Here is a 118981-nt window from a genome sequence, read left to right on the forward strand (position 1 = left end):
CATGGAAAGTGGAAGAGTTAAAGGAAAACTGTCCAGTAAAACAGACTCCACCAAGTAGACGTCAAAATAATCTAACCAGTTACATTGGTTTAGTTTGTATGACCCTGCCCCCATTCCGCTACCAGCCCTTGTTAAGAGAACAGTTTCACTGCAGGAGCAAGTGGCAACAAGGAACCAGCATGCTGATTACAGAGGAAAAAAGTGATCCAAAGAAGATGTCTATGAAGATTAGCACACAAGACAGCCAGCTGAGAGCGCTAAACAACACTGGTGCTTATCAGAAGTGCACTTTAAAAAAAAAATAAATTCAGGTCAGAGCCTGCTTCTGAGCCTCTTTTGTGAAGAGGACAGTGGTTTTATCTGCACATTTTATTAGTATGAAAAATTGTAGTCGTCCATATAACCCTATTACGTAACTCTCCCACATTACACAATGCTTCAGCTACTTTACCACAGTGCAGACTAAAATCTCGGTTCTCTACCCCAATGCATATTTTAATGCTTACATAAATAACCATACCAGGCATAAATACACTGATTTTACTGGCAGGTTTAAATCCCCTATGAAGCAAAAGGAGTTACATATATATTAATTATAAGTATGTTTATTCCATAGAATTAAATGTAGCAAAATGGAAATTTTTACATCAACAGAACTATCTTGTGAAGATGGGCAGGATTTACCTCAACGTTTTCCTTTCTGTTGCAGTTCTAAAGATACAAAACAAAAAGATTCATAGTAATTTATTCCCAACTTCCTATCTTTTAAAGCACAAGAGAAGACTCACCATGTCTCATGGTGGTCAGCAAGAAACCTAATGATGGACCAGATCCCCATTGTGGTCAGTTCTATATAAATACATGCGGATGAGTATGATAAGTATAGATGGTAAATGGATCCAACCCAAAGGACAACTCCAACCATCCTAAATTTGGAAAATTAAGAGAGCAGGTCCAAACTTTGTATTAGGGGCATATCTGTGGTATTTGTTTAGTCTACATTCTGGAGCATGGAACAAAATCTATGATTACTGATTTTTACTCATTTTTAACTGTCCTATCAGTTACAAGAAACAAAGAAAATAGAAGCCAGGGCCGATTAGGCTGGGTCTACACGTGCCCCTTCCTTTCAAAATGGGCATGTTAACGAGCAGGTTTGAAAGTGCTAATGAAGTGCTGCAATGAATATGCAGCACCTCATTAGCATAATGGCAGCCGCGGCAATTCGAAAGTGCGGCTTTTCAAATCGCACGCCACCTGCGGAGACAGGACCTTCCGAAAGGACCACCCCCAGTTTTCGAAAGCCCCTTCTTCCCACCTGGTGATCGGAAGAAGGAGCTTTCAAAAACTGGGGGGTCCTTTCGGAAGGTCCCGTCTCCATGGGTGGCACACGACTCGAAAGCTGCACTTTCAAATCGCTGCGACTGCCATTATGCTAATGAGGTGCTGCATATTCATTGTAGTTCCTCGTTAGCATCTTTCAAACCCGCTCATTAACATGCCCCGTTCGAAAGGAAGAGGCACGTGTAGGCACAGGGTTAGAGCACCCCAACATGCCTCCTAAAGTACTGGTTTGTACCCCTGGGAATATACAGAGGTCTTCCACAGAGTACATCAATTCCTCTAGTTATTTGCCTAGTTTCACAACAGGCTATATAAAATGCAGTAGTGAAGACAACACACACTAAAATTTCATACAGAAAATTACTTGTTTTTACTGCTTTATATAGTATACACTGAACTATACGTACAATATTTATATTCCAAATTATTTATTTTATAATTATATAGTCAAAATGAGAACGTAAGCAATGTTTTAGTAATACTGTGTTCTGACACTCTTGTATTCTTACATCTGATTTTGTAAGCTAGATTTTAAGTGAGGTCAAACTTGGGAGCATGCAAGCCTAATCAGACTCCTGAAAGGGTATAGTTGTCTAGAAAGGTGGAGAGCCACTCACCTAAAGTGATACTTAAACCCAGAATAGAGGGCAGATACTGTGAAAAAAAAAAAACCCTGTTAAAAAAGTCTACACCCTCCACATACAAATAACTGTAGGCACTGCTGTGTGCTCACGCTGAAAGGCTAGGCTTTCCCTCTAGGACAGTGAAAAAGGGACCTTAACTACAAGCAGTTATGATGAAATAGGAAATGTAAATTGAATAACACATATATTATTGAGAGAACAGCATTGTGGTATAGTTAAAAGGACATACTTTAAACACTAAAAACGTAAGGAGGATTTGATATTATGAAAGTTAGCAGCCTAAACAGCCGTGAGGAGTCTCTTTCCTTTTTGAGCATTCCACCCATAGGGTGTGTCTACACGGGCACAAATCTTTGAAATAGCCATGCTAATGGCCATTTCAAAGATTACTAATAAGGTGCTGAATTGAACATTCAGCACTTCATTAGCATTAGGACACTTCTGGATGCGCATACACAGGGGTCCTTTACGAAAGGACCCTGTACCTTTCGAAATCCCCTTAATCCGCTCTCTGTTCAGCACCTCTTTAGTAATCTTCGAAATATGACTATTTCAAAGATTTGTGCCCGTGTAGACACAGCCTTAGTGCCCAATTCAGTCTTTGAGTAAACATTGTGTAATCTTAAGGGATTTTAATTCTTGAAAAAGGGAAGCAGATTATTTCCTGTACGGTAATGGCAAAGGCCGTCCTACATTATGATCTCACATGAGGGCCATGGCTACACTAGCTCCCACCTTTCGAAAGGGGGATGCTAATTAGCCACTTCGGCAGATGCTAATGTGATGCTGCCATGAATATGCAGCGCCTCATTAGCATAACGGCAGCCACATGCGTTTTGAAAGTGCCGCTTTCTAAGCGCATGCTGCTCGTGTAGACAGTGACCTTCTGAAAGGACCCCCCAGATTTCGACAGCCCCTGCCTCCCAAAACCAAATGTCTGTGCTCCAACTTGAGAAAAGGGCGGGGATCACATAGTGGAAGTGGCCGCCCCGGATACGCGCTGTTCGTTTGCACCCCAATTCGGGGTGTACAAGGCCACTGTTGGGGCTGTCTTCATGGAGGTAAGTCAGGCTGGGGTCCCACATCCACCATAGGGAGGGTCCCATTGAAGGTCAATGGGAATGGCAGTAGGAGCAGTGCCTGCAGAGAGCACTTTCTGCAGCATGCAGAGCTACATGGTGACACCTGCACTTCCCCGAAGCTGCACCAGATAGAAGCTCAAAACCCTTGTCCCATCCTGCTCAGGCCCCACCCATCTACCCTCCCCCACTCCTGTTCCCTACCTCCCGCCCAGGCCCTGCACCTCCACTCTGCGTCTGCATCCTGCCTCCCACCCAGACCAACACTGAACTCATTTCTGGCCCCATCTCAGAACCTAGGGGCCCCCACAAAACCCACTAGCCCAGGACCCCAGAAGAGTTTATCCAGCTGTGTAAACCTGTTTCTCAGTTGGGGGCTATACCTGTGAGAGTTTTTTCCCCTTGGCACTTGCAGGGCCAGGACAGTGTGTTTTGGTTTTTGTTTTGTTTTGAAACTTCTCATTGGTTTGTGAACTCCAACTGATTTTTTCTATGGGACAGTGGCCCCCAACCCACAAGATGTTCCCCACCTGTGCCCTAAGAATTCAATCTTGCCCACCTGACTGGGCAAGGTGCTGAGTGCCCCAAGGTGGGCTCCTCTGCTGGGGGACCCTGCAAGGGAGCAGGCTGGGGCATGGAGGGCCACAGCACACACCGCCATGCAGACCCAATTGTCGATGCCCTCCCATCACACAGGTGGTCCAGGTGATCAGCCGCGTCATCCTGTGGAGGGAGGGCCGTCTGGGTCGGGGATCTCAATGCCTCCCTGGCAGGACTCGCAGCCCTTGGGTTCCCCAACTGCTTCTGCACCCTCAATGGAACCCATACAGCGATCCGCATGGGACAATACATAAACAGCAACAGGTACCACTCAGTGCTGCTGCAGGCCCTTGTTGCCGCCAAGGGCCACTTCACTGACATCTGTGTGGGCTGGACCAGACAAGCCCATGATGCTTGGGTATTCTGGAACTCCTGGCTGGGGCACCGAACGGAAGGAGGGCACCTCTGTGTCTGCCCAGGAGCTCCCTGTGGGAACCATCATGATGCCACCCTGCACAGTGGCCAATACCACACACCCCTTGCAGCTGTGGCTTATGTGCCCCTACCCCAGACACATCACAACCAGCCAGGACGTTTTTAACCAGTGCCTCAACCATGCCTGCAATACAGTGGAGTGTGCTTTCAGGCACCTAAAGGCGCGCTCTCAGTGTTCGCCTGCACACCTGGATGTCAGCCTCCCCAGTGTCCCCAGGTTGGTTGTGGCCTGTTGTGCTCTGCACAATATCGTCAAGAGCAAGCACAAATAGTTCATGCAGGGGTGGGCTGCAGATGGCAGCATTGGCTATGAGCAGCTGGTCGCAGCCCTATGCCTCCAGGCACACAGGGATGGTGTTAGGGTCCAGGAGGTCCTCCAGAAGGTCTTTGAACAGGAGCCTCAGTGACCCTCCCCAAGGCAACCTCCAGCTCACACCTACCCTGCGTCACTGCCCCCCACACGCCTACACTGCACCGCTGCCCCCAAAAGCACAAGGGACAGCAGGGTGGAGGAAAAAATACTCTTTAGTTATACTTATCAACACAACAAACTGCACACAACAAACAAAATAAATATGTAAATAAACGTCAGTTAATGGTAAACGGGTGTCTGGTAATTCTAACAGGGGGCTATCTACAGGGGAGAATGGGGGACAACTATATACAGTGGGACGGGGAGGCAAGCAACTCAGAGTGGGGGCCATGGGTGCGGGAGGGCCTATTCTTCCACAGGGGTGGAAGGCCGGAATCCTCAGCAGGTGTGGGGGCCCTGCTGCCTCAGGTCCGGGGGTCCCCTCGGGGCTGGAATGGGGCAGGGACTATGGGGAGGTAGGGCCAGGCAGGGGGTGCTGACAATGTCTCGGTGAGGGCGGGGGTCAGGAGGGAGTATGGGGTAGGGGGGCTGGGAGGCAGGCTTGCCCTGGCCCACACTGGCAACAAGCCACCAGGCCAGTGTGAGCCAGGCAGCCAGGGAGAGTTTGGACGGGATCAGGGCAGTCAACCCGGGGGCAGGAGAGGCTAGGGCAGGAGGGGCTGTGGCGGGGGGCAATGGCGGGGGGAAAGCAGGGTGCTTTGGCTCTGGGTGGGCAAAGCAATGGAGCGCCACAGCTACCTCACTCCAGACTGCCTGCTGCCAGGCCCTGTCCTGCTGCTCCATCTGGAGCTGCTGCCTAAGGATGGCTGTTTGCTCCCAGGTGGCAGCAGTGTGGGTGGCTGTGGCCTTGTCCTGGTCATGGCAATGGCAGGCTCTCTGGGGCTGGGCAAGCGCCGGCCTGGGCAGCAGGGAAAGAGTTTCCCCATCTCCCTTGGAGGGTGGGGCAAGACTGCTGGGCCCCAGGATGGGACTCAGAGGACGAAGCTGAAAAGACAGAAGGGGAGAGAAAGGCAACCCATCAGTGCTGCCATCTGGACCAAGCTGTCCCCCAACACACCATCCACTCACCCAGCTCCACCAGGGGTTCCCATGTGGCCAGTGGGGCCACATCTGTGGGCCACCTGCTGGATGTGGGTCACCCCCATCTCCCTTCCCTGTTGGGAGGGTTGTGGTGCTGTCCTTGGGCATGGGTGCTGCCATGCCTGGGCCTGGGACAGCACCAAAAGACACAGGGAAGGCCCCCTGCCAGCCCAGAGCTCCTGAATACCAGTTACTTACCTGGGGCTCCAGAAAACACATCCAGGGAGATGTGGCTCGAGGGGCCCTGGCTGGAGGAGCTGGAGGTGATGGCGATGACCAGGGGACCGTCCTCCAATGCACTCTCTGGCTCTTCTGCCCTGGTCCGGCCTTAGGGTCCCGGCTGGTCCTGCTACTCCAGCTCGGGGTTGGTTTCAGGGACGGCAGAATCAATGACAGCCACTGGTTCAGGTGTGCCCTGTGGGTCCAGGGCTATGTCTACACTAGTCAAAAACTTCGAAATGGCCATGCAAATGGCCATTTCGAAGTTTCCTAATGAAGTGCTGAAATACATATTCAGCGCCTCATTAGCATGCGGGCGGCTGCGGCACTTCGAAATTGACGCGGCTCGTCGCCGCGCAGCTCGTCCGGACGGGGCTTCTTTTCGAAAGGACCCCAGCTACTTTGAAGTCCCCTTATTCCTATGAGCAGGTAGGAATAAGAGGACTTGAAAGTAGCTGGGGTCCTTTCGAAAAGGAGCCCCGTCCGGATGAGCTGCACGGCGACGAGCCGCCTCAATTTCGAAGTGCCGCGGCTGCCCGCATGCTAATGAGGTGCTGAATATGTATTTCAGCACTTCATTAGGAAACTTCAAAATGGCCATTTGCATGGCCATTTCAAAGTTTTTGGCTAATGTAGATACAGCCCAGGAGTCGGTGGAGATCCTTATAACATTGGCACCTCAGGGTGGCTCCTGCCTCCAAGAGCCTGGGTGAGTCCTTGGCCCAACTGTAGGCCTGCCTCAGCTCTTTCACCAATGGCACCTGATTGGCTGTGCAGAGGGCATGGCCATGGTTCCGGAGCCCCTGGGACAGCTGCTTGAAGTCTACAGCATTCCTGGGCTGGCTGGTGCTCTGCTGCAGCACGCCTTCATCCACCCAGAGGCCAAGGAGGTCTTTTACCGCAGCCTCTGTCCATTAGGGCCTCCTCCTTTTCTGCCCTGGCTGGCCTCCGGTGACCCCTCTGTCTGGGAAGAAGGGGGCTCCTGAGGGTCCCAGGGCTCATGGCTGCTCACCATCAGGCTCATGGGGTGCATCACTGGGGTGTGGGAGTAGCTGGAGGGTGTGGCTGCTGGAACTCGTGCTCCTGAGACTGACAGCACACTATCAGCTTCCTGCACAGGGTTTCTGGGACATTGCAGCTTTAGGAGCGGCTGGACCCAGACACCATACAACCCAACTGATACTGGCAAGAGTGTTTATGTGCTCCCCCCAGCCGCTGCCATGGTGGACCTGATCCTTCAAAACAGTGGGCCAGGAGCATCTACACATGCCCTCTTTCAACCTGCACTTTCAAAAGGGGCCATTTTGCCTGAAATCAGATAGGAAGAGCGATTTTGAAATGCACACCCCTTTAGGCTGAAAATCATTTCGAAAGAGGCCACTGTTTGTGGATGATACGTGGCCTCTTTCAAAATTAGGCCCCTTTTTGAAACCGATTTCGATAAAGAAAGCTAATGCAGATGCACCCAAAGACCTGTACCAGAAAAGCTTATTTTGAAATAATGCTGCTGCACACAAAAACATTTTGAAATAGCTCTTAGTTATTTTGAAATACAGCCCCTACAAACACTTTGAAGTAGAGCCACTGGACACACTACGGCTTATTTCAAAATAGGCTCTATTCCCTGTCTTAGCACCTGTTTTGAAATAGCTATTTCCAAATAGGTGCTATTCCTCGCACAATGAGGTTTACCAATTTTGAAATAAGCCAGCTGCTATTTCAAAATTATTTCGAAATAGTGGGTGTGGTGTATAGATGGTAGAATAGTTATTTCAAAATAATGTCTATTATTTCCAAATAACTTTGCTGTGTAGATCTACCCTTAGAATCCAGCAGCACAGCAGGCCTAAGGCAGGCTCCCTGCCTGTCCTGGCCCTTTGCCACTCCTGGAAACAGCCAGCCCACGGGGGCTGAGGCACAGAGGTGGGGTATGTCTGAGGATCGCCATGAGCTGCCCCCCACCCTCAGCACTGACTCTAAAGTTCACATTGGTCAGGAACTGTGGCCAACGGGAGCTGCAGAGGCAGTGCCTGCCATGTAGGGACTGTGCACAGAGATACCTGACACCTCCTCACGCTGATCTCCAAACAGGAGCTGCAGGGACATGCCAGACACTTCCAGGAGCAGCACAAGGTGAGCATCGCCCAGCCAGAGCCACACCCTCACCTTCTCCCACACTCCAACTCCTTGTTCTGACCATAAGCCTACCCAGGGACTACACCTCCCAACCTCTTCACCCAATCCTGAGCCCTCTTCTGCACCCAAATTCCCTCCCAAAACCTGCACATTTCACCCCGCTTCTGCACCCCAGTCCCCTAAAAGTGAGAGAGGGTGGAGAGAAATGAGTGGCAGATTGGGGGATGGAGTGTGTAGGGTGAGAATGGGGACTTGGGTAAGAAACAGCAAAGGGGGTGGAAGCAGGGGTGTGTGGCTTTGTGTGATTGGACAGTTCACAACCCTACCATCATCTACAGAATACTAGTCCAGCAAACAGGCAAAAGCAATCAAGCATTTATTATGTAGCTTCCCAGATTCACATGTGATCTTTGTGCTGTGTGTCACATGATCTCTCCTTTCAAATCAATGTCCTTACAAGGATCAACAGATCACACCTACCACCCCAGATAACTAAGCATATCTTTGTTTACCAACATTTCTGTGTTTCAACAAAGTTATGGATTTCATAAGTATAAAATATGCCACACAATGCTTACATTGGACTTTCCCCTGTAACCACAGTTAAAGTGCCAGCCTATAGGCTGCTTCTTTTCTGTCGGAGAACCTTCAAACTAGTGTTCAAAATAAAGGGAAAAATGGATATTTCTAAGGACCTAATCCTACACATTGCTGAAGTCCCTTAATTCCTGTTGACTTCTGAATTTTTATTCACAGGCTTAAAATTAAGCATGTGTGGAAGTGCTTTTTTGACTCAGAGCCAGAGAACTCAGCACTTTCAAACACTGAGCCTTTTGTGTGTCATCTTCTACTGTAAGATTGTAAAGATGATTCTACATTATTTTTCAGCTTTTATAATCAAAGGAGCTACTGAGGATAAAAGAGAAATATTTGATCAATTTTATTAAATTCTTTCTCAAAGCTACAAAACTTTCACGGGTGTGTGAAAAAAAATCTACTGCATACCATCAGAAAAAGAAATGTATAGGTGCATTGACATGAAAGAACACTTTGACCCGCTTCTTGGATCTCGTGATTATTTAAAAATCACTTTTAATATGATATTATCTAGTATGTGCTTTGTCATTTTAGTCAAGCAGAAAAGCAGATTTTTTGACAATGCAAATGTAACAGGATTACTAAATCTCCCTTCATTTCTACACTTTGTAAGAACTTTTTGTACTTCCGTGTAAATGCCGTATTTGTGTATCATTTCCTCAGTATCCATAGAGGCATCAACAGAATATGACACCATATTCTGTTTCTTGAACCAGAAACAGGCAGTTTCCGTTCTTGCTTAAGCCAAACAGATTTATCTTAACCTTGGAACTATGACAAATATGCACTACTTCCTGTTGTACAGGCTACTCATTGAGATAAACCTTAAAATTCCTGTGCCCCATTCATACTGCTCCATACTAAGTCAGCTCCCTGTCCCTCTTCAATATGTTTATTAAATATTGCATGGTAGTCTATTAGAACTTGCAATGTTTTCTCCAAAGCATTTGTAATGTCCGTGGGATATTTTAGTTTGTTTCTAATTAGTAATCTAACTGCAAAAATATTTTACAACATTTATTAAGCTCATTGAGCTACATTTATTATTTATAGTACAGTAGCTTCCCAATGATTGGGATCCTGTTATGCTAAACCCTGAATAAACACATCAGAAATAATGGCTCATGCCCCAGGGAACTTATTGTTGCTAAGGTAATACAACTGAAACTGAAGTTTCAGTTCCATTAATGTGATCTAGCTCCATAGTTCTCTGTCAGGTACATAAGTCCATTTTCTGAGGATTCAGGTTTAGATTCTAAACTTTCTTTTCAATAAATGCTTTAGCACTCCTGGTTGTAAAAATGATTTTTCAAAAGCAATAACTTGATTTATTGAACATAGATAATATTGTTAGTGAAATGGACTCTAGACCTTAAAACCAAACAAGAATTTAAGTTGCCCCTTTGCATAAAAAGAAAGTACGGTGTGTACTGTGGAACCTTGACCCTAAGAACACCAATCTCACAAACAACAGTTACAGGAACCAGTTTTTTACTGAGTGAAAAATAAACAAACAATGAAATAAAACATGTCACAAAACATACCAATGACAAGTTGACCTCCCTTCACATACTCAAGCAAGCCCAGTAATTGTGCAGTGATTTGAAGAACCAAAAAGAGATGCAAGGCACCAGACAAACTTACATATCATACTTACAGTAATTTTGGAATGTTCAATTTTACTAACTTTTCTGTTGTATGAACACCTCATTTCCCAATTAGTTCATAAAAATAGAGATTATACTGGATGTATATTCTTGGAAATATGCAAGAAAAATGTTTTTTTAAAAGAATCATCAACCTAAATAGTTTTAACCTATGACTGCCTGTATGGTTTATGTGCTAGGTACCTCAGACACCCCTTCTCTCTCCCACCACAGATCAGCAGAATTGCTTAAACTAACAGGTTGTTTTAATGGATGTTCAACTCTGAAGCTTATGTCACCTTAGTGGTCTGCCAGAGCCCAAATAATTTTATCTTCTGGTGACATGCTAAACTCATATATTTTACCAGTGGTTTTTCTAGGCAAGTAGTCTATGGGGGATGTACTGAAGAACTGAGAATCCTCGTTTGATGAGGCTGTGAGGCTACATCTAAACTAGAAAGTTTTACCAAAAAAAAACAGGATTTTGTCAACAAAACTCGTGGAGCATCTACACACAAAATGTGGTTTGTCAACGGTCAACAAAACTTAGCGTTACCACCAATAACCTTCTGGCTCTCCGCAATGAGGAATAATGCCTTTGTTGACAGTTTCTGTCAATAAAAAAGCCATGTAGACTCTCCCAGGGGGGAGAGGCCTTCTGTCAACAGAGAGGGCTTCTGGTTTACTGGGCTGCCCTGTCTGCTGAGCTTCTGGTTGGCTGTTCTGTCGAGAGAGCAGCCAGGCAGTCTGGCCACTCTCTGTCAACCGAGTGGATCATGGCTTTTGTGTAGATGCAATCTGTCGACAGAGGATTTGTTGGAAGATCTCTTCCGAGAGTAACTTCTGTTGACAGGTGGCTGTAGCGTAGATGTAGCCTGAAGGTTTCAGATTTCTTGTCTCTGATCCTCGCAATGTGCTGGAAGTTTATAGAAGCTTGCAGACCCTCTATGCCAGAGTGAACTTTACCCACAAGATAAATAGAAAAATGTAAACTTAATATGACATAACACATCAGATCCCCATTACATATGTTTTCTTTCAACGCTAATCAGAACCATTTCGTTGACAGTAGCATCTGACGTCTGTAGTTCCAGCTGTGGAGGGCTTGCAGATCTGGACCTATTGTGATCATGAAAAAACTGTTTTACAACAATGCCCCCTTAAATTTGTTATAACGGAAGCTTTTATAATATCTATTCCATGAGGGAATAAAACTGTACTATGCACGCTTCATTTTAAAGGAAATCTGCAAACCATTTCTTCTCTCTAAATTGGCATGTGTTCTTTGAGAATTTAAAAAGACCTCCACAAATACTTAAAATTTCTTTCCTTTGCTCACTTTCACTGAAAAAATATCTAGAACATGAATTCTGTTATTCCCTAGCTTTGGTACACTCATTGGAACGTATAAGTGATTGTACTGTGAACTTCTAACATGTTCTTACTAAATCTGACCTAAACTCAACATTTTTCTTAGCATAGATGTGGGGTAATGCCTTTAGCCTAATTTTAACTTGTCATGGTATATCTTGTTTTAGCTAAAACAAACAAACATATTGCATTTTGCTGATTAAGACAAACCCAGTGTGTCTTGAAGCCTAGAAAGTACTGGAATTTCTAAATGTCAAAAACAAGTAACATTTTTAAATAGCCTTTCACATTTTCTTTCTGTATCGTACTGTTTCCTTTTTTCCTCCTTTTACAGTAATTTTCTCTAAAATTCAAAATGCTAATATCCAATTACAACTGTATAATAAGAGTCCTTAGGATAAATTTTATTAAATTATAGTAAAATGCTGAGATATTCTACTGCCATATTACATTTTCTCAAGCTCATTATTTTTATCAAATAAATATCAGCACAAACATTCTAATGAGTAGCCTTATTGCCTGAACTATTAATTCCATAAATATATTTATTTCACTTTGGCTTAATCCTGTATTTTTTGTACCTACTCCAAACCTGGAATTACTTACCTGGAAATGAGGGGTGATCATACAATACAGGTTGGTTCCCCCTTTTTTTTCCCCCAAAAGCACTTGTACCTTTTAATCATACAGGCCATTAATTCTTCTAACATATAATAGTTAAATATTTTAGAATTGATTCTCCTTACAATTGCATCGGTGTAAATAAGGTATGACTCCATTTATATTAATAGAGCTACACTTGTGTAAATGAGAGAAGAGTTAGGCTCTTTTGATTATTTGAATAATACAGGCAAATTTACCTGCAGAAACGTTATAATTTAAATTAATTTGTCCATATTCTTTTCAATAAAATGTGTAAATTAAGTTGGATTCTGGGATATATTGAGATACTCTGTTTATATGCAGACATATCAAAACCCACATAGTCCTGACATGTCTTGAGAACATTCCTTTTTAATCTTATTAAAAATCTTGACTTCTTTTATTTCGTGCATGAGTCCTGTATCAGTCTGTATTAATCTTACAATCAATGTCTTGCAGACAAGCATGCCTAAAGCCTTAACAAACTTGCCTATGGAACTTGTGTGGGAAAATAGCATTTTTTCTCCTGTAATTTCCTGTGAAATCTTTTATCATCTTATCCTAACTCATACTGAAAATGCATTAGCTGTTCTCCACATCAGCTGCTGTGAGAGGGCCACATCCTCCCTAACTGAACTGAGCTCCTTAACTCTGGCCTTCTTCTTGATTGGCACTCCCTTCTTTTCTTGTGCCTGCATGTTTATAACTGCCTTTGGAATTTCCATTCCATGGATCTGGCAAAGTGGGTCTTTACCCACAAATGCTGATGCTCCAGTAAATCTGTTCATTTATACAATGCCACAGGACTTCTCATTGTTTTAGCTGTTCTCAGTATCACCTATTCTATTGATTTCCATGGCCCACTTCTAGTGAAGTATATGGTTTGAGCTATGCTGGCCTATGTAAAACATAAATAAAGGGTACTTTTTAAAAGATCCCTAATTATTAAAGACAGTTGCAATATTTTCCATCTAAATCTTTCTTTCCAATAAAAATGGCTTTTCAAGTCAATGGTAATTTTCATCAAAAACGTTTGGTTTTTCATTAAAAAAACACACCAAATTTCCCCTCCATCTTGAAAAATTAGGATTAGATTTCCACATTTTGAGGAGGTGCTGATAATGTGGGGTTTTTTGTTGTTGCTTTAAAGAACAGTGAAAATATTTATATGGGAGGAGAAAAATAATTTCTCAACTGAATTTAATATTTATTGAATTCAAGACCAACTCTCTAATTCATTGTGAAGTGGATGTTAAAAAGCTTAATCTTCCATGAGACAATTTAAATCAATACTAAAATCCGACAATTATCATGACTACCCGCATCTACTTTATATACCCACTTACACCACCAGTGAGGACTGCAGCACATGAGACTCCTCTGGAATGGGGCACTGCTGCCTTCCTGACATTATCCAGGAACTCTGCTGACCTTTAGAAGGTCTCTCCACTGGAGGTTTTCTTCATTGTTATAGCTGAGCAGAGGCACACAGCCAGTGGCAGCACGTCGGCTGCTGGAGGTGAGTCAGCGGAGCTCTATGAAGAGACCATTATCTTTGCCTGGCACGTCCAGCCTTTGTGCGTCTAAAGGCTTTCTTACCTGAAGATCTGTGGAGTTGGGGGGTTTACCATCTTGCCTCTCCTTGGGTACTAAACCTTTCCAACTAAGCAGAATGATTCAATGCAGAGCCTCTCAGGTGAACGTTTGGACTCCTCAGTTCCATTTAGACCCATCCTATAGATTTCTCTGCAACCTGGACCAGCATATGAATATTCTTTCTGAAGAAGTGAGACAATGTTACATTAATATTTTACTGTTACGATTGATTAAGACCATCATTCCTGCTAGGAGCATACTAAAACATCCTGGAACAAAAGGGTACTTTGAAGTCGCACAAGTACTTCGAAGTCGCCCTGGCTACATGCCTTTCTGGTACTTCGAAGTTGTCAACTTTAAAGTTTGCATGGCAGGAATTAGGCTTATGAGGTGCTGCATATGCAGTGCAGTATTTCATTGCTATTCCCCGATCTGGCTCGTTTACATGCCCCTTCAAAGGAGGGGGCTAGTGTAGACAAGCTCACAGAGAAATATTCATCTGGGAAGTAAAAAAATACTGGTATGAGCTACACAAAATAGACAACTGAGAACCAGTTGATAATATTTCTGAATGCTACTAAGAGAAAACGAAACATAAGGTTATATGAAAAACGTGGGTGTGTAATCCCCTCAAGATATTCATGTCCTCACTAATACCTAACAGTTTTATATTGACATCCCAGACCTACGTATGGGCTTGACTATATGGGAAAACTGACCAGCACACCTCTGGAGGAATAACTATTCCTTTGTACCTATGCTGACTTAACTCCCCCATTTGGACACTTTATTCTGGAATAAAATTTACTGTATTATGGACTAAGGCAGAGTAATTATTCCAGAATCGGAGGGGTAGCTGTGTTAGTCTGGATCTGTAACAGCAACGAAGGGTCCTGTGGCACCAGCACCTGATGAAGTGAGTCTGTCCTCACAAAAGTTCATGCTCAAAACTTTTCTGTTAGTCTATAAGGTGCCACAGGACCCTTCGTTGCTATTCCAGAATCGTGTCACTTTTTTTTTTTTTTTTTTTTTTTAAACAAAATACCAGTTACAACAGTATAGCTGTAACATTTCATGATAGTTATGCCAGTCAATTTTCCCATGTAGATAGACCTAAATTTTGAATTAGACTCTTACCTCAAATGCTAAGTTGCTCAAGAATACTGAGCAGATTTGGTGTTTAATAACTGAAAAAATTATAAATAACCATCACTTCACCTGTCACTCAAGTGCAGCCACCTCTTTAACAGACAGCAAAGAGCAGCACTATGGAACAGTTATGACGAAAAAGTGAAGCTATATCTAACTCAGACCTTAGAAGGAACTTAGGTAAACAGAATGTAATTACTCAAGGTGGAATGCAGCCAAAAATTTTCGGTATACAACATTCAAATCAGAATATATCTTCCTGTTTTAGCAATGTTGCCATCTGTTTAATCAACTGAGCACATCTGTCATATAAATTACAAACATGATACATGGCATAATGACAATCATGTGGTACATTGGCAAGCCATGTGACAAATTGCATTTGCCCTGCACCTTTGACACCCTTACCTGTATTGTGCTTAGTAATCGTTTTCTGCCTGGATGCCTCTGGCATCCAGATCTCTAAGCAGCCTGAAGCTACAACCACGTAAAAATAAAGTGACAAAAAAAGTTTCCTTCTTTTGTTCCCTGACCCCACTCAGCAACACCTCCTCTTGGCTCATCTGGGGAATTAGCTCACCACTGTCTGCACGCCATCCGGCAGTCACTCAGTCCGTTAGCATTCACATTGGTTATCCTCCCTCACGTACAGCTTTAAAACTCATGGTCATTATTATTCATATAGAGCCTAAAACTAGGCAGGAGGCTTCACAAGTCAAAGAAAACACACAGCCCCTTTCCACAGGTGCCTGTAATATAGAGGTCCAATACCACAAAATACCTGCTCACGTGAGTAGTCCCATAGACTTCATCAGGGCATACTTTTACAAATGGCTCAATGAAATAAAAAACTTACACAATATCACCTGATCCTTCATTCTCTCTCTTCCTATCTCATTTGTACTCTTTCTCTCTCTATATATACACAAGCATATTATATATATGTAAATATACATGTGTGTAGGCAGTATAAGTCCATATTTTTCTATTTCTATATAAACTGTGTAGATGTGTAGATCAAGAGACAGTGCTGTAAACTACCAAGAGATCACACTGATGGTTTTAAAAATATTATTGTTAATAAATGAAATTAAAAAAACTCTTTTTTACATGAAGTGAAGTCAAACCTATACAGTTATGGTCATAAATTAGGCATTTACCAAAAATATATCCTGTTTGCAAAACTACTGTGACTAAATCTGCCTTCCATAAATGTTTGCAGAGTCCCATAAAGAGGCACACAGGAAATGGCTCGAGAGTGCAGTTGGTTGCATAAAACTCTGTGGGAAGATGGTTGGATTTTTTTCACTCTCCGCTTGCTAGTTATAGCTTTTATTGAAAAAGTACTTTTTACAATCAAGCAGTTACACATTCACAAAACACATTCATAGCTCTAAAATTATTTGCCTGAGACCTTTTAACTCTGAGTGCACAAGGACTGCCAAATACAATCTAAAGTAAGAAGAGTTTTGATTATATTGACCAAATTCTTTGCTATCATACCAGGCTCACTGATGGGGGCATTTGCCCCAGGGCCTGACTTTTCAAAGGGGCCTGGAGCTCTGCGTTGCGCTGCCATTCCATATGGTCGTGAGGGAGTGAGAGGGCTCAGCGCCACGCTCTGGGCAGTGCTGAGGGCTGAATGCCACAGGCCCTTCCTCTTTCACCCTTGGTCCCACCCCTTCCAGGGAACAGACCCAGCCCCTCCCACACACACTTTGCCCCAGGGCCAGTGGCAGCTGTCAGCCCCACTGATCATACGTCAATGGATTTACTTCTATGGACTTTAGCACTATGTTACCCTGGCAACAGGATATTTGAGTAGACTATATGGAGGATACCAAGGGCCCCATCACTGCAGATGTTAAACAATAAGAAGACATTAGAGAAATTGTGAAAGAAGTACTCCTTTGGCGAACTGTGTTGGTTTTGTTGCCCCACCCTGCACCAGGGCCTGGGCTCTCTCGGATGTTTGCCTGAGCTAGGGCCTGTGCCTCCTAAGACTGTTGCTTTTCTGCCCTGCCCTGAGCTAGGTCCTGGGCCTTCTCAGACATGACCTAATTTCACCAAATTGAGACTGTTTGATTTGTGGCCCTGCCATGAACCAAGGCTTGGGCCCTCCTGAGACTGGGTGTTTTGCTGTCCCACCCTGTGCTAGGGCTTGGGCACACTGAGGACACATAGGCGCTGCCCTGACCTAGGACTAGGCCCTGACCTGAGCTAATTTCCCCCAGTGCCCACCTGAAGTAAGGCCAGGCTTCTGAACTGTCACCTCTCACCCACCTGAGGCAAAGTTGGAATCAAGAATTAGGGGCTTGGGGGTTTGTTGCAGTACCTGTGGCAGCGGGGCAGAGTGGGGCCGCCAACTGACCCAGAGGAGGAGAAACCCCTCTGGGAGCCAACCTGGCTACATGGCCAAACGAGAAATGAAATTCAAATTTTCCCAGGGCTTTTCCTGCGCACCTGGGAGAGCAGCAGAGTTGAAAGTGCTGGCCAGAATAGACATACTGGGGCACTGTGGGACACCTCCTGGAGTCAAAGAACCTTGATTTTCACAGTGGTGTGTCTACACTACCCAAGATTTGACCATTCAAAGACAAATTTAGCATTGCTCTTCCCATCAATGAGTACTGAAATCAACTTTAACAGCCTTTAAAGTTGTCAAAACAGGCTTTGGGGTGCAGATTTGATTAGAAAATCAAACTAATTTGGATAAATTCAACCTAAATTCATAGTTTAGACCAGGTCTAATAGATGTACTGGCATGTTTCACTCTCTGTAAGCTGCTGTAAAGATTTACTTTCCACAATATTTTTAGTTTCTGGATTTATGTATAAAGGGAAAGATCAGCTATATTTAAAAACTGGAAAGCTGGCACATAAATGCTACATTTCTATGCTCATTAGAGATTAACTACACTTCTATGTTCAAAAACAAATCATCATCATCTAAAGTCTGCTCTACACTACAAACTTAGTTCAATGGAAGCTGTCTTCAGTTGACCTAATAGAGTATGCATCTCCCAGGTCCCTTCTGCCAACCTAACTCACCTGCAACACTGACTTACTTGCTCCATCTCTACATGAGGCATCATACTTAATTCAATGCTGATGACCTGACAGAGAGGCAACATAGACACAGCATTGTGTAAGTTGACTGAATTGACCTCCAGCCCGTGTCCCACAATGTTCCACTGAGACTACTCTGGAGATCATTTTCAAACCTGCAGCACATCTCAGCCAGGTACACAGGAAACAGCCACTTCTCTGTTAAAGACCCAGACATTTTTTAATTCCTATTTCCTATTTGAACAGTGTGGAGAGCTTGCCAGCCCAGCTAATCATGGCTACTAAACACCTCAAATGCACTCCAACATAGACTACATGGGTAGGAGTGGATCTTACTGGTCTGTTGGGAGGAGAGTCTTTGAAGACACAACTCTGATCTAGCTGAAGAAACACAGACATCTACAAAAAAGATGGAGCAGGGCATCAGACTAACAACAGTGCTGCATGAAAATCAAAGAACTTGGTCAGGCAAGCCCAAAGACAAGGAAGGTGAACAGTTATTCTGGCTCTGTACCGCAGACATGCTGCTTCTTCAGTGAGCTGCATGCAGTTCTCAGCAGCAGCCCCACCACTACCCTCAAAGGCAGCAGGGATATTTTCCAGGACTCTGCGTCCTGGGGTGCTTCAGGCAATAACGTGGAGGCATTTTAGACAGGGAAGAAGAGGATGAGGAAGATGAGAGACAGGCTGGCAGATGATCCATTCCCTCCAAGAGCCAGAAATTATTCTTAACCCTAAAGCTGTCCAGTTGGTCACAGGACAGCATGGTGGCTGAGCATGCTGACAGGGAAGTCACCACTGGAAAGTAGACAATTTCAGTCAAACTAGAGGTGCTGACTACTTATATAAGTTATGTTTAATATGGAAAAAAAGAAAAGGTGCAGCGGAGAACCTGATTCGCAGATGCTGCTCCAGCTACGCAGTGTGCGCCCCTGGAAAAGATTTTACACGTGGATTTCTCTAGGAAACTTTGACGAAGGTACTCTGCAATCCTTTGCAGGTTTCTGGGAAGAGCTGCCTTATTTCTTGCACCTCAGTACAGAATGTTCCCACACTACTGCAGTATGACCTCTCCTGACATCACTGCAGCACACAGCATAGCAGCATAAGGACCAGGTCTGTACCCGTCACTTGCAGCATTTGCTCCCTTCCATCCTCTGGAGATTGATGTTGCATAGGGAAGATGGTAGAAGTTTTTATTATAAATACTCTTAACGCAAACAGTAGAGCATGGGACCCCCACTCCATGATGTCCAGGTCTCTCAACCCCATTTCCCTAACATGCCAATTGTTTGGTTGGCAGGGATTAGCAGTGAATGCAGAATCTGAGAGCCCAGAGTGACAGCTGCATTGAAGAAAGGAGGTGAGTGGTCTTCCTGTTGCCCTGTCATGGCTGCAAACTCTTCCCACTTCCCAGAGACATGTTGGACAAAGATCGCAATTTGGGAGCCTTAATGCTGCTTCCTAGTCTCAAAGCACTGTCCTTATTGGTAAAGGGAATAGGTATTGTCCACCTGCTCACGTGTGCACCCAATATGAGTTTCCCACAAATTGCAGCACTACGCCCATCACCATCATCCATACTTAACCATAAATGGAACAGCAAACCAGGTTCGCTGAAGAGTCAGGGATTCTGAGTTCTGGCCTGCACGTGAGTGTAATAAGAGGAGTTATTTTTAAATAGCAATGTTATACTGCACTGACAATGATTGCCTTGTGCTTTGCATGCCTGACAGTGGAAAGTTTGGCTTTCAACACATGCACTACACCAGCAAAGAGGCTTTCACAGATTAGAAGATGGAAAAAGAGAACGTGTGATGATGTGTTCAACTAAATACCAAATGCACCCAGACAGCTAACATAGAGCTCAGAGCCTGGAGGATTTCATTCTGTGAAAAACTGGACATTTTACTGTTTCTGTGCTTCAGGACTGGGAAAACTGCATAAAGTTCCTGGAAAGTGGCCTGCACTTGAAAATTCAACAGCCACTGCCTGTCATCCCATACCTACCTAACAATGCAATCCCACCAATTAGTACTTGTTTCCCAGGATGAGAAATGATGCTTCACCATGTATAGCTGCTGTGTGACCGGTACCAGCAACCAAGAATAAATTTGTTAGATGGCTTAAAGCAGAGCTACTCACAATGTTCTCTGTGGCGCACTTATCTCAGCTCTGAAAATACAGCAGGATAAAGTGGAAGTGTGCACAGCTGAATGGTGTCCCCATTTCTTGAGAAGGTTATCGGGAAAAAAAAGGCATGAAAAAGTATGGGTTGTTTGCCATTGATATTGGAGGGAGGGAGAGAGGAATACGCATCATGGGAGATTCCCATTCCCCTCTGCAACAAAGTTAATCAATGATATAATTGGAGATATACATCTCCTAGAACTGGAAGGGACCTCAGGAGGTCATTTAGTCCAGTCCCCTGCTGTCTTAGTAGGACCAAGCACCATCCCTGACATCTAGTGAGTTCCAACAAATGTTTGCAATGGAAAAAAGTTCTTTTGAGACCTATTCCCTTGTTAACTAACACCTACACGTGCATGCCTTTGGCCCTGACCACAACCTTGCCCTAAGACAGGGTGGGGAACAGTGCTCCCTCTAATTTTTTCCACCCTCGGGCAGAAGAAATGTTGTTTAGTGCACCAAGGCTGTGCAGATGCGCACCACCGATAGAAACACATGCTGCTGGCTGTGGGTGCTCTGCTAATCAGCTGCGTGGCACCCTGGGCAGCCACACAAGCACTCAGTTTACAGGGAACACTGGTGGGGAACTTACAGCCTGAAGGCAGGATTTGCCTTGACCTGGCTTGTCAGGCTTCGGCCTCCCCTCTGTGAAGAGGCTGGATTCGGGCAATGTGCTCTGCCTGGCTCAGGGAAGGAAGTGACTCTACACACTGCAGGGAAGTGATATGTGCAGGCTCTGCCCCCTGCCACTCCCATTGAAGGTCAATGGGAATGGCAGTAGGAGCAGTGCCTGCAGAGAGCACTTTCTGCAGCATGCAGAGCTACATGGTGACACCTGCACTTCCCCGAAGCTGCACCAGATAGAAGCTCAAAACCCCTGTCCCATCCTGCTCAGGCCCCATCCATCTACCCTCCCCCACTCCTGTTCCCTACCTCCCGCCCGGGCCCTGCACCTCCACTCTGCGTCTGCATCCTGCCTCCCACCCAGACCAACACTGAACTCATTTCTGGCCCCATCTCAGAACCTAGAGGCCCCCACAAAACCCACTAGCCCAGGACCCCAGAAGAGTTTATCCAGCTGTGTAAACCTGTTTCTCAGTTGGGGGCTATACCTGTGAGAGTTTTTTCCCCTTGGCACTTGCAGGGCCAGGACAGTGTGTTTTGGTTTTTGTTTGTTTTGTTTTGTTTTGAAACTTCTCATTGGTTTGTGAACTCCAACTGATTTTTTCTATGGGACAGTGGCCCCCAACCCACAAGATGTTCCCCACCTGTGCCCTAAGAATTCAATCTTGCCCACCTGACTGGGCAAGGTGCTGAGTGCCCCAAGGTAAGAGGCGCTGGCAAGAAACCAGGGCACAAATGGTAGCGACCCATAGTAGGCCAGAGGTTGGCAATATGGAGGCTGGGTGAAATGCCCCCTATTTAAAGCTTGGAGCATCCCCCATTTGATGGAAGCATTTTAGTGATATGCTTCCCCACGGAGATTTCTGCATCTTACTAGTTCTACAGCTCTCACCATCTGTAGCTGTTTGTAACTATTTATAGCTCTGCATTCACATGGATCTGTAGCTCGTACCGTGAACTTTGGAAAGTCACTAAGTTGGAACTGCAATTCCAAGATGTACCAGAGAAGTCTGTATTTAAATATTTGTCTTTTATAATTTTTCTCTCTCTACTTCTTCCAGCAGTTATCAACGTAAGTGTACATCTTTAACATTCATGCAGCTGTTCTGCAGAGTTTTGTGAATAAACCTGATCTGCACCTGTGGCCAAGAAACACACTTACATTGTGTAAAACCACTCATTCAAGCCTACATTTGCTATGCAGCAGGTTAAATTCCCAATGCCAGCTACCAATAACTCTGAGGGACTGAAAAAACAGCCCAGGATCACTGTGAGGTAAAGATGTGCACACACACAAGGGATCCACGAGTGGCATAGCTCTATGCCTATAGTAATGAGTAGGGTGACTTAAAAGTTGCTATGGCAGTTCTGTTGTATACCAGGATCTCCACCATGAAGATGATCCTCCTATGGTTAGCTAAAATGACACTTGGGCGACTTTGCATCAGTGGAGTGGCAATAAAAAAGCCTTAATGAAGGAGAGAATTTGTTCCATTTTAGAGAGAAATGTGCACAGCACTCAGCAACATGAGCAAATCTCTTTACCCTCACTGGAGATTTTGAATGAGGGGAAAGTGAACACGATGAAGTGTGGTGAGAAGATTAAGCAAAAGCATAAGTTCTTCACTTACTGCTATAATTCAGTGCATGAGAATGATGAACTGGCCTCTGCTGATCCTTTCATCTCACATTTCCTTTTCTTTTAAATCTGTTTTCTTGTTTTTCTGCCTTCGTTCTATTTTTTTAAAGTAAGGTTCTAACATTGAGGCAGCCCAACATTTTGAACCTGAGTGAACACTGCAGAAAAATATTTATCCTTGTTGATAAGGTTTTATAAAGTGGCCAGCTTGCTGCACTAAGCATCAGTAGCCTTAGCCATAACACAAGGAAGACAATGGAGAGCCAAGCAAAAGTATGATGGAAGAGCTGAACAGTTTGGAGACTTGAAAGATGTGGTTTGAAGGGTGACAATACGTTTGCTCTTCTCCGCTGTTCCCTCGTAATTCTCGGTTTTGATCATACACAACTTTAAAGCTATTGGTATAGTTCATGTCAATAATAAGAATAGCTGTATACTTTAGCCCAAAATTAGTAACTCTTCGTACTGTGTCAATCATCCATATCCTCCCAGAGATTAAAAAAACATGCAATCCTGGAAGTATTCTAAATTCATTCCAGATTTCAGTACTAGCTAGCTACTCAACATTTCATATACACAGAGATTACATTAGTGGGCTACAAGCTCAACAGAACGAAAGCAAATAAATAGCTTCAGAGCAAAAGAAAAGAAAACAGAATAATATACCAAATCTGATGCATTTACTTTATTTTAAATTATTTAATTTTCTTGCATTGCAGTATAATTTTCACCTGAATTAGTTTACCATTTTAATTCATCCTATAATAACCTGTGCTATTACTCCATGTGGCACTTGCCTTCAGTAGAAAAACAGATTCTATTACTTTAGGAGTTCTGAAACTAATAAGATACTAAACATAACTCAGTGTAAACAAGGACACATTGTATTTAATGTTCCCTCAGTATGACATGGTTACTTTTACGGTTCTGATTAAACCTTGTTTCTGACGTTAAACATGTTGCTCCTGCAAAAACTGACTGCTGAATTGTGATTAACATTGTGTTAGTTAATGCAGCTCCTAAAGGTCACAGCCTAATTAGTCGAAGAAGAAAAGCCCAGACCTTCCGAAACTGGTGGCCCATTTAATGCCCTACGCTGCAGAAAGCTTAGAGCTTTAATAAAGAATGCATGTGAGGTGACCCATTGAAGTTTACAGTCCTGCTCAAGTTTGTAAAGTTAAACACATTAAATAATTATTTGAAAGACTGGGAATGAAGTGCTCCCCTGCCCATTCTGTCAGATTAGGTAAAATGTGTGGGAATCAAAAGCCCTTATATGATTATTGCATAACACTATGATTATTGCAAATCTAAACAAGAATCTCACAGGAATCACATACCAAACACTCTCACAGTCATTAACAACACAAAATGGTCTGATCCTATTCCTTTTGAAGGCATAAACAAAACTTCCCACCAACTTCAATGGGCATAAGGTAATCCCAAAAGAAAATAAACTTGTTCATCCTACAGAAGTTAGAATCAAACCCGGAACAGGCATAAACTGGCTGTGATTCTCATTGATGAGGTTACACATGCCTACAGCATGAACAAAAACACACACCTAAACATAGTGTAACATAGCATAGTTTTTCTGAGTTTACACTTCTATAATAAAACCTATTACATTCCATGAAAAAGAAAGCAATGTTCACAGCTTCTTGTAGCCTCATAAACAACAAAATACACATTACTATAATAAACTACAGCTCATAAGAATCATAGACTGAGATTTAAGCACCATAGAACCCCGAGATATGCACACTCAAGTTGCACAAATCTCAGGCTAATGCGACTCTGAGTAGCTGGTAGGGAACCAGGCTCCCAGCTCCCTGCCGCTCACAGGAGAGAGGAAACTGGCCAGTGCGGCTTCACCGGTCAGTTTCCTGGCTCCCCCGAGGAAAGTGACATTTGACTTATGTGGGATTGTGCAGGAATGCAAACTCTGTCTAAGTAGGGGGTCTACTGTACTCTATTTGTATGTATATATCCTTGTGGTGGGGCATCCAGCCTCGCACCTCTTCTGAGGGCTTATGCCCTGCAGTCTGGTCTCAGCAGCCTACTCAATACAACAGTCTGTGTTCTCCTTTCCTTGGAGTCATGGGGGTGCAGGTGGGAGGGACTCAGGCCCTCCCTTCAGCACCAGACCCCAGCACAAGGCCTTGTCAGTGGTGAGCATACCCCCAACCACTAGCTGAGCAGTGAATCCCTCGGCACCACACCAAGCAGCCCTCTGAGCTCACTGGGCAGCCTCCATGCCCCCTGCCCCGGGCTACTTCGTACCCCAGTCTGGATGAGTAGAGCTGCGCCGGCTCAGGCTGCTGCTGCTCTGCAGGCCTATTCTCAAACCTGCTGCTCCTCAGGCTAGGACAGGAGCTACTTCTGGCTCTCTGACCTTTATACTAGGGCAGTAACTGGAGCATGCCCAGCAGGACTGCAGAGGAGGGGCCTTCTCCCCCCAGTAAGCCTGGCTCCCACCTCGCTGGTCAGTGCAGGGCCGGTACACCCCATCACAATCCTACTCTGTTTTGAAACCACAGCCAAAAAATAGCTCCACACAGTCTTGTGGGATTTAATATGCCATGTATATGCATCAAAACTCACAGGGGCATCTACGCTACAGCTCAGTTTCGAAAGAATGTCTTTCGAAAGAGAACACTGAAAGATGCTCTTTCAAAATGCAGCACCCACACACGTCAGCAGGGACTGAAGTTTCGATCTGTTATTTCGAAAGGCCCCCCCCAGTGCAATTTCTAAAGAGAGCGTCCACACACACAGGGCTCTCTTTTGAAAGAGCAGCGGCAGGAAGCACCACGGGCAGGGTCCCATGGTGGACGAGCCCTTCTGGGGCTGCCACCCTCCACCCGCTGTCTCCTTAAAGGCACCCCCCACACCAAGCCTGTCTCCAGGCAGAGAACAGAGAGAGAAGAGAGAGCAAGCACAGAGCAGGAATCCCGGGCCCTCATGGGCCCCGAGCAGCAGCACCCTAGCATTGAGGATGTGGCCAGCACACTGGCCACAGTCCTGGGCGCTGTGCTCCAGTGGCTCCAGGTGGCCACTCTGCTAGCTGCCCTCTCGGAGGCTGTCCTCAGGGCACGATGTCCCCAGCCGGTCCCTCAGGTCACCTGCTGCCTGTGGAGCTTCCCAACAAGCAGCGACTGGTGGGACCAGCTGGTGCTGAAGGACTGGGGCGATGACCGGTGGCTACAGAACTTCAGGATGACCACGGGGACATTCCTGGAGATGTACCACTTGCTCACCCCAACCCATCCATCACCGGGACACCCACATGAGGCCGGCGCTCCCCCTGCAGAAAAGGGTGGCTATTGCCCTATGGAAACTGGCCACCCTGGACAGTTACCGATCTGTCAGCCACCAGTTCGGGGTGGGCAAGGCCACCACAGAGGCCATCCTCATTGAGATAAGCTATGGCCAGGTCACATGCACACTGCATGTGGGGAGCAGGGAGCAGGGGGCATCCCCCGCAAGGGACGGGGTGGGGAGTGGTGGGGCATCCCTGCCAGGGACAGGGGTGGGGAGTGGTCGGGGGCGGGTGTGCAGGATGCAGCCCAGGCCACACTCATGAGCATGCCCCCTTACCACCTCATAGGTCGTCCATGCCATCAACAACATGCTCCTGCGGCAGCTAATCCGCATCACAGACCTGGATGGCACCATGCAGGGCTTCCAGGAGCTGGGCTTCCCCAACTGCTTCAGGGCCCTGGACAGCATCCACATCGCCATCAGGGCCCCAGAGCACAGTTGCAGGGCCTATGTGAACTGGAAGGGCTACCATTCCATGGTCCTGCAGGTGCTCGTCGATGCCAACGGCCGGTCCCAGGACATCTGCGTGGGCTGGTCCACCTGCACCCATGATGCCAGGGTTTTCACGAACTCGGGACTGGGACGCTGCATGGCCAAGGGGACCTTCCTCCCCCGGCAGGATCTGCCCGTCGGGGACACAACAATGCTGCCTGAATGCTCTGAGCTTCCTACCCGAGAGCTTCTGGGAGCCTGCATCCTGAAACACAACTGGACACTGGAGCCACAGAGCTCCACTTCTGCTGGGAGCAGCGCCACTGCCTGCCAGCTGATCGCAGCCATGGCAGACCCACACCATGGAGCATCTACACATGCGCTCTTTCAAAATAATCTTTCAAAGGAGGGTGCTCTTCCCGTCCTGGGAAGGGAGGACCAACTTTGAAAGAGCGCCATGTGTGTAGACGCTCCGTGGGTTCATTCGAAAGAACTCACTCTTTCGATCTGGATTTCAAATGTACTTGCTAGTGTAGATGCACCCACAGTGAATAACTATAGGGTAAACTACCAATTCAGCACAATGACAGAAACACGATTACGTTATATTTATTTAAATATGGAAGAATTTTAATGCCTATTAATAACCACCTGTTCATGAGGTTGGATTACTTCACATGTGCACACAAACACACTGTTGTTCTATGTATGGTACTTTTTCTAAATTTATCTACTGCTGTGTCATGCACTGGTTGCTTAAATAAAGAGTGCAGATTGCCCTTCCTGGTATAGACTGCAGCAAGGGTGGACAAAGTAGGGCCCATGGGCCAGATGTGACCCACCAAACATTCAGCCCCCCATGATAATCTCATCATCATCAATCATCATCAATAACCATGGGCTCAGCGCCCGTTGGTGTCTGATGCCTCTCTCACTATTTCCTTCCATCCTTCCCTGTCCAGTGCAGAGTGGCTTAGTTTCTGTATATTAGCTCCACTCCAATCTACTATATCATCTACCCACTCTCTGTGGGATCTGCCCCTCCTACTTGAACTTGAACATTATGCTGAATACCAGGGTCTTGATTTTTCATTCGTCGTTCATTCTGCAAATATGCCCAAATAGTTGTAATTTCTGTTTTATAACCTTCTGCAGCAGGTTCTCTTTTGGCTGTATCTTTCTATATAATTCCTCATTGGTGACCTTCTGCATCCATCCTATTCTCAGAATCTTTCTATAACAACTCCTTTCGAACGCCAGTATTCTTTTCAAATCTTTCATTATCACCCGTGTCTCACATCCATACAACATGCTGCTGAATACACACGTTTTCAAGATGCTCAACTTCATTCTTAAGCTAATTGCTTTCCTTTTCCAGCTCTTATCCATCACCTTTAAACCTGCTCTTGCTTTTGCTATTCTAGTCGCTATTTCCTTCTTACACTCTAGATCATACATTATGTTGCTCCCCAGATATGTGAACTTCTCTACATTTTCTAGTTCAATACCATCCACACTGATCTTCCTTCCTATTTCCTTATCTCCAAATACCACTGGTTTTATCGATGTTCATAATCAGTCCGTACCGCTTCCCTTCTTCGTTTAACACCCGCACCATTTTTGCTAGCTTCTCCTCATCTTCCTCAATGATAACTATATCACCCACGAACCTCAAGTTGTTAATTCTTTTCCTGTGCACAGATATCACTTCTACATCTTCTTTGATCTTGTCCATAGCTCTCTCCAGATGTGTGATGAAGATACCATGATAATCTGGGCCACCAATATCCAGCAAGACCCTTGGGCAGATTCCATGCACACAAAGCCACCACGTGACGTTCAAAGTGGCCAGCAGCTGGGGCCAGCATCTGCATCTCTGTACAACACACGCCTCTTCAAGAGAGGCCTCCACACTCTGCCCCTGCTTCTAGTATTCTCCTTGCATCTCCCATTGTCCTGAACTGGCCAGTGGGAGTGGCCTGGGCTGTTCCCGTGGGCGCATGCAGCACTCAGAAACCCGCTGTCCTCTGTCCCTCTTCCCACAAGGGGCACACTGTGCAGAAACACATGTGCTGGCCCCAGCAGCTGGACCCTTCGAGCACTGTGTGGGCACACATCAGGCCCACTGAGCTGCTGGCTGGGAGTGGCCTACAGTAAGTGCCTCCTAGCCAGAGCCAGCACCTCACACCCCAACCTCTCTTATACCCAATTCCCTGTCCCAAGTCACAACCCTCTCCTCCACCAGACCCTGTATCCCCTAACCCACTCCAATTCCCTGCCCTGGGCCACAACTCAAGCAACTCAGTGCAAAAAATCTGCTTCATATTCTTGTCTAATTTATTTTAAAACTATTTACTGCATATACTAAGACCGAATAAATCATTTTGTTAGTCTTTAAAGTGCTACACTTCTGCTGCTTTGTTTTGTTGGAGTACAGATTCACTCAGCCGCCTCTCTGTTACTATTCTGCCAAAAGTTGATCTATAAGAACAGTTATAACTAAATGAAAACTGCCCATTTTGTTCAGTTGAAGAATAAGAAAACTCACTTGGTAGGCGGCCTTTCCCCCTGTATATAAAGTATCTATTAGCCATGGGCAGTGGGTGAAGTTTCCGTTTGGGGAAGCAGTAGCTACTTTGCACAGGCCCTGCCCCCTTCCCACTGTCTCCTTCCTCTTTTCACTCCCCTTCCCTGCACATCCCACATCTCACTGTCAAAACAAAAAGCAGTCAAGTAGCACTTTAAAGACTAGCAAAATGGTTTATTAGGTGAGCTTCCGTGGGACAGACCCACTTCTTCAGACCATAGCCAGACCAGAACAGACTTTAAAGTGCTACTTGACTGCTTTTTGTTTTGATAGTGTATAGACTAGCATGGCTTCCTCTTTGTTACATCTCACTGTGTGTTTCCAGCAAAATCCCTGAATCCAAGCAAATTATTTTTCACTTTTCTGCAGTTTTTCCAATAAAACAGAGCATGTTTTATACCATGTGCCAGACATGCAAAAGGTACCTAATAAAAAGCACTAAATTTGGAAATAAGAAATGCCAGACATAGGGTTTTTTTACATACTCTGCAAACTGCCTGCATGTCAGCTAACACCCTGAACCTGTCTCCTTGACCCTGGGGAACATGTAATGGCAAGCACCAATCAAAGCTAATCGAGAATTCCCTGTCCTTTCTGCACATCAGGCCTCGCCCTCAGCTGGCATTTGCCTCCAGACAGGAAGAAAATGGCTGGAATCAGACTGCACAAGTTACTACCTCATTCTCACTTCATACAAACAAGCTTGAGCCCTTCCCATGTTTATTGTTTCAACAGCAGTAAACACCTCAGACAATGAATAAGAATTGCCCAGGAACATGGATCATGTCAGCAAAATGCAGGCTGCCTGCTGCTTTAACAACAATCTCTCTCTCAGGGGTCATTCAATAACTAGTAGGACTTGGAAAGTAACAGAGAGGGAGCCCTGCTAGTCTATATACTATCAAAACAAAAAAGCAGTCAAGTAGCACTTTAAAGACTAACAAAATAATTTATTTGATGAGCTTTCATGGGACGGTCTGTTCTGGAATGGCTATGGTCTGAAGAAGTGGGTCTGTCCCACGAAAGCTCACCAAATAAGTCATTTTGTTAGTCTTTAAAGTGCTACTTGACTGCTTTTTTGTTTTGATAGTAGGGTTTGATTATGAGTTGGATGTCTTCATCTCATCCTGTTTGTGAGTCCCTTGATGGCTCATCAGCCCCAATTCTAGAAGGGCAGATCTTACTACAAAAGAGACAAAAGTTGGCAGCTGTAGAGAAGGGTACAGGGCAGTTTTTGAGGCTCTTTTCTTCTTCTCTGACTCTCCTCGTCTGCACTGCGTCACCTCCTCATGGATTACTGTTCTCCACTGGGGACAATCCTGTGCAAGGTTCTCCCAAATGTCAATGTCAATACTGCATTTTTTCATGTGTGCCTTCAGCATGTCCTTATATCACTTCTGCTGGCCCCCAACACTCCTCATTCCTTCTTCCAACCTGGAAAACAGAATCTGTTTTGGGAAGCACTTATCAGACATCCCAATCACGTGACCAGTCCAACAAAGTTGTTGATAAATAATAATGGCTCATGCTCAACTCTTCCAGGATGCTAGTGTTCCTGCACCTATCCTACCAAGAGAAAGTTAAATTCTCCTGAGGCAGCATTGTCAAGATGGCAGAATGGCCTACTGAGGCAGCATGACTGTGCCAGCTTTAGGTACCACACTGGCAGACCCAATATCCCCAAGAGTGAAGGAACGAAGTCCCCAGCCGTTCTCATCAGGCAAATGTTATCTCCTATCCACTGAAAAGAGCTGAGACCTACTCTATCAAGACCTCCACTCTCCCCTACCACCATGTACCTCCACCCTCTGCTGCCTCTTTTTTCTTTCACACCCTTTTCTCCCCAACCTTGCACACCCTGTTCAAGCTCACTGCCCTCCCCATCCAAGTATACCCATCACAGAATTCGAACATGTAAAAAAACCTTGCACCAGCTCAGGCCACTGATTACCTGTGGGAACATGCTGAGAGGCCCTGGCCCAGGTGGAGGGGGCTCCATTCTTCTTGGCTGTTTATTGCTCTTCCCAATCCCACTTAGCTAGTCCTGATGCCACAAATGATTCAGCCCTCTCTGCAGTACATGCACAGCATACGGCTGGCTGGTCTACCTGAGTCTTTGTCTAGCTCGGTGTTTCCCAAACGGCATTCTGTGGAATCCTGGGGTTCCGCAAAATGAAAATAAGGGTTCAGTAAGAGAATTCCATTACACTAACTGACTCCTCAGAGGCTCCCTGTCATGCCACCACTGAAACAGTACAACTCAATTTAATTGGTTTCATGGCCAGCAGGGCAGGGAAGCGGGAGGGATCCAGCCATTAAACCAACTGAATTTAGTTCCCTTATTTCAGCAGCGGCAGGGCAGGGAGCCACAGAGCTCCTCACTCAGACCACTACCCAAAGGCCACTGCCCTCCGGTAGGCATGGCTCAGCTCACCCACACCAGTGGAATACCTCCACACCAGCCTTCCTTCCACTGGCTGCATATGGCCCCCTGGCGTAGGCTCCCGAGCCAGCACCACAGATGGGTTAGTCCTGGGAGGCCAGGCTGGGGCTGATGTGGGTTAATCCTGGGGATAGGGGGCAGGTTTGAGCTGGAAAGGATTTACCCTGGTGACAGGGGAGTGGATTTGGGGCTGAGGGGGTCAAGCCTGGGGATGAGGGGGCAAGTTTGCAGGATGGGGGGCAGATTTGGGGGCTGAAGAGGGTAAAGCCTGGAAATGGGGGCATGGGTTTGAGGGGGCTTAGGGGGTTAGAGTCTGGGAATGGGGCTCTGCAAAATTCTTTCAAGTTAAAAAGGGTTCTGTGGCCAAATAAAATTAGAAAACAGTGGTCTAGCTCTTTGAAAAGTGATGATGGGAGAATCCGGGTGGGTCCCTGCTCTTGTTATCCCTGCCTCTACGGGCAAATTGCTCCAGCATCATACAACAGGAGGAGGAGTCATCCCATAAAGTCCCAAACTGAAATTCTCATGAGATCCAGGAGCAATGCCTATTGCATGAATGAAGCAGAAAAAATTTGGAATTACAAAAAAATACTTTACAAAATTGCACTTTTCAGAACTTTCCATCTGCTGACTTCAAAGCACCTAACCAACCAATTTACACAAACTTCTGTGAGGCAAGCAAGCACTAATTGTTATTGAGTACTGAGTCTGTTCTGGTCTGGCTATGGTCTGAAGAAGTGGGTCTGTCCCACGAAAGCTCACCTAATAAATTATTTTGTTTAAAGTAAATAAATAAAGTAAATAAATAAAGTTAATAAATTATTTTGTTTTGTCTTTAAAGTGCTAAAGTCTTTAAAGTGCTTTAAAGTGTAAAGTCTTTAAAGTTGATAGTATACAGACTAGCACGGCTCCCTCTCTGTTACTAATTGTTATTATTACTATTATTCCTTTTCTCAGATGAAGAAACTGAGGTACAGGATAATTAAGTTCCTCATCTGCTGTTTTATTTTTAAATCTATGGAAAAACTCCCCTTGAGCTCAAGCACAAAATGAGGGGTCCAATGTCAAACTGGAAGTCTGTGACAGGATGGCCATTAAGAAAACCACTGATCTTCACACTTCTAGCAGCGAGAACAGGCTGCATTCAGATGGGGAAATCACCCAGTATGATCCAAGTGTGGAGGGGCTTAGTGTTGAGGGATCCAGGTGTGGAGCATGTGGGTTGCTCAGTGGGAGATCTGGTTGCAGAGGGGTACATTGCGGAGTTCTGGGTGTAGGGGCAATAGGTCTCTGGTTGAGCATGGGGAAGTGGCTGGGAGGGGAGGTGTGACTTGCTGGAGGGTCCACATGCTGGGGAAATGGGGTTTGACAGTGTGAGCAGGGAGGACAGTGTGGCTTGTGTGAGGCTCCAGGTGCAGCTTGCTAGGACTCGGTGGAATGTGGGTCTGGAAGTAGGGGAGATTGTTGGATGGGTCCAGGTATAGGGAAGCAAAGTTTGTCAGGGTGAGGGTTAAATGGGCCTACTTAGCCAGGGGCACCAGCTGCTTTTGAGAGGAACTGCATGACAGGCTCCCTCTTACCCCCATAATGTTCCTAACACTTTTTCTTCTTCATCCCCTTGTCTCCCCATCCTTCCCCACTGCCTCTTCCCCCACCTCCTCACCCACTCCCTCATTTCCCCTACACCCACCCATCTACCCAACATAGAAAACAGGAAGGCTCCCCTCCCAGCACACAGAAGCGACAACCCACAGGCACTAGGACCCAGCCAGCAGACTGCCTTCGGCTGCCCAGACAATGCAGCTAATTAGGAAACCTGCATTTAAAACATGAGCTTGTATGCTCCATGCAGGTTCAGGGGCAGGCAGCTGGGGAAGGTCCCTGCTACTCAGCGTTCCCTGCCCCTGCCCCTGCCTGTTAGTCTGTAAGGTGCCACAGGACTTCTTGTTTCTGTAACAAAGACAAAAGCAGCATGGAACCAGCAGAGATTTTTGCTGCACTTGTGTGGGAAGTCAAAGCCTCCCTTTGCCTTAAGAACTCACAACCTATGGTTTAAGTGCATTTTCACATCACATTTTTAATTAAAATCAGTATTTTCAAATTTAAATTTTCTAAAATAACCCTAAAACTTCAGTGTTTTATCCAGCAAAAACTCTTAAAGTGCCACGTTTAAAGTTTTCGTTATGATTGATGCATTCCTTTCAACAATGTATGGCAAACAGAGGGAAATTCACAAAGAAATTCTCAAACGTTTAACTAAAGGAAATAGTTGAATTAAAAAACAAAAACTAAAAATCTTATTAAGTCATCATAGGCAGGAGAATGCCACATAAAAGAGACATTATCAATGAATTTAGGACTCAACTTTCACCTAACTCAAGACTTCTGTAGCCCGGAGAAAATAAATCCTAACTTAATTACTTCTAATTTTTCATAAAGTAAACATGCTCAAAACTGCAGTTGTAAGAACAGAAAATATGGATTAATCTTTCATATACATACACCTCTATTTTTAAAAAGCAACTGCACTGTCAGTAGTGAGTGAGCTGAGAAGGTGAAATGTTCATACACAGTTACATACCCTACTACTAGAACAGGAGTGCACTGCAGCCATTTAGCCATTTCTTCAGCACATGCGCAGCCTCTCTGAACCATCTACGTCTACACTGCGAGATAATGATTTTAAGGCATTTAGCCCCATTTTGCCAAACCTATCTTCACTGTAAATTCCATTAGCTCTATTTATAGAGCACTAAAATTGATGTAAAATCGTCGTAACCTGACCAGTGTAGCGTACAGTTTTGAATCTAAAACTCTGAATGAAAGTAAGTGAGGAAGCCCCATCTCTTTAAACAGAGTCCATTAGCCTCCGGACATTTCCCACGTGTCCCACAATGCCCCCCAGTTTTCTGCTCTAGCTTCTTCCATCTCCACTGCTCTCAGGTGCACAGGAATTAGGCAACAAGAAGACTGTTACAATTTGACACCTGGAAGCCTGTGTCTGTAGGGTCATGCTTGTATGCAAGGCCAAAAAATCTTCTTTCTTTGCTATTAGCACAGCTGTGGGATCTGTGGCTCTGTTCTCTACCTCTGTTAGCTGTCTGTTTTTCTGAGATGCCTGGTACCAGCCCCTACCTCCACCACCACCACGACCACGTGGCAGCCAGGCTGTGTGGGGCGGGGGTCATGCTTGTATGATAGGATGAGGAACTTCTCTTCAGTGGTTTACATTTTGTCCTGAACCCCCACCCCCATTTCCTCCCTTCCCTCCCCCCAGAGGCGCCATGCAGTCTGGAACTTTCTGCTCCCAGCCAGGTCACGTGGCTTGACCCCAAACCAATAAAAGGACATGCTGAACATGCTGCCAGGCAGCTGGCACACAGTGAGGGTCCTGGAGCTGCCCAGGGGAAGTCTCCCTCGGCAGCTAAAAGCAGTCAAGTAGCACTTTAAAGACTAGCAAAATAGTTTATTAGGTGAGCTTTCGTGGGACAGACCCACTTCTTCAGACCATAGCCAGACCAGAACAGACTCAATATTTAAGGCACAGAGAACCAAAAACAGTAAGCAAGGAGGACAAATCAGAAAAAGGTAATCAAGGTGAGCAAATCAGAGTGGAGGGGAAGGCCTGTCTGCATACTTGGCTCAGGCTAATTCTTGACCTTCCCCCCCACCCCTCCACTCTCTGATTTGCTCACCTTGATTATCTTTTTCTGATTTGTCCTCCTCGCTTACTGTCTTTGGTTCTCTGTGCTTTAAATATGGAGTCTGTTCTGGTCTGGCTATGGTCTGAAGAAGCGGGTCTGGCCCACGAAAGCTCACCTAATAAACTATTTTGCTAGTCTTCAAAGTGCTACTTGACTGCTTTTTGGTTTGATAGTGTATAGACTAGCGCGGCTTCCTCTCTGTTACTATTCAGCAGCTAAAGATATTCAGGGCTGGTAGCTATTTGGGGACTTGCAGCCACCTGGGAGAAGTCTCCCTCAGCAACTAAGACATTCAGGAGCTGGCAGCTGCCCAGGGAAAGCCTCCGGCAGCTGAGATATTTGGGGGTTGGCAGCTGCCTGGGGAAAGTCTCCAGTGGCTGAGACATTTGGGGGCTGGTAGCCACCTGGAAAGTCTCTGGCAGCTGTGATATTCAAGGGTCTTGCAGCCACCCAGGGGAAGCCTCCCTCAGTGGCCAATATTCAGGGTCTTGTTTAAGAACATCAAACATCCAGAGGCAGGGGCTGGTACCATACTTGCCCTCCAATGGCTCATCGTTAAAGGATTTAAAGTGTGCTCAGTCCAGTGTGGCAGCTGTTTCTCAGGCTCCCTCTCTGTAATGAACCCAAGCCCCCATTACCCATAGGCACAGGAAGTACTGTCAAAAGATGAGTGGGTGGACATTCAGTGTAACATCTGTGTGTACTTAGATGTACCTTTCTAGATTATGGATCAGGTTCAATGGTGCAAATTATTGCTCTGAGGATCTTGTTTGCCAGGAAGTCTAAATACAGAGCCAAGACTTTCCGCTGGGTCCACCGGCCACAGGGATAGAGGGTGGGTCCTGCCACAAGCTTTCATGGGCTCCCAGTGGCTTTAAGAAGGGCCAGATGCAGGCGCCATAGAGCACTGATTACTGTGGACATGGTGTCCCCGGGGCACTTGGAGGCCTTTTCTGTCAAGAGTAAAAAAAACTTTGTCACTAGAGTGACTGTCCTTTGAGACCAAATTTTTATATGGGCTTGATCCAAAGGCCATTGAAGGCAATGTAATAGCTCTACAATTACCACACTTCTCCAAGTAAGACTTGCAGCAACCAACCAAGCCATCACTGATTTGATGAGCCGTTGCATTTTCAGCATTTTGCCCACATATATTACTTACACATGCTTCTAGATTTTGGAGCAGGTGCAAGGATGAAAATTCTTGTTCTGAGCATCTCCTTTGCCAGGAAGTCTAAAACCAGATCCAAGCCTCAGCCCTGCTGGTAACAGGGGCAGGTGGTGGGTCCTGCCCTGGAGCACTGACAAGCAACCAAAGCAGCCATAACTGATTCAATGATCTATTGTGTTTTCAGTGTAACACCTGTGTCTACTTACATATACATTTCAGCTGCAATTTCTTGTTCTGAGGATCTCCTTTGCCAGCTCTAAACCCACATCCAAGCCTGGGCCCACTGATAATAGAGGCAGGTGGTGGGTCCTGCCACGGAGTGTCAGCCAGCATGCTGGGCCCAGATATAGCCCTGCCGGACCTCCTTCACCTTCGCTGGAGACTTCCTCCAAGCTCCGGGGGTTGGGGGTAGGGGGGTGGCCTTCTTCCACCAGGGTGGTGGCCATCCAGCATAGGCTTGGGTATTACAGCACTTCACCTTGGGGTCTCAGAATACATCCTCCTCGCTCCACAGGTGCAGGAGGATCTGCATGTGTGGCACAGTCTGGGAAGGGATCCACCTCTTGGTGTCCCGGGCTGGCTCCAGGGACCCTTCTGGATGATGCCTTGAGGGCCCAGGGAGCCTCAAGCTCCCTCCTGGTGCGCCATGTAGAACGCTGGTGTGATGTAGTGGGGGATACATGTGTACGTGTGTTTCACAGAGAGTGTGGGGCTCCTGCTGAGGGTAACCTTGGTGATCAGGTGACACCTTTGTACTGAAGACAAAGGAGGAGGTGGAGCCTGAGGAGTTTAAACTGGAACTGGGAGTTGGAAAGCAGTTAGTCTGGGTTGGGAGAGAGAGAGAGAGAGAGAGAAAGACAAAGGAAAAGGCAAGGTCCCGGCTGCAGGGGCCCCTCGGTGCCTTCTCTCCCCAACGCAGATTGGACTGGCTGTCTCTTCCTGCTGTACTGACATGCCTGTACGATGCCGTGCCCTGTTGGCTAATAAACCCACTGTTCTCCTGCTGATTCAGAGTCACTCCTGCCTGTGGATGGGGTGCAGAGCTTGGGGACACCTGAACCCCATCACACTAGTGTCAGGAGTGGGATGTACTGCACCCCGAGGATGGAGCATCCAGCAGTAAGTGATGAGGGCCCAGGAGGAAGAAGGGGGGCCAGCAAGACCCAGGTGTGCTAACGGGAAGTGAGATGCAGCTTCCCAAGGCAGAGGGGCCTGTGGCCGAACCCGAGCAACTGCGGTCATGGTCCTAGAGAGGGGGTGTCACACCCAAGGAGGGGTTACTCCTGGAAGTCCGCTGGAGTCAGTCCCAGAAGGTGGCGGGTCCGAGGGCCCAACCCCCAGGAACAAGTGACCCACGAGGAGGCTGACACGCTGAATGAGTTCTTCCCAAGACAGTGTGATCATGGTCCTAGAGTGCAGGTGTCACAACGAAGAACGGGTTCCTCTGGGAGTCTGCTGGAGTAGGTCCCAGAGGGCGGAGGGGCCTACGGCCTAACCCCGAGGAGCTTGTGACCTGCAAGGAGCCTGGCACACTGAAGGGATTCTTCCAGGAATTGTGGGGTGCAGAGGGCATCAGCCTGAGAGCCTGCAACCACACCCAGCAACTCCACTGTGAAGTGGCAGCACCTGGAAACTGAATCGAGATTAAAGCAGCTGGACAAGGCAGCATGGATGTACAATGGCAGAGCTGAGGGTTAAGGAAACTCCTACAGAGGTGAGCCCAGATCGGGGCAGGGAACCCTGGACTGCATGGCGCTCTGAACAGAGTGGCCTGCCACAGCTTAAGGAGATAAGGAGCAATTCCAACCCATCATCTACTAGTGGCCAAGACAGATCTGCAGACTTTTCCAGGCCTGTGGAGGAAGGGTACCTGTGTGCCTGTGCAGGAAAGCAGCTTGTCCACTGGAATGGCAAATTCTGTGAGAGAAGCTGCCTCACCTTCTGGGTGTGTGTCAAGACCAGCCAGGGGGACTGGGACAAAGGAGAGAGTGTTGAACAGCAGCAGCATGCCTGGGGAAAGAGCAGAGCCTGCATTTGAAAAAGGTGCCAATGAGAAAACTAGTCCATTGTCTGAGGAGGATTCCTCCAGCCTGGGGTGGCTGGAAAGGGAACCATGAAAGAGCATTCCAGGCATGAGGACTCTAAATTCTGCCATGGGGGCTGGAACAGAGGTAATGGCTCTGGGATGGACAGTGGTATCCCTGATAAGGATGGTGGTCCTTGATGCAGGACAGGGTACTTCTGTGTTTCTAGGGAAGCGAATCCTTTGTCTGAGTCTCCATGGGCTCGAGATGGGGCCAAGATCCCAGAGCTGGATCTGAGTGCAGCTGAAGCCCAGATGGGAAATGGGCCTACCTCTGTGTCTCTCAGGGAGGATGATGCTTTAATTTGGTCTGATACAGTTAGTATCTTCAGGGAATCCCAGAGACCAGACAATTCTGGTACTTGTTCTTTGCCTGACGCTGAGGTGTTACTGGGAGGGGTGAGAGAACTCTGTCTGACCAGAGTCATCCTCCAGCCAGGACACAGGAAGAGCAGTCTGGCAATGGAGTTATGCTGCCTGATTAAGAGAAAGCTGGTAGCAAAACGGAGGAAAGGAATCCCAATCTTCTGTTCGGTGGTACTAGCTGTCTACCTGGAGGGGAATTATGTGGGAATCTGCGTGATTGGCCAGAAGTGATCCTCGGTGTAGGTGAAACCCAGGAGTTGGTTGTGGCTGAAAGGAACAGTGCCCCTGTGGAGCCAGACAGGGGTGAGTTGTTGTTTGGGCGGAGCTCTTGAGGAAGAGAATTTCCCTGAAACTTTTCCTGAGCAGTCTGGGGAGACTGTGGAAAATGAGAGTGAGGCGAAGGAGAATGAACAGGAAAGGTGCTTGTCTGTAAGCCCCAGAGCCAGCCCTTTGCCGGTAGAGGTTTGTTTCAGTTCCTGATGGCCAGGACCTGCCTGAGTGTGAAACCACTGGCTGTGCTCTGGAAGGGTCCAAAGCAGGCAGTGTAACAGTTTCTCAGGAATTGGAAGTTGGTTCAAGTAAAGTGAAAACTATCACTAAATGTGAGCATCCCTGTGATAACCAAGTCAAACAGCTGCACAATCAGTCTCTGTAGGATGCAGGAGAGGGCAAGCAATCCCGCATCTCCAGATAGTGGAAACACTTACATTCTCATAATGGACTCCACTTCTGATTCCATGGGGAGGCAAAAGTTGCAGGTGGAAAGACAAAGGAGCTTTGGGCCTGGTGGGCCAGTAAAAGATAAACAGGGATTTCTTCATGTGGATTCTGAGTCTCAGACTCACAAAACAACTTTCAGAAAGTAGTTTGGTATGCCAATTTCCAGACTGGCTGGGAGGAGGCAGTATTCCTGAGATCACCAATGGCTTAGCTCTTGTTAGAAGGGAAGGCACACCCAGACAGATCAGATTTCCATCCCGGGGGCAAGTGAGAAGATTAGAACTTGATGGTGCAAAGAAAGGCCTCAGCCATTTAGCCCCAAAATACCAGATTCTCAAGGATGTTACACAAAGGTTGTGGTATACCTAAGAGTAATGTAAATGTAAAAATTACAATGGGTTTGTTCTTGTTACTCATGACTGCTGTAACCAATGGGTGCTGCTACCAAAAGCTGTAGAATTGTACAATGTGCTGAATGTTTGGAAAGAATCATGTAACATGATGACATTGATGTATAAGCATGAATTATATGTTGAAGGAGTTTGTAATTCTGAAATGTCACCATTGTTCTCTGTAACAACCAGTCCTGCAACCTCTCACATGAGGAGGAATACTCCAAACCTATTGTGTGGCATGGAAAGGGAAACTGAGGCACACAACCATTTTTGGTGGTATGGCTAAATGTCAAGGGTGGAAAGCATTTGTACCTTCCTATACTGGACTGTAATGGAATTCCAAACATTTGCTGGAGCAGCTGTATGGGCTGGTGGTCAGCCAGGGCAGGGGCCCAGACCAGAGAAGAACCGTTTGGTCTGCTGGTGCTGCAACAGCTGTATGGGCTCTGCCTGCCCGATTTGAGAACGTGGCTGATGGACCCGAGACCAAAGCAGGAAGGCCAATCAGCCCAAGGGAACTCAAGGGACTTGCTTGGCTGCATTATACGAAAGGGGACAATACCAAGCTCTTGACTTGGAGCCTACGCCAGCAGGATGACAACATGGAGGTGGTACACATCAAGGGAACACTGATGGTGCAGCCGAGGCCCTAACACGCATGGAGGGTCCCTAACTTCCCCAGGTCACCGGCAAAATGACCCCACTCAGTTCGGTCTGGAAGGGGGGAGAGATGTGATGTAGTGGGGGATATTTTTTGTGTGCGTTTGGTGTGGGGGGGATATTTTGTGTGTGTGTGCATCACAGAGGGTGTGGGGCTTCTCCTGAGGGTAACCTTGGGGACCAGGTGACACCTTTGTACTGCAGACAAAGGAGGAGGTGGAGCCGGAGGAGTCTGAATTGGAACTGGGAGTTGGAAAGCGGTTAGTCTTTGGGCTGGGGGAGAGAGAGAGAGACAAAGGAGGGGGCAAGGCCCCTGTTGGCTAATCAACCCACTGTTCTCCTCCTGAGTGAGAGTCACTCCTGCCTGTGGAGTGGGGTGCAGAGCTTGGGGACCCCTGCACCCCATCACACCTGGTTTGAAAGGAGTGGGTGCAAAGATGTTTGCACAGCAGCTTGTAGCTCTGCTGTTGCACACACTCAGATATCTGTCACTAGGGTGGCTGGCCTTTGAGACAAAGTTTTGGTCTGAGGATCTTCTTTGACAGGCGGTGTAAACTCTTCCAAGCCTCCAAAGATCCAGTGTTTTTGCATCCCCTTTTAAAAACCTAGTAGCAGTAGTAGGCATCCTTCAGTCTACGTAGACTAAGGATCACACCCTTTGTAGTTCCATTTGGGATCATCATTTGCAGCGTCGACTGTGAAGGCCCACATGAGAGTGACAGTCCTTGCTGCATCTGTTGCATGTGTAGTGGGTCTCTGGCAGGTCCTTACTGTGCTTTCTGTGGGCTCACTTCTCCTCTGCTAGCTGTCTGATCCTCAACTCACCCTTCTGAAGGCCCTTGTGTAGTTCCTTCCTCCATCTGCTGTGATTGTCTGCCAGCTCCTCCCAGCTGTCCAGCTTGATGTCTACCTCCCTGAGGTCCCTCTTGCAAACATCTTTGTAGCGCAATTGGGCGCATCCAGGAGGTCTTTTGCCAGAGACTAGCTTGCCATACAAGATGTCTTTTGGGATCCTTCCATCATTCATCCTGTGGATGTGGCCAAGCCAGCGGAGCCGCTGCTGCCTGAGGAGGGTGTGCATGGTTGGGATTCCAGCTTGCTCAAGGACGGCGGTGTTGGGCACTCTGTCCCTCCACGATATTCCAAGGATGCGCCTGAGGCAACGCAAGTGGAAGACGTTCAACCTCTTTTTCTGGCAGGCGCACAGGGTCCAAGACTTGCTGCCGTAAAGGAGGGTGCTGAGGAAGCAGGCTCTGTAGACTTGCATTTTGGTGTGGGTGTACAACTTGCTGTTATTCCACACTCTCTTGCTGAGTCTGGACAGAGTTGTGGCTGCTTTTCTGATCCTCCTATTTAGCTCAGTCTCCAATGACAGGGTGTCAGTGAGGGTGGACCCAAGGTAAACGAACTCGCGGACGACCTCTAACGAATAGTTGTCAATGCTAATTGATGGAGGTTCAGCAACGTCCTGACCAAGTACGTTTGTCTTCTTTAGGCTGATGGAAAGCCCGAAGTCCTTGCATGCTTTGGAGAACTGATCCAGCAGTTTCTGAAGCTGGTCTTGTGTGTGTGACACTACAGCAGCATCATCTGCGAACAGCATATCTCTGATGAGTACTTCCCACACCTTAGACTTAGCTTTCAGCCTTGCAAGAGTAAACAGTTTCCCATCAGATCTTGTGTGCAAAAAGATGCCCTCTGTTGAAGATCCAAAGGCGTGCTTCAGGAGGAGTGCGAAGAAGATCCCGAACAATGTCGGAGCAAGGACGCATCCTTGTTTGACCCTGCTCCTGATGCTGAAAACATCCGATAACGTGCCGTCATATTGGATGGTTCCTCTCATGTCTTCGTGGAAAGACTGGATCATCTTGAGTAGCCGTAGCAGACAGCCTATCTTGTGGAGCAGTTTGAACAGTCCATCCCTGCTGACCAAGTTGAAGGCCTTGGTCAGGTCGATTAAGGCAATATAGAGTGGTTTCCTCTACTCCCTACAGTTCTCCTGCAGCTGCCTCAGAGAGAAGACCATGTCAATGGTAGATCTCTCGGTGTGGAATCCACACTGGGATTCAGGATACACCCTCTCAGCAATCTTCTGGAGTCTGCCTAGGATGACGCAAGCAAACAGTTTACCAGTGATGCTTAGGAGGGAGATTCCATGGTAATTGTTGCAGTCGCTTCTGTCTCCTTGGTTCTTATACAAGGTTGCAATGTTAGCGTCGCGCATATCCCGTGGAACCGCTCCCTCTCCAGCACAGGCACAGTAGCTCATGTAGGGATTCCAGGAGGGTGTTCGTGGCACACTTGATTACCTCTGGTGGCATACCATCCTGGCCTGGGACCTTTCCTACTGCAATGCTGTCGATGGCTTTCTTCAGTTTGTCCACAGTTGGTTCCTGATCCAGTTCGTCCATTACTGGCAGGAGCTCGACAGCAGCAAGGGCTGTATCAACCACAATGTTCTCGCGTAAGTACAGCTCGGAGTAGTGCTCGACCCAGCGCTCCACCTGTTTGGCTTTGTCAGTGATGACTTCACCAGATTTGGATTTCAGAGGTGCCATCTTGTTCTGGGTGGGTCCTAATGCCTTCTTGATGCCCTCGTACATTTCCCTGAGATTACCAGAGTCAGCACTGGTCTGGATGTTGCTGCATAGCTTAAGCCAGTAGTTGTTGGCACAGTGCCTGGCTGTCTGCTGAACTGTTTTTCTGGCTGCTTTGAGTGCTTGCAGCGTACTCTGGCTCGGTGAGCGTTTGTGCTCCAGGAGGGCAGCACGCTTCTTTTCAATGGCTGGAATCATCTCATCAGAGTTAGCTTCGAACCAGTCATTTGAGTTTCTAACTGTTCTTCCAAACACCGACAAGGCCGTGTTGTAAACTGTATCCCTCAGATGTTGCCATCTGGATGTCACATCGGCACCCTCAGGGCTCCTGCACAGATTCTCCTCGAGGGTCTCTCTGAACTTTTCGGCTCTCTCTGAGTTTGCTGTCTTTCTGGCATCAATACGGGGCCTTCCACTTGGTTTAGAGTGGTACAGCTTCCTGGGTCTCACCTTGAGTTTGGAGCAAACTAGCAAGTGATCTGTATCACAGTCGGCACTATGATAGCTGCGTGTCAGAAGGACGTTTCTGAGGTTATCACATCTAGTGATGACTGTGATGGAGTGGGCGGAGTGCATGTGTGAGTCAGGCTGGATGTAAGAGGCAAGCCGAGCAGCTCCCAGTGGCTAAGGATGACCCTGGGGCTACAACTGGCAGGTAACACCTCTGCCCTGAACAAAGAGGAGGGAGGAGCCGAGCTGGGTTTTTGAATCGGGGAACGGCAGTTAGAGGCTAGGGGAAGAGAGAGCTGGAAGGCAGCCCGCCTGAGGAGGGGGAAAGCTACACCCCAGAGGGGCACCCCTCGGGGTCTTCTCCCCAGGACGAGTTGGAAGGACTCTCTCTGACTGCTGTACTGTTGCTTCTGTGAGAAACTGGGCATCTATTGCCTAATAAACCTCCTGTTGTACCTGCTGAGTGAGAGTCACTCCTGCCAGCGGACGGGGTGCAGTGCAGGGGAACCCCTGAACCCCATCACAATGACCACGTCTAGTTGATGCCAGTTTTTCGAGCGTGGGTGTCTCCTTGACACTCTGTGCTGTGGCTTGATTTGGAAAAATGTGTTTGTGATGCACAGATTGTGGTACGTGCAACGTTCGAGAATACGCTGTCCGTTTTCATTCATTTTTCCCACACCAAAGTGGCCTAAGCAGGAAGGCCATGAGTCACGATCGGCTCCAACTCTTGCATTGAAGTCACCTAAAACGTACAGTTGTTCGCGAGCAGGTATTTGTGCTATGGCAGCACTAAGCACGTCACAGAACTTGTCTTTTACTTCTGGTGTGGCATACAGGGTTGGAGCATAAGCGCTGATCAGGTGGACAGGACCGGCACAAGTTTGAAGTATGACCTGAAGGAGTCGTTCTGATCTGCCCATGACTAATTCCACCATTTGTAGAAGGGTGTTTGTAATGGCCAAGCCAACACCATACTCCCTGGGTTCTTCTTGGGCTTAACCCTGGCAGAAAAAGGTGTAGTCCTTTTCCTTTAGAGATCCCAAATCTGCGAGTCACATCTCTTGCAGAGCAGCAATGTCAACTTGGAGCCTCTTCAGTTCCTCATTCATGACAGCGGTCTTTCGGGTGTCGCTGATGTCCTGAAGATCTTCAGTCAAACTGGTCAGCATGGTCCGCACATTCCAGCAAGCAAGCTTAAGACTCTGATGGTTTCCTTTTCTTGTTGATTTTCTTATTGGTTTGCCTGGTGCTCAAATTTCAGCCACTTCTCAGGTTTGGGAACCTTAAGCCTCACACACCCAATGAGGCAGGTGAACTGTGGCAGGACAGTACCCTACTGGCTGGGGGCTACCCAGCTTGAGGCGGGCGGTGACTGTCCAGTGAGATGCGACGATCTCTCCCACCGTCGAAGGCAAACCCTGGCGCTCATTCTCTACGCCAATCGAGCAAGAACTTATAACCGGTATCTGTTACCTCCTGTGTTGGTTCAACACTGTTAAGTGATGCTGGAGTACCTCTTCAGGCGCGAGCCTGGGCAATTTTTTTTTGGGACCCTGGGCTGCCCAGACACCAGCGTCCCCCTCTCAGCTTTACTGATATAGTCCAAAGGAGAGGATAACCTCTACGTCTGGTACCAGCTCAGCTGCAGGAGTTGCCGGGTCAGTGCCAGGAGTTGGCACAGAACCGCCTTAGGACTCCCCTCCGGATTTTCCGTCAGGGTTTACTCCCTTAGCCTTGCTCCTTCCCAGGATAACCCACAAGGCAGTGGGGCTTTAAAAACCTGTGAGTTGGGAAACCCAAAATCTTATTTCTAGCCTTTTTTAAGCACTTTGCTACCCCTTCCCTCCCTTCTGCTCCCCTCCCTCTCCCCTCCCCATAGTCATAAAAAGCACATCTCTTATAGAGCAAGCCAGATTCCACCTCAAAAAAGGAATGTTTGGCTAACACAGCAGGGAAGCCAAGGAAATGAAATGTGACATGAAATGACCTTATTAAAAATGTAAACAATATATCTAGAAGAATCAGTATGAATCAAGAGGATCCTTCTAAATCATGAGTTTTTGAAACAATCGTGTTTCCAAGAACATTACAGAAAGGATCTGCACTTGTCAAATATTTCTCCTACCTAATACAAAAATAGCCAAGACAATTGAAAAAGAAATTGTTCCTTGGCTGGGAACTTGAAGTGCAATGTACAGAAGAGTGATTTTTTTTTTCAGCCAAGAACCATTAACAACAGAAAATCAAAAGGACAAAGTTGAATGACCCACAACCAAAGTAGCCCTATTAGGTGCCAGCGTGGCAATGAAAATATATTAAAGAGTTCATTCAAGACTGCAGTCACATCACTGACATCTGAAGCTTCTAGTGTGGCATATTTTAAAAAGATACAATCAACTTGAAGTTTTTAATACAGGCTTCTAATACAGACTTGACTTTTTTAAAATAGTTTTTCACAATGCAACCTTTAATTGTGCTCTTTAGGATTTCTCAGTCCATAAAGGTTCATCTCACGGATGTTTGTAGGCTCTTTTCAGCAAAGAAGAACTACTCTGAAGGCAATAGTGTGTACACAAAGGTATCTGCACACACCGACACTATAGCATATATTTTCTTCTACATTTTTTCATTTCTAGCAATCTTGTGTATTACATGTAAAACTATATTAGGTATGCAAAATTCATACAGAAAATGTTGTTCCCTTTTAACTATCCACAGAGCGCCTCTATTACAGGTTGAGCCACTCTGGTTTGGCATCCATGGGACCTGAGTGGTCTTGAACCAGGGAATTTGCTAGACAAGGAGAGGTCAGTAAGATCAGGGGTTTTCACATTCCCCTGCAGGCAGTCACTTGCAAGCTTCTTCCCCCCCGCCACCCCCCCAGCTGTTCCGCTGTCACACAAGGCTCCACATGGCCCCCGTCCAGGATCCACTGTCCTCCCAGAGGCCAGAGATTCTGCTCTCCCACCCCACAGCGGCCAGGGGCTCCGCTTTTGCCACAACAGCTTCACTGCCACCTGGAGCACAGCTCTCCCGTCCCTCCCTCCGCCAATGGCTGGTGGTGCCACTTTTGCCCTGGCACCTTTCATGCTACCCAGGGTTCTGCTCTGTCCCTAAAGGCTGGGGACTCCACTTTTGCCCCGGCAGCTTTGCTGCTGCCCAGAGCTCTGCTCTCCTGGAAGTTCTGCTGCTACCAGGGCCAGTACAGTCACAATGGTGACTGGGGTCTCCACTCTCCCCTGGCACTTTTGCTGCCAACTGGGTTTCAACACTCCCCCCATGGCCAGGATCTCTGCTATCCTGGCCCCCTAGTCCAGCAATGCTCCTGCCCCATCCCACCAGTTTATTCCCTTGAGTACTTCCCCAGGGTCACTGACCATGCTAGATCAGGGGTATTGCCCAAACTAGGTAAGTCAGTCTTAAAGAGGTTCAACCTCCATAAAGGAGACCAAAAGTGGTTGTAGACCACCCACACAGAATAAAGCAAAAAGTGAGGAAGCAGGACCAGAATATTTCGTGTGTCAAGATGAAGGAGAGTAAGGGTGTGAGGATGAGGAGAAAAACCTGAAGGGAAGAAGAAACATGAAAGAAGAGAAAAAGGAAGGAAAAGGAAGCAAAAATAAATAAATAAATAAATAAATAAATAGTGGTTAAGCAGCAGTGGAAAGAAAAGATGAGTATGGTGATTGTTATTCTGTCTCCAAAATATAAGGAAGAGACACAAACATATCTAAATAATTGTGTAATTACAAAAAAAAATGAATAAGGACATTCAGAACTAAAAAAGCCAGGAACTGTTTACATTGCCTCTGGTCCTTGGGAAAGAATGGAAAACATAAAAAAAAAAAATAGATTTTAATCAAGCCACCAGATAGGTTCTATTCTATGATAGATGAAGGAGTTCAGAGACTGTAAACTCTTTGGGACTGTCCGGTTGCTACGTTTGTACAGTGCCTCTCACAATATGGCCCTGTCAGTAACATTATTTGCCTAGTTTTAACACAGACACTTATTTTTCTATGGCCCCAGTAGTGACACAAAACTGGATCTGACTTTGGCCAGTATCATGCACACCAGACAGCATTCTGAAGAGACACTGCTCTGCCCTTCACCCAGCAAGACCCCACGTGCCATCACACTGGCAGAGGTTGCGGGTCACTCCAGCCCTGGGGAAATCACACCCACAGTAGCAGCCTCACCTGAAAACGGGCAGTCACATGGGCAAGGTCACCCCACCAGGGGCAGTTCATTCCTGGAAGTCCGAGCCTGCCCTTTATTCAGGGGATGTGTCAGTGGCATGTTTGGCCTGATCAGCTCTTCGCTGGGCAGGGGGCACCACGCATTTCTTTCCCCAGGACCCGCAGGCCCTTGCCAGAAGGCCGCCTTTCGTAACCCAACCCACAGGGGGTTCTGCAGGGCGGAGGCAGCCGCGCTGGGGAGAGGGTGCCGGCGAATCGCCGTAGCCTCCTCTCAGACCCCACCCGGGCCACACGTTTGGAGCCTGCCTGCGGTCCAGTGCCAACAGGTACACCCCCTAGGCCAGGCACCTCGGGCCGCTGGCAACCTGCGACCATTCACCCCCACATGGGGTCACCGGGCACCCGGCAAACGGCAGCCCCGCACGGGGCACCCCGAGGCAGTGCGCGCACGTGAACGGCGCGTGAAAGGCCACCGAGATTCGCAACCCGCCGGGCCTGGGCACGGGCCGCTCCACCCTCCCCAGCCCCGCCCTACCCGGAGGGGGAGGGGGAGCCCACTCACACGTCACGCGCAGCCCGGAAGGGCGGAGCCAGAGCGCACCTCTTCGCTCTGCGGCGGCAGCTATGGAAAATTTTCAGGCGCGTGGCCCAGCGCTCCGGAGGCCCTGCCCCCTTCCGGCCCTCCCCACCCCCCCGGCCTACTCTCGAACTTTCGGCATCCCTGCCCCCGTCCGCCGGAGCCTAACGGTTCCTCGCTCCTGCGCCCGGGGAGTGCAAAGAGCCGCTCGCGCGAGCTCACCGCCTGTGCCTCAGCTCCGTACGCCGCACGTGGTGCTCACAGCGCCGCGCCCATTGCAACAGGGAGACGGGCTCGCACGCGGCCGCGCCCGGGCGCGAAGCTGGTCCCGTGTTTTACCCCTAGACTGGGCAGCCCGGGGACCATGCGGCCGCCGGAGAGTTCCCCGCGGGTGCTCGGCGCGCCAACCCCCCCGCCCGGCGGCCTAGGCGCACAGTCGCCCGCGGGAAGGACGGACAAGACCAGACCCGGGGCACAGTTTACCGCTCCCGCTTCCCAGGGCGCGGGCTGCGCAACGCGCGGACTCCGCGCAACTCGGAGCAGCGGGCGGATACAGCGGAACTTGTCCCCTCGGGGCAAGGAAGCGCCCACCCTCCCGGGGGGGGGGGCGGCGGGCGGCGGCGGCGAGCGAGATCAGCCCTGGGGCAAAAACTCCTGTGCCCAGTCCCGCCCCGCGGCGGTCGTGCCCCAGACCGTAGGACTAGTTACTGTACGGGACGACGGCGGCGGCTGACTCCGCGCTGAGATTACAGCCCCAGGCAGCGGGATCCCGTAGCCCCTCCCGGGATCCGGATTTACAACGCCCCGCCCTGCGGCCACACATAATGAATGACTGCGGCAGGTCAACTTTCACCCCCTTAGCCCTCGCCTCGCTCTCACGCGGTGGGACACTTGCGCTGCGCCGGCCCGGCTCGCTCACAACACCGGGCGGGGAAGTCCCCGCTGCGCCCCGGGGCCCTTGCCGAGCCGCCCGTTCGCGGGGGGTGCGGGCGCTTGAGGAACTGAGGGAACTCGATGCCCTTGAAACCTTCCCGGGGCTCGCACGTGGCTCTGGCGGCCTCCGCCCAGGCGCCCCCCCAAACACACAACGCGGCGCCCGGAGGTTGCGTACACCGGGACTGTCTCGCTGGGCGGTAGTGCCGCCCGGGGTTGCCGCCAGCGTTACCTCAGGGCTGAGCAATGTGCCGGCATCACCGGCCGGGGGGCGGTGGGGCTGGGCTGACTGGAGCGCCCGCGTCAGAGCGGGAGAGGGGGTAGAGCTGGGGAGGGGCGGGGCCGGGCTGGTGTTGGTATACAAAGAAGAGGCGGCCCCAAATCAGGGAGGTGCCTCGCCCTGTTCTACCCCCGCCGCGGCGCCGCATTCCAGTCTCAAAAGCGGAGCCGTCCCGGAGCAGGCGCCCAGACGCGAGTGAGAGCCCGGTGCTGCCGCAGCCGCGCCGAAACCGCCCGAGCCTGTGCCGCTGGCTTCTGAACGACGCTGTGGTACTTTGACGTGTACTTCTGTGCTTCGCAGCGAAGGGACGTGGTGCTTTCGGCCAAGGGCGGAGACGGATCTCGGCGGGCTGAGGATTTTCGAGGGGACAACCGCGCCGGTTTTCGGCTCCGCTGAGGTACGGTACTGCGCGGCTGGGGCGGGGCGGTCGGTGCCTTTAGTGAAGGGCCATGGTCTGTTTCGGAAACGCTGGTAAAAACCGTGCGAGGGATACTGTGTGCGGAAGAGGGAGGCAGGACGCACGTAAAATCCCACCGCAGCTGCCGATTCCGCCGGAGGTAACACAAAAAGCCCCACGCGACTGGTGCAGTCTTGTGACTGTATTTGCATGTTTTCCCCATTTACGTTGTAGGGATCGGGTGCCCCAGGAGGGGTGGGGGAGTGGAGAAGGGAGGTGGAATAGAAATACGGGAGGGGAAGATTAATTAAGAGTGAGTGTTGAATAGTAACAGAGGTGGCCGAGTTAGTCTGTACTCTAGCAAAACAAAGCAGCAGAAATGTAGCACTTTAAAGACTAACCAAATGATTTGTTTGGTGATGAGCTTTTGTGGGTTGGACCTAGTTCTTCAGATGCTTGTGAATGTGACAATCGCTCCGGGGTGTTGCATCAGTTCCCTTTTCTGAGACAGTAGTGGTTGGGGTGGAGGTATATCTTTTTCATGGATACAGTACGCTTACGTGTGTGATGAAATGCATAAGGGTAACATTCCCTTATAATGAAAATCAGTATTTGTTGTTCGTTATGAATCTTGATGTGATTATTAGAGTTGTTACATGGGAATATGATTGGTTTCCATTTAAGTTATGTAGAACGAGCTGATATGATCTGCAAGTATGTCTCTTCTACCACAAAAGCTTATGCTCTAAAATATCTGTTAATCTATACAGTGCTACAGGACTGTCCGTTGGTTTTGTGGATGCAGACTAATCGGGGTACTCCTGATACTATTACTGGTAGCTTGCACATATGATTTTGATTACATTCTTTTGATTTGGTTTTTGTGCATGAAACACACGTCTCGGGAAGCCCAGCATACTTATAATCTGGCACAGCCTTTGCCATGCAGATTGCATAGGGTGTGTGGTTGGGTGTTGAAGATTTATCTTTGTTCTCGGTATCAATATCTTGTACTTTTCCTCTCCGCCCCTCCTCCACTGGTACTTTTCCACTCGCCTGGCTGGCGATGAATCAGCCCCAGAGCAGCAGCAAGCAGAAGCTCTTCACGTGACCCTGTAGATCGACCACTGCAGTATTGACGTTTCCTTTTTACCTTCGCAGGCAAGGCAAGTCCAGCTTCCAAGGACAAAAGAGGGAGCTCAGCAGAAGCTGCCACTGAGGGACGGGTCATCAGGCCAAATATTCTCTACTTTAGTTGATATTGGGAGAAGCTAACCAAATTCCCATCATGACCAAAGCAGAAATGAGCAAGTTTAACATCTCTCCAGATAAAGACAGCAGTAGCTATAGCTCCAACAGCAATGACTTCAGTTATCTATATCCAACCAAAACACCTAAGAGGTAAGTGATTTTTTTTTAATTTCTTTTAATTTTGTTTCTAGTTTTTAATTATCTGTACAACATTTTAAAGGGGTGAAGCATGTTATGTTTAATAAAGTACTCTACTGTTTTAAAAGTCTTTGTTAGGTCTTAATGTTTGTCTAGTACAAATAGGCTATATAGTATATAGCAGATTGAATATACGCAAATTTATATTTATTATGCAGATAAAAGATTGTTTAGTCTTGTTGGAGATGGGATAAAATGTAGGAACCACGGACTAGTTTAAAGGCCATTTAATGTAAAACTTGTTCATTTTTACAATTTAAATATGGATTTTTATTTTTTTTTTCCTTATAGGTCTTGTATAGACGGGGATCCAGAAAATCAAAATTGTCTACTTGAATCTAATATTGGAAAGAAGAAGTATGTCCATGAATATGAGGTGAGTAGGCACTAATGAAAGCAAACAAATTATTTATTGTGATATTTGTAAAACATCACATATTTAATCTTAAAAACTGGAAAAACTGTATTTAAGTTCAGATCTATAAATCATGAATAATTCACTGATGCTCTATTAATTATTAGCTTTTCCTTCCCTTATGCAGCATCAAGGTACTACTTCCTTTGGAATGTCAGCCTTTAATCTGAGCAATGTTATTATGGGTAGTGGCATCCTTGGACTTTCTTATGCCATGGCAAACACTGGAATTATTCTCTATGTGTAAGTATGTTTTAGTTAATAAAAAAGGCTTTTGTGCCTTGTGTCTGTTAGTAGTCAGTATTAGGAGTCCCCAGTATAGTTGTGTAGCTGTGTTGGTCCCAGGATATTGGAGAGGCGAGGTAGGTGAGGCAATGTATTTTATTGAACCAACTTCTGCTAGTGAGAGAGACAAGCTTCTGAGCCACACAGAGCTGTTCTTCAGTCTGGAAGTCATCCCACCCACCTTGCCCTTAATATTAGTGTTAAATCTTAGACCTAAGTCAAAGACAGAGCTCTTGCTTGCTTCGCTAGAGACAGAACTGCACTTCAGGGTTTAGTGATGATTGTTTTCAATTTAATGTACTTGTAGCTAGTATAGTAATTGTGGTGGTTTCTGAAAAGTGTGGAGAATTTTCAGTGTTCAGAAAAAAAGTGGAAAACTTAGCTATTAACCTACAGGCAAATTTTAAAGTAGACTTTTTATTAGTTAAAGCCAATTTTCTTTTAAAAAATGGAATTTTAAAATTACATGACATAGATTGAAGGGCCATGTCTACGTGGGCAGCTTCTGTTGACAAAACTGAGCTTTTGTCAACAAAACTTGCCAAGCATTTACATGGTTAAAGCGCTCTGTGGAGAGTTTGTTGACAAAACTTAGCTGTTCAGCCAGCGGCATTAAACCTCTCCCTGGTCTGGTATAGCGCCCTCTCTCTACAGTGTTTTGTGAGTGTAGTGCCCATATGGACACTTCTGCCAACAGAGGGCTTCCGGTTCCCCAGGCAGCCCTCTTCACAGACCTTCCAGTCAGCTGCTCTTTCGAGGGAGGGAAGGGCAGTCTGGCTGCTCTCTGTCAACAGACTGACTTGTTCGTTCGTTCTTTCTTTCTGCTTTTGTGTGTAGACGCCATCTGTTGACAGAAGTTTTGCTGAGGTTTCTCTGTTGACAGACGCTGCTTTTGTAGACATAGCTAAGGAACGAGGTGCATTTTTGAAGGACTCAATCCTGTTTTTTCTTTCTTATTTCATATTCCTTAGAAGAAATCAGGGCCCTACTGAAGGCAATAAAAGTTTTGCCATTGGTTTTCATGGAACCAAGACGTCATCTGTTGGTTTTCAGTGGGAGTTGTGAGTGCCCACAGAATGTAGGATTAAATCCCAGGGAGAATGGTAATTGGGAGGAAAATGTAGGTGAGGGTGGATATGAACTGATTTAATTGGTTTGTTTATTAATATCTTACACATTGGGTCTGGTCTGAACTTTTGCCAACCTAACCCTATCGGTGAGGGATATGATTTACCCTCTCTCCATGCTTCTCTTTGCAACTGACGTAGCTATGTCAGTAAAAGCCCTAATGTAGATGCAGTGTTATGAGGAAAAACAATTTTTCTGATTTGGTTTATTCCATTCAGGGAATTTGTTTAAGGTATACCAGCAAAAGAGCTATCTTGCCAGCATCATCTCTGTTACAGGGTTTTGTTTGCCTGTCGAAACAGGTACTAGTATATCTATGGCAGCAAACTCTTTCTAATGTAGGGAAGGCTTTAGTAAAAGTTTTTGGAAATGGCATGAGAATATTATCTCTGTAACTACTCAGAGTAAAAGACAATAATAACAAAGCACAATAACAGAGAAAGCTCTTAAGGTTGCACTAATGCCAACAGCCTTGCAGAAGTAAGGGTGGTGTGCCTTACCTCGGCCTTTGGAGCTGGACAACCAGACAGTGGTGACTGCTGGTTAGGTGCCCAGGAGCAGTGGAGATGTAAGAGCAGAAGTGTCATAGTATGCCACTCTTACTTCTGTGCTGCCATTGGCAGTAGCATTGCCTTCAGAGGTAGGTGGCAGCGTATGTACTTGGGAGAAAAGAGAGCAAAACGATTACAGACGCAAAGGGGGATGCAACCATATGTTTTGAGGACCACTGACCTAGGTGAACCTGTAATAAGGTGGGTGCACAACTGCTTGAAAACTGGTATTCAGTGAGCAGTTATTCGTAGTTAACAGTCCTGCTGAAAAGGTGTGGTAGAGTGGAGCTCCACATAAATCTGTCTGACATCGTTTCATTCCTGGATAATTTGGCAAAAATGAAATGGAGAGTACACTTACAAAGAGGGTGGGTGACTTTAAGCTGGGAAGGCTTGCAAATTGCTTTGGAGGATAGGCTTAGAATTCAAAATTAACTTATCCAGTTTATCTGAAATAAATAGTATGAAGTTCAACAAAGACTGATACCACTAGGAAGGAATAATCAGTTGCGGAAAAACAAAATGGGGAAGAACTACAGAAGAGAATTGGGAGTTACTGACTCATATTTAGTGTGTGATTGTTTACCTTTTTTTACAACACTATTACATTACAATCTTCGATTGTGTAGAGGTGTTGTTATAAACCAGTATGAGAATTCCTTCCACCTTACTCAGCACTGATCAGTACTCCATTGGAGGCCTTAGTCGATTTGTGGACACTACATTTTGGAAAAGGTTGTGGGCAAATTGGGGAAAGTCCAGAGGAGAGCAACAATAATGATTAAAGGTGTAGAAAACATGACTTACGTTTTAAGAGAGGGAAAAAAATGCTTTGTTTGGAGAAGAGAACACTGAGGAGTGAGGGCATAGTAACAATTTCCAAGTACCTAAAAGATGGTTATAAAGAGAAGGTTGATAAAAGGAGAATAATTTATCTGCTGAGGCCAGTATAAGAAGTAATGGGCTTAAATTGCATCAAGGGAGATTTAGGTTAGATTTAGGAGTTAGTGAAGACAAAAAAAAAAAAAAAAAGTAGGTGAGAAGAAGCAAGTCAAAGTCAGTGCATTATACTATTAAAAATTTTTTTTAAAACACAGCAGACCATTTAGTAATCAGGTGCAACAGTGGTTTGATAAAGCTTTTTATCTCTAGCTTCTTCATTCAGCTGTATTGCTACTAAACTAAGGCTATGATAGCTAGCTTACATAATATCACACAATTAAGTGTGTTTAGTGGCCTAGATACAGGAAAGCACATGTTGCAGTTAAGTTACTGAGATGTTAATGAGAGTGTAAAATCTTTTAATGTCTGATTGGTTCATCTCTGGCCCATGTTGGTAATTTTTAACATAGGATGATTATTACATGGTCTCATTTCAATTCCTACTGGAGAGTTGTTCTCATAGGCTAAGGCTACACTACAGTTTCTATTTTGAGATACTGTTGTATCCCAAAATAGAAACTGCACAGCTAAATGCCGCATTCGAAACAGCCCCATATGGTATTTTTGTTCCCAGTAACCCTAGTCATATGAGGATTACTGGGATGCCCAAAATAGCTGCTTATTTCAAACCACAGTGCAGTGTAGCTTGCACCAGATTCAAAATAACATGCAATTTGTGCTCAGCAAGTTGCTTAAGTTATTTCACTCTAGAGCTACAGTGTAGCTCTAGCCCTAGTGTGTGGTTGATAGTTTCAGCATAGAAGATACACGGTAAATGAACATGCAGACTAAATTGTCTTGTTACTCTCGTAAAGTAGTCATTCTGAGTTAAGTATGAAGTGAAATAAACACTATATTCCATAAGCTCATCACTACTGCTTCTAGGTGGATTTAGTCATTACCTTCAATCATTACCTTTTGCAATCATTAAAATTTACGTGTGTGTGTAATACACAGTGTATTTTGTAGTACATTGATGGAGCTGTGTGGAGATTCTTGTTTCGCCCATATGTATGATTGGACCTCCTGTCCTACATCTCTTACTTTGACAAGCGCTAAAACCCATACAGAAAATGAAAAAAAAACAAACTGGGAATGAGGACTTGTTAAACTGAGCATTGTTGTTTGAGCAGCTATAGTCTGAGGACTGTTCTTTTGAAGCAAAAATACTTGTACTAGTGTAAGGAAGGGTAGCTTTTTTTTTTTTTTTTTTTTGTTTGCTACAGCTTATGACAGTGGTGTTCTTCAGCTGCAAAGGACTGTTCAGCTGAGGAAGCATTATGATTTTGATTCTTTGTGAAGTTTTATTTTTATAGGTCTAAAAAGATTTTTGGTAAACAGAATAATAGTAACAGAAAGGATATGAAAAGTAGGTAACTTCTGGGAGCCATTAATGGTCTCTGTTTAAGCACAGGTGAAACAACAGTAAATGTTGAACAAAGAAAACTAACCTGTATGCATATGTTTCAAAGTATATGATTTCAAAACAAATTTTACGGAGTCACCAGCTCTCAGCATTTTCAAATTGTCAGTCTGTTTTCAGCAGTCGATTAACTGTCTTTGTGTCTTGGTTTACACAAAAACATAACATAAACTGCAAGATGATTTTGTTTCAGAATATAACAGATTTTCTCAGCCGGTCACGAAGTACGTCCTTCACAAGTCTACTGTTTCAAAGATGAGATAGCTGTGATGTAATTATCCAAGAATGCAAGGGGGGAAAAAAGTAAAAATAGGAAAAAAATAGCTGTTGCAGTGATAACAAATAATGTTCTTTGATATTGATGTGTTTGTTAGGTCTGATTCCCATTTGCGCTTACTCATCTGCATCACTCTGATAGCGTGAAGGGTCCTTAAAGTGCATGTAAACGTTGTTTAATCCCACTTCAGCTGTTTTTAGTATAAATGAGAATAGTGCTTGTTGACAAAATAACGAAAGCAGGTAGATGTACCTTGTATGGATTTAGGTCTGGTGTCCTTTCATAAGGACTAAGGCTGACTAAGTCAGCCTTTTCAAGGTAGCAGTATTGGTTTTTATGTTCTATCTTAAATCTTTCCTATTCAAATAGTGCACTTAATTTATATAGGTAAACTGACTAAATCAAGGCTGTCTAAACATTTTGGCTTTTGGTTTTTTGTTTCCCCTCCTAGGATTCTCTTGGTGGTTGTGTCAATATTCTCTTTGTATTCAGTTCATCTCCTCCTAAAGACTGCCAATGAAGGAGGTATGCTAAATTCTTACTATTGTACAAATAATTATTAAGTATATACTTTTATTTATAAAATGCACTTTTGATTTTCTTTTGTATATTTAGGTTCCCTCTTATATGAACAGCTAGGAATGAAGGCATTTGGTTTGCCTGGAAAATTTGCAGCTTCTGGATCAATTACAGTGCAGAATGTTGGAGGTGAGAGTTTTGAAATCTAATTACTATAGATTGTAATGCCAGTTAGTAAATATTTTCTAGTCTTGGACTTTTTCACTTATTTTTATTAATTGGCAAGGAAAATTATGGAACAAGTTTTGACTCCTGTATTCTATCATCTGTGTTTGTAAAGATCTATCTAATGTTATTTACCTACAGCTATGTCAAGCTACCTCTACATAGTGAAATATGAGTTGCCATTGGTCATCCAAGCATTTATGAACATTGAAGAGAACACAGGGTAAGTGATAGAACTCTTCTTCATCAGAGAAACTGCCGATAGAAACAAAAAAGGGACAACATGCACATTTTTATCTGACAGTCTCCTTTGTTACATCTTAATGTAGCTTCTTAAAGATAGGGTGGTGGTAAGTTCCTGTAAGCTATTCTGTAACCCTGGAGTAGTCCATTTGACATGGATCTAGCACAGGCAGGTGGAAAATAACTTTTGATTTGGGTGGGGGGGAGGCACCCGGTGTGGGGTCTGGGACTGAGGTGCAGAAAGGAGCTTGGGGTAAGGGATTAGGGTGCCAAGGGAGGGGAGTGTCTGGGAGGGAGTTTGGGTGCAGAGAGGCAGTTGTGGTATGGGAAAGGGGACTGGTGTGTAGGGTCTGTGAGGGGGCATAAGGTTTGAGTTATGTTGGGTAGAGGGAGCAGGAGTGAGGGGGAGAGGATTGCAGGGAGGAAGGTGTTGGGATGCTTGAGGCAAGCTGTGGCTGGGAGACTTAGCTAGGCAGGTCCTGGCCAGGTGCCCAGTGGGTTTCTTAGGCAAACTCCATTCCAGCCCCACCATGGCAGGGGCCATCTGCTTTATGAATAGCCAGGAGCCTGAGGGGAGGAGGAGTGCTTCAAACAGGAAGACTCCATTGGCCAAAACCAGCCAGCTGGAGTTGTGCTGGGGCAAGGGCAGCGCCTGAGCCTTCTTCCCCCGCCTCCTCTCAGGCTGCCAACTGCTCAAAGACAAACAGGGTCCGGCAGATGCTTTTAGGTGCTGTGAATCCAGAGTGACTGACTGTTAGTTAACCCAGGTTTACATCGGTTTTCAGAATTTAACCCTCAATAGTCAAATCAGTGAACTCTTTGAGCAAATAAACATAATGAAGCTTGTTTGCTCATTCAAATAATAAAGCTGATTTTTTTTAAAAAAATCTTGTGACTAGACTAGTACTTTGGTTTGAAAATGTCAAGTAGTACTATTTTCACTATTAATGGTGGAATAAAGGCTATGCTATTACACAGATTGTCTTAGGAACATAGGATTAGGCTAGAAGTCAAGTGTCTTCCCACAGTTGAATATCCATGACTAAGTTTGCCCTGTACTTCCACTTTAAACTGGTGTGAGAATGGAGTTTTTACCCCACCACCTGTCTTAGAGGAAGATGATACCCTACTAATGTTTTCAGTATACCTCACCAATGAGTGATTACTTTTGCTTATGGGAAGAAATTAAAAAACGCAGGCTGTGGTTACACTAGTGAGGTTTGCAGGCAAAACAGCAGCTTTGTTGACGAAACTAGTGGAGCATTCACGCACAAAATGGGATTTGTTGACCGTCTCTCCACCAAAGTAGGCACCTTTGCCGACAACCCTCTGCCTCTCCCAGATGAGGAAGAGTGCTTTTGTTGACAGATTCTGTTGACAAAAAAGCTGTGTGGACACTCTGGGGGTACTTGTCCCAACAGACAGGGGCAGCTGTGCATCTGGGTGCCTGTTTGCTGAGACATTAGCTGGGCAGTCCAGCTGCTCTATCAACAGTAGATGGCTTTTGATCTGCTTTGGTGTGTGGCCACACTGTGTCTCCAGAAGTTTTGTCAGGAATTCTCTTCCAACAGCGACTTTTGTCAACAGCACTGTAGTGTGGGTGTAGCTACAGGAAGGGATTCAGGGGAAGAAAATAGAGCTCTAAGATATTTTCCCTTGTGGTAAATATCTTCCCTTGTTTTAAAGCGGTTGTGATGGGCCAGATTTGCACCTGTGGAACAGAGAATGAGCTCTTCCCTCTGTCACTGGTGGTGGGCAGAAGGCCAAGGCCAGCTATGCAGAAGCCTTGAGCATGCGCTGCAGCTCTGGATCTCAGTCTTTCCCTTAGCATCCTGGCAGCATACAGTAGAGCCCCATTACCAGAGATTTTCTTGGTCTTTCGAAGCCTCTGGTAAGGGTAATTTCTATGTTAGATGGGGCACGTTGAAAAAGAAAATGCAGCTTCAGTGTTAAGGGCATGGGAACATGAAAGACAAAGGCCCAGATTCATAAAGGTACTTAGGCAGCTGCCTCTCATTAGGTAGGATTCAGGGACCTACGTACCTTTTGAATTTGAGCAGTATGCACTTTTATTTTTACCAGCCCCTTATTCACCTGACCAACCAGTTTGTCTGTCTCCTGTTACATTTTTGCAATGATCATACGTATGCTTAGCTATCTTAGCAGAAGGCACTCAAAAACAGATATTTCAGAAGAGGATCTCCCCTCAGCATAGAGTAGGGAGGCAAAGTTCTCTTGGTGATGTGGTGATCCTTCCTGACCTGGATTCTGTCTGTAGTACAGCTGAATTAACTTCCAGCATTTAAACATATTTCTCCATTTATCAGGTTAAAAATTGTCAAGAAAACTTCAGTATCCCCTTTATACACTCAAAGTAGTGTGGTGAGGTTTCATGGGACAGACCCACTTCAGATCATCTGTCATCATCTCTCTGTCACACTTTACACACTGTTTTGTGAAATTTAGTTCAAAATAGTTTTATTCATGGTATTGTGACTGGATATTTTATTTCCAAATCTCAGCGTGTTTTAGAAACAGATATATTTGAGAATTAACTTTATAGCCATCGTATTGTTTTGTTTTTCTTACAGAGAATGGTATCTTAATGGTGACTGGTTGGTTGTACTGGTATCTATAGTGGTCATTCTTCCTTTGTCATTGCTGAAAAATTTAGGTAAGTGACTGTTCATTTAAAGTAAATGGAACCACAGGGTTGATTGGCTGTTAGCATGTGATAGCCCCGATTATGGGAGTTGCTGCCACATCACTGATATTTTGTCAGGTGGATGCTAGAAGAACTGTGCAAATGATCTCAGTCCCTAAGCTGAAGAAGAGCAAGTCTCTTTTTTAAGAAATAAATGAGGACTATAGAGCATTTGTAGAGTGTAAGGGGAAAATAGAGTGGGTAGAGGACAGTTGGGAAGTTTGCAGTTCATTTGTCTTTCTCTGTGATCTTGTCAGATTCACCGGTTTATACAGGATATATTACCCTGTGTACATAAATATACATTTTAGCAAATGGAAGGTAGTGGGTTGTCTTGATATTTTTGGGGATGAATGAAACCATTGGATAGCCTCAGGGCTTATCTGCACCAGTACTTCCCAACTTTTTTCATCTCATAGCACATTTTCAAGATCCCAAACTCTTTTTTCATGGCACATCAAAATTTTAAAAAAGCCTAAAATATTGCAAGAAATAGCTCTTATTTCAAAATGAAACATACAAGTACTACAATATAAACGAAAACAATATTTGACTTGACATTTTCGACTAGAATCTTAATGTGAAATGTGAGCTTTGTTTAATGAACATAACTCTTCAATATTCATCTCAGTGCTGGAAAGAGCTATGTGGAGCTCCTGATCGACACTTTTTTAAAAACATGATCTCTTCTCATTTTTTGTAAATGATAATGAGGAGAAATAAAGTTTACAAAGATAAGGTTTTTTTCAGACATGGTAGTAGAGCAATTATTGCTTGATTTGAAATCAGTAGGTATTCATTTCTCACTTACAGGCAAAATTGATCCAAGGGGATCTCTCATATTTGAGTTCAAAGGCATGATCATTCTTGACACCCAAAAATTCTTCCTTTTCCTTCAAAGAGAAATTCATCTTTTTTTTTTTTTGAAGATGATACAAAAAGATTTCAAAATTCAACTGCTACATTCCAGATGATCTGAAATAATGCCCGAGATTGTCCTGAAGCAAATTCAAATGTTTGGGTTTTTTTTTTTTAGTGGGAATAGCCTTTCAGCTTGGTCTGAGCTAGAACCTTGCTTGAACATCTGCCTATGACTTTTTGGAGAAATGGATTAATTTCAGTGTACAGACCCTTTCTATTGCTGTTACGAGTGTTTATTCTGTGGCAGTGCAGCAGCACAGCTGCAGCAGTGACTGTCCAGGCAGTATAAGAATAACTAAGAGTGACCACATTGTAAAACAGTGATTTTAATGGGCATCATAGCATCAGTGGATTAACAGTTGATGGGTTATTGCTGATGAACTGCTGTATCCACCAACTGAATTACTAATTCCAGTGACAACAGCTGCCTCTTAATGGTCCAGATAGCTGAAATTTAAAGTACCATGTAATTTGAACTAGAATTGTTTGCGTTTGGAAGGAGGGGCAAAACTTTGAGTGAAAACCAGCATTGAAACACTTGTAAATTACTAAACTTTGTGAATTAGCAAATAACTATATGGGGAAATAAAAAAAAAAAAAAAAAGCCTGTCTGTAATTAAAACGTTTCTCTTTCTTGATTACAGGATATTTAGGCTATACAAGTGGCCTTTCCTTAATGTGCATGGTCTTCTTCCTTGTTGTTGTAAGTATATAATTTCCCTGTAGATTTACAGTACTTGTAATGGTGTAGTTCAAGTGAGATTTCATCATTTTGAAGAACTGTATCATATTGTATATGTTAAATATGACAGTGTGGTATTATGATATTTTTAGGTAATTTGCAAGAAGTTCCAAATCCCTTGTCCTTTGGAATTGGAGAATGACATGGTGAACATAACTGTGAATGGCACATTGGCACACTTGGCAAAAGCCATACCTCTGCATGGAACAGCAGAAAACACGACTAATGATGAAATGTGCAGGCCAAAATATTTTGTCTTCAACTCACAGGTAAGCTACAACATGTGGACTGCATTACCATTGTTAAAAAGAAAGGGAATGAGAGCATATGTTATGTGGAAATATTGTCATTTCTGTTTCTTACATAATTACCAAACCTAATATTTTTGGAGGCTTGTTAACCATTTATGACCCAATCCTGAAAGGCACTGTGCATGCCCTGCAAATGGAGGCTTCCTTAACTTTTATTAAGTTCAAGAGGCTATGAGGGTTTTCTGTAGGGATGTAAAATCCCATTTAATTAGTTAATGGTTAAACATTAAAAGTTCACCCATCTGGGCAGCCAGAGAGGCTGCTCCAGACCAATTGGACTGTAGAAGCCTTCCACCCACAGCACTCTCAGACTGAGCCATTGCGTCCAAGAATGGCTCCAGACTCGCTGGGGCTCCTTCAGCCCCCACAATAAGCTTCATCTGTTTTAGGGTGTGGCTTACTGATTAACAGTTACCATCCCTAGCTTCCAGCCTCCCTTGGGAAGCAGTCAGCACTTCTTGTAAGGCCCCAATTCAGCAAAGCACTGAAGCACATGTTTAACTTTGAACATGGGAGTAATCCCATTTAAATTCTACAAAATACATACTTACCAGGTTTAAGTTGTACTGGTGCAAACCTCACCAGTAAATGGGTTTTGCATGGTGTAGTTATAATGATTTAAAAAAAAAAATCTCCATTGACTCAGTAGGCTTTACTCACATAAAGACTCCATTGATGGAAAATGTCACAAGGGTGGACTTGTGTGAGTAAAATTTTTCAAAATCAGGCTATGAAGATTGAATCTAACAAGGTGTTGGGCACCTCTTGGGAGATGCAAAGTGCATTCAACTACCATGGGCTTAAGTGGAGCTTGAGGATTTGCATTATTGGGTCCTTTAACAAAAAAAGAATAGCTGAGTTTTTTGTTTTTTGTTTTTTTTTTAAACAGAAAATTGAGACTAACTAGACTTCCAATGGAAATCTGAATACAAAACACAAAGTATAAACTTACCGATGAATTCTGTGCAAAGATAAATTTGAGCTATTCATCAAGAAGTTTATAAACCATGTTTTATGTTTTTCAGACTGTCTATGCCATACCAATCCTAACATTTTCTTTTGTCTGCCATCCTGCTATTCTTCCTATTTATGAAGAACTGAAAGGGTAAATGTACAGATTACATATAATTTTACTGTTCAAAAAGAAGGAAGTAATATATTATGACTAACTGTGGTTTTTGTTTTTTTTTTTTCTGGCTTGTTTCTTTTTTAATAGCCGAAGCCGTAGAAGAATGATGAACGTGTCCAATATTTCATTTTTTGCCATGTTTATAATGTACTTACTGGCTGCTCTCTTCGGATACATGACATTTTATGGTAACGATTGTCTCTTCTGTTTTCTTTTAAATGAAACGTGTCTAAAATTTCAAAATATAGCTTCTGGCTTATAAAGCATATTAGCATTTACTAATTATTTTTATACATTCACACACAAAGGGGACTTCTGGCTAAAATTAAGGACTGGAAGTCAGGCTATTTTGGTGCTTTTGACACAGTTTTTGTGTTATTCTTGACCTGTTCTGTGCCTAAGTTTTTCTCTCTCAGTAAAGTGGATATACTGCATCCAGTAATTGCGGCTTATAAAATTCATTTATATTTTTAAAGTGCTTTGAGTCCAACACTGAAGTTACTATGTAAGGGCCACTACACAAGTGAGTTTGATTCTGAACCTTAGAATGTTGAAGAAGGGGAATGAGCTTTCTCACTAGTCCCTATAATTTTCTTTACAAATCTCCTATAGCTGCATGTTGTTGCATTTTTTTTCGTTTGTGCTCTCCCTGTATTGGTTTTCATTTCTAAAACCAAAGGATTAAGTTCTGCTGTGTAGCTTCAATTATTGTAAGGATTCTACGCTTGTATGACTGAGAATAGAATTTTGCTCTGGAAATTTGCTGTGGTGTTGCCATAGTCTTTTAATCCAAAAGTTAAAAAACTATGTAAAGTCAGTGAGTAACAGAAAGAAAGAAGAACTTGGCCCCCACTGGAGTATATGTGCAAGTAAAATGAATAGTGCTTGGCCCTATGCCTCTTCCTGTTCCAAAAGCTCACACCACAACATGCTCAGCACCAAATGAGATTTTAATTGTTTAAATTTGTGGAGGAGCTGGACTGGTCAGAAGTGGCTAGGGATATTATCCTTCGCTTACATCTTCCTACAGTCTTGTGAAGTGTGTGGTGTTAAAGATTGATTAAAATGCCATTTTCTTTATAGGAAATGTTGAACCAGAATTGCTTCATACTTACTCTGTAGTCCTGGGGGCTGATGTTGTTATTCTCATTGTTCGTCTGGCTGTACTTATGGCTGTAACCCTAACGGTACCTGTAGTTATCTTCCCAGTAAGTAATCTCTCTCTGTTATCAGTCTGCATATCTGTCACAGACAGTAATGCCTTACTCTCGTGCTGTGGACTAATTTTACTATTAAATCAACTAGAGAAGTCCAGCTTGCTAACTTTAAAAAAAAAAAAAACAACTAACTTTTATATGACAAGTCTGCATGTTTGGTCTTTACTCATTTAACTGAATCAGAATAAATGAAATCAATGCTAGGCATCATTTTAAAAAGTAAAACACTTCTACATAGAACACTTACTCTTTATTCTTGTCGTTTTGGGTATTATACCTGTTTCTTAGTCCCCTTACCAATTTGTTTATAAGAATTTTTATTTTTGTTTTTCACTCTCCCTTGTTGAGTTTACCACCTTAAAGAACGGTCAAACGCACAAAGTAAAGTGCGAAACAGAAGCTTTTTTCTCTCTAACGTCCTTCTATTTTACTAATCCCAGTTGGTAATGTTTTACTAATCTCAACTGTTTTTGCAACACTTAAAATATTGTCAGATAGAGATGCAGTTAAGATGACAGTGTCTTTTTAAGGGTTTTGGTAATTCTTACTAATGTCCTCATTTTTTATTACAGATCCGTAGTTCAGTTACACAGCTGTTCTGTGCAGACAAGGAGTTCAGTTGGATACGTCACAGTTTTATTACAATCTTTGTTTTGGCATTTACCAATATTCTCGTAATATTTGTTCCTTCAATTCGAGATATATTTGGATTCATTGGTAAGTGGTGTGGGTTTTTTTTTTTTTTTTTTTATTCAGGGATTTTGTATTCATTTTTCAAAATCAGAGCAATGTGTTCAAAAGATTTATCAATGCTTATTTTGGAAAACTTTTTTTTAAATATAGGTTCATCTGCTGCTGCTATGCTGATCTTTATACTTCCTTCTGCTTTCTATATCAAACTTGTGAAGAAAGAACCTATGAAATCAGTGCAGAAGATTGGGGTATGTATAGAACAGTACATTTGTTAACATGCTTACATCATTGACTGGGTCAGAGCAAGAGGTTTTTTTTAGTTGTTTTTTTTTTTTCTTTATAATCTAAGGATTTCAGAATTCCTGTGGTCTTTGATAAGCTAGCAATAAAGAATAGTTTCCACTGTTCTAAAAGGCAGTGGTTTTGTGGGCAATTGTAACTGAAGAGAGAGCCACTGGGATTTTATTTCTGCAGACTTGCCCATGTGGTCTCTCCACTTGTCCCCACCAACTCCAGGAGTGGCAACCAGGATTTCATCCTAAACATTAAATTGTCAGTGAAAATTAAGCAGTGGTGGAATCAAAATCATTCTACAGGTTCAGCCTCCCTGGTCTGGCACTCTTGAGATCTGCTGCCTCCCCCACCCCCTCTCCCCACAGGCCTCCAGACCCTGCTCTTGGAAAGCCATGGATGACAGCAGGGAGGGGAGCCCAACTTCCACCCCTCCCCAGCCACGGCTTCCCAGGACCATGACTTTCTACCCAGGCCGTGTCCTCCCACCCAGCCCCAGCAATGAGCTGCCACTCCCTGGCCTGGGGATTTCTGTGAATCCCTGTTGTGGCTTCCCCTGGCCATGGCATCCTGCCTGGCTTGAGCAGTGTGCTGCCATTCCGCCACCTGGGCTGCTAGCTTCCCAGCCCAGGCCACTCCTCCTCCCTGCTACTGCTCCTGACCTGGGCTCCAGGGCTGCTGTGGGCCACTCACCCCGCCCACATCCCCTGCCACCAGACCAGTTGTGGCTGCCCTCCTGCGCTCCCCCCATTGGTCTAGCTGGCCCCCCTCTTCCCAGCCCCAGGACACTCTCTTCCTGGAAGATCCATGGTCCTGCTGGACAAGAGTGTCAGATTTAGGCATTTTTAACCCGTAATTCCATACAACTATTGCACCATTGCTGTTTTAAAGTAGTGTGACTAGAAAGGCAGCACATTTTCTCTGTTTTATTATGTATAATATAAATTTAGGGAAAATACCTGGTCTGTGTTTAGCTGAGTGTATGGAACAGATCATCTATTTTGTACTGAAACTGCTGTTTGATATTCTGTAAGCATAGTGGCCTCTTTCAGATAATTCTTCAAAACCTGCTTACAGCTACTCTTTCAGAACTGACCTCCCCCTGATTATTTATTTGTGCTTTGTTGCTTGATGTTGCTCCTTCCAAACTTAAACATTCAGGTTCATATTCCTAATTTGTCAAGCTGGGCATAGCTCTGCTCTGTTGAAATCAGTGGAGCATTGCCAGTTTGCACCAGCTGAGGATGCAGCCTGCTGTATTACAAATGAATCTATTACTTCATTTCTAAAAGGAACCATTGAATGTGAATATAATCAAAGGTTATCTCATTATCATTTGTTGTAACTCTTTTTTGTTCTTTTTATTAGTCATTGAGTAAGTAGTGTTCCTTGGCTAGTTTAAATCTTAAATGGCTCAGGGCAGGCACTTACTTGCATGTTTATTCTGTGTATACCTCAGTAGCTGAAGAAGAAAATAAAATAACTGAAGTGAATTTCTATATTTTCTCTTTCCAGGCTATACTTTTTCTGTTGAGTGGCACACTTGTGATGACTGGAAGTATGACCTTGATTATTATAGATTGGATCCATAACTATGCATCTGGTGGACATTAACTGTCATGATTTAATCTCAAATACTTCAGTGTTCACACAAATATCTACTGAGAAAGAGAAAATCACATATGTTTGCAGTTTTGCTTCCTTTCAAATGCAGATTCTTCAATGCTGGTTCTTCTGAGTGTAGAATAAGTGAACTCTTGAAAAGAAACTATTCTGCATGATGCAAATCGATATTAACATCAAACCACCTGAGTTTCTGGCTGAGGGAAGTGACAATTTTATTCCATTCCAGAGAATGGACAGAACTCTTCTGTAGAATTTTATCAAGCCATGTTTTGGCTTTCATCATTGTTACTTGGGTATTTTTATTATTTTACTTGAATGTGCCTAATAGAACCATTTGATGTGAAAAATAGCTCTTGAATACTTTGCTGTAAAATATATAACCAGTGAGAGAGAGGCAAAACACTATTATGTATCAAAATTCTTATGAAGTTCAAAAGCGCATTTTGAATTAAGAAACGTTTTTATTTAAAGAAACGGGTATCTCCCAGTGTCACTGAACCTGTGCAAACATTTAATTTGCATTCTATAATGGTTTGCCCTTTTCTGAGGGCATAATTAGAAGAAGTATTTGTTGGGCCTTCAGAAGTATTATACATTAAACAAATTATGCTGACTTACAAATCTGAGTAGATCTGAACTCCTAAGGCTATGTCGAACAAGAGGGTTTTTCTGGCAAAATTATGCTTTTGTCAGGAAAACCTGCAGAGTGTCTACAGTTTGTCAACAAAACTAGGCACATCTGCTGGCAGCATTATACCTCTCTGTGGTCAGGTATGACGCCTGTCTCGACAATTCATTGTCAACAAAACAGCCATGTAGACACTCCGGGGCCCTTTTGTCAACAGTCAGGGCTTCTGGTCCACTGGGCAGTCCTGTTTGCAGAGCTTCAGGTCAGCCACTCTGAGAGGGGGCCAGGCTGTCTGGCTGCTCTCTATCAACAGAGCAGCTTGCTCTTTTATTCTGCTTTTATGTGTACACTCAATCTGTCAACAGAAATTTTGCTGGGAAATCCCTTGAGACAGTCGCTTCTATGAACAGATGCATCTCCATGTAGATGGAGCCTCACCAAAAGTGTGTTTTCTTTTTGTTTGTTTGTTTTTTCCCCCTCTCCCCCCTACTAAAATTCAATTACTCCAAAATTAAACCCAAAATTTAAGTTGTTGATATCCCAGTCATTGTACCTAATCAACTACAAATAGATATGTTTAAAATCATTAAAAATGGCAGTTTGATTCAAATATTAATGCTTTTAACACTGTTAAGGCATCAAAATGGATGATTGAAAAACTTTTATATAGTGACGAGTTTGTAAACATCTTGAGATTTCAACAAAGCAATTGGGTAAAACTAGGAGGTTATTTGTTCGGTTGCAGCTATCTACCAAATTACATTGGGTCATTAATGTCATTGATATACAAAACTCTCTGACATTAATGAGGAGTTCTGCTTAATGATAGCATGTGGCCCATTGTCAGTTATGTTTGGTATTTTTGGCCAGCCTTTCTTGAATGTGCTGCAGCATAAAAAAAGAGGTCCTGCTATAGTTCATTAATTGTACAGTGGTTTTCACAAACTACAGTATTTGTCAATTTATCATCCACTGTTGGATTTTGAATTACTTGACTTATTCTTGTTCCTATTTTGTCCATGTTGAAAGTCTAGCGTACAAGCTGTAACAGTGTGTTGTGCTTAGTGCAAGTTCTTTTTCATATAGAAAACTGGGATTCCTCAGGCAGTTGATATTGCACAGTAGTTTAAACAAAACAAAATCCCTGAATTGAACAGTCATCTTGTTTGCTTCAGAAATCAGACTTTGTTTTGTTTGAGCCTTAACTAGCAAGCTACTCAACCAGATACTGTACGATTATCCCAGGTTGAAGAAAAATGGTAGCTGTCTAAAGAGCACGTGACTTGTCAACAGGCTTTCAAACATCACTATGGGTGGGTGCAGTATGATAACCTAGATTGAGGTAATGAAACACCACAGTACTTCATCCAGTATGTCAGATGTAATGTGTTAAACATCTGATTTACAAAATTCCAGTTAGTATTTGGGTCAGAGTAAAGAAATAATGGCATGGAATGAAGAACACTGAAACTTTTGTCTCAAAACAATTGCTATTTGGCAGGTAATGCCTGTCTTTTCCACCTTCTTTAAATCTATGACATTATTAAAGACTTTTGTTTCATACTTCTGACTACAGCTACTAGTCACCACATCTTCAACAAACATGTAATGAACAGCTGGATTTCTCTGATCTCACTAGTTTGATTAGTGCAGTGGTACTCACCTTTCAGTGAGCACTTTGAACTGATCACTGCTTTTTCTTACTGGGACTCAGGAAGAGAAAGTGGAATTCAGATCAAAAGCTCGTTCCTGATATATGGGGAAGAGTGCTGGACAAATGTTTTTACTTGTGGTGCATAGCTGCATATGCCTCAGTGTAAATAACAAATTTATTCTGCACATGGATGGAAAAAATTAGAGGGTGCATTGGTGAGTAGAGGAAGAAGAGACCACTTTTCCACCACCAGAGAGGAAAAATGAACTTCTCTCTTTGCAACTGCAAAAGAGGGCAAGGGATAAGTGGCAAAAATGTTGTATGATAGCATTTCATTTTGTTGAATTAATATGTGTCCGTAAATTAACACAGTAATGTCTGGATATTACAGTGTGAGCCAGTTCTCTGAAGCTCCATTTGATGACTAAGTAGCTCTTCAGCTGTTAAACTTGTGTACCTGGGATTCTCTGGTCCTGGAAGACCCAGGCTCCTGCTGGACAAGAGAATATGAATCTATTGCAAACCTGTCAGTGTGGTACCTGAATAACAAACCAGTGGAGATGAGCAGCTTCTGTATTAAACCACTGTATTTGTCACCTTGTTTTTATGTTGCTGTCTTCCATGATATTTCAGTTACAACTGTAATGTTATTTATAGAACATTAATCCATGAAAACTAAACCTATTTTACAATATTTATGATCATTAATGTACATAAATTGTATGTGTATATATAATGTAAATATTGTATATAATACAGGTTTGGGAGTTTGGGTATGTGTATATATTCCTCTGACTATTAATAATATGTCTTGTCTGTGTAACAACTGTCAAAGGAGTTTCTTCACAGAAAAATGTTATGCTTACAAAAATGGAAATAATGTTACACACAAGATATGTAAGAACAAACTGACATGAAAAAATTATTTATTACAAGTGTATATGTTGCAATGGAGAGGACTTTTAGGGGGTCAATAAAGAGGTATAGATCAGGTACAGCTTTTTTTCATACCTTTTAACATGGCTACTACAGTTTCCCAAATGCAGTGATTAACAATTTGTACAATCTAGTATATTGTAGAACACCTGTAACAGATGTCTTTGTATATAATGTGTATATATCTGCTATATTGTTAGATGTCAGCAATTCAGCTACAGTTGCTGACAAAGAGTGCTGCACAGTTTCAATGAAACATTGTATTTGTTTTAACTGGATTAAAAATAAATAGTCCTTAGTAATTTTGTGGGGCTTTTGAGGTGGGGGATGAAGAGGTGAAGGAATTGCTTTTCAGTTAATAGTAGGGGGCCCTAGGGTCTCCTTTTGAACCTTCACAATCATGAAGAGTGAAGGCTGAAATCAACACCTACCTTCCTTGGCTCCAGGAGGTGGGGCTTTAAGAAAAACAGCACTATAACCTTCCTCCTGTGCCATATCAGCTCAAGAAGTTCAGTATGCTGTCCACCACAGACTTTCATTCTATAAAATGGACCACTGCCTTTTGAGGACCCCTAATGACCAGAGATCTGTGTTGTGCCCTACTATTTGTCCCCACTTCCAGGCCCCTTAACTCACAGACTTGGCACATGAAACATTGCCTTCTGAAGGTCCTATGTACTGAGTGCTGACATGCTAAGCATAGTCACTCTCTTTGAAGAGGCACTCCCCAGCCCTGCTTCCAAGGGCTAGGTCATAGGTCAAAATCGCTCAGGCAAAAAAACTTTCTCCTAGTAATGGTCTCTTGTAGTAGCAGCTCCTGGTACTCAACAAAATTTATTTCTCTCAAATACAGCTGCCTTCTGATTCTTGCCTAGGGCCAAGTCCTATCTGTCAATGTCTCAAGCAGCAGCCTCCTTTTCTATTGAGGTGATCCATATCGTTGATCATGGGCAAAAAGTTATATGGGATTGTGATTTACAGGCATAAAGAATATTGCTTGGCCCAGCTCCATCAAAGTCTGGAGCTAAGTCTCTCCCACAGCCTGCCCTCAGTGCTCCCCCAGTTCCACCCCTTTGAATGTCACAGCCCTGCCTGCTGGCCCATGTGAGTAGGAAGCTCCTTATGTGCTGATCCTGGACTTGACAACAGCACACACAAACCCCAACCCCCTGCCAGAGGCAGCAGGAATATACCAATAGCGGTAAGCAGTGAGTTGCCCAATCTCTTTGCACTGTTGGGTGTAGGGGAGGAGCCCTGTGGCATTGAAAGTCATGCAGGGTGGCAGATGGGGCAGGGGGTTGCACAGAACCAATACTCTCTCCACCCACCCTCCTGCTTCCAGATTCCCTCCTAGAGCCTCTATCCCTCACTCAGTCTTGCACCCCATCCTCTGTCCCAGGGCAGAGTCCACCCAAAGTCCCCCAACCCCAGAGATGCCCACTGCAACCTCACTGCACCCAGTCTCCTGCCTTAGACCAGAGCCTGGACTTAGCAATGAAACTCCTTCCCAGAGCCTGCTCCCTTCCTCCACTCAAACTCTCTCTCACCCCAGAGCCTGATGGAAATGGAGGGGAGGGATAGGGTTATGGGGTTTGGGCACCACCAAAAGTTCTGCAAGCCTACTGTCCCTGCCCTTGGTTTCATGGTCTTCCCTGTAGGAGCCTTTCACACTGTCTGCAGGCTGTCTCCTGTTTTTTTTAAATTTTTCCTTGAGCGAGCGCACAGAAAGCACAATAAGGACTTGCCAGACACCCACTACATCTGCAAGAGATGCAGCAAGGACTGTCACTCTTGTGTGGGTCTTCATGGTCACAATAGATGCTGTAAATGAAGTCCTCAATTGAAACTTTAAAGGGCGCGATCCATAGTCTATGCAGACTGAAGGATGCCTACTACTACTACTGCCTTCTTCACGGCAGCCCTCTGCTGGTCTTTAAAGGATAATCACCCCAATCTATCCCAGGTAAGTGTCTCATTCTGCAACCAGAGATGGCTAGCTCCAGCTCTGCAAGCTCAAGTTGACCTTGTACACATCCATCCACTGTCTCAGGATTTTGGACAATCTTTCCATCCCAACAGGAGAATTCTTTGACTCAGAGCTTGGTTCCTTGACAGTTCTCCCCCATTTGGCAGAGGCACAATAGGTTCTGTTAAACAGCAGAAGGGTATCTACTAGAAATGTTCAAAAGAGAAAAGATCCCACCATTGACATGTCTGTCAGTGTTAACTCCTGTTCATCCTTAACCTTGCTGGTGCTGTTGAGTATTTGTTGCAATTTCCATGAATTGTCACTCAATGGGTATCACAGCTTTTCATTCAGAGGTAGAGGGATTCTCAGTATTTATCCATCCCACAGTGGCAAGATTCCTCAAGGGACTGATGAATCTTATTCTGCAAATTAATGAATCTACCCTGACATGGGTTCTAAACTTAGTTCTTAAGTACCTTATGAAATCTTCTTTGAATCTCCTTGCATGATCCTTACTTTCCCTATTGATAAAGACAGCATTCTTAGTGGTCATCACTTCTACTTAGAGTTGTGGAAATAGGGGCTTTAATGGCAGACCTACCCCTTTACCTTTTCTTTTTGGCCACATCCTAAGTTTCAAGGTAAAGTATCTTCTGAATGTCATAGTATCAAGGTTATTTGTTCTCTCCCAGTCCCTCCCTCTGCCCCCTTATTCTACAGAAGCCACATCAGACCACAGAGAAAAATGCCCTCCGTATCTTGGATGTTGGAAGAACATTAGTCGTCAATCTGTACCATCTCTCAGACTGTTTCATTTGCAGACAAACCTAAACAATGTACAATTCTTCTTCGAGTGTCCCCGTGGGTGCTCCACATTAGGTGTCGGGCTCGCCCGGCGCCGCAGATCGGATCTTCCAAGCAGTTTCTGCCGGACCGCGCATGCGCCGGTGCGCGCCACTCCCCCGTGCGCTCCCGGCCACGTGCGCGATCCGGTCCCCGCCAGTTCCTCTTAACCGCCGTCGGCTGCAGACGGAATCCGAACTAGGCTAAGGCCAAGTAGCGTATTCAATGACTTTAACTGTTTTTTCTTTAAAGTTTTTCAGTACTTAGGCTACTGCAAGTTAGCCGGTTGTTATTTTTCGGAAAAAAAAACAAAAAAACAAACAACAACAAACAAACTACAAACGGGACAGCTTCAATCCAGTCCCAGTAACAAGCGCCGGAGGCCAGGAGCATAGGGCAATCAGCCCTCCTGCTGCAGCAGGCCATCGGACGGGGAAAACAGCACAGGGAAGGTGCTAAGTACCCGCTTAACAACTGAAAGACTCACCAACAATGTCCTCTTCAGGATTTAAAAAATGTGAGTCCTGCCCAGAGGCGATTAAGGAGAGACAGGGAGATGCGGCTTAAAATGCTGCTTTTGATAAGGCCCTCCAGCCAGACTTGCTGGAGCGGCCGCAGCAGGAGGGACCCTCCGGGGCCCATAAAAGGAGAGCTGCCTCCCTCACTCCATCAGCGCAAAAACAGAGGAAAGTCTCCCCAACCCGATCCCTGCTGGCAGCAACAGCGAGCGGGACGGGAGGAGCGAGCAGCCCCCAGCCGCAGCAACAGCTGATCGGCGGCGGCACGGAGAGCCACGTGGAAGCGGCTCAGCCTCCGATAATCAGCCAGCCGCCCCGCACCGCAGGCAGGGCGGGGGCTTAAAACTGCTTTTCATAAGGCCTTCCAGCCAGACGTGCCGGAGTGGCTGCAGCAGGAGGGACCCTCCGGGGCCCATAAACGGAAAGCTGCCTCCCTCACCCCATCAGCACAAAAACGGAGGAAAGTCTCCCCAGCCCGATCCCTGCCGGCAACAATAGCGAGCAGGACGGGAGGAGCGAGCAGCCCCCAGCCGCAGCAACAGCTGATCGGCGGCGGCACGGAGAGCCACGTGGAAGGGGCTCAGCCTCCGATAATCAGCCAGCTGCCCCGCACCGCAGGCAGGGCGGCGGCTAAACAAGCGCCGGTACCGGCGGCACCGCAGGCAGCGGCACCGACCCCAGGGAACCGGCGGTGCAGAGCGCGCAGGCACGCAGCCTGCAGGCACCGGAGGACACCGCACCTGCGGCACCGCCCTCGAGCGTGCCGAGCTCGGTGCGGACGGGGCTGGGATCCCCTGTACGTCAGGGGGCGGAGTTACCTCCTCAAGGGAGGGGGAAGGCTGCACACAAGAGGAGGCATTGCAGCCCCTCTCCGCACAGGGCTATGGAGTTGCTTTCTCACAGCCCTCCGCTTATGTTGCAGACTCCAACCAGAAGGCAGGGGTCCCCACTAGCCTACCCGGAGCCCCCTTCTCCATTTTTTGCAACCAGCCTCACCCTGGCTGGGACCACCTTCACCCTTCCTGGGGTTTGAACCGCTGGACTATTATGCAAAATCGCTCTCTCCAGCCCTCCCCCAGACGCAGAGGGTATGCACCAAGGGAGTGGCCTAGGTCACCTTCCCAATAACAGTGCCTATACTGCCATGGTCGCCCCTACCACGCGGGGCATAGACACCATCGGCTATCTACTAGGGAAAGATCCCCACAAACGATCTCGTACCCCCGAGGGCAATTGCGACCGGGGACAGAGACTCAAGCATCTCAGGGGGGACTGGTTATGGAACCCCGAGATTTTCCCTCGCAAACCTCTAGTGAGAGGGTGTACCATCACCAGCAGGAACCGGAAGTGTCCAGAGAGACGTACCCCAGCGGTTCCTCACTCTCCTCCCCGGATGAGGCTACGGCCCCGGGGGACGTCCATCCTCAGGACGATCTCAAACAGTTCCAAGAGCTGTTTTACGAGGGTGGCCTTCACGCAAGGCATCCAAACAGCTAAGGTGCAAGAGAAACACCATAAGCTCCTCAAAAATCTGAGACCTCCGGCCTCCTCCAAAATAGCAATACCACTTGATAACACAATATTGGAGTCTGCCACTATGATATGGCAGACCCCTGCAACTATTCCGCCTGTCCACAAGAGAGCGGAAAAAAAAAAAAAAAAAAAAAAAACTTCGTGCCGACAAAGGGCACGGAGTTCCTGTTCAGCCACCCACGACCAAATTCCTTGGTGGTGGAGTCGTCGCAATGTGGGGGAACAGACAAAGATGCCAAGAAGCTAGAGCTGTTGGGCAGAAAGGTCTACTCCTCCTCCACTCTACTGTTGCGAATGGCAAATTACGCAGCGCATCTAGCGAACCATAATTTCGATAACCACATTAGGTTAACCTCCCTCATGGACTCGCTTCCAGAGGGCAAGAAACCAGTGCTCAAGGCCATCATGCAAGAAGGCTACGCGGCCTCGAGGACGGGAGTTCAGATCGCCCTGGAGGTTGCGAACTCAGCAACAGCGTCCCCAGTACCACAGGGGTTACGAGCAAGGGCGACATCAACAGCACCAGCAGTACAGAACTCCCAGGCGTCGTTCCCAACACAGCCGTGCGTCCTCGGGGCAGGGCCAAAGGCCACAAGTTTGGCACACAGATCCAGGGCTGCGCCATCACTACCATCGCAAGGTCATCCGAAGCGGTTATTCCACCATCGCCTCCGACCATTCTATAACCAGTGGCAAAGGATCACCACAGACAAATGGGTGCTGGAGATCATAGCCACGGGGTACGCCATCCCCTTCCAGTCGCTCCCACCGCCATGACCTCCACCCAGGCCCCACCTCCAGGAGGCCTCCCACGTAGCGAGGCTCAAGCAGGAGGTAGACCATCTCATGCTCATAGGGGCAGTGGAAAGAGTGCCGGAGCAACTGCAAGGGAGAGGGTTCTACTCGAGGTACTTCCTCACGGGGAAAAAGACAGGAGGCGGGAGGTCCATCTTAGATTTTCGAGGCCTCAACCGGTACCTGCGCAAGCAACGCTTTCGGATGATCACAATCGCCTCCATCCTTACGGCACTAGACGATGGAGGTTGGTTCGCAGCCCTCGACTTATAAGACACGTATTTTCACATAACTATTAATCCGGCTCACCTACGATTCTTCTGGTTTTTCATGGTAGGCAAAGAACATTTTCAATACAAGGTCCTACCGTTTGCCCTCTCCTCGGCCCCCAGAGTCTTCACCAAGCCCTTGGCAGTGGTGTCAGCCTACCTGCACAGACAGGGGGTATTTATATTCCAGTATCCGGATGACTGCCTACTCAAAGGGGCCTCGAAGGAGGAGGTACTACGCATAATATGCGTCACAGCAGGCACGTTCTCTTCGCTCGGCCTGGTTATCAATCTGACAAAATCAAAGATAGACCCCACGCAGGACATAGAGTTCGTAGGGGCACGCATAAATTCTATTACAGCGAGGGCGTATGTACCAGAGACTCACTTTCGGGCCGTCGGCTCCCTCGTGCAAGTCTTCACCTTCAGCCCTACGGTGCTGGTTCTGACGTGCTTACAGCTGCTGGGCCACATGGCAGCAGCGACGTTCGTAGAACAGAACGCCAGGTTACACATGCGCAGCATGCAGCACTGGCTGGCGAGTGTATACACCCCGGCAGCACACACTGTTCACAGGGTGGCGTCGCCCACAACAGAGGTGAGCAAATCCCTGCAATGGTGGGTAAACCCCGAGAACTTGCTAACAGGGGTACCCTTCCACCAACCACACATATTGGTTTTTCTTACTACAGATGCCTCCCTCATAGGGTGGGGAGCGCACATGGGCGAAGAGGTGACGCAAGGGCTGTGGTCCTCCACGGAGCAGTCACTGCACACAAATATACTGGAGCTCAGAGCAGTGTTCAACGCCTGCAGACACTTTCGAGACCATATAAAAGGCAAAGTAGTCGGGATCAGTATAGACAATACCTCCACCATGTTTTATATAAATCGGCAAGCAGGAGCTCGGTCCCGTACCTTATGTGCAGAAGCAGTCCGGTCGTGAAACTGCTGCATCGCCAACAATATAACCTTGAAAGCCTCGTACTTCCCAGGCGCTCACAATGTGAAGGCAGACCAGCTGAGCACGCGTTTCGCACTCACGCACGAGTGGCAGATCCGTCCCGATCTGCTGCAACCGATTTTTCATGCATGGGGTTTTTCCCCGGATAGACCTGTTTGCTACTCAGCACAACAAGAAGTGCCCACGATTCTGCTCCAGGGCAGGACTGGGACGGGGGTCCCTGAGGGACGCCTTCGCGATCTCATGGAGGGGCCCCCTGCTTTCCGCTTTCCCTCCCACAGTGCTCATCCACAAAGTGTTGCAGAAAGCCAGGAGGGAAGGAGCCTGAATGATCCCGATAGTCCCAACGTGGGATCGACAGCAATGGTTCCCCCTACTCCTGCGCATGTCGGACCGGCCACCGATGCCCCTTCCGGTGGCGCCAGATCTGCTCACGCAAGCCCAGGGGTCCATAGTGCATCCGCACCCCCAAGGCCTGCGACTACAAATGTGGTTAATCCATGGCTCAGCTCCCTAGAGAGCACATGTACGGAGGGAGTGCAGCAAGTCCTAGAAAGTAGCAGGAGGACTTCCACCAGGAAGACCTACAAGCAGAAATGGACTCGCTTTACGGCATGGTGTTCTACCAAACAGCTAGCCCCCCTTTTCGGTGCCTATGGCTGTGATATTAGAGTATTTACTGGACCTCAAGAGAGGAGGACTCTCGCTATCTTCGTTTAAGGTCCACCTTGCCGCCTTTTTGGCATTCAGACACGGAGACACAGGGCACATGGTGTTCGCCCATCCCATGGTTACCAGGTTCCTTAAAGGGCTGGTAAACCTATACCCCCCTCGGAAACCGCTTCCACTTTCGTGGAACTTGGACCTGGTGCTTAATGCGAAAAGGGGACCACCGTTCGAGCCTTTGGCCATGGTTTCCCTCTGCCTCCTTATGATAAAGACGATCTTTCTTCTCGCAATCACATCAGCTCGCAGGGTGAGCAAGCTTGCGGCAGTTATGGCAACGCCACCCTGCGCTGTTTTTTCCAAGGAGGCGGTAACCATACGGCTACATCCAGCCTTTGTTCTTAAAGTTTCTTTCTGAGTTTCATACTAACGAACCTATTGTTTACCTTCGTTTTATCCAAAGCCTCATAACTCTAACAAAGAGGCGCGCCTACACCTCCTGGACGTGTGGAGGCGCTAGCTTTCTATATAGACAGGACCAAGTCCTTCCAGAGAACGGATAGACTCCTAGCCTCTATCGCTCCCGAATCAAAAGGAGAATGTCTCTCTTCGCAGAGAATCTCGAAGCACATCATATCTTGCATAAAAATGTGCTACAAACTCAAAAAGACTCCTTTCCTGGCCATGCCCAGGGCTCATTCCACTAGGGCGGTGGCAGCATCAACAGCCCTTTTTCAAGGGCGTTGCGCTAAAAGACATTTGCAGAGTGGCGACCTGGTCATCCTGTGACACCTTCGCCAAACATTACGCCCTTCACAGGGTATTCCAACGGGATACCCGTCCCTCGACAGCGGTGCTCTCGGGGACAAGCTGCACATAATCCGATTACCCACCTCCTATCTTGGGTTACTGCTGGGTAGTCACCTAATGTGGAGCACCCACAGGGACACTCGAAGAAGAAAGAAAGGTTACTTACCGTAGTAACGGTGGTTCTTTGAGATGTGTCCCCGTGGGTGCTCCACTACCCGCCCATCCTCCCCACTCCGGATCTCTGTTTAGTGTTTTGCAGGAGCATCCGAGGCGGTTGGTCAAGGAACTGGCGGCGACCGGATCGCGCACGTGGCCGGGAGCGCGCGGGGGAGTGGCGCGCACCGGCGCATGCGCGTTCCGGCAGAAACTGCTTGGAAGATCCGATCTGCGGCGCCGGGCGAGCCCAACACCTAATGTGGAGCACCCACGGGGACACATCTCGAAGAACCACCGTTACTACGGTGAGTAACCTTTCTTTTCCACCCAGAGACTCACAGTGTATCTCTGTATGTATTATTTCTTGCTATCAGTGTGCTCACATTCAATCTCCTAGAGTACTGGTCTGTTCCACAAGATCCCAGTCTTATGTCTGTGACACTGTCAAAAAGGGTTCCCATTGTTGACATTTTCAGAGCTGCAACCTGGACTTCAACATACAGTAAACCCTTGAAATACGCGATTTTGAGTTGCACTTAACACGTATTAACGCGAGTTAAGTGTAACTCAAAATCTCACTCCCCCGGCCCTGGTTCATCCCCACCTCAGCCTGTGTGGCCCTGTTTCACACACACTCCCAGCATGGCCCTGGTTAAAACCCCCCGTGGCCCAGTTCACTAACTGTGGCCCAGCCCTGGCTCACCATCCCCACCTTGATTCAAACCTCCTCCCTCCCCCCATGGCCCAGCTTAACCTTCTTCCCCTACATGGCTCCAGCTCAAGTCCCCTGCCCCTGTTCAACGCATCCATGGCCTGGTTCACCACCCGAGCAAGGCTCCAGCTCAACTCCACTCCCTGGTCCCCCTACAGCCCTAACCCACCCCAGGCTTAACCCCCTGCCCCCTCCCATGACCCCAACCCACCGTCAGGCTTAACCCTCCCCAACTGCCCCCTCAACCCCAGGACTTACCTTTCAAAAAAAGCTCCAGGTGCTCCTGCTACTTCCCTGGCTGCAGAATGTGTGTTCTGCCTGGGAAAAAACTGCCCCCCCAAACCCAACATAAACGGCGCCACCCCCCCAACGTACACGAAATTCAAGTTATGTGAGGGGTTGTGGGAACGCAACCCTCGCATAACTTGAGGGACTACTATGTACTCTGTCTTGGGTTATGCTTCCAGATCTGATGCTGTGGCTGACAAAGCAGTTCTGTCTTCAGTGTTATATCAAACTCTGAAGCTCCTCCTACAAGAGGGATACCACTTGTGAATCATCAGACAAGAAGCATCCACAGGGACACTGCTCAAAAAAGGAGAGATTACTCACCTTGGCTACGTCTACACGTGAAGCCAACATCGAAATAGCTTATTTCGATGTAGCAACATCGAAATAGGCTATTTCGATGAATAACATCTACACGTCCTCCAGGGCTGGCAATGTCGATGTTCAACTTCGACGTTGCGCGGCACCACATCGAAATAGGCGCTGCGAGGGTACGTCTACACGCCAAAGTAGCACACATCGAAATAAGGGTGCCAGGCACAGCTGCAGACAGGGTCACAGGGCAGACTCAACAGCAAGCCGCTCCCTTAAAGGGCCCCTCCCAGACACAGTTGCACTAAACACCACAAGATCCACAGAGCCGACAACTGGTTGCAGACCCTGTGCCTGCAGCATGGATCCCCAGCTGCCGCAGCAGCAGCCATAAGCCCTGGGCTAAGGGCTGCTGCCCACGGTGACCATAGAGCCCCGCAGGGGCTGGAGAGAGAGCATCTCTCAACCCCCCCAGCTGATGGCTGCCATGGAGGACCCAGCAATTTCGACGTTGCAGGACGCGGATCGTCTACACGGTCCCTACTTCAACGTTGAACGTCGAAGTAGGGCGCTATTCCTATCCCCTCATGAGGTTAGCGACTTCGACGTCTCGCCGCCTAACGTCGAAGTTAACTTCGAAATAGCGCCCGACGCGTGTAGCCGCGACGGGCGCTATTTCGAAGTTAGTGCTGCTACTTCGAAGTAGCGTGCACGTGTAGACACAGCTCTTGAGTAGTAACTGCAGACCTTTGAAATACGTGTATCCCCATTTTACAGATGGGGTATCGAAACACAGAGTGGTTGAGATACCTCGGACCTGATTTTTCACATTATACAGCATTCAAGAGATACATTATAAGGCTGGAGGGGATACCTGTGATCCTCTAATCTAGTGGTGGGTGACCTGTGGTCCACAGGATCCACGTGAAACATCAGGGCAATTTGATTGCAGGCCTTGAGACATTCTGCTGTCATTGACTGTCCAGAGTTGCCACCACTCGCAGCTGCCAGTGCCCACAGTTCTCTGTTCCTGGCCAGTGGAAGCTGTGGGAAGTGGCAGCCAGAACGTTGCTGTGGCCTGTTTGCTTACAGATGCTGCTTCCCACAGCTCCCTTTGGCTGGGAGCAGAGAACCACAGCCACTAGGAACTGCAGGGGAAGAAAAGGGCAATGCCTGCAGACAGTCAATATCAACAAAATGTTTTGCAGCCTGAAAGTGGATTACCCACCACTGATCTAGTACGACGTCCTGCACAACATAGGCCATCAATATTTGTAAGTTCCAAACACAGCTCCCATTGACTTTAGTTGCAGCTGTGTGTGCTCAGCACTTCTATAAATCAGACCCTAAGAGCTCTATTCAGACACCCAGAAAATGAAGAACACACAATTCAAGAACACCTAGGAATAGTTTGGTTTAAGTGTGTTCTCTAGCATCACAAAGGAACACTTCAGCAGAGGCAGGCACAGAATCCAATTATTCAAGGCACCATTCAACTGTGTTAGCCAATAGACTTTGTCAAGACAAACACTGAATGCCTCCAAAATAATTCCTAGAATGGATCTCTTAGAAAAACATCCAATTATGATTTAAAAATGGTCAGTGATGGAGAGTTCCCCACAACCCTTGAAAAGTTGTTTTAACAGCTAATTACTCTCTAACACCATTAAAAATCAAGCCATATTTCCAGTTTGAATTTGTCCAGCTATTGGATCCTGTTACACCTTTCTTGGCTAGACCAAAGAGAGGACATTTATTAAAAATTTATTAAATATTTATTCTTCATGTAGGTACTTTACAGATTAGAATCAAGTCTCCACTAAGCCTTCTCTTTGCTAAGCTAAACAGATCCTGAGCTCTAAATCTGTCACTATAAAACAGGGTTTCTAATATTTTAATCATACTTGTGGCTCTTTGAAATATCTCTAACTTGTCAACAGACTCCTAAAATTGTGACAGCAGAACTGGACACAGTAGTCCAGTAAAATCTTTCAGTCATCCGCCCCCTGAACCTACTTGTTTCCAGTTCCCTGAGCTCCAACTCCTTGCCTCCTTTCCCAGCTAGTCTCAGTCTGCCCTTCATCCCAACTGATTTCCATCTTCCCTCCAACCCCTGCTAGCCTCTAGTTCCAGTTTTTCCCCTATCCCCAGTCTCCATGTACCAAGGTACTTTCCCCATCTCTTCCAACTCTTGTCCACTGGGCATTTGAATCAGGCATCTTCATCTTCAACTTTGCCTGAGCTCATCAGCTAGGTCAGTGAAAACACAAGAGAACAGACTCCCTGTTGTCGGTAAAGGCTTCTGAACCCAGATATGGAATGTCCCAAACCAACCCAGAGCTGCAACTGCAGAGAAATCCTGCTCTGTCCTGGGCTGGAGTATGGTTAATGGGGATGGAATCTTCAGGGAATTTTACTAGTAACATCTAAGAATGTTTGAAGTGTGGTTTTTCAATGGTTTGACCAAATTTGAGTGAATGGCAAACAGCAGATCTCTGACACAAAAGTCTTCCCTGGCCATATTTCAAGTCCTTGCTCCAAATTTGGGGCAGCTATGGGCTTTCATAGAAAAAGGTTTCCAGATGTTTTTGAAGTAAGCAAAACATATTTTTCCTTAGCCTCATTCTTTGAAATGATGAAACCATTTTTGTTGAAATTTAAAAAAACAAAACAAAAGAGCCTGAGGTAATTATCCAACCTGGACAAGTTCAGCTCAGATGGAGGATTCATACTTAGAGAACTACAGTATTCTATTATTATGTTTGCCCAATATTTTATAATGGAAAATACTGGGTAAACATAATAATAGACGGTGCTCCTTTGACTATAATACCTATAAAACAACTGTGATAGCCTGTGATGAAAATTGGTCGGGAAGTCCCAGGGCAAGGAAAGAGGCCTCTCTGAGTCAATGAGGCACACAAGGAGCCCCCTAGAAGCGCAGAACCCTTAAGGGATGGTCCAGGGGTGCATCACAGGGGCTATCATCAGGATCCACATTCCCATCCGTGCCCAGACCATAACATGGTCAAGTTCATCAACCACAAGGGATACTTCTCCATCGAGCTGCAGGCCTTTTTCAACCACCATGGATGGTTCTCCTTGACGTTTATGTCGGGTAGTCGGGCTGGGCACATGATCCGCACGTCCCGGCCCCTCTCTCGACAGAAGGGCCAACTGGAAGCTCAGCGAACAGTACTGCTCAGGGAACTGGAAGCTGTGTCTATTGACGAAAGGGCGCCTGGAGCATCTACATGGGAATTGTTCATGAAGGAGTTATTCTTGAATGCACAGAGGCACAACACTGCCAGCGGATGTGCCAGGTTTTGTCATCAGTCCATCAACAAAGCACATTTTGTGTGTAGATGTTCAATGAGGTCTTGTCAGAAAAATCCTCTTAGGCTACGTCTACACAAGCGTGAAAGAAGGACAGTAGTATGGCTAAGGAATTGGCTGGGGCCTCAGAAAACATGGGCTCAATTCCAGCTTTATCACAAGCTTTCTTTGTGGCTCTAACCAAGTCATGTCATTGTGATTCCGTATCCCAGCTACAAAGCAAAGCTAGTAATATTTCCCCACCTCACAGAGGTGTTGTGAGTATAAAATTTCAGATGCTCCAGTAATAAGGCCTTTGAGGGACAAAATCTTTATCTTTTACATTCCTGTGTCTTATTTTCAGTTACTAAGGCTGTGTCTACGCAACAAGATAAAATCAACTTTAAAGGAGTTTGCTCAATATTAAAGTGTCACTATCTTCACTGTTCACACTATTATCTCGGTTTATTGATCTGTAATACTGTTTACAAAATATTAGCTACGTCTACATGGGTATGCTACATCGAAATAGCTTATTTCGATGTAGCGAAATCGAAATAAGCTATTTCGATGAATAGCGTGTATGCTTCCTCCAGGGCTGGTGCCGTCGACATTCAACGTCAATGTTGGGCAGCACTACATTGAAGTAGCTGCTGCAGGGGAGCGTCTACACACCACGGCGGCCCACATCGAAATAAGGGTGCCAGGAACAGCTGCAGACAGGGTCACAGGGCAGACTAGCACTTCCAGGGCAACAGCAAGCCTCTCCCTTAAAGGGCCCCTCCCAGACACACTCAGCCTGCACAGCACACGGTCTGCAGAGCCACAAGCATGCACACCCCATGGAAGCAGTATGGACCCCCAGCAGCAGCAGCAGCAGCAGCAGCCAGAGGTCCACACAGCCGCCCCAGCAGGAGCAGTGCTTGCCCTGCTTAGTGCCATGCAGGAGGCAGCTGATCATCTTTTATTTGTGGAAGAGGAGCTGCCCCCAGGGGATGAGGAAGCAGCCCCAGACCTTGCTGCCCTCCGACCCGCCCCCCGCCGCACACGCCGCCGGCTGTGGAGCTACCCCACAAGCACGGACTGGTGGGAGCGGCTGGTGCTCGGCGAGTGGGACGACGACCGCTGGCTCCAGAATTTCCGCATGAGCCAGCAGACATTCCTGGAGCTCTGCCAGTGGCTCACCCCTGCCTTACGGCACCAGGACACCTCCATGCGACGTGCCCTCACCGTCGAGAAATGGGTCGGCATTGCTGTCTGGAAGATGGCCACTCCAGACAGCTACCGATCCGTAGGGCAGCAGTTCGGCGTGGGCAAGGCCACCGTCGGGGCTGTCCTCATGGAGGTAAGAGGACCCAGGGAGGAGGGGGGAGCCCTGGGGGGGAAGTCCTGGGGGGAGAGCCCTTGGGGGGGGGGGAGCCCGGGGGGGGAGCCCGGGGGTGGAGGGCCAGACACACCCTGCACACCCCTCACTGGTGCTCTCTCATGTCCTTCCCCTGCAGGTCGTCCACGCAATCAATGCCCTGCTCCTCCACAGGCTCATGCAGCTTGGGGACCCGGATGCCGCCATCGCAGGGTTTGCCAGCCTGGGCTTCCCAAATTGCTTTGGGGCTCTGGATGGGACCCATATCCCCATCCATGCCCCGGAGCACAGCAAAGGACGCTTGCTCAATAGGAAGGGATACCATTCCGTGGTCCTCCAGGCCTTGGTGGACAGCCGGGGCCGCTTCCTGGACATTTATGTTGGCTGGCCTGGCAGCACCCACGACACCTGGGTCTTCAGAAATTTGGGCCTGTGCCGCCGACTGGAGGTGGGGACCTACATCCCCCAGCGGGAGATCCCTGTGGGGGACACCACCATGCCCCTCTGCCTCATCGCAGACATGGCGTACCCCCTCCGGCCCTGGCTCATGCACCCTTACACGGGCCATCTCACAGCCAGCCAGGAGCGGATCAACACGCGCTTGAACCATGCACGCCAGGTGGTTGAGCACACTTTCAGCCACCTCAAAGGGCGCTGGAGGTGTCTCCTCACCCGCCTGGATGCAGGCCTCACCAACATCCCCCAGGTGGTGGGCGCGTGCAGCACACTCCACAACCTGCTGGAGGGCAAGGGAGAAGCCTTCTTCCAGGGCTGGGCTGTGGAGGCTGGCAGGGCCGACGTCCAGCCACCCGCAGCCCCTAGTCGCCAGGTTGACCCTGAGGGGATCCGGGTCCGGGAGGCCCTGCGGGCCCATTTTGACCAGGCTGCGGGGTGAACGCTGGCAGGGCCAGCTACGGGTGAGCCACCCACTGCACCCTCCCATCCTCCACAACACTCCCTGCCCCCACGCCCACACCACAGAGCACCCGAGAGCACACACCCCCCCACTTTGCTTTCAAATAAAAGGAAGTGTTGTTTCAAACCAAACAGTGCAACTTCTTATCAATAAGTTAGAAAAAAAGGGGGGAACTATTTACATGGGGGGACAGCTAACAAAACAGGGGTCCAACACAAACTATATACAAATGGGGGATATGTACAAAGGGGGGGGGCACGTCCTCAGCCCTGCACCCTATTGTCCAGCGCCCGGGGTTGGAGGGCGCAACCCTCACCTCGGCCGGAGCCCTGGGCGAGGCTGGGTGGGGCCGGGAGAACCGGCAAATACAGCTGGCTGGCGGTGTCCCCAGGCCCATGGTCCCCCTCGGCGGCAGGCCCCAGGGTGGCTGACGGTGGAGGGATGGCAGGCAGAGCGGTGGGTGGACCGGCGGGTGGCACGGCGGGCAGAGCAGCGGGCAGCACGGCGGGGGGGCCAGGTGTTGCTCTATGCGCTCAAAGGTGCACATGAAGGCCCCCGAAGCCTCCTGCGCCAGGCCAGTGCTCGCTCTTGGAGCTCCAGCCGCCGCTCCTCCACCCGCAGGCGTTGCTCCGACACCTCCAGCTGACGCTGGAGGGTCGCGAGCAGCTGGCGGTCCGTGGCCTTCCTCGGGTGGCTCCGCCGTCAGCCTCGTCCCGGGGCTGGCAGTGCTCTGCCGAGGATCTTGCCTGCTGGGATGGTCCCGGTGGGCTCTCTGGGACGACGGACACCTCGCCAGCGCTCTCTGGGCCCTCCGATGGTGCAGCTGCGGAACACAGGGGGGAAGAAGAGTGGAGACAGTGTGGGCCGTGACCCGGGGCCCTTGTCCCCCCACCCCTCTATTGCTGGTTCCCCATCCCCATCCCTGGGAGATGCTGCTGATGATGATGATGGGTGTCCAACCCCCACCCCCGCCGGGGGACCCTAGGTTCCGCTCCCCCCATCCCCAGGGATGGGGCATGGCACTGTCCTGCTGGGGGGCAGGGGCTGATGCACTCTTCTGAGGGACATGCCACTGCTGTCCTTGGGGCCATGGTCATCTGGGCATGTGGAGGGCCCTGGTCATGTCTCTTGTCCCCGCCCCTTAACCCCAGGGGTGTGCACCGGGGGGGGGGTACATACCTGACGGTCCACTCCCATGGTCGGGGGACACCCACTGGGTGGACGCCCTGCTGGAGCTCCGGGATGGGAGGGCGATGCAGAGCCCCCCGTTGCTGGAGGAGTCCCCCTCCTCCTCCTCCGGTATCCCAGGGGTGGGCTCCTGGGGGGGCCCCTGGGGTGCAGGGCTTGCCTCCGGGGCGGACTCCGTCTCCGGGGCCTCCTGGGGCTTGTCGGCCGAAGTGTCAAGAGTGGCCGGGGGGGAGGAGGTGTACCGGGGGCCCAGGATGACCCTGAGCTCCCTGTAAAAGGGGCAAGTGGTGGGGGCGGCCCCAGATCGGCTGGCCACATCCTGGACCCGGGCGTAACCCTGCCACAGCCCCTTAACCTTACTCCTGACATGGTCAGGAGTGCGGGCAGGGTGACCCTGGGCAGCCAGGCCCTCGTCCAGCCGAGCGAATGCATCCGCGTTCTGTCTGTTGCTCCCCATTACCTGGAGCACCTCCTCCTCACCCCAGAGCCCCAGCAGGTCCCGCAGCTCGGCCTCCGTCCAGGAGGGGCCCCGCTGCCTCTTCCCCGGCTGGCTGCCAGCCTGGGAGCCCTGCCTCTCCTTGGGGGGGTGCCCTCAGGTACTTGGGGGGCTGGCTGGCTGCCTTCGCTGCGGGGGTGTTGGGCTGCAGCTGCTGCGGCATGCAGGCTGACCGCGTGGCAGTGCTGCCGCCTGCACACACTCTCAGCTTCCTGCACAGGAAGGCAGGGGGCGGGGAGCTTTAAGGGGCTCCTGCACGCAGCAACCATAGAGCTCAGGGGCTGGAGAGAGCGTCTCTCAACACCTCAGCTGATGGCTGCCATGGCGGACCCCGCTATTTCGATGTTGCGGGACGCAGATCGTCTACACGTGCCCTACTTCGACGTTCAACGTCGTTCAACGTCGAAGTAGGGCGCTATTCCCATCTCCTGTTGAGGATAGCGACTTCGACGTCTCGCCGCCTTACGTCAATTTCAACTTCGAAATAGTGCTCGCCACGTGTAGACGTGGTAGGCGCTATTTCGAAGTTGGCACGGCTACTTCGAAGTAGCCAGCTCGTGTAGACGCGGCTACTGATATTACAGGACAGGCATAGCATCAATTTCAAATTTTAAATATCAAATAAAGGGGAGTTGGAAGCACCATGTCCTTAATTCGAATTTATTAGCCTCCAGAAGTGTCCTGAATGTATCCCACAGAGCTATGCAGTGAGCTTCCATGTATGACCACTTCCTTGCCTGCTGCTCTCCATTCACAGGAAGCCCACAAATTTTTGATTGAACTTGAATTGGAATTCAGCAGTGCCGAGCCCTGCAAATATAAAGTGCTCCCATAATGAAAAAATTCCTTTACCCATCGCATTGCACCGCATCGCCATCTCCTGCAGTCATGAGCACTCAGGGTAGTGAGCTGCCTAGTACTTCTCAAGGTCACAAGAGAGCCCCAGCGTGGACCCACTAGGGGATTCTGGATCTTGCTGTGATTTAGGTAGACCATCTGATAGCAAAGAGACTTCAGGTGGTCAAGAGAAATGCTGCAATCTATGATCAGATGTCGCATGAGATGACTGCCCGAGGTTACTCCTGGGACTCAAAGCAATGCTGGGTGAAGGTGAAAGAATTCCAGCAGACCTACCAAAAAGTACAGGAAGCCAATCAGCAGTCAGGGGCACCTTCACAGTCCTGCCGCTATTATGAACAGCTGGACATGTGTATGGGGATCAATCCAACCACGGACCCTGGTTTTAATTATGACCCTTCTGGAGGCACTGGCATGGAGTTTGGTGTGAGCCCAGAGGAGCTGGGTGCCCCAAAGGAAAAGGACAATGGAGAAGACGAAGGGAGCAATGAGCAGGGAACTGAGAAAGTTCTTCCACACAACCCAGAGCTCTTCACCATAGACCTGGAACCGGGCCCTTCCAAGCCGGGCCCCTCCATACGGCAGTCCCCTCCATGCTGGTCCCCGAGCCCCATGGACCAAGGTGTTCAGGTGAGTATTTATTCTGCATGCTAGAAGCGGGTTGTGGGTGGGTATAGGTATAGGGTTGTGTATGGGTAAAGGTGTGCTATGGTTCTGTGCCCCTCAGGACTGCATGTTAACATTTCTTTGGATGGAGCACTTCTTTTTGGAGAGCTCCTCAAAGGCCTCATCCATTATATTTTTTTCACAAGGTTCTTGGGCAGTCCTGACTTGTTGCAACTTCCACAGTAGCACACCTTGCCATTCCAGGCAACCAGATAGCGATCTGGTGTCATGGCACCACACAGCATTTTAGCAAATTTTCCAGGCTTGTAGTCACCCAGGTGTTCTTTGTCCATATCTGTTAGTTTTAGGAGGATGATGTCTTCTTGGGCAACCTACAGAAGCATGGGAATTTGCATAGGACTTTATTTTAACATGCTTCCTGCCGCTTTACGTTTGCCTGCAGCAGTCTTTCCCCACCCCCCCATAGCCCCCTCCAACATGGTTTGCAGGCTCTTTGGGGCTTCTTTCCACCCAGAATTTCTTTTTACACTAGAAATCCCCTGCGCCACACAGCTGCCGGGGTCCCTGGGGCGGAGACCCCCCATGTCCCTTTCTACCCAGCATTTCTTTGAATTATTTATTGTAACTTTTTTTCATTCTTTTTATTTCACATCTAACCCCTGGCCCCACACAGCAGTCCATGCAGCTGTAATCAAACTCTCTCCTACCATCCTTTCTGTGCAGCTTGATCACTGGGGAGGACAGCTCCAGGAACATACGAAAAAAGATTTTTCCTGCTCCAGAACACCCCACCAGGACACCTGGCAGCTTCCTTAGCTTTGCAGCGCCCCCACCCACAAAAAAAAACAGACAATTGCTTATGGCTTACCATGTCCACAAAGAAATGTGCTGGATGAGTGATAGCAAATGATGTATTGTGAAATGCATGCTTACTATCTCATTCTTAATAAACCTTCAGTGGCCTTCAAAAAGGAAACTTTCCTGATAGTAAGTACAGAGAGCCATTCATTCCATTTGAAAGCACATTATGTGAATTTGGTCTGAATTTTGACCTTCAATTTCCAGAGGTAGTGCCCAGCATAGGAGAGAGGAAACTATAGAGAAAGAGGAGCAAGCAGGATGTTATCCTTCAGCACATGGAGGGGAATGAAGCAGAACATACTAAGCTGACAAAGGACACTTGTAGCCAGACAGAGTCTCCCCCTTACAAGCCAGCTTGCTCGTTGCCCCCCCCCCACTGAGGAGCACACAGGGCACGGAAATGGCTGCTGACAGCACAGTCTTTGATGCCCTCATTGAGGCCCAGATATGCTGGCTTATCGTGACCCTGAGAAGCAGAAAGTACAGCTAGAAGGCTAACAGGCCAGACTGTCAACATGAGAGAGGGGGGGTGAACCCTCAAGAAATCACCCCAGCTGGCATTGATCAATATGATGCACACACACAATCACTCAGAAGGGGACGTGCCCCGCCCGCACAAAAGAATGTCCTGTACTCCTAAATTGTTTATCTCTTGTCTTACAAGTGCAAACTAAGTAGAAATGCCCTTGTAACAAACTGGAGTCACAAAGACAAACCAGTATGATCTGGCACCATAGATAAGAAAGAGAATACATAACCCAAAAGGGGGTATAAAAGATGGGTCCAGCAGAACTCTAACTTTGAGTGCATTCGACCAACTTCCTGCTGGTCGGGTCAGGTGATTGCCTCCCGAGGTCCACAGCTGGGGACGCCCAACCTCGTATTCGTCTTTCCGTCGGAATTGAGTGACCGATCCGGCTTGGCTACGCTGGTATCGAGGAGACGCAGAGAGGGTAAGATACACCCATGCTAGGTCTCTGACTTTTTTTTGTGCACAGCTAAAGAATTAGAGCTCTGTAACTAGTATCAAGATATCATTGTGTTAGATGGTAACAGATATCTTTGTATTGGATTGTAATGTAACTTGTTAACACCTGTACTTTGCTAGCATATAAGAAGTAAACAATAACCTTTTGTAACCACACGCTTATAACTGTAGCTTAATAAACTTGTAACTAGTTAAGATCCAAGCCTAACTATTTTGTTAACCCTTTTGTCACTGCAACACAGCCGGCACAACAAAAGAACTTTAACCATTTGGTTACAACAGCCTGGCCATAGGTAAGAGTGCTAGGAGCTGCCTGCTCTAACAGTAAAAAACTGGGTTGCTTAGGACCCAGGGGAGTCCATCAGCCTGTCTTGGCTGCTTGCAGCGACGAGCTCTCTGCTCTTGTAGTTTTAAACTTGGATGATAACAAGGGCATAGTTGGTACCTCACCGCACATTACCTGGCCACCGGCTAACAACACTGCTCAGTGGCATCATAGTACAGCTCAGTGATGTAGAGTGCATCTTTCAGGCAGCTGTGCCTTGAGATCTCTCCCAACCTGCTGGTTCTGTCAGCTGTCAAGCTGAGTTTCAGCAGAAAATGCTTGAGTTCCAGCAGCAGCAAAGCAGAGTGAGGGTGCGGCAAAGCTCCTAACAGCAGCTATGGAGCAAACTGAGGTGCTGTGCTCCCTGCTGCAGCTGCAGAGGAACTCCCAATGCAGCACTGCAGGAGCTAATACCTGCTGCATGGAGTCTCCTGAAGAGAGGTCACCAACTCCCCCATCGTCATGGTCCCCAAATGCAGGGAGGGAGGACAAGGATAGCCTGCTGCTCCACCCCCAAGGGGCACTGCAAAAGACTATTCAAGCACCCTTGAGAAGGCTTCTTTTCCTGGCCACATAAACCTCTCCTCCCCACAAAATAAAATCATTCCTTTGAGCGTGGTATGATTTTCTGTGGTGTGCAGGACGCTGGGGAACACAAATCATAGTGGGGGTTGGGAGAGGGCTGAAGGCACAGATACCCACCGATACTCCCAGGTCCACAGTGGATGCACAGCTGACAGAACGGGACAGGTTGGGAGAGGGCTGAAGGCACAACTGTCTGAAACATGCATTCTATGGACTGCAACTTAACCCCTCCCACTGAGTAAAAGCATTCATTCATTAAAACATTGTGGCCGTGTCTACACTAGCCCCAAACTTCGAAATAGCCATGCAAATGACCATTTCGAAGTTTACTAATGAAGCACTGAAATACATATTCAGCGCCTCATTAGCATGCGGGCAGCCGCGGCACTTCGAAATTGACATGGCTCACCGCCACGCAGCTCGTTGCTGCTGTTAGCCGGTGGCCAGGTAATGTGCGGTGAGGTACTCCCCTGGGTCCTAAGCAACCCAGTTTTTTACTGTTAGAGCAGGCAGCTCCTAGCACTCTCACCCACGGCCAGGCTGTGGTAACCAAACGGTTAAAGTTCTTTTTGTTGTGCCGGCTGTGTTGCAGTAACAAAAGAGTTAACAAAATGGTTAGGCTCAGAGCTTAACTAGTTACAAGTTTATTTAAGCTACAGTTATAAGCGTGTGGTTACAAAAGGCTATTGTTTACTTCTTATATGCTAGCAAAGTACAGGTGTTAACAAGTTACGTTACAAACCAATACAAAGATATCTGTTATCATCTAACACAATGATATCTTGACACTAGTTACAGAGCTCTAATTCTTTAGCTGTGCACAAAAAAAAGTCAGAGACCTAGCATGGGTGTATCTTACCCTCTCTGCGTCTCTCGATACCAGCGTAGCCAAGCCGGATCGGTCACTCAATTCCGCGGAAAGACGAATACGAGGTTGGGCGTCCCCAGCTGTGGACCTCGGGAGGCAATCACCTGACCTGACCAGCAGGTAGTTGGTGGAGATGCACTCAAAGTTAGAGTTCTGCTGGACCCATCTTTTATACCCCTTTTGGGTTACGTATTCTCTTTCTTATCTATGGTGCCAGATCATACTGGTCTGTCTTTGTGACTCCAGTTTGTTACAAGGGCATTTCTACTTAGTTTGCACTTGTAAGACAAGAGATAAACAATTTAGGAGTACAGGACATTCTTTTGTGCGGGCGGGGCACGTCCCCTCCTGGGTGATTGTGTGTGTGCATCATATTGATCAATGCCAGCTGGGGTGATTTCTGAGGGTCCCCCCCCTCCATGTTGACAGTCTGGCCTGTTAGCCTTCTAGCTGTACTTTCTGCTTCTCAGGGTCACGATAAGCTAGCATATCTGGGCCTCAATGAGGGCATCAAAGACTGTGCTGTCAGCAGCCATTTCCGTGCCCTGTGTGCTTCTCAGTGGGGGGGGCAGTGAGCAAGCTGGCTTGTAAGGGGGAGACTCTGTCTGGCTACAGCCGCGTGGCTCATCCAGATGGGGCTCCTCTTCGAAAGGACCCCGGCTACTTCGAAGTCCCCTTATTCCTATGAGCAGATGGGAATAAGGGGACTTCGAAGTAGCCAGGGTCCTTTAGAAAAGGAGCCCCGTCTGGACGAGCTGTGCAGCGGTGAGCCACATCAATTTCGAAGTGCCTCGGCCGCCCACATGCTAATGAGGCGCTGAATATGTATTTCAGCGCTTCATTGGTAAACTTCAAAATGGCTGTTTGCATTGCAATTTTGAAGTTTTTGGCTAGTGTAGACATAGCCCTAATGATTTATTGGCATTATGGCAGAGCAATACAGTGGTATCATGTGTTACAGATCAGTCATGAAGCTATATTTTAAAGCATACCTTACTGCTGCTGCCTCAGTGAGGTTACTGGTGGATGGTTATGTATGTGGCAAGAAAGTCTCCCACCTGGATTCACAAATGTTGTGCAAAATAACGCACACTGTGACAACGGTGGGGACATTAGTTTCATAAAGGTCCAAAAGGGTCAATAAGCATCCAAACCTTGCTTTTAAATGGCCAAAGGTGCATTTAACCACCATTCAGTACCTGCTGAGTCTGTGACTGAAGTTTTCCTTGCTGGGGTCCAGGCTCCTGTGTAGGGCTTTGTAAAGCAAGGGAGCAGAGGGTGAGCAGGGTTGCCTAATATAACAATAGGCATCTCCACATCACCAATCATGATTTTCTGTTTGGGGAAAAAATGTCCCATCCAGGAGCTTTCTGTACAGGCCAGAATTTCAGAAGATGTGCACGTTGTGAACACTCCCTGACCATCCAACGTTGACATTGGTGAAACGGATTTTGTGATCTACTAACTCCTGCAACACCATCCAGAAGTACCCCTTTTGGTTTATATACTCAGAGGCCAAGTGGGCTAGGGCCATGATGGGGATGTGCATGCCATCTATTGCCCCACTGCAGTTAGGAAACCCCTGGGCAGCAAAGCCATCCACTACTGCCTCTACATCTCCCAGTGTCACAGTCTTCTGGAGGAGATGCCAACAGATTGCATAGGCCACCTCCATCACCACAGACCCCACTGTAGATCTGCCAACCCTGAATTGATTTGCCACTGACCAGTAACTGTTGGGCATTGCAAACTTCCACAATGCAATAGCTACTTGCTTCTGAACTGTTAAAACTGGCCTCATTGTGTTGCTGCACTTCTGGGCAGGGGCCAGAACATCACGAAGTTCCATAAAAGTAGTCTTGCACATGCAAAAGTTCTGCAGCAGCTTCTGGTCGTCCCAGGACTCCAAAACGATGTGGTCCCACCATTGTGTGCTGGTTCATGAGTCCAAAGCCTCCACTCAACTGTCACCAATGCATCCAGGGCAGCCAGCAGCTCTGAGTTCTTTGACTGCAGTTGGGAGATTTGCTCTTCCAAACCATCATCGTCATCATAAGCATCATTATGCTACTGAACCATCACTGAGCTTTGGAATTGAAGGCAAAATTGTGCGACAACCAGTGTGGTTGCTGAAACAATGTGGGCTATGAGTTGAAGCACTTGGGGATCCATGCTTGAGCTGGAATGCTGCAGCAGGAAATGGCGCTACCTCCTATTCATTTTTGCATGGTTACCGGGTACTCTGAATTCTGGGACAGTGCTTTGCATTCTAGGGTTCAAACATGAAATGCCCACAAGCAACCTGGACTAAGGCACTGTGGGATAGGTACCCACAATGCACTGCTCAAACTGTCACACTTGCACAGGGCAACAGGAATGCAGAAACTCAACACAGAAAAAAGGTGGGTCAAATTTCAACATGTTTTGTGGACACTTAATTCGAATTCATAATAACAAGGTTAAAAATCAAATTGATTAAAGATCAAATTTATCTGGTAGTGTAGACACAGCCTAAGAAGGCACTGGTTATGGAAGGAATAACTGAGTACCCACATGGGGAGAGGTATCTGAGTCCACAGTCCAACATAGCCACAGACTATAGTATTTCCAATTAAAAGTTGGGTAAGCTGTCTCCTAAAGGTGGCAGAGCTAGATGTGGGTTAAGGTAGGAAAGGAGGTAGGTGAGGATGTTTGAGATCCTGTAATTGTGAAATTCCATATTGTCTTACATAGCCCTTTTTTTTTGTTTGTTTTAAAGTTAACTTTCATTAGAATGCCCTGGCTTTCCCATGTTTAGGTATTGAAAACAAGAGTGTTCTCACTTGTTATCATTTAAGCTATGGTGCTATCTCACCCATAGTTCCAGCTTAATGAAGATTTTGCCTGGGAATAGACATTAAGATTTATTTTCTCATTTTCTAGTGATTCCCACTGCATTCATTATTAACAGGGCAGACCATAAAAGGGAGATTGTCATTAATTAAATTGGTCACATTCCCCAGGCCAGAGGGTTTACAAGCTTCAAAGATCTATCCAATTTAAGAGTTTTTTAGGATTTGATCTCTTTGAAGAGAGATATTACAACACTGGTATTCATGTTTTTGAACACAAATAGGACTGATGTTCTTTTAATCAACTCAAAAATGTGAGCATTCCAGGAACATACTCCAGTAAATTACTTATGCTTTACAGTGAATAGTGACCATGGTTTGGAGGTGGCCTGTGGCTGACTGTGCGCATGTGTGGTGACAAGAGAAGGTGCAAGGGCCTTCCCATTCTGCTTGGGTTCTTGGAAGGGGATGGAGTAGACCAAGACCCAGTTTTCAGTCACTCTCAAGTGGAGAGTAGAGCTGCCTCTGGGGTTGGGAGCTCACATTATGACCTTTGTGAGGGCAGCAAAGCTGCTTAATTATTCCTCCCTAGGCTCCCAGTACAGCCTGGTTATACTCAGTGGCAGTGGTTCACTCCACAAGTTGGCCTCTTATCTTTAATGTGTCACCTTCATATTCCAGCTGCTGCCATACTACCACTCTCCCATCAGAGGTGGCATGGTAAGGAAGCAATCTGAAGCAGGCTAATGAGGTGCTAACGTGCATATTCAGTACCTCATTAGCATAATGATGGCCACACAAATTTTGAAGTGAAGGCTTCGAATTGCAGATTGACAGTGAAGATAGGGACAGATTTGAAATAAATGCCCCACTTCGACATTTCCTTACTCCGATCTAGCTCTGTGGGAGTAAGGGAATGTCAGAGTGGGGCGCTTATTTTGAAGCTGCCCCCATCTTCACTATCAATCTGAAATTCAAAGTCTGTTCACACAGAGGCCATTATGAATATGCACATTAGCACCTCAATAGCCTGCTTCGAATTGCCTCATTACCATGGCTCCTCCGACGGGAGAGTGGTACTGTAGCAGCCGCCTTTGTCAGACACCTTAAGGAAGGAGGAGCAGCACTGCTAATTGCAGCTTCCGGAAATTTTCCAGTTTCTTCCCGCTTGCCATGGTCTTGTTGTCTATTTGTGAGTCAGACTTTGACATGTCCCACAGCTCCTCATGGGGCCAATATCTCCGTGAGGGAAAAAAGAAATTCTGCATGGACAACATTTCTCCCTCTGTATCCATGGAATCTAGGAGGGTAGGCTCTGTGACAGTCTGGGCTAGGGAGAGGCATGGCTAGGCTCTGTGTGAAAAAGAGAGGGGGGGTGATTGCCTGAGCTGGTGGGAGGATGTGTGAGCATCAGACTCCCCACTTGGACCCTGGGGGAATGGGCTGAAAAAGAGGAACTAGGTCATTGTAAGGGTTTCTTTAACTCTCTACCTTGAAGGAATTTTTGTATGTGTCTATATTGTTATAAACATACTTGCTGACAGGTGTTTTGAAACAAATTACCAAAATAATTGAAATTGGTGTGATTATGGAGAGTTATTTTGACAAATAACATTTGTAGGATTTTGCAGAATTTAAAAATATTATGCACAGAATTTTTAACTTTTTGGTGCAGAATTTCCTGAGGAATATGAGATAACCAAACATGTTACCAAATACAGGTGCACTTTTCAGCTTTTATTTTAGCCCTCACTTAAAAAAAAAATCTTCTACAGGTTGAACCTCTCTAACCTAGAACTCTCCCATCCAGAAACATCCATAATCCAGCATGTTTTTAGCTGGTTGGGTGACCTACTTATCATGGGTGTGGCCAAGTTTCCCATGGTCCCATTAAATTTGTTTCCAGTCACCACTCCCGCCTCTCAGTGTTCTGTGCTGTTATTTTCACCTAAATGATGTCTAAAAGCCCAGTAAGCAGTGAATATGTTGGTAATGTGCTAGACAATATTAACCTCCTGTGGTCTGGCAAATTCTCTTGCCTGGCACCAGTCAGGGCCTGAGGGTGCCGGACCAGAGAGTTTCAACCTTGCAACCTTTTTGATTTTATGTTCCATTGTGACTCCCATAGTGTGCCCATTTTTTTGCTGGGGTATGTGGTAACAGGTTTTGGAATATTTGGATAGATTTTGGTTTTTTCCAGTATAAATAAAAGCTGTAATATAACCCGTTTGTTCATTATGCTGAAGAAGAAAAATTATCCTAGTGGGTTGTGTTTAGGGGCCAATGCCAGGTCATATCAGTAGCAAATGTATAAATACGTTCCCTTCCCCTTCTGCTCATACTCAGTTTTAAAAAACTCTTAATCAACTCAGTCAAAAAGTAACAGAATCTGACCTTTGCTTAGTCACTTTTTTTCCCGAAACCAAAAAATTACCAAACACCATTGGCTTGATACAATCAGATAGGAAGGAAAAGAGGGCTATTTTTTAACTAACAGACTAGTACAATGCTGTCAGAGTGTGGGGTTATTGGCCTGGAGGGAAGAAAGTGAGTTTGGTTGTTTTTGATTTGTTTTTTTGTCTCTTCCCAAATGGCTTAATCATCAGGAATTTGAAAACATAACCAGCTCTGTGTAGTGTGACTTTCCTACGACTGGTTTTCCTATGGTGGTTCCATGGAGAATGAGACTGCCCAAAATAGCAAAGTAGTCTTTTAATAGGATAGCGTAGGATATCCAGGCTCATGAGCAGGGCTAGTTAGATGGGCACAGCTGCATTTTCTCAATGTGTGGATGAAACAAAGGTATGGAAATGTAAGTGTTTTAAGAACTAAAGAACATTTTGGTGAAGGACTAGCCCATATGGGAGTCACAATGGAACATAAAATCAAAAAGGACATGGACTCGCATGATCTTCTTATCAATAAACTAAGCAAACACAACCTAGATGGGGCTATTATAAGGTGGGTGTGTAACTGGCTGGACGACTGGTCTCAAAGAGTAGTTATTAATGGTTCACAGTCAAGCTGGAAGGGCATAACAAGTGGGGTTCTGCAGGGATCTGTTTTGGGACCAGTTCTATTCAATATCTTCATTAACAATTTAGATATTGGCATACAGAGTCTGCTTATGAAGCTTGCACATGATTCCAAGCTGGGAGGAGTTGCAACTGCTTTGAAGGATAGGCTCATAATTCAAAATGATTTGGACAAACTGGAGAAACAGTCTGAGGATGATGTTTAATAAGGAAAAATGCAAAGTACTCCACTTAGGAAGGAACAATCAGCTTCAGACACATAGAATGGGAAGCGACTGTCTAGGAAGGAGTACTGCAGAGAGGGATTTAGGGGTCATAGTGAACCACAGGTTAAATATGAGTCAACAGTGTGATGCCATTGCAAAAAACACAAATGAGATTCTGGGATGCATTAACAGGAGTGTAGCGAGCAAGACACGAGAAGTCATTCTGCGCTGTAGAAGTCAGTCTACACTGTGCTGATTAGGCCTAAATTGGAGTACTGTGTCCAGTTCTGGGCACCACATTTCAAGAAAGATGTGTAAAATTGGAGAAGGTCCAGAGAACAGCAACAAGGATGATTAAAGGTCTAGAGAACATGAGCTATGAGGGACAACTGAAAGAACTGGGCTTGTTTAGTTTAGAAAAGAGAAGACTTAAAGGGGACGTGATAGCAGTTTTCACATGGCTAAAAGATTAAAGGTGGACGGAGAAGAATTGTTCTCCTTGGCCTCTGAGAATAGGACAAGGAGAAACAGGCTTAAACTGCAGCAAGGGAGGTTTAGATCAGACAGTAGGAAAAACTTCCTAACTGTCAGGGGCTACGTCTACACGTGCACCCAACTTCGAAATAGCTTATTTCGATGTTGCGACATCGAAATAGGCTATTTCGATGAATAACGTCTACACGTCCTCCAGGGCTGGCAACGTCGATGTTCAACTTCGACGTTGCTCAGCCCAACATCGAAATAGACACAGCGAGGGAACGTCTACACGCCAAAGTAGCACACATCGAAATAAGGGAGCCAGGCACAGCTGCAGACAGGGTCACGGGGCGGACTCAACAGCAAGTCGCTCCCTTAAAGGGCCCCTCCCAGACACACTTTCATTAAACAGTGCAAGATACACAGAGCCAACAACTAGTTGCAGACCCTGTATATGCAGCACGGACCCCCAGCTGCAGCAGCAGCAGCCAGAAGCCCTGGGCTAAGGGCTGCTGCCCACGGTGACCACAGAGCCCCGCAAGGGCTGGAGAGAGAGTATCTCTCAACCCCCCAGCTGATGGCCGCCATGGAGGACCCCGCTATTTCGATGTTGCGGGACGCGGATCGTCTACACGTCCCTACTTCGATGTTGAACGTCGAAGTAGGGCGCTATTCCCATCCGCTCATGGGGTTAGCGACTTCGACGTCTCGCCGCCTAACGTCGATTTCAACTTCGAAATAGCGCCCAACACGTGTAGACGTGACGGGCGCTATTTCGAAGTTACTGCCGCTACTTCGAAGTAGCGTGCACGTGTAGACGCAGCCAGGGTGATTAAACACCGGAATAAATTACCTAGGGAAGTTGTGGATTTGCCAACACTGGAGATTTTCAAAAGCAGGTTAGATAGACACCTATCGGGGATGGTCTCAATGGTGCTTGCATAACCCACCCACCTAAGTGTGGTTAACTGTCCCTTGCAGTGGTAGTGAGACCACTTCACATAGAAAGAATGTGCCCTCTACAGCCTAAGCTGAGCAGTAGCTGGCCTTTAGCTGGAGCTGTAAAGGTGCTTGCACTACATTCCAGAGGCCCCAGGTTTGAGCCTGCCTGTGGGCAGTTACACTTGGTCCTGCCAAGAGGGCAGGGAACTGAACTTGGTGACCTCTTGAGGTTCCTTCCATTTCTCATATTCTATGATTCTAAGGATTTTTAAAAACTAAGAGCTGCAAGAAAGCTGAGAAGTGCAGAAGAGCACATGGTTCAGGTAGAGAAGTCTGTTAGGGATGCATTTACTAAACAGAGAACTCTGTATGCCAGTAGAGAGGACAGAAAGGAGCTTGGTATGGTATAGATGGGAGCCAATGAGGAACAGTCAAACAAAAAGAGTCCCACTTGAAAGTAAGACATGAAGGCAAGCAACTGAATATTGCACCAAAATGTACCTGAACTCATCTACACATGCTAGATGTCTAAATACTACTATAGATGCTAGACTGCCTGGCACTAAATGAGGATATTTACATAATAGGAATCACAGAAACTTGGAGGAATGAGGATAATCAATGGAATACAATAATAGCAGGTATAGCAGAAAGATAGCCTGAGACCTAAGCCCTTATATTAGAGATCGAGTGTGAGGCAAGACCTGCTCACAGCAACTGACAAGAACAGAGCTGAGTCTGCAGAAATACCCATTTCTAAGAAGTGCTTGTCACAGAGTACTCATGCAAACACTTCCTGATAGTAAGTAGTACTGGAACATTCTGAAATCAAGGATGGTACAAAAACATTCTCCTGCAATAATGGGAACATTCTACCTGCTTCTAAAACATGTCAGGATGACAATACATAATAGAGGTACTTTGATCAAATTTACATATACCAGGTGCCATCAGGGTGAGAGGTTTTTGTGTGTGGACAGGAGAGGAGTCGGGGCAACACCCATGTTGCAACACCCAACATCACTGGAGTCTCTGCAGTGAAGACATTGCTCCAAAGCGACCTCATTTAGCTGTAGACATCACAAGATCAAATAAATTGACTGTCAAGTACCCTGGTGATTAAGCTGCTTAACTGGGAACTGCTACTCCAGTCAGCCTCTCCGATGTACTTCCCCGTCCCCTGAGCAGGTAATGGGAGAGGTCCTGAGCCAGCAAGTGGCCATGCTTTGGGATGCAGTAGGAGCATGGCTAGCTAGGAGCAGTAGGGAAGATGGATGAAGGGGCGGCATCTTTAGCAGGAGCTCCAGGGAATGTGGAGGCAGAACGATTCCCCACGAACCATATGCAGAGCCATGTATCAAACATGCTGTGACTGACAGATATCACACATGACTGCACGTCCGGGTGGGACTTTTTGGTGAGAAGTAGCAGGTGGGGAGAGAGAAAGTGCAGAGGGGGCTCATTGAGAGACACTAACTGAACATGGGCTGGAAACCTGCAAGCTTCTATTTGAGACTTGGCTTAAGCGGTTACCAAGGGCACTAGGCCTAACCCTGGGACTCTCACATTTATCACTCTTGCTCACTTGAACGACAACTATTCAAGCCTCTGTATCTAAAGCATTTGCCACCTTTCCCTATCTTGCCAGCCCCTCCTAAATATCCTTTCACTTACCCAGGAGCCTGAGTTTTTATGGGGACTCGGTAGAACTAGTTCTTATGAGACCTCACTGCTGAAGCACTCACAGTGCCTCCAAGTGGAGGGAAGCCTGGAATGCGACTTCAGGAGTTTGCTGTTTTGTGGTACTCAGCCACCCCAATAATCACAACTTGCGCCACATCTGTAGGCTGGCTATTTAACTCAACACAGTGTATACACAAATAACCAGGAACCAGCTAGGGCTCCCTCACCATGTTTCCCAAGAAGATTTCTCTAACTTCCTGGTAAAATGCAGAGAAGGCCCCTCCTCCCCTTGGGGCCTCCCTTTCTTCAGATCTGAGCCAAAGCCCGCTGACATCAATTTGAAGAATTCATCAAATTCAGTGAGATTCGGATCAGGCCGTCATAAAGTTCACAGGTGAATCAGGCTCCAAAGAGATTAGATTTCTTTCTCCAATCTTCTGAGCTGTGTGAGGAACTCCTTCTGCCCAAAATCTCCCCAGAGCCCCCGATCTCCGTATTTGCGTTGATGAGATTTCTCCTCATTAGCAAAACTTTAGTAAGGTTGCATCAGGACCATGAGAGAGCCCCAGTGATGTAGTGAGGCAGACCTTGTGGGGCAGAGCAAGGGGAGGGGCCTGACTATGGCGAAGGCAACCAAGGCCCAGCTGATTGCCTGGCTGGAAGAGAATGACCGGACTAGGGGTCTGGATCCCTTCCCCGTGGGGAGCAACCAGTCATCCCCAGGGAGCATCTCAGACCTTCAGACAGGAGGTAGGGCTGGACTCTGACAAACAGATGTGGTGCCTACCAGGTCGCGCTTCACCGGCAGCAGTTTGTAGCAGGTGGGCTCCCCCTCAGCTGAGATGCAACAGCTGGAGATCAAGCTATGGTTAGAGGAACTGGAGGACTGTAGGCAGGAGTGTGAGGACTGAGAGAGACAGTGGCAGCGTGAGTGGACCATGGTGGAGATGAGATGCTGAGAGGCCCTGGCTGCGGTGAGTGGGGAGAGGGCCAGGAGTCCCAGGACTGGCAGTCACTTTGAAAGGTATGTGTTGTCCCAGTGTAAGGACGTAGGGGACCTGGACAGGTTTCTTACCTCCTTCAAGAGAGCCTGTGAGTTGCACCAGGTCCCCCTAGCCAAATGGCTCTGGTAGCTCACCCCCTTGCTGGATCAGAAGGCCACCGAGGTGCTCAACCAACTTGAGGGGCTGCAGCCGGGGGACTACAAACAGGTCAAACAGTTCAGGCTGACCCCCAGAGTGTACGGGAAGAAATTTCAGGAGGCGCGGAGGGGTCCAGAGGAGACCTATGTAGACCTGGCCTTCTTCCTAATGCAATACTTCCACAAGTGGGTGTTTGGGATGGGGGCCCAGACTGCAGAGGACCTGTTTAAGCTGATGGTCCTGGAATGGTTCTATGGAGCGTGTCTACCCGACCTGAGGTTGTGGCTTGAAAAGCAGAAGCCAGAGGACCCACATGGTGCGGGGAAGGTGGCTAATGAGTTCATGGACAGCCGAGCCATGTATGAAAGAGAATCCCAGAGAGAAAGGGATCCCGGAGAGACCAGTCTCCAGCTGTGCAACAGAGGGAATCACCTATGGGGCGAGACCAGGAAAGAGGGGCCAGCCATCCACCCCCCAGAGGGCCAGCCAGGGCCTGGACAGAGCAGCTGGCCTGAGGGACACAACAAGACCTGGTCTGTTATCACTGTGGACAGAAGGGACATAGACAGGTCCAGTGCCCCAAATCCCCAGACAGGCCCATGGGGTCAACTGGGTGGAGTCCCAGTGGCCAGAGGTTGGGAGGGGGTGAATCCTCAGGCCTGCTCCTCTGGGAGAATTGATGTGCCGGAGGTGGGCATCTCCATGTATGGGGTGTGGGGCAGGGCAGCCCCTGCGGAGCAAGTGTCTTGTGCCCCAGAGGTGGAGGGCAGGATGGTGATGGGCTTCTGGGACATGGGGGCAGAAGTCACTCTGGCCTGGCCTGAGTTAGTGCCCCCAGACCACATGGTGCCCAACACCCAGCTGACCCTGAGAGGCATAGATGGGACCCCATTCAAGGTACCATCTGAAATGGGGGGTTAAGAAGGATCCCAAGGAAGTGGGGGTGCCTATAGAGATGCTGACGGGGGTGACCAAGTGGAGTGGCCAGAAGGACCCCACAGTGCTCTGGTCCCTGCCAGTAGCCACAGCCAGCGAGAAGTTTGTGGCCCTGATCCAATGGAGGGCACCCTGCAGGGGGCGCAGGATCCTGACCTGACAGGCATGGGGCTCAACAGGGCTGGGACTCAGGACCCAGGCAGTGGGCGGAACAGGTACTGTCCCCTGCCCAGCTGCTGAATTCCAGGCTGAGGTGCAGTCAGATCTCTCCTTACAGACACTGAGGGACCAGGCTGGCCTTGGTGCAGCTCAGCCCCTGGGGGCAGACTGTCAGGAGAGATTCCTGTGGGAGAGGGGATTCCTGTACCGGGAATAGCTTCCCCCACGGAAATAGGATTATGGGGGGGTCCAGCGGCAGCTGGTGGGTCCCCAAAGGTATCGCCACAGGCTGCTGCGCCTGGCCCAAGATGACCTGCTCTCTAGGCATCAGGGGATTCAGCAGCCAGCTGAGGCTGCTTCAGACCTTTCATTGGCCAGGGATATTTGCATTCATGCAGTAGTACTGCTGGGCCTGCGAATTCCTATCAGAGGGTGGGGAAAGCCCAAGACTGGGGAAAGTTGCCTTCAGGTGCCTGCCCATCATACAGGAGCCTTCCCAGAAGGTAGCAATAGATATAGTGGGGCCTACCATCAAGGCGACCCGGATGGGGAAGAAATACATCCTGGTGGTGGTGGATTTAGCTACCTGCTACTCTGAGGCCACGGCGCTGTCCTCTCCCGAGGTAGACATGGCAGCAGATGCTCTGCTGGCCATTTTCGGCAGGGTGGGATTTCCCAAGGAGGTCCTCAGTGACCAGGGAGCTGACTTCATGTCCACCCTGCTCTGGTGCTTGCAGCAGAAGCATGGGATCCAGCTCTCCTGGGCCTCATGTTATCACTCCCAGTCCAACAGTCTGGTGGGAAGGTTCCCTGGGACACTGCAGCAGATGCTGGAGGCCTTTATGCACTGGCACCTGCAGTACTGGGAGGAGTACTTGCACCACCTGCTATTCGCACCCAGGGACGTGCCCCAAGGTTCCATCAGGTTCCCCTGCCCCCGGCTAAGCCATGGTGCAGAAGGGAGATGGGACCCTGGGCTTGCTGAGAGAGTTATGGGAGGAACTCAGCTGGTTTTGCATTTGTGGTGGTAGTTAGTGAGTAGGGGTCTGGAGGCTGGAGAGAACCAGAAGCAGGCAGGATCTCCAGGGCTGGAACCTGGTTCCTTCGCAGGTAATTGCAAAATTTACATCAACTGCCTCAGGTTTGGACTCTAAGGCCCCAAAGTAGCAAAGCAGATTAGCACGTCCTTAATTTTAAGCAAGTGAGAAGGACTGTATGCCAAAGTTTTATACAACAAGTGCTGCCTCCAGTGCCTAGCAAGTAATTCAGCCAGCTGCTGCAGAACTCCACAGGACAAAGTGAGGGTGAAGATAAGAATTTTCCCTCAAAAAATATACTGGGTCACTACTCCACGGACACCACTCCTACCTCACAACACTGCAAAATTCAGACTGGATAATTACCAAGAGACCTTCAACACTAAAATGAGCTCTGTGTGTATGTATGCATACTGTATCTTAACATGATTAAAAGAATTTCTAATCCTTTCAGGGGCTACGTCTACACGTGCACCCAACTTCGAAATAGCTTATTTCGATGTTGCGACATCGAAATAGACTATTTCGATGAATAACGTCTACACGTCCTCCAGGGCTGGCAACGTCGATGTTCAACTTCGACGTTGCTCAGCCCAACATCGAAATAGGCACAGCGAGAGAACGTCTACACGCCAAAGTAGCACACATCGAAATAAGGGAGCCAGGCACAGCTGCAGACAGGGTCACGGGGCGGACTCAACAGCAAGTCGCTCCCTTAAAGGGCCCCTCCCAGACACACTTTCATTAAACAGTGCAAGATACACAGAGCCAACAACTAGTTGCAGACCCTGTATATGCAGCACGGACCCCCAGCTGCAGCAGCAGCAGCCAGAAGCCCTGGGCTAAGGGCTGCTGCCCACGGTGACCACAGAGCCCCGCAAGGGCTGGAGAGAGAGTATCTCTCAACCCCCCAGCTGATGGCCGCCATGGAGGACCCCGCTATTTCGATGTTGCGGGACGCGGATCGTCTACACGTCCCTACTTCGATGTTGAACGTCGAAGTAGGGCGCTATTCCCATCCCCTCATGGGGTTAGCGACTTCGACGTCTCGCCGCCTAACGTCGAAGTTAACTTCGAAATAGCGCCCGACGCGTGTAGACGCGACGGGCGCTATTTCGAAGTTGGTGCCGCTACTTCGAAGTAGCGTGCACGTGTAGACGCAGCCAGGATGTCGAATTCCTAAGGCTATGTCTACACTAGAGTGATTTTTTTTGACAAAACTAATGTTTTGTCAACAAAAACCCACGGAACATCCACACTAAAAATGTGTTCTGTCGACATACTGTTGACAGAACTCGGCACTTTTGTCAACAGCCTTCTGCCTCCCCCCCACAAGGCAAAACACCTTTCTTGACAGAATCTAAATAGTAACAGAGAGGTAGCCATGTTAGTCTGTATTCTAATAAAACAAAACAGCAGTCATGTAGCAATCTTTAAAGTTCTACATGACTGCTGTTTTGTTCTGACAGAATCTGTTGAAAAAAAAAAACAGTGTGGATGCTTTGGGGGGGCCCTCTATTGACAGACAGGGCTTCTGGGTCACCAGGCAGCCCTGTCTGCTGTGCTTCCAGTCAGCTGTTCTGTCAAGAGAGGGCAGGGCAGTTCGGCCACTCTCTGTCAATAGAGTGGATCGCTTTTTCAATCCGCTCTTGTGTGTGGATGTGATCTGTTGACAGAGGTTTTCTCAGATCTCTTCTGACAGTAACTTCTGTCGACAGATCACTGTAGTGTAGATGTAGCCCATATAGCAAAATCAGACCCACCATGGAAACATGTAAAATCACTAGATTGCATTTTGCAGAGGCTGGGTGACCTAACCTTTCTGAATAAGCTGCCTTTTTAGTTTTTAATGGCTCTTGAAAAATATTACCACCAGACATTCCATCAGTTGGGCCAATAAAAGAATTACTCTTTAAAAGGGAACATTTGCTTCTGAGATTACCAAAATGAAAATATTTAGAGACATCTTCTCACTCTTTGAGGTTGAGCCTTTAGAAGGGAGACTTAATGGCACGATGGTGTCAGGAAGACTGTAAGACTGTGATCTTTATTATTGATTAGTGTTATCATAGTGCCTAGGATACCAAGATATGGATGTGGATGCCATTATACTAGATACTGTACAAATACAGAACACAGTCCCTGCTCCAAAGAGCTAACAGTCTAGCTGAACTCTGTCTCCAGGACTAACAATCCATATCTTCCATGAATGCAGACAGCAGTGATCTGGGTAGCTAGATACTTTGATAAAGAATAACTCAGTATGTGCTACGGGCAAGCTGGAATCATATGATACAGTAATATTTACAATGTCACTTGCAATGCTAGCTTAATGAGTGGTGTCACAGTGTCCAACTTGGGCACTTCCATTCCTATCTCTGCACAGATTTTAATAATGCCTCTATAATCACATTAAGTAGTATGAGTAAGAAAACTAATCACTAAATGTAGGCTCATTTTTCTTTCCTATATGATTAAAAATATTATATAACCTTTCACTATCATTTACTGTCAGTTTTCTCTTTACATTGGAGACACTGTCTTGACATGCAGTATTAAGCATTAAAGAGGATCAAATGGAAAGAGATTAACAATTTAAATTTTAGTTTTATTATAGCCCACTTCAGGGTTATTTTCTTATTTTTCATTTCCTGTCAGAAGTTGATTCTCTGATGAAGCTGACATATGCAAACTCTGCAGTAATCATATTTATATTTAGATTTATGACTAGGATTAGTCAGGGGAGAATCAGAGCTAAATTGGGATAATAGGGACTTGGATTGCCAGTCTCCTTAACTCTGTACTCTGAAGCAAGATCTGAAAGCAAAATATGTGTGATAGCAGTTACAATTACATGTCACTGAAGTATTATTGAAATAACACATCATTATTAAACATAAAAGCATTTCTGTTTGCCTGAAACGCAGTTATCTCCTGAAAAAAAAAACAAGGCAAAAACAATGCCTGTTACATTGAAGGTACGTTAAAAATGGTGTGAAGAAATCATGTGCAGACTAACAGAACGTTCATTTTGAATGGAAAAAAGCCCTGAAGACTGCCATCTTTCTGCAACTCCTGAATAAGACTGTCTCAGAACTGAAGTACAGCATAAGGTCCCATGCTTGCAGAAAAAAAACATTCTGAAATATGCAAGGTTCCTTGGAGAACTAATGATTTTATTTAGCAACTTGCCTTAGGGAACTTCAGAACAAGGATGGTTTTTTCTCACACACAGGCTCCATGTACATGGGCAGCCTCTGTTGACAGAGAAACCTCAGCAATACCTCTGTCAACAGATCGCATCTACACATAAAAGCATCTCGAAAGAGCAAGCCACTCTGTCTATGGAGAGCAGCCACACTGCCCTGCCCTCAGTCAACAGAACGGCTGACCAGGAACTCTGCAGACAGGGCTGCCCTGGAAACCGGAAGCCCTCTCTGTTGACAGCAGTGGCTCAACAGGCACTCTGTCGAAAAAACACTGTCGACAGGGGCATTATACCTGATCAGGGAGAAGTATAACACTGCCAGCTCAACAGCTTAGTTTTGTCGACAAACTCTCGACAGAGCACTTTAACCGTGTAGATGCTCAGTAAGTTTTGATGACAAAACTTACATCATATAAGATGAAAAAATGAAATGTACTATCAGAAATATGTCATATTATCAGTATGTACTGAAAGTCTGTTGACATCTCCTAAACCCAGTTTTTCAGCATGAATTGTGTTCAAAGGTATTAATTGGCATTCTGTGTAACATATGGATTCAAGAACAACAAGAAGTCTTGTGGCACCTTATAGACTAACAGATATTTTGGAGCATAAGATTTCGTGGGCAAAGACCTGCTTCCTCAAGCTTATGCTCCAAAATATCTGTTAGTCTATAAGGTGCCACAAGACTTCTTGTTGTTCTCGAAGCTGCAGACTAACACAGCTACTTCTCTGGTTTGGACTCAACCCTACAAGATGGAAACACCTCCAAAATTAGGGCTTCATCCAGTTTTCCATCCAGCTCTCATCTGCAGCGTTTAATTAACCTGACACTCAATGGCCTCTGTCCCTTCTCATTTATGGAGATCTGTTTTGGGGAACACTTTGCAGCTCACATTGGCTGTGTCTACACGTGCACGCTACTTTGAAGTAGCGGCGCCAACTTCGAAATAGCGCCTGTCACGGCTACACGTGTTGGGCGCTATTTCGAAGTTGAAATCGACGTTAGGCGGCGAGACGTCGAAGTCGCTAACCCCATGAGGGGATGGGAATAGCGCCCTACTTCGAAGTTGAACGTCGAAGTAGGGCACGTGTAGACGATCCGCGTCCTGCAACATCGAAATAGTGGGGTCCGCCATGGTGGCCATCAGCTGAGGGGTTGAGAGACGCGCTCTCTCCAGCCCCTGCGGGGCTCTATGGTCACCGTGTGCAGCAGCCCTTAGCCTAGGGCTTCTGGCTGCTGCTGCGGCAGCTGGGGATCCATGCTGCATGCACAGGGTCTGCAACCAGTTGTCGGCTCTGTGGATCTTGTGTTGTTTAGTGCAACTGTGTCTGGGAGGGGCCCTTTAAGGGAGCAGCTTGATGTTGAGTCCGCCCTGTGACCCTGTCTGCAGCTGTGCCTGGCACCCTTATTTCGATGTGTGCTACTTTGGTGTGTAGACATTCCCTCGCAGCACCTATTTCGATGTGGTGCTGTGCAACGTTGATGTTGAACGTCGACGTTACCAGCCCTGGAGGACGTGTAGACGTTATTCATCGAAAGTCGCTACATCGAAATAAGCTACTTTGATGTAGGCTTCACGTGTAGACGTAGGTTAAGTGTTATCTAGATCAGGGTCAGCAACCCCCAGCCCACATACCATGAGACACATGCAATTTGACTTTCATAAGCACGCGAAGCAATAGCTCAGCTCCTCCTCCATGCAGCCAGGAGCTTGCTGAAAGCCATGCCACCTATGGATTAACAAAAGACCAGCTAATTCTACCAACCACCACCTAAACGGTAAAGCTCTAAATCTTTATTTTTTAATGAAGCTGTTTTAAGTAGGACTATTAGTGACTTTAAAGAGTATCAACAGCACTAGGACCATATATAGAAATCAAAAAGTCAAATTTTGGCACTCCGTCTAGGAAAGGTTGCCGATTCCTGGTCTAGAGCAATTGATTATGTCATTCAGACAATGCAAATTTTTATGTGGCAGATGATTAATTGCAGTTAATAAACTTGATTAACTCAAATATTAATTGTGATTTAAAAATCACAATCAATGTTGTTTCAATTGCACTGTTAAAAATAGAACTCCAATTATTACTTATTAAATATTGTGATGCTTTTCTACATTTTCAAATATACTGATTTCATTTACAGTACAGAAAACAAGGTGTACATTGCTCATTTTATATTATTTTATAGTAAGTATTGTTTTGTACTGAAAAATGATATAAAATAGTGTTTTTCAATTCACTTTATAGAAATGTTAGTATAACCTCTTTATTATGAAACCACAACTTATAAATGTAGATTTTTTGTTACATAACTGCAATCACAAACAAAATAATGTAAAAATTTAGCACCTACAAGTTCATTCAGTCCAACTTTTTGTTCAGTCAATTGCTGTGACATTTGTTTACATTTACAAGAGATATGCTACCTGTTTATTTATAATGTCACCAAAACATAACGACAAGTGTTTGCATGGCACTTCTGTAGCTAGCATTGAAAGATATTTATGTTCCAGATATACTGAACAGGCCAGCTGAGGCTGCAGGGAGTGTTGGGGAGAAAGGGGATAGCTGTCCCAGGGCATGAAACTCTGGCTACCACCGCTGCAATGCCAGTGGCTGGAGCCCTGGGCCCTTTGAATTGCTGCTAGGCTGCTGCACCAGTGCCCCTGGCCGTGTGCTCCTAGCTGCACAAAGGGGTGGCATGGGGAGACACACCACTCTTGGTGAAGCTCTCAGGGCTGGTTCTCCTCAGCCCGCCCATTCTGATTTCAGCCATACCCCTTCTGAGAGCAAAGCTGGCCCCTAACCTGACCTAGGGGTCCTCAGAGGCTGTCAGCTCAGCTGTTACTACACATTTATATGCCCTTCCATGCTTTGTCCCATCACTCCAGAGAACATGCTTGTAAATTCAATTTTCATGATAAAGAGGTTGCACTACAGTACTTTCATTAGCTGAATTGAAAAATAATATTCCTTTTGTTTTTACAGTGCAAATATTTGTAATAAAAATATATCTAAAGTGAGCCATGTACACTTTATATTCTGTTATAAATGAAATTAATATATTTGAAAATGTAGAAAATATAAAAATATTTAAATATACAACATTTTATTATTAACAGCATGATTAGTCAAATGATTAATGGTGATTCCTTTTTAATCACAATTAATTTTAATTGCTTGACACCCCTAATTTTCACACCCACACACAAATGCATATATACTTGAATTTACTCTCATAAAGACAACATTTAGGCTAGATGATAACTCGGGCTTCACATTTGTAAAGAAGTGGAAGAGGAAGTAAAAACTCCCACTTACAACCTCTGTATGCTCACTAGATCTTGCATCTGGGCATACAGGACAAAGCAGGTTCTATGTAAATACCACTCCCTGCTCCCAAGCAGGTAGATGATGATGTGGATAGAGTCTTGTGTACTTAAACACTGGGCAGCACTATTATTCAGACACGGCAGACAAATCAAAGAAACTACTGCACCTGTTGGACACAAATCTCTGATGTGATCCCAATCTACTCTCGTATATTGTACAAGATGCCATGAAGCAAGAGAAAAACAAGGATGAAATTATGCCTTTTTTGTGTGGTGATGTATTTTATGCTTCACCCTTGCGTAGGACTATGGTACAAGTTACCCCTTAGCAAAGAAAGGAACACTAGGTTAGGAAAAAATCAAGGAAGTTATAAGGGGTAATTACAGGAAGATGGAGAGATATGAAGAAACTCCCTGTTTAGGTCCAGTCTTCAAAGTCCTGATATGGGCATTTTTGCTTGTAAAAAGACTGTAAAACCAGGTCCTTAGCAGCGTTCTCATCTGTTTCTCTTCCTATTGCATTGTGTGTGAGAGAAGATTGTTGCTGCCAATGAGTCATATGAATTTGCTAAAGGGAGTAGTAACAATTAGTTAAAGTATTTATAACAAGCAAACTAATTACAGACAAGCACTAGATCCTGTTTTAACAATTGTACATCAAGGAGAAAAGTAAACAGTTAACACAAATACCGTATTCAGCTTTGGCAACACATATTCCTGTTTCCAGGAAAAATGAAAAGCAAACAAGAAGGATGGGACTCCTACGTCCGGTCCATGCTAGGTACATACGCACATGTAGGCAAAACAAACAGCTGTACATTTGAGAACAAATATTTACTCAACATAAAAAAAAATTACTTGGACTGTAATAATTACATTGTGCTGGAAGTATGTGACTGCCAGGCCTTTTAAATTATTTATGGCAATGACATTTTCCCTATAGAAGATTTAGTAAGAGTAGGCTCAGGGGGGTTCCTCTTGTTGGTTTGTTTTTATTACCACTTCTGGGCTGTGTCTACATGTGCCCCAAACTTCGAAATGGACACGCAAATGGCCATTTCGAAGTTTACTAATGAAGCGCTGAAATGCATATTCAGTGCTTCATTTTTTCCCTGTCTATCTTTCCTAACCAGGCTGTAGCCTTCAATACCAACATTCCAATCATGTGTATTATCCCACCAAGTTTCTGTGATGCCAATGATATCATAGTTATATTTATTTATTAGCACTTCTAGTTCTTCCTGCTTATTACCCATACTTCTTGCATTGGTATAGAGGCATCTCAGATATTGATTTGAACTTGCCCCCCAGTTTTTACCTGGCCCTCTTTTTACTCTGACATTGTTGCCCATGCTCCCTCCTACTTCCGACCCATCTCCCAGGTTTCCATGTTCTCCACTTACCTGCGGGCTTTGCTCCCCTGTCCCCAGCAAACCTAGTTTTTGTCCTTGTTGAACCTCAACAGATTACTTTTGGCCCAATCCTCCAGTTTATTTAGGTCACTCTGGACCCTATCCCTTCCCTCCAACATATCTACCTGTCCTCCTAGCTTAGTGTCATCTGAAAATTTCATGAGGGTGCACTCCATCCCCTCACCCAGGTCATTATAAATATGTTGAAAAATACCAGCCCTAGAACTGATCCTTGGGGTGCTCCACTTGAAATCGATCATCAACCAGACATTGAGCCATTGATGACTACCCATTGGGCCCTACCATTTAGCCAGCTTCTATCCACCTTACAGCCCCTGTATCCAATCCATACTTCCATAACTCATGGGCAAGAAAATTGTGGAAGACTGCATCAAAAGCTTTGCTAAAGTCAAAGTATATCCTATCCATTGACTTCCCCATTTCCACAGAGGAAGTTACATCATCATAGAAGCTAATTGGATTCGTCAGGCATGACTTGTCCTTGGTGAATCCATGCTGATTACTCGAGCACTTTCCCTTCTTCCAAATGCTTCAAAATGGATTCCTTGGGGATCTGCTCCATGATTTTCTTGAGGAACGGAGGTAAGGCCAACCCGTCTATAGTCCCCTGGATTGTCTTTCTTTCCTTTTTTAAAGATGTGCACTATATTTGCCTTTTTCCAGTCATCTGGGACCTCTCCCAATCTCTATGAGCTGATGAAGATAATGAACAGATCTGGCCTCAAAATGGTCCCCTGTTGAACCCTATTTGTTATTCCCTGCCAGCATGACTGATTGTGAACCATTTATATCTACTCTCTGTTAAAGATTATTCAACCATTTACACATGCACCTTATGGGTACACCACCTAGGTTTCATTTGGCAGGTCTACTGATAAGAAGGTCATGTGATAGTGTATCAAATGCCTTAACAAAGGTGTTTGAGACACTTATTAGATCAAGTCTATACAGCATATTAACCAAGACTGGCTGCCCACTGACCCTACTCAAGCTCATAACATCCTTTCACGAAAACATGAAAGCAACAGTGCAATCTGATGGATCTACACTGGAACCCTTTCCCATGAACAGCTGAGTCAAACAAGCATGTGTTCTTGCCCCTACTCTCTTTGGCATATTCTTCTCAGTTCTACTAAATTGCACATTTCAAAACTCACGCAGTGATGTATTTCTCCTTACAAGATTAGATGGCTCTTTCTACAACCTGCCAAGACTCAAGACCAAAACTAAGGTCAAGAAAGTCCTCATTAGGGACCTCCTCTCCGCAAATGTTGCAGCTCTCAGCACTCATAATGAAGACACTGATGGATTCTCTGTCCAGAGCCTGCAAATTGTTTTCCCTTGACATAAGCATGAAAAAAATTGTTGTATTCACTCAAGGTATACCTCAGTGACCCAATTTCATTCTGGATAACAGCCCATTAGATGTCGTTCAACAATTCTGTTACCCTGGATCTACAGTCACCACAAACCTATCCACAGATGAAGAACTGAACATCAGAATTGGGAAGGCAGCTACGATTTTTGGCAGAATTACAAAATGAGCATGGAACAATCCTAAGCTGACAGTGAAAAGAAAGATACTAATTTACAAAGCATGTGTACTGAGCATCCTGCTATATGGTTCTGAGGCATGGACCACCTACTCGAACCAGGAGAAAAAACTGAACAGCTTCTATCTTCAAGATTCAAAGATACATGCAAAAACACCATGTAAAAATTCATCGATCCAAAATCCTGGGAATCTATATCATCAAATCAAAAGCCCTGGTGACGATTGCTACGACAGGGCACATCATCCTTCAATAGTATATGTACAAGCCACACAAAAGAACTTTGTCTTTGCAGGAAAAACTCTCAGACTCAAGAATTCGGAAATAGACTCATATGCGCTTATTGCAATCGACTGTGCAAATCCAATATTGGATGGATAAGCCATGAGATAAGCTGCATACTCAAACACTGCCCATAGATCCTCTCCGCTGCTGCTAACCACCATCTCTCGAGATGAAAAGGGCCATAGTACTAAAGTCCAGATACATTACATCCACTACTTCCCAAATTCTTGGAGTGGTCCTCCCACTAAAACTTATTGCTCACTCTTGGTCTATGGGTTTTTTCAGTATTGTGCTGAAGTCATCTAATTGTTAATTGGGGATTATCTCAAAGCTATTTCCATTACCATGCTCCATCAGTACTTTGATGAATATCCTGGGAGTGACTGCAGCTGGTTTATTTCATTCAAAGATCTTACTCACAGGTGTATGCCTTTGATTTAGAGTCATCAATACTGCTCCTTTTGGCCATCCTGAATTTGATCAACATGTGAGTGCACAACTCCTTGTTAACCATTGTGACCATCTAGTGCTAGAGTCTTCTGTTTCTTGTCTTCCCACATTCTTCACTTACACGAAGGACAGTTCATTTCAGAGAAAGCCATTTCTCTCACAAAGGAACAAGGATTTCTTACAGACTTACAAAACAATAATGTACTCTATAATTTTTGTTTGTTTTTTTTACTAGCATAAGAACATAAAAATGGCCATACTGGATCAGACCAAAGGTTCATCTAGCCCAGCATCTTGTTCCCCTACAATGGCCAATAGCAGGCATCCCAGAGTGAATGAACAGAACAGGCAATCACCAAATGATACAATCTCTGTCACCCATTGCCAGCTTCTGACAAACACCATTCTAGGGGTATCACTTTGACCCACCCTGGCTAATAGCCATTGATGGACCTATCTGCCAGGTAATTATCTAGTTCTTTACTGAAGCCTGTTAAAGTCCTGGTCTTTACAATACTTTCTGACAAGGATTTCCACAGGTAGACTGTTGCGCGATGAAATACTTTCTTTTGTTGGTTTTAAACCTGTTACCTGTTAATTTCATTTGGTGGCCCCTAGTTCTTGCATTATGGGAACAAGTAAGTAACTTTTCCTTATTTACTTTCTCCACACCAGTCATGACTCTATAGGCCATGGTTTCCCAAACTGGGGGGCATGCCACTGGGGGAGGACATGAAGAAATTCCAGGGGGGGCATGAGGCAACCATGCCCCCCCATCATTTGCCCCACCGAGGAAAGAGCCAGACTTTGCTTTCAGCTCTCCGCCCCTGCCATTTTATGTGACCAATCTGGCACAGCTGCTATAAAAAGCAGGCAGCTGGCAAAGACCCACGTGGAGCTAGCTGCCTCCTGCAAAGGTGAGTGTGCGTGGGTTTGGGAGGGATAGGGTAAAAATGGGGGCTGTTGGTACCTGGCTTTGAGGGAGGGAAGGGACTCGGGTGCAGGGGCTTGGGTGGATGGCTTGCAGGGCTTCTGAGGCTTGGATGGCTGGCCCTTGGAATCTCAGGGCTCGGGCAGCTTGGGATGGCAGGTGGGCAGCTGGTCCCAGCAGCATGTGGCTTGGGCAGCTCAGATTGGTGGATGCGTGGCTGGTCCTGGCAGCATGGGGCTCAGGGGAGTAGATCGGGCAGATGGTGGGTGGGCGGCTGGCCCTGGCAGTATGGGGCCCCAGCTGCTGGCGGGTGGGTGGCTGGCACTGGCGGCTGGTGGGTGGGTGGGCAGGCGGGTGGGATGCTGGCCTCAGCGGCTGGTGGGTTGGTGGGCAGCTGGCCCCAGTGGCTGGTGGCTAGGTGGGTGAGTGGGCAGCTGCCCTGGTGGCAGGCAGGCAGGTGGGTAGGATGCTGGCCCTAGTGCCTGGCATATGAGTGGGCAGGTGAGTTGGCGGGATGCTGGCCCTGGTGGCTGGTGAGCACCTGGCCTCAGCTGGCAGGTAGGTGGGAGGGCGGACGGTTGACCCCAGTGGCTGGAGGGCAGGAGGACCTGGCAGCACAGGCCTTGGGGCACAGTGGTTGGCATGGGCAGCTCTGGTGGCTGGCATGGGGCTCAGGCAGCTGGCCAGCTGGGGCCGCACGATGCACTTTGTACTTATTTTTAATTTTTGTGTTTGTTTTAAATTACAAATTGAATTTTTGTTATGGCGGGGCTGGATGATGGTAAAGAAGAGGTGGGGGGGTGTGAAGGTTTCTCAAAAATCAAAAAAGGGGCATGATGCTGAAAAGTTTGGGAACCACTGCTATAATGGGATAACCAGTGAGGTGGCAAAATTTGCAGACACACACACATCTCCTCAAACTGGAAGGGACATCTGCAGGTCATCTAGTCCAGTCCCCTGTCCTCTCAGCAGGACCAAGCACGATCCCTGATATCTATTTGCCCCAGTCCCTAAATGACCTCCTCAACGATTGAGCTCACAACCCTGGGTTTAGCAGGAGCAGGCTGGGGTGGGTGGATGGGGGCTGGTCAGCAGAGAGGGTGCAGGAGTGGGATGAGGGTAGCAGGTCTGGAATGAAGGAAGGAGCAGAAGCAGACTGGTGAGTGTTTTGGCTCTAGAAGGTGGGTGCAGGAGCAAGGTGAGCGTTCTGGACAAAAGGGAGGGCGTTGGAGCATGCTGGGGGTGGTGGCTTGCCTACCGGGTGCAGCTCCTGAGGTGAGTGGGGAGGAAGAGGCTACATGCAGCTCTTCATGGTGCAGGGAAGTGCTCCCCACCAGCACCTCCTATTTTAAAAGGAAAAGCTGTGAGGAAAACAATTATGTCTCAGGGTGTAACTCTGAAATTAATTTGGCTGGTAAGTTCCTTACATTTATAAAATATAAGTAGGGCAAATCTAGAAATGACTGCCCGATTATGGGCTTCAGTAACAGGAAAGGTGGGAGTGTGGTCATTAGTGACAAAGAACAGCAGAATAGGGCATGTTTCAGAGGAAAGATGAGAAGTGCAATTACAGGTAGGTAAGTTTAAACTGATGATTGGTTGGAATCCAGGAGGAGATGTCAGAGAGAGTCAGACCTAGATATGGAACTGCTGGGAAGGAAACAAGCAGGATTAGAGCAGAGAGGTAGATTTGTGAATTATAACAAAACCATATTTAAGGATGAGATCGTACAAAAAGGAGTATAGACAGAGGGAAGGGTCTGGCCAAAGGAGTGGGAGAGAGTTCCCACCAGGCCCTGCCCCATACACTCTTCTTCTCCGCTCCCCCAGTTGCTCACTGCTTTTCCTCCCGCCTCCTAATCTCCCTCTACCCAGGTCAGCAGGGACTCACCTGTGGAGCCAGAGCTGGGAGCTGCAGCCACCTCATACAAGTAGGAAACAGTCCCAGCTAAGTAAGGGCTGGCACAGGTTATGATCCAGACCTCCCTGCCTCCCCACCCACAGTAACCAGACTTGGGTATCTGATCAGTAGATCTGACCAGACTTTCCAGTTGAAAACTGGGCATCTGCCACCCTAAGGGCAGGTCTACAGTACAAGGGAAGGAAGAATTAAGATACACAATCTGAGCTATGTTAATTACGTAGCTAAAGTCGACGTACCTTAATTTGCGCTTCCATGCCATTTCCACTAAGGGAGGTTGACCAGAGAATGTGCTCCAGTCTACTTCCTTTAATCTAACTGGGGGCAGGAATACCGCGGGAATACCTTCCCCACTAGGCGTGCTAAATCAAACTCTGGAAGATTGACCAAGGCAGGGTCAAGTTCCCCTGTAGTGTAGATTTACCCTAAGTAGAGTAAGAATAGACTGCAGACCCCAAGACTCTACTTATTTTGCATGCTATGCGACCAGGCATTCAAATAAGCATACTGCATATATGCAGGATTGCATCTGGATATGTGCATCTGCAACCCGCCATACTTGATTACATTGTGTAAACATTAACCAGAAGACAGCTGACATTTATAATCTAGTTTTTGCGAATTTATGAAAGGACTGAGTCTGTGACAAAGCTAAACTGAGGTTTTTTAAAGAAGTTTTTTTTTTTTCCCAGGGTGGATGTATCAGAGAGGTAGCCGTGTTAGTCTGTAGCTTCGAGAACAACAAGAAGTCCTGTGGCCCCTTACAGACTAACAGATATTTTGGAGCATAAGCTTTCGTGGGCATAGACCCGCTTCTCATGCATCTGATGAAGCAGGTCTTTGCCCACAAAAGCTTATGCTCCAAAATATCTGTTAGTCTATAAGGGGCCACAGGACTTTTTGTTGTTCAGGGTAGATGGGTTAGCTTTGTGCCAAAAATGCCTTATGAAAAATGTCTTCATTGGTAAAAAGTATGATTATTTTTGTCCAGCTATGTTATGATACGATTAATAAAATGTTACCAAACATTTATAAAAATGATTTACCTCGAAGATAAGAATAACTGAGAACTTAAGACTCATTTTTTTTTAAAATCATAAGCGCCTTCTCTACATATTTGACTTGGT

At 46.7% G+C, this 118981-nt stretch overlaps 1 protein-coding gene and 1 long non-coding RNA gene across 9 annotated transcripts; one reads left to right on the top strand and one right to left on the bottom strand.

The window, feature by feature from the left end:
- Window positions 1–8280: 8280 nt before the first annotated feature.
- LOC142023262 (uncharacterized) lies at window positions 8281–49371 on the bottom strand. 8 transcript variants are annotated; one of them, XR_012648192.1, is made up of 4 exons: window positions 49023–49302; window positions 35637–35875; window positions 13766–13944; window positions 8281–11272 (listed from the first exon to the last, which is right to left on the bottom strand). It is a non-coding gene; the product is annotated as an uncharacterized LOC142023262 (long non-coding RNA). The 8 variants fall into 8 exon arrangements; XR_012648193.1 differs by lacking the exons at window positions 35637–35875; window positions 49023–49302 and adding an exon at window positions 49309–49371; XR_012648187.1 differs by lacking the exon at window positions 35637–35875.
- Window positions 49372–49447: 76 nt separating this feature from the next.
- On the top strand, window positions 49448–70364 carry SLC38A2 (solute carrier family 38 member 2). The gene is made up of 16 exons (XM_075014029.1): window positions 49448–49753; window positions 50915–51154; window positions 51494–51578; window positions 51745–51860; window positions 56675–56748; window positions 56839–56931; window positions 57109–57190; window positions 59802–59884; window positions 61480–61538; window positions 61670–61846; window positions 62914–62993; window positions 63105–63205; window positions 64101–64225; window positions 64807–64951; window positions 65078–65175; window positions 66734–70364. Exons 2-16 carry the CDS (start codon window positions 51042–51044, stop codon window positions 66830–66832), a joined length of 1530 nt encoding a protein of 509 aa, XP_074870130.1. The 5' UTR covers window positions 49448–49753; window positions 50915–51041; the 3' UTR covers window positions 66833–70364.
- The last annotated feature ends 48617 nt before the right edge of the window (window positions 70365–118981 follow it).

The sequence above is a fragment of the Carettochelys insculpta genome, chromosome 1 (assembly GCF_033958435.1).
Source record: "Carettochelys insculpta isolate YL-2023 chromosome 1, ASM3395843v1, whole genome shotgun sequence".
NCBI classification, from domain to species: Eukaryota; Metazoa; Chordata; order Testudines; family Carettochelyidae; genus Carettochelys; species Carettochelys insculpta.

Coding starts and splice junctions, on each gene's coding strand:
- SLC38A2 (XM_075014029.1), top strand. CDS start 51,042: ATGACCAAAGCAGAAATGAGCAAGTTTAACATCTCTCCAGATAAAGAC. Junction 51,861..56,674: donor ACTGGAATTATTCTCTATGT/GTAAGTATGTTT, acceptor TTCCCCTCCTAG/GATTCTCTTGGTGGTTGTGT. Junction 61,847..62,913: donor ATTTTGTCTTCAACTCACAG/GTAAGCTACAAC, acceptor TATGTTTTTCAG/ACTGTCTATGCCATACCAAT.